General features: G+C 45.9%; 2 protein-coding genes across 4 annotated transcripts; one reads left to right on the top strand and one right to left on the bottom strand.

Annotated features, from left to right (window-relative positions):
- Positions 1–24,598: 24,598 nt before the first annotated feature.
- On the top strand, positions 24,599–67,591 carry LOC140730174 (uncharacterized). 3 transcript variants are annotated; one of them, XM_073050307.1, is made up of 3 exons: positions 24,599–24,679; positions 25,276–25,410; positions 55,334–67,591. In XM_073050307.1, exon 3 carries the CDS (start codon positions 55,345–55,347, stop codon positions 56,806–56,808), a length of 1,464 nt encoding a protein of 487 aa, XP_072906408.1. In that variant the 5' UTR covers positions 24,599–24,679; positions 25,276–25,410; positions 55,334–55,344; the 3' UTR covers positions 56,809–67,591. The 3 variants fall into 3 exon arrangements, with proteins under 3 accessions (XP_072906408.1, XP_072906410.1, XP_072906407.1); XM_073050309.1 differs by having other exon boundaries at positions 24,671–24,741; XM_073050306.1 differs by lacking the exon at positions 24,599–24,679 and adding an exon at positions 24,684–24,745.
- A 24,778-nt stretch (positions 67,592–92,369) lies between these two features.
- On the bottom strand, positions 92,370–137,622 carry LOC140729929 (adenylate cyclase type 8-like). The gene is made up of 4 exons (XM_073050093.1): positions 137,515–137,622; positions 127,448–127,540; positions 111,054–111,168; positions 92,370–93,173 (listed from the first exon to the last, which is right to left on the bottom strand). Exons 1-4 carry the CDS (start codon positions 137,560–137,562, stop codon positions 92,794–92,796), a joined length of 636 nt encoding a protein of 211 aa, XP_072906194.1. The 5' UTR covers positions 137,563–137,622; the 3' UTR covers positions 92,370–92,793.
- Positions 137,623–144,179: the final 6,557 nt, after the last annotated feature.

Genomic DNA, 144,179 nt, shown 5'->3' with positions numbered 1-144,179 from the left:
TTGTACAAGGCATTGGTAAGGCCAAATTTGGAATATTGTGTACAGTTCTGGTCACCGAATTATAGGAAAGATATCAATAAATTAGAGAGAGTGCAGAGACAATTTACTAGGATGTTACCTGGGTTTCAGCACTTAAGTTACAGAGAAAGTTTGAACAAGTTAGGTCTCTATTCATTGGAGCGTAGAAGGTTGAGGGGGGATTTGATCGAGGTATTTAAAATGTTGAGAGGGATAGATAGAGTTGACGTGAATAGGCTGTTTCCATTGAAAGTAGGGGAGATTCAAACGAGAGGACATGATTTGAGAGTTAGGGGGCAAAAGTTTAAGGGAAACACGAGGGGGTATTTCTTTACTCAGAGAGTGATAGCTGTGTGGAATGAGCTTCCTGTAGAAGTAGTAGAGGCCAGTTCAGTTGTTTCATTTAAGGTAAAATTGGATAGGTATATGGACAGGAAAGGAGTGGAGGGTTATGTGCTGAATGCGGGTAGGTGGGACTAGGTGAGATTAAGAGTTCGGCACGGACTAGGAGGGCCGAGACGGCCTGTTTCCGTGCTGTGATTGTTATATGGCTATATGGTTAATAGAAAGAACAGGTAGGAGATGAGACTTACAGAGCAATAAAGGCATGGTACAATTAAAACTGAAAGCAACAAATACTGGACTGAGAGTGTTGTATTTCAATGCACGTAGCATAAGGAATAAAATGGTTGATCTTGAAATTCAACTACAGATTGGTAAATATGACGTTGTGGCCATCTCTAAAATTTGGCAAAAAAATGGCTGGCATTGGGAGCTGAACGTCCAAGGATATACGGTGTATCAGAAAGATAGGCAGAGGGGGTGGTGTGGCTCTGTGTATAAGAAATAATATTAAATCATTGGAAAGGGATAACAAAGGATCGGAAGGTATAGAGTCTCTATGGGTTGAGTTAAGAAATGGCAAGGGTAAAAGGACCCTAATGGCAGTTGTATACAAGCCTCCAAACAGCAGCCAGGATGTGGATTACAAATTACAGCAGGAGATAGAAAAGGTGTGTCAGAGGGCAATGTCATGATAATCGCTGGGGATTTTAACATGAAAGTGGATTGGGAAAACTAGGCCAGTACTGGACCTCGAGAGAGAATTTGCAGAATGTCTAAGGGATGGCTTTTTAGAACAGCTTGTCATTGAGCCCGCCAGGGAATCAGCTGTGCTGGACTGGGTGTTGTGCAATGATCCGGGGGTGATAAGAGCTAAAGGTTAAGGAACCCTTAGGGAACAGTGATCACAATATGACTGAGTTCACATTGACATTTGAGAGGGAAAAAACATAAAATCTAATGTGTCAGTATTTCAGTGGAATAAAGTAAATTACAATGGCATGAGAGGGGAACTGGCCGAAGTTGACTGGAAAGAGATACTAGCAGGAAAGTCAGCAGAGCAGCAATGGCAGCAATGTGAAAAATGAGGGAAGTGCAAGACAGATATATTCCAAATAAGAAGAAATTTTCAAAGGAAAGAAGGACACCACCGTGGCTAACATGTGAAGTCAGAGCCAATGTAAAAGCAAAAGAGAGGGCATACAAGGAAGCCAGAGCTAGTGGGAAGATAGAGGATTGGGGAGCTTTTAAAAACTTGCAGAAGGAAACTAAGAAGGTCATTAGGAAGGAAAAAATGAATTATGAGAGGAAGCTGGTGACAAATATCAAAGAAGATACCAAAGGCTTTTTTAAGTATATAAAGAGTAAAAGAGAGTCGAGGGTAGATATAGGGCCAATACAAAATGACGCTGGAGATATTGTAATGAGAGATGCAGAGATGGCAGAGGAACTGAATGCGTATTTTGCATCGGTCTTCACAGTGGAAGACATCTGTAGTATACTGGACATTCAAGAGTGTCTGGGAAGTGAAGTTTGTGCAGTGAAAATTATGGCTGAGAAGGTGCTCAGGAAGCTTAATGGTCTGAAGGTGGATATATCTCCTGGACGTGATGGAATGCACCCTTGGGCTCTGAAAGAAGTAGCTGGAGAGATTGCGGAGGCAATGATGATGATCTTTCAAGAATCGAAAGATTCTGGCATTGTACCGGATGACTGGAAAATTGCAAATGTTACTCTGTTATTTAAGAAGGGTGGGAGGCAGCAGAAAGGAAACTATAGACCTGTTAGCCTGACATCAGTGGTTGGGTAGTTGTTGGAATTGATTGTTAGGGATGAAATTATGGAATACCTGGAGGCACATGACAAGATAGGCTAAAGCCAGCATGATTTCCTGAAAGGAAAATCCTGCCTGACAAACCTACTGCAATTCTTTGAGGAAATTACAATCAGTGTAGACAAAGGCGATGCAGTAGATGTGGTGCACTTGGATTTTCAGAAGACCTTTGACAAGGTGCCGCACATGGGGCTGCTTATCAAGATAAGAGCCCATGGAATTACAGGGAAGTTACTAGTATGGGTGGAGCATTGGCTGGTTGGCAGAAAACAGAGCGGGAATAACGGGATCCTATTCTGGCTGAATGCCTGTTACCAGTGGAGTTCCACAGGAGTCTGTGATAGGACCACTGCTTTTTACGATGTATTTCAATGATTTGGACCATGGGATTAATGGATTTGTGGCTAAGTTTGCTGATGATACAAAGATAAATGGTGGAGTAGGTAGTGTTGAGGAAACAAAGAGCCTGCAGAGGGACTTAAATAGTTTAGGCAAAAGGGCAAAGATGTGGCAAATGAAATACAATGTTGGAGAGTGTATGGTCATGCACTTTGGTGGAAGAAATAAACAAAACATCCTGTATTGTCCCGGTACCGAAGAAACCACAACCAAAGGAGTTGAATGACTTCAGACCTGTTGCCTTGACGTCGCACGTGATGAAGACCATGGAGCGGCTGATAATACAGAATCTGAGGCCACAAACCAGGCACGCCCGGGATCCTCTTCAGTTTGCGTATAAGGAGAAGGTGGGAGTGGAGGATGCTATCACGTATTTGCTGCACAAATCACTCTCTCACCTAGATGGGGTCAGTTGTGCTGTGAGGATTACATTCCTTGACTTCTCTAGTGCCTTTAACACCATCCAGCCCAAGATCTTAAGGCACAAACTAACGGAGATGGGAGTAGACTCTCACATGGTGGATTGGATAGTGGACTACTTGACAGATAGACCTCAGTATGTGCGGTTGGGAGACTGTAGGTCTGACACGGTGGTCAGCAGCACAGGGGCGCCGCAGGGAACCGTACTCTCTCCGGTCCTGTTCACCCTGTACACATCAGACTTCCAATATAACTCGGAGTCCTGCCATGTGCAGAAGTTCGCTGATGACACGGCCATAGTGGGGTGTGTTAGGAATGGACAGGAGGAGGAGTATAGGAAACTGATACAGGACTTTGTGATATGGTGCAACTCAAACTACCTGCGTCTCAATATCACCAAGACCAAGGAGATGGTGGTGGACTTTAGGAGATCTAGGCCTCATATGGAGCCAGTGATCATTAATGGAGAATGTGTGGAGCAGGTTAAGACCTACAAGTATCTGGGAGTACAGTTAGACGAGAAGCTAGACTGGACTGCCAACACAGATGCCTTGTGCAGGAAGGCACAGAGTCGACTGTACTTCCTTAGAAGGTTGGCGTCATTCAATGTCTGTAGTGAGATGCTGAAGATGTTCTATAGGTCAGTTGTGGAGAGCGCCCTCTTCTTTGTGGTGGCGTGTTGGGGAGGAAGCATTAAGAAGAGGGACGCCTCACGTCTTAATAAGCTGGTAAGGAAGGCGGGCTCTGTCGTGGGCAAAGTACTGGAGAGTTTAACATCGGTAGCTGAGCGAAGGGCGCTGAGTAGGCTACGGTCAATTATGGAAAACTCTGAACATCCTCTACATAGCACCATCCAGAGACAGAGAAGCAGTTTCAGCGACAGGTTACTATCGATGCAATGCTCCTCAGACAGGATGAAGAGGTCAATACTCCCCAATGCCATTAGGCTTTACAATTCTACCGCCAGGACTTAAGAACTTTTTAAAAGCTATTATTAATGCTTATTGAGATAGTGATTTAGATGCATATCATATTTTTTTACTGAGTTAAGTATTGTATGTAATTAGTTTTGCTACAACAAGTGTATGGGACATTGGAAAAAAGTTGAATTTCCCCATGGGGATGAATAAAGTATCTATCTATCTATCTATCTATCTATTTAGATGGGGAGAGAATTCAAAATGCAGAGGTGCAAAGGGACTTGGGAGTCCTTGTGCAGGATACCCTAAAGGTTAACCTCCAGATTGAGTTGGTGGTGAAGAAGGCGAATGCAATGTTGGCATTCATTTCTATGGGTATAGAATACAAGAGTTGGGATGTGATGTTGAGGCTCTATAAGGCACTCATGAGACCACACTTGGAGTACTGTGTGCAGTTTTGGGCTCCTTATTTTAGAAAGGATATACTGACATTGGAGAGGGTTCAGAGAAGATTCACGAGAATGATTCCAGGAACGAAAGGATTACCGTATGAGGAACATCTGGCAGCTCTTGGGCTGTATTCCCTGGAGTTCAGGAGAATAAGAAGGATCTCATAGAAACATTCCGAATGTGAAAAGGCCTGAATGGATTATAAATGGCAAAGTTATTTCCCATGGTAGGGGATACCAGGAGAAGAAGGCACGACTCAGGATTGAAGGACGTACTTTTAGAACTGAGATGCAGAGAAACATAGAAAACCTACAGCACAATACAACCCCTTTGGCCCACAAAGTGGTGCCAAATATGTCCCTACCACAGAAATTACTAGGCTTACCTATAGCCATCTATTTTTCTAAGCTCCACGTACCTATCTAAAAGCCTCTTAAAAGACCCCATTGCATCCACATTCACCACCGTGGCCAGCAGCCCATTCCACGCATTCATCACTCTCTGAGTAAAAAACTTACCCCTGATATCTCCTCTGTACCTTCTCCCCAGCACATTAAACCTGTGTCCTCTTGTGGCAACCATTTCAGCTTGGGGAAAAAGCCTCTGACTATCCACATGATCAATGCCTCTCATTATGTTGTACACCTCTATCAGGTCACCTCTCATCCTCCGTCGCTCCAAGGAGAAAGGGACTAGTTCACTCAACCTATCCTCATAAGACATGCTCCCCAGTCCAGGCAACATCATCGTATATCTCCTCTGCACCCCTTCTATGGCTTCCACATCCTTCCTGTAGTGAGGCAACCAGAACTGAACACAGTACTCCAAATGGGGACTGACCAGGATCCTATATAGCTGCAACATTACCCCTCGTCTCTTAAATTCAATTCCACGATTGATGAAGACCAATACACCGTACGCCTTCTTAACCACAGAGTCAACCTGCGCAACTGCTGTGAGTGTCCTATGGACTCGGACCCCAAGATTCCTCTGATCCTCCACACTGCCAAGAGTCTAACCATTAATACTGTATTCTGCCATCATATTTGACCAACCAAAATGAACCACTTCACACTTATCTGGGTTGAACTCCATCTGCCACTTCTCAGCCCAGTTTTGTATCCTATCAATATCCCGCTGTAATCTCTGACAGCCCTCCACACTATCCACAACACCTCCAACCTTTGTGTCATCAGCAAACTTACTAAACCATCCCTCCACTTCCTCATCCAGGTAATTTATAAAAATCACAAAGAGTAAGGGTCCCAGAACAGATCCCTGAGGCTCACCACTGGTCTCTGACCTCCATACAGAATATGACCCGTTTACAACCACTCTTTGCCTTCTGTGGGCAAGCCAGTTCTTGATCCACAAAGCAATGACCCCTTGGATCCCATGCCTCCTTACGTTCTCAGTAAGCCTTGCATGGGGTACTTTATCAAATGCCTTGCTGAAATCCATATACACTACATCTACAGCTCTACCGTCATCAATGTGTTTAATCACATCCTCAAAAAATTCAATCAGGTTCGTAAGGCACGACCTGCCTTTGAAAAAGCCATGCTGACTATTACTAATCATATTATACCTCTCCAAATGTTTATAAATCCTGCCTCTCAGGATCTTCTCTATCAGCTTACCAACCACTGAAGTAAGACTCACTGGTCTGTAATTTCCTGGGCTATTCCTACTCCCGTTCTTGAACATCCGCAACCCTCCAATCCTTCGGAACCTCTCCCGTTCTCATTGATGATGCAAAGATCTTTGCCAGAGGCTCAGCAATCTCCTCCCTCGCTTCCCACAATAGTCTGGAGTACATCCTGTCCTGTCCTGGTGACTTGTCCAACTTGATGCTTTACAACAGCTCCAACACATCCTCTTTCTTAATGTCTATATGCTCCAGCTTTTCATTCCGCTGTAAGTCATCCCTATAATCACCAAGATCCTTTACTTTAGTGAATACTGAAGCAAAATATTCATTAAGTACCTCTGCTACCTCCTTCGGTTCCATACACACTTTTCCACCGTCACACTTGATTGGTCCTATTCTTTCATGTCTTATCCTCTTGCTCTTCACATACTTGTAGAATGCCTTTGAGTATTCCTTAATCCTGTCCACCAATGCCTTCTCATGGTCCCTTCTGGATCTGCTAATTCCATTCTTAAGCTCCTTCTTGCTAGCCTTATAATCTTCTAGATCTCTATCGTTACCTAGTGTTTTGAAACTTTCGAAAGATCTTTTTTTCTTGACTAGATTTACAACAGACTTTTTACACCAAGGTTCCTGTACCCTACCATCCTTTCCCTGTCTCATTGGAACATACCTATGCAGAACTCCACGCAAATATCCCCTGAACAATTGCCACATTTCTTCCATATGTTTCCCTGAGAACATCTGTTTCCAATTTATGCTTCCAAGTTCCTGACTGATTGCCTCATATTTCCCCTTATTCCAATTGAACATTTCCCTAAATTGTTTGTTCCTATCCCTTTCCAATGCTATGGTATAGGAGATAGAATTGTGATCACTATCTCCAAAATGCTCTCCCACTGAGATCCCAATACCAGATCAAGTACAGCCTCTCCTCTTGTAGGCTTATCTACATAGTCAACAAACTTTCCTGAACACACCTAACAAACTCCACCCCATCTAAACCCCTCGCTCTAGGGAGATGCCAATCAATATTTGTGAAATTAAAATCTCCTATCACAACAACCCTGTTATTATAAAAACACAAAATGCTGGCAGAACTCAGCAGCCCAGACAGCATCTATGGGAGGAGGTAGTGACGACGTTTTGGGCCGAAACCCTTCATCAGGTGTGAAGTAACATGGGATGGTCGAGGGGGGTAAGAAGTGGGGGGAGGGATGAAGTAGAGAGCTGGGAAGTGATAGACTGGAGGGAAATGGGCTGGGGGGGAAGGTGGAGAATTATGGGAAATAAAAGAGAAAGAAAAGTAGGGCTGGGGGGAGATTATAGTGAGGGGGGAAAAAGAGAGAAAGAGAACCAGACTAAAATTATAGATAGAGATGGGGTAAAGGGGGGGCAGGGGTATCAACGGAGGTCAGTGAGTTGGATGTTTATGCCGGCAGGTAGGAGGCTACCTAGGTGGGAGATAAGGTATTGCTCCATCGACCTGCGTGTGGCCTCATCTTGACGGTAGAGGAGGCCATGGACAGACATGTTGGAGTGGGAGTGGTCTGTGGAATTGAAGTGTGTGGCCACAGGGAGATCCCGCCACTGCTGGAGGACCGAGCGCCGGTGTTCGGCGAAACGGTCTCCCAGTCTGCGGCGGGTCTCCCCAATGTATAAATGGCCACATCGGGAGCACCGGATACAGTATATCACCCAGTTGACTCGCAGGTGAAGTGGTGCCTCACCTGAAAGGACTGTCTGGGGCCTGGGATGGTGGTGAGGGAAGAAGTGTGGGGGCAGGTGTAGCACTTCTTCCGTTTGCAGGGATGAGTGCCTGGAGGGAGGTCGGTGGGGAGGGATGGGGGGATGAACGGACAAGGGAGTCGCGTAGGGAGTGATCCCTGCAGAAAGCCGAGAGTGGGGGGGAGGGGAAGATGTGGTTGGTTGTGGGATCACGTAGGAGGTGGCGAAAGTTACGGAGGATTATACGTTGGATCTGTAGGCTTGTAGGGTGATAGGTGAGGACCAGGGGGACTCTATCCCTGGTGGGCTGGCGGGGAGATGGGGTGAGGGGCCATGGACAGATATATCGGAGTGGTCTGTGGAATTGAGTGTGGCCACAGGGAGAGGCCACACGCAGGTTGATGGAGCAATACCTTATCTCCCGCCTAGGTAGCCTCCTACCTGCCGGCATGAACATTCAACTCACAGACCTCCGTTGATATCCCTGCCCCCCACCCTTACCCCATCCCTATCTATAATTTTAGCCTGGTTCTCTTTCTTTTTTCCCCCCCTCACTATAATCTCCCCCCAGCCCTACCTTTCTTTCTCTTTTATTTCCCATAATTCTCCACCTTCCCCCAGCCCATTTCCCTCCAGCCTATCACTTCCCAGCTCTCTACTTCATCCCTCCCCCCACTTCTTATCCCCCCTCGACCATCCCATGTTACTTCACTCCTGATGAAGGGTTTTGGCCCGAAACGTCGTTATTACCTCCTCCCATAGTTGCTGTCTGGCCTGCTGAGTTCCACCAGCATCTTGTGTTTTTATTTATTTCCAGCATCTGCAGATTCACTCGTGTAACCCTGTTATTATTACTCCTTTCCAGAATCTGTCTCCCTATCCGCTCCTCGATGTCCATGTTACTATTGGGTGGTCTATACAAAACACCCAGTAGAGTTATTGACCCTTTCCTGTTCCTAACTTCCACCCACAGATACTCCATAGACAATCCCTCCATGACTTCCTCCTTTTCTGCACCCGTGACACTATCCCTGATTGGCAGTGCCACGCCCCCACTTCTTTTGCCTCCCTCCCTGTTCTTTCTGAAACATCTAAAACCCAACACTTGAAGTGCCATTCCTGCCCCTGCACCACCCAAGTTTCTGTAATGGCCACAAAATCATAGATCCAAGTACTGATCCATACTCTAAGTGTATCTGCTCTATTCATGATACTCCTCACATTAAAATAAACGCACCTCAAACCATTGGTCTGAGCGCATCCCTTTTCTATTACCTGCCTATCCCCTCTCTCGCACTTTCTCCAAGCTTTCTCTATTTGTGAGGCAACCTCTCTTTCCTCTGTCACTTTCCATTCTGTTCCCACCCCCCAGCAATTTTAGTTTAAACTCTCCCCAATAGCCTTAGCAAACCTTCCCACCAGGATACTGGTCCCCCTCGGATTCAAGTGCAACCCGTCCTATTTGTACAGGCCACATCTGCCATGGAAGAGGTCCCAATGACACAGAAATCTGAATCCCTGCCCCCTGCTCCAATTGCTCTCCAATGCATTTATCCTCCACCTCATTCTATTCCTATTCTCACTGCCGCGTGGCACAGGCAGTAACCCCGAGATTATTACCTTTGCGGTCCTGCTTCTCAACTTCCTTCCTAACTCCCTGTAGTCTGCTTTCATGACCTCCTCCCTTTTCCTGCCTATGTCATTGGTACCAATATGTACCACGACCTCTGGCTGTTCACCTTCCCACTTCAACATATCATGGATGTGATCAGAAACATCCCGGACCCTGGCACCTGGGAGGCAAACTACCATCTGAGTTTCTTTCCTGCGTCTGCAAAATCACATGTCTGACCCCCTAACTGTAGAGTCCCCTATCACTGTTGCCATCCTCTTCCCTTCCCTACCCTTCTGAGCCACAGGGCCAGACTCTGTGCCAGAGGGTGGTAAATCTATGGAATTTGTTGCCACGAGCAGCTGTGGAGGCCATGTTATTGGGTGGATTTAAGGCAGGGATAGATAGGTTCTTGATTAGCCAGGGCATCAAGAGATATGGGGTGAAAGCAGGGGAGTGGGGGTGAATGAAAGAATTGGATGAGTCCATGATTGAATGGCAGAGCAGACTCGATGGGCTGAATGGGCTGATCCCACTCCTATATCTTATGGCCTTTGGGCTTATGAATGCTTTTCCATATGAAGAACACGATGGCTCTAGGCCTGTATTGACCAGAATTCAAAAGATGTGGGTGACCTCATTGAAACCTATCATATGGTGAAATGCCTTGATGGAGTGGATGTGGACATGATGTTTCCTATAGTGGGGGTCTCTGAGACCAGAGGACACAACTTCAGAATAGAGGCATGGCCTATTTTGTCACGTACCTCCAAATACCCTGAGACCTAATTCTTAATAATCGACTATAACACATCCCAACCACTGAAGTCAGACTAACTGATCTATAGTTTCCTTTCCTCCACCTTTCTCTGTTCTTGAAGAGTGGAATGGACTCAGGATAGGAAGGTGGAATAAATGCAAAGATAGCGTGCAGTCAGACTGTCGAGTAGGGGAGGCAGGTGATGGGACAAAACCGCAGCCAGCAGGGTGAGTATCGGTGCATTAGGGATGCAGAACCAAAAAGGGTAGCAAATACAGTACACAAAGTGTTGTATCTCAATGCACAGAGTATAAGAAATGAGATGGATGATCTTGTTGCACTATTACAGATTGTCAGGTATGATGTTGTGGCCATCACTGAATCGTGGCTGAAGGATGGTTGTAGTTGGGAGCTGAATGTCCAAGGTTACACATTGTTTTGGAGGGATAGGAAAGTAGGTAGAGGGGGGGTGGGGCTCTACTGGTAAAGAATGGCATCAAACCAGCAGAAAGATGTGACATGGGATCAGAAGATGTTGAATCCTTGTGGGGTGAGTTAAGAAACTGCAAGGGTTAAAGGATGCTGACGGCAGTTATATACGGGCCTCCCAACAGTGGAGCACAGGTTACAATGGGAAATAGAAAAGGCGAGTCAAAAGAGCAATGTAACGAGAATCATGGGTGATCAGCTATACTGGATTAGGTGTTATGTATTGAACAGGAGGCGATGAGGGAGTTTAAGGTAAAAGAACCCTCAGAAGGCAGAGATCACAGTATAATTGAGTTCAACTTGGAATTTGATAAGAAGAGGAGGAGGAGCTCAGGAGGATTAATGGCGCCTAATGGCGACTCCTTTGCTTGCATCTTCAGAAACAGCTCTGTTTCCATCTTTAATATCTCTATTTTTCCCTTTCAGGGTTCTTTTGAAGACCCTGACCTGGAGTTGCACACTGACTATGGTTCTTTGCAGGAATGGGACCCACTCTCGGGGTTTCACGATTGGCCATCATTCAGCACACCAAGGGCACGACCCAAGAGCTCAGTTCATCTTCAGAGGGCAGTTTGGAGAGGGGAAGATCAAAGGTCGGTATCCGGGCAGGAGATTGGTGTGTTATGGGATATGGAAGATCTAAAGCTGTGTGTCCAGGGACTCGAGATCACAGAGCTTGGAAAAAGCGACACAATGGACTTTGAACATTGTAAACCAACAAGTTGTTTGTTACATTTCCCCTCTCGCTGTGAAATGGAGACACCTCTTTCTCTCTTACTAGGGAGAGAGAGAGAGAGAGAGAGCCTATGGTATGTCGAATACCGGGTGAAACACGAAGTCTCTGGGGTAACTGCAAGTCTGTGTCTTTGCTGTTGCTTTGCTCACGCTCGAGTGCTTGGTGATGGTGCCAACGCTTTATTTTGCCGATGGGGGAGGTGTGAGGTATTGCACCTTGGAAGGAAAAACCAAGGTAGACCATGCAAGGTAAATGGTAGGGCACTGAGGAATTCAGTAGAACAGAGGGATCTGGGAGTACAGATACAAAATTCCCTAAAAGTGGCATCACAAGTAGATAGGGTCGTAAAGAGAGCTTTTGGTACATTGGCCTTTATAAATCAAAGTATTGAGTATAAGAGCTGAAATGTTATGTTAAGGTTGTATAAGGTATTGGTGAGGTTGAATTTGGAGTATTGTGTGCAGTTTTGGTCACCAAGTTACAGGAAGGATATCAATAAGTTTGAAAGAGTGCAGAGAAGGTTTACAAGGATGTTGCCAGGACTTGAGAAACTGAGTTACAGAGAAAGGTTGAATAGGTTAGGACTTTATTCCCTGGAGCGTAGAAGAATGAGGGGTGATTTGATAGAGGTATAGAAAATTATGATGGGTATTGATAGAGTGAATGCAAGCAGGCTTTTTCCACTGAGGCGTGGGGAGAAAAAACCCAGAGGTCATGGGTTAAGGGTGAAGGGGGAAAAGTTTAAAGGGAACATTGGGGGGGGGGCTTCTTCACACAGAGAGTGGTGGGAGTGTGGAATGAGCTGCCAGATGAAGCTGTAAATGCAGGCTCACATTTAAGAAAAACTTGGACAGGTACATTGATGACAGGTGTATGGAGGGATATGGGCCAGGTGCAGGTCAGTGGGACTAGGCAGAAAAATGGTTCAGCACAGCCGAGAAGGGCCGAAAGGCCTGTTACTGTGCTGTAATGTTCTATGGTTCTATGGGAGGGGGGATTGTTGCTTGCTGCTGCTTATGCGTGGGACGGAGGGGAGCTGGAGATAACTGGGTTTGGAATGGGCGCTGTCCAATGAGGGGAGTGTTTCTTTTCTTGTTATGTGCCTGAGACCAAGGTGATCTGTGTCTTTTGTTCAGCAGAAGATGGAGAGACAAGATATCAGAAAGGAGAGGTCATCGACTCCAGAAAGGGCTGGGAGTTGACGAAGCCCAGGTAAATCGATGGAGGACCAGCGGAAGGGAAACCGATGGAGGACCAGCGGAAGGGAAACCGATGGAGGACCAGCGGAAGGGAAACCGATGGAGGACCAGCGGAAGGGAAACCGATGGAGGACCAGCGGAAGGGAAACCGATGGAGGACCAGCGGAAGGGAAATCGATGGAGGACCAGCGGAAGGGAAACCGATGGAGGACCAGCGGAAGGGAAACCGATGGAGGACCAGCGGAAGGGAAACCGATGGAGGACCAGCGGAAGGGAAATCGATGGAGGACCAGCGGAAGGGAAACCGATGGAGGACCAGTGGAAGGGAAACCGATGGAGGACCAGCGGAAGGGAAACCGATGGAGGACCAGTGGAAGGGAAACCGATGGAGGACCAGCGGAAGGGAAACCGATGGAGGACCAGCGGAAGGGAAACCGATGGAGGACCAGCGGAAGGGAAATCGATGGAGGATCAGTGGAAGGGAAACCGATGGAGGACCAGCGGAAGGGAAACCGATGGAGGACCAGTGGAAGGGAAATCGATGGAGGACCAGTGGAAGGGAAACCGATGGAGGACCAGCGGAAGGGAAATCGATGGAGGACCAGCGGAAGGGAAATCGATGGAGGACCAGCGGAAGGGAAACCGATGGAGGACCAGCGGAAGGGAAACCGATGGAGGACCAGCGGAAGGGAAACCGATGGAGGACCAGCGGAAGGGAAACCGATGGAGGACCAGTGGAAGGGAAATCGATGGAGGACCAGCGGAAGGGAAACCGATGGAGGACCAGCGGAAGGGAAACCGTGAGCTCCAACTTGTGCAAATCAGACTGTTACATTGAAATGGGCCATTTTCTTTTTGGTTTACTTTACTAACCGTTTAGAAAAATTAAGAATTATAAAGCAGATCATTTAATTGCATATGGTTACTGTCTGTTATTTCGTGGTACTGATTTGTAACAGGGTAACACATCACACGGCATCCACACAAACAGAATCTCACACGTTTGGTGGGGCCAGACTTCCTTAGACTTATGCAGCCAACAGAACCTAAGTTTCACAATTGCATTTCCTCACCACAAACTCAATCCGCAAATTAACCTTTAGGGATGGGGTGGTAAATTGGATTAGTAAGTATGCTGATGATACTAAGGTAGGAGGTGTTGTGGATAATGAGGTGGGTTTTACTCAGAGAGTGATAGCTGTGTGGAATGAGCTTCCTGTAGACCAGTTCAGTTGTGTCATTTAAGGTAAAATTGGATAGGTATATGGACAGGAAAGGAGTGGAGGGTTATGGGCTGAGTGCGGGTAGGTGGGACTAGGTGAGAGTAAGAGTTCAGCACGGACTAGGAGGGCCGGAATGGCCTGTTTCCATGCTGTGATTGTTATATGGTTATATGGTTATAGGGAATCTTGCACAAGGACTCCCAAGTCCCTTTGCACCTCAGTGTTTTGTATTTTCTCTCCATTTAGAAAATAGTCAACCCTTTCATTTCTTTTACCAAAATGCATGACCATTAACTTCTCAACACTACATTCCATCTGTGATTTCTATGCCCGTTGTCCTGTCTACTTCTGTAGCCTCTCTACTTCTCTACTTTTTCAAAACTACCTGCCACTCCAACTATCTTCGTATCGTCTGAAAACCTTGCAATAAAGTCATCAATTCCAGCATCCAAATCATTGCCATATAGCACAAGAAGAATCGATCTCAAATCAAACGCCAGTGGAACACCACTGTTCACCGGCAGCTAGCTTTATTCCCACTCTTTGCCTCCTGCCAACCAGCCTTTGCTTTCTCCATGTCAGAATCTTTACTGTAATACCCTAAGCTCACAGGTTGTTAAGCAGCCTCATGTGTAGCACCTTGTCAAAGGCCTTCTAAAAATCCAGGTACACAACATCAAACAACTCTGCTTTATCTATCCTGCTTGATAATTCGTCAAATTCCAACAGATTTGTCAGGCAAGATTTTCCCTTGAGGAAACTATACTGACTATGGCTTACTTTATTTATCATGTGCCTCCAAAATCCCTATGACCTCATCCTTAATATTGGACTCCAACGTCTTCCCAACCATTGAAGTCAGGCTAACTAGCCTATAGCTTCCTGTCTTCTGCCTCTCTCCCTTCATGAAGAATGAAAAGACATTTGCCATTTCCCAGTCAACCAGAACCATTCCAGAATCTTGTGAAGGGGTTAACATATGAGGAGCGTTTGGCAGTTTTGGAGCTGTACTCACTGGGGGCTCTCATTGAACCCTACTGAATGTTGAAAGGGCTAGATAGGGTGGATGTGGAAAGGATGTTTCCTATGGTGGAGGTATCCAGAACTAGAGGGCACAACCTCAAAAATGAGGGGCTATCCTTTAGAACAGAGGTAAAGAGGAAATTTTGCTAGAGAGTAGTGAATCTGAGCTGCCACAGATTGAGGTGGAGGCCAAGTCTGTGGGTATATGTAAGGCGGAAGTTAATAGTTTCCTGATCAGTCAGGACAGCAAAGGGTACAGTGAGAAGGCAGGCGTGTGGGTTATGTGAGTTCTGGGATCAGCCATAATGGAAAGGTGAGTTGAATAGCCTAATTCTATTCCTATGTCTCATGCTCTTAAGGTTTTCATTAGTTATGTTCACACTTCTGACAATATTCAGGCATACAGCTTACAGCTTTCAAATGAATTAAATGATTAAGGTATCTCCAATCCAGAAGGAAATGGAATTAACATGTCTCATTACTGAGGTTGACACAACACTCTAATTTCCAGATGCGGCATATACCAGCCTGCATGGAGGATTCCTGACTCGCTGAGCTTTCGTAGTGTCATCATTCTTTTATAGCTGATTCTCCGTCACAACCTCATCAAGTTCAGTGTTTTCTCGTGACTTTTCGAGTTTCCTTTGAGATGTCTCATCCTGTCTGTTATTCGTTCCTTCCTGCATCTCAGTTTCCATTTTATTGTGATAAACACAAAACAGATCAGGCACCATGACCCGGAGAATGAACCCAACAAGCCTCACCCCGACGGGGGAGGTGACCATCACACACCCCGGTTACAGTCAGGGTGACCCACAAATAACTGAATAACCCAAGCTCAATTGTAACAGTAAATGAACTGGAACTTCCCACCATAATCCCACAAAGGCATTTTAACACAAGAACAATAAACTGAGCTGGTCTTTAGAAATGCCGGGGCGGGTTGTCGGCCACGCCGCCCCCCCCCCCCCAAAGCGTCACGATACTGTAGAACTTATGACAAACTATGCAGAGAATCTGAACAATTCAGGAGCAGCTTTTCCAGCATGGTTTCCTGAAAGGAAAATCCTGCCTGACTAACCTACTGCAACTCTTTCAGGAAATTACAAGCAGGGTAGAGAAAGGAGACGCAATAGACATGTTGTACTTTGATTTTCAGAAGGCCTTTGACAAGGTGCCACACAGGAGGCTGCTTAGCAAGATAAGAGCCTGTGGAATTACAGGGAAGTTACGAGTGTGGGTGGAGCATTGGCTGGTCGGCAGAAAACAGAGCGGGAATGAAAGGATCCTTTTCTGGCTGAATGCCGGTTACCAGTGGAGTTCCACAGGGGTCAGTGTTGGAACTGCTGTTTTTTACAATGTACTGTATGTCAATGATTTGGACTATGGGATGAATGGATTTGTGGGTAAATTTGCCGATGATACAAAGGTAGGTGGAGGAGCGGGTAGTGTTGAGGAAACAGAAAGTCTGCAGAGAGACTTGGGTAGTTTAGGGGAATGGGCAAAGAAGTAGCAAATGAAATACAATGTTGGAAAGTGTATGGTCATGCACTTTGGTGGAAGAAATAAATGGACAGACTATTATTTAGATGGAGAGAGAATTCAAAATGCAGATATGCAGAGGGACTTGGGAGTAAAGCTTAACCTTCTGGTTGAGTCAGTTGTGAATAAGGTAAATGCAATGTTGGCATTCATCTCTAGAGGTATAGAATATAAGAGCAGGGATGTGATGTTGAGACTCTATAAGGCACTCGTGAGACCACAATTGGAGTATTAGGTGCAGTTTTGGGCTCCTTATTTTAGAAAGGATATACTGACATTGGAGAGGGTTCAGAGAAGATTCAGGAGAATGAATCCAGGAATGAAAGGGTTACCATATGAGGAACGTCTGGCAGCTCCTGGGCTGTACTCCCGAGTTCGGAGAATGAGGGGGGATCTCATAGAAGCATTCTGAATGTTAAAAAGCCTGAACAGATTAGATATGGAAAAATATTTCCCATGGTAGGGGATTCTAGGACAAGAGGGCATGACTTCAGAATTGAAGGACATCCATTTAGAACAGAGATGCAGAGAAATTACTTTAGTCAGAGGGTGGTAAATCTGTGGAATTTGTTGCCACGAGTGGCTGTGGAGGCCAAGTCATTGGGTGCATTTAAGGCAGAGATAGATAGGTTCTTGATTACCCAGGGTATCAAATGGTATGGGGTGATAGCAGGGGAGTGGGGATGACTGGAAGAATTGGATCAGCCTATGATTGAATGGCGCAACAGACTCAATGGGCTGAATGGCCTACATCTCTCCTATATCTTATGGTCTTATGGTCTCTCTTCTCTGGCATCGCTTTCTGAATGGACATTGAACCCTGAACACCACCTCACCACGTTTTATTTTAGTTTTTATACTACCTATTTAACTATTGTGTGTGTGTGTACATATTCAAGTTTTTTTCTATCATATTCTCTGTACTTTTTTTGAATTTTATTTTTGTTTGGATAAGGTATTCACAAGTATTACACAAACTTTTTTACATATAAAGCCTTTTCCATTTTTTATATATGTATAAATCTATATATATTTATACATTCACAAGTACACACTGAGATGATATTAAAAGAAAAATAATTAGGCACTTAAATACAGATATTTATGTGCAATTGTAATTTCACACTATTAAACTAAATAATAATTGTTGATAAAAAATTAGTAATAATAGTGGTTGAATAATAATTTCCACGTATCTCTTCTCGTTCATTTCTTTCTTGTCCAAAAAAATGTGTGTAACCCTATGTAACTTCCATTATAGGTGTTTGTATCTCAACACTTTCGTGTTTACTCCCACCCATAAACATACTTATCCAATTCCTGTCTACTTATTTACTTCAAATTATCTTTTTTTCCCAATCTTTTCCTTTACTTGTCTTAATTCCACATTTTCCAGAAATAAAACAGTGAACATTCAAACGAAGGGAGCTTACGTTAACACTATTACCGTGTTGATGAGAAAAGTGGTATGAACCATTAGGAGAGTCATCTAAAGTCTGCTCACTTTGGGGTTATAAATTCAATCCATTTATTCCAAATTTGATAACATTTTTCCTCTTGAATTCTCAGGGAGTAAGTCAGCTTTTCCATTTTAAATATTTCCTAAACAATTTCATGCCCATCTTCTAAAGTAGGCGATACTGGATTTAGCCACTTTCTGGTGATTGATTTCTTACTTGCCGCTAAAAGGGCCTGCAGCAACTTTATATCTTTCTTCCGTTCGGAAAACAATGCACACCCCAAATAGAGAGTCACAAAGTCCAGAGGTATCCTTATCTTAAATACCTTTACTAATGTTCTGTGAATACCTTTCCAATATAAACTTCATTTAGGGCAATCCCAAAAAATATGGAAGTGATTTGCCTCCTTGAAGCCACATCTTCTCCAACACGCCATGTTTGTATCTTTATATTTTTCCTGGTATGGAGTCTTGAAATATCTTATAATATTTTTTCAGCAATGTTCTCTCCAAACCAAAGAGTTAGTTGAAACCACGGAAACCTGCACATTTCCCCCAAACCTCCTCTGAAAGTACCAAACCCGCTTCCTTCTCCCACTTCTCTTTAATATACAATGTGTTTTCATGAGAGAGGGCATTATATCATCGAGAAACTGATTTTCTTGGTATTGAGCTGTAAGCCGAAATCAGAATCTTGAAAATTTCTAATTCTGCTGTTGATTAGTTTGTACATCTACAATTCTGGTTAAAGTAATTTTTTATTAAACAAAATATACTTTATTCAAAAATAAAATTATATACAATAGCCATTCAAAGACTTTCAATTCTTTACAGTTGGTACCATTACTGTCTTTACATTTTCAAAGTTCAAAAATTTTGCCACCCACGTGGCACTTTGTTCTTTCATATTTACATTCAGGGGGTATACCCCCAACCCCCCACCCCTCAACTCCCGCGGGAGAAGAACCCTAGACTGTGGTCCTTGACTGCACCAAGTTTGAGTGTGTCCCTCAGCACGTACTCCTGCAGCCGAGAATGTGCCAGTCGGCAGTATTCCCCCATGGACATCTCCGTGTGCTTGTAGACCATCAAGTTTCAGGCCAACCAAAGAGCGTCTTTCACCGAGTTGATGATCTGCCAGCAGCAGGGGATGTTGGTCTCCATGTGCGTCCCCGGGAACAGCCCGTAGATCAGAGAGTCCTCTATTACGCAGCTGCTGGGGATGAACCTCGACACTGTCCCTTCCATCCTCCTCCACACCTTCTCCGCGACCCCACAGTGTGCAAAGAGGTGGATCACCGACTCCTCCTCACTGCAGTCCTCCCATGGGCAGAGGGGAGTGGAGACGATGTTCCGGGCGTACAGGAGGGATCGGACTGGGAGGGCCCCTCTCACCGCCAGTCAGGCGAGGTCTTGGTGCCTGTTGGTGAGGTCTGGCGATGAGGCATTTTGCCAGATGAACTGGACTGTCTGCTCAGGGAACCACCCCACTGTGTCCATCACGTCCTTCTCCTGCAGTGCCTGCAGGTAATTACGTGCTGACCACTGCCTGATGGCCCTGTGGTCAAAGGCGTTGACCTGAAAGAACTTCTCTACGAAGGACAGGTATGGCGGCAACAACCAGCTGACAGGGGTGTTGCACAGTAAGGGGGCCAGACCCATCCTTCGTAGCCAGGGCGACAGGCAGAACCTGGGCACATAGTGGTACTTGGTGCCCACGTACCTGGGATCCACACACAACCTGATGCAGCCACACACGAAGCTGGCCATCAGGATGAGGGTGACATTGGGGACGTTTTTGCCCTCGTTGTCCAGGGACTTGTGCATGGTGGTCCGTCTGACCCGCTCCATCTTGGATCCCCAGACGAATCTGAAGACGGCTCGGGTGATTTCTGAGCTGAAGGAGCGGGGGACTGGCCACACCTGCGCCAAGTACAGCAGCCCTGAGAGCACCTCACACCTGATGACCAGGTTCTTGCCCGCTATCGATAGGGAGCGCCCTCCCCACAGTTCCAGTTTCTGTTTGACTTTGGCAGTCTGCTCCCGCCAGTTCTTGTTGCACGCCTCAGCCCCTCCGAACCAGATCCCCAACACCTTCACGTGATCAGCCCTGATGGTGAAGGGGACGCTGGATCGGTCGGTCCAGTTGCCGGAGCATGGCTTCACTCTTCGTGCGGTTGACCCTGGCCCCCGATGCCTGCTCGAACTATTTGCAGATGCTGATCAGTCTGCGAACTGACCTCGGATCAGAGCAGAAGACGGTGACGTTGTCTATGTACAGGGTGGTTTTGACTTGGGTCCCTCCACTGCCTGGCAGTGTCACCCCTCTTATGCCCCCATCCCTCCTGATGGCTTCGACAAAGGGTTCTATGTAGCACACGAACAGGACAGGGGAGAGAGGGCAGCCCTGCCTGACTCCAGACCTGATGGGGAAGCTGTCTGTTTCCCACCCGTTGACCTGGACTGCGCCACAGATGTCCGTGTAGAGCAGTTTGATCCAATTCCGGATTCTCTCCCCAAATCCCATTTTGGAGAGTACATCCGCCATGTACGTGTGCGATATCCTGTCGAAGGCTTTCTCCTGGTCCAAGCTGACCAGGCAGGCGTCCACCCCCCTGTCCTGCACGTAGGCGATGGTGTCCCTCAGCAGCGCGAGGCTGTCTGAGATCTTCCTGCCCGGTACAGCACAGGTTTGGTCCAGGTGGATCACCTGCTCCAGTGCAGACTTGACCCTGTTGGCGATAGCCTTGGACAGGATCTTGTAGTCCACATTCAGGAATGAGATGGGCCTCCAATTTCTAATGTCTTCCCTCTCCCCCTTCTGCTTGTAGATGAGGGTGATGATGCCCTTCCGCATGGATTCTGACATGCTGCCTGCCAGCAGCATAGCGTTGTACACTTCCAGCAGGTCGGGGCCCATCCGGTTCCACAGAGCCGAACACAACTCCACCGGTAAGCCGTCGCTTCCGGGAGTCTTACCCGACTCAAAGGAACGGATGGAGCCGGTCAGCTCGTCCAGGGTCAGTGGCTGCTCCAGACTCTCCCGCTTGCCGTCGTCTAAGACCTGCGTGATAGACGACAGGAAGTTGCGGGAGTCTGTGGCCTTTTACCAGATAACACCTCCCTCCTCGCCCTTTCCTTCCATGGCCTTCTGTCCTCTCCTATTAGACTCCCCCTTCTCCAGCCCTGTATCTCTTTCACCAATCGACTTCCCAGCTCTTTACTTCAGCCCACCCCTTCCCGGTTTAACCCATCACCTTCTTTCCCCCTCCCTTCCCTCACCTTTTAACTCTACACCTCAGCTTTTTTCTCCAGTCCTTCTGAAGGGTCTCATTGACTGGACTCTTTTCCATAGACGCTGCCTGGCCTGCAGAGTCCCTCCAGCATTGTCTCTGTGTGTTCTAGGATTTCCAGCATCTGCAGGTTCTCTCTTGTTTGTGATTCAATGGGTTTGACCGGTTTCTCTTCATGTCTTCGCCAAAACCATACTATTGTCTAACTTACCTTCAGCTTGTTTCTTTTCTTCCTGCTTTGCAGAGTTCTTTTACCTGGTGTGGGTTCTATGGCAGAATCTGGGTCAATATGTACTCCTTGCCCCAGAGGTAAAAGATGGCTCTGATGGAGAATTTTTACAGGACCATTTCCATCTTCTTGTTTCTCTGTCATGAAATTTGTTGTTTTTGTGGCAGCAGAGTAATTAAATACAGAAAGAACATTAGAAAAAGTACCTAGAATCCGATTTAACACCTTACAGTTAGGTAAGGAAGGAGGAGGAATGGCGCTTCCTTGCTTGAGAAATTATTTTTATGCTTCACAGATAATCCCTCTGTTATATCGGTGTAATGGGTTAGATGGAAGGAAATAGAATTTGGATTGATTGACAGTCTTCCTCGACAGGCCTCAATTGCGGACAAAGGATTGATGGCCCAATTGGAAAAGATTAAAAACAGCTGGATAAATCTCACATTAAAAGTATGGCAAAAGGTGACAAATTTATGTGGAATTTACAACATGTTAAAACTTTTTAGATGGTGTGCTTATGATACCAAATTCTTGGCAGCAGAGGAGATAAAAGATTTGAACTATGGATAAAGCAAGGTTTTACAACCTACCCCTCATTCACACATAAGAGTGCATTACAAAGTTTTCAATCCCTGCAGGACAAAAACAGCCTCGAACACAACGACTTTTTTAGGTACCTTCAAGTATGACATTACTTTAACCAGAGCTGTAGATGTACAAACTAATCAACAGCAGAATTAGAAATTTTCAAGATTCTGAATTCGGCTTACAGCTCAATACCAAGAAAATCAGTTTCTCGATTATATAATACCCTCTCTCATGAAAACACATTGTATATTAAAGAGAAGTGGGAGAAGGAAGCGGGTTTGGTACTTTTAGAGGTGGTTTGGGGGGAAATGTGCATCTTTCCGTGGTTTCAACTAACTATGGAGGCAAATCACTTCATATTTTTTGGGATTGCCCTAAATTAAGTTTATATTGGAAAGGTATTCACAGAACATTAGTAAAGGTATTTAAGATAAGGATACCTCTGGACTTTGTGACTCTCTATTTGGGGTGTGCATTGTTTTCCGAACGGAAGAAAGATATAAAGTTGCTGCAGGCCCTTTTAGCGGCAAGTAAGAAATCAATCACCAGAAAGTGGCTAAATCCAGTATCGCCTACTTTAGAAGATGGGCATGAAATTGTTTAGGAAATATTTAAAATGGAAAAGCTGACTTACTCCCTGAGAATTCAAGAGGAAAAATGTTATCAAATTTGGAATAAATGGATTGAATTTATAACCCCAAAGTGAGCAGACTTTAGATCACTCTCCTAATGGTTCATACCACTTTTCTCATCAACACGGTAATAGTGTTAACGTAAGCTCCCTTCGTTTGAATGTTCACTGTTTTATTTCTGGAAAATGTGGAATTAAGACAAGTAAAGGAAAAGATTGGGAAAAAAAGATAATTTGAAGTAAATAAGTAGACAGGAATTGGATAAGTATGTTTATGGGTGGGAGTAAACACGAAAGTGTTGAGATACAAACACCTATAATGGAAGTTACATAGGGTTACACACATTTTTTTGGACAAGAAAGAAATGGACGAGAAGAGATACGTGGAAATTATTATTCAACCACTATTATTACTAACTTTTTATCAACAATTATTATTTAGTTTAATAGTGTGAAATTACAATTGCACATAAATATCTGTATTTAAGTGCCTAATTATTTTTCTTTTAATATCATCTCAGTGTGTACTTGTGAATGTATAAATATATATAGATTTATACATATATAAAAATGGAAAAGGCTTTATATGTAAAAAAGTTTGTGTAATACTTGTGAATACCTTATCCAAATAAAAATGAAATTCAAAAAAAGTACAGAGAATATGATAGAAAAAAACTTGAATATGTACACACACACACAATAGTTAAATAGGTAGTATAAAAACTAAAATAAAACATGGTGAGGTGGTGTTCAGGGTTCAATGTCCATTCAGAAAGCGATGCCAGAGAAGAGAGACCATAAGACCATAAGATATAGGAGAGATGTAGGCCATTCAGCCCATTGAGTCTGTTGTGCCATTCAATCATAGGCTGATCCAATTCTTCCAGTCATCCCCACTCCCCTGCTATCACCCCATACCATTTGATACCCTGGGTAATCAAGAACCTATCTATCTCTGCCTTAAATGCACCCAATGACTTGGCTTCCACAGCCACTCGTGGCAACAAATTCCACAGATTTACCACCATCTGACTAAAGTAATTTTTCTGCATCTCTGTTCTAAATGGCTGTCCTTCAATTCTGAAGTCATGCCCTCTTGTCCTAGAATCCCCTACCATGGGAAATATTTTTCCATATCTAATCTGTTCAGGCTTTTTAACATTCAGAATGCTTCTATGAGATCCCCCCTCATTCTCCAAACTCGGGAGTACAGCCCAGGAGCTGCCAGACGTTCCTCATATGGTAACCCTTTCATTCCTGGATTCATTCTCCTGAATCTTCTCTGAACTCTCTCCAATGTCAGTATATCCTTTCTAAAATAAGGAGCCCAAAACTGCACCTAATACTCCAATTGTGGTCTCACGAGTGCCTTATAGAGTCTCAACATCACATCCCTGCTCTTATATTCTATACCTCTAGAGATGAATGCCAACATTGCATTTACCTTATTCACAACCGACTCAACCTGAAGGTTAACCTTTACTCCCAAGTCCCTCTGCATATCTTCATTTTGAATTCTCTCTCCATCTAAATAATAGTCTGTCCATTTATTTCTTCCACCAAAGTGCATGACCATACAATTTCCAACATTGTATTTCATTTGCCACATTTGGATCAAACTGCTCTACACGGACATCTGCAGCGCAGTCCAGGTCAACGGGTGGGAAACAGACAGCTTCCCCATCAGGTCTGGAGTCAGGCAGGGCTGCCCTCTCTCCCCTGACTTGTTCGTGTGCTGCATAAAACCCTTTGCCACTTTTTCATTTGCTACTTCTTTGCCCATTCCCCTAAACTATCTAAGTCTCTCTGCAGACTCTCTGTTTCCTCAACACTACCCGCTCCTCCACCTACCTTTGTATCATCGGCAAATTTACCCACAAATCCATTCATCCCATAGTCCAAATCATTGACATACAGTACATTGTAAAAAACAGCAGTTCCAACACTGACCCCTGTGGAACTCCACTGGTAACCGGCAGCCAGCCAGAAAAGGATCCTTTCATTCCCGCTCTGTTTTCTGCCGACCAGCCAATGCTCCACCCACACTCGTAACTTCCCTGTAATTCCACGGGCTCTTATCTTGCTAAGCAGCCTCCTGTGTGGCACCTTGTCAAAGGCCTTCTGAAAATCAAAGTACAACATGTCTATTGCGTCTCCTTTCTCTACCCTGCTTGTAATTTCCTGAAAGAGTTGCAGTAGGTTTGTCAGGCAGGATTTTCCTTTCAGGAAACCACGCTGGAAAAGCTGCTCCTGAATTGTTCACATTCTGCTTAGTTTATCATAAGTTCTACAGTATCGTGACGCTTTGGGGGGGGGGGGTGTGGTCGACAACCCGCCCCGGCATCTCTAAAGACCAGCTCAGTTTATTGTTCTTGTGTTAAAATGCCTTTGTGGGATTATGGTGGGAAGTTCCAGTTCATTTACTGTTACAATTGAGCTTGGGTTATTCAGTTATTTGTGGGTTACCCTGACTGTAACCGGGGTGTGTGATGGTCACCTCCCCCGTCGGGGTGAGGCTGGTTGGGTTCACTCTCCGGGTCATGGTGCCTGATCTGTTTTGTGTTTATCCCAATAAAAAGGTTGTTGAGTTAACGAGCTTCCTCGTCTGTCATTATGGACCAAATGCCCGCACAGTATTTAATTATTTTCTGTAAATGCCTGTAAGCTACTATGCGGTGGCATATGCGTCCTTGGATAATAAATTTACTTGGAACTGTTTTCGCTCCCAGTCCAGCGGCTCCAGGCCGGGATGTGGCACCGCCCCTTCCATTGGGAATGCCGCGGCTGTTGACGTCGCTTCCTCCGGATACGGGCCGGCCAGGTCGGAGAGAACTTGCGGACACACGGATCGCAGGACACGGGAGGTGAGTGAGTGTCGACCCGCAGCTCGGTTCTGGGGTCTGGGTTACGGTTTGTGGGTCGTTTGGTGCGAGAGTTATAAGGGCGCGAGGATGGGTGTTACTTTACAAGTGTGCGTTGTGTTATTGTGTGTGCGTGTGAACGGTGTGTTATTGTACAGTACGTGCGTGTAACAGGTGTGTTCTTGTGGCCACTCGTGGACATCAGTCTCGTGATTAATGGGGCTATATTATAGACCGAGGGATTTAAGAAGCAAATTCGTAGAGAGAGAGCAGATTGTTGCAAGGTAATTTAAACTTACTGACTGGGACTCCCAGACTGTAAAAGTACTAGATTTTGCCAAATTTGTTCAGGAAGGTTTCCACTGAAGTCCCAACGAGAGAGTGTGTGATACTGGGACGGCTTTTAAAGAAGGAAACCGGGCAGGTGACAGAAGTTTGTGTGGGCGAACACTTTGAATCTAGTGACCAAAGGGCACATTCAGTTCTGGTCTGCAGGTTGGGAATCAAAACTGGAGATCGGCCAATTTTGATAGTAGCTGAAAAGATCTGCAAGTGTGAATTGCGACAGGCTGTTTACCGACAAAGGTGTACAGGTACTTGGTAAATAGGAGGCCTTCGTAAGTGAAATTTTGAGAGTACAAAACTTGTATGTGCCTATCAGAATAAAAGGTGAATAAAAGATAACAGGCGAAGGGAACCTTTTTAAGAGATATTGAGGGCCTGGTTAAGACAAAGTATGCCTGAGGTAAGTGGTCTTTGTTTTGATGAATAGAGAGCATGTCCGCAGGGTTAGCACTATGCTCTGGGTGTCAGTTGTAGGAATCTCCCAGATGGCCACATCTGTGCCAGGTGCACCAAGATGCACCTTCTGAGAGACCGTGTTAGGGATCTGGAACTGCGGCTCGATGACCTGCAGCCTATTAGGGAGAGTGAATAGGAGAAAGATAGGAGCTACAGGGAGTTAGAACAAAAGAATGTAAGAAATAGGAGCAGTAGTGGCCATCTGGCCCATCGAGCCCGCCCCGCCATTCAATAAGATCATGGCCGATCTGTCCATAAGCTCAGCTCCATCTACCTGCCTTTTCCCCATAACCCTTAATTCCCTTACTATGTAAAAACCTATCTAACTGCTTCTTAAATACATTTAGTGAAGAAGCCTCAACTGCTTCCCTGGGCAGAGAATTCCAGATTCACCATAAAAGTCACCCTGAGATTGCAGGAGTTAGACAAGTAGATGACTGTCAGGGAAGGGAGGGAAGAGCTCAGATGGTAGAGAGCACCCCTGTGGCCATCCCCCTCAGTAATCGTTATCTCGTAAAAGGCCACAGACTCCACAGCCTCCCGCAACTTCCTGTCGTCTATCACGCAGGTCTTAGACGACGGCAAGCGGGAGAGTCTGGAGCAGCCACTGACCATGGACTATCTCCCGGCTCCGTCCGTTCCTTTGAGTCGGGTAAGACTCCCGGAACGACGGCTTACCGGTGGAGTTGTATTCGGCTCTGTGGAACCGGATGGGCCCCGACCTGCTGGAAGTGTACAACGCTACCCTCCTGGCAGGCAGCGTGTCAGAATCCATGCGGAAGGGCATCATCACCCTCATCATGGGGGCATAGGAGGGGTGACGCTGCCGGGCAGCGGAGGGACCCAAGTCAAAACCACCCTGTACATAGACAACGTCACCGTCTTCTGCTCTGATCCGAGGTCAGTTTGCAGATTGATCAGCATCTGCGAACAGTTCGAGCAGGCGTCGGGGGCCAGGGTCAACCGCAAGAAGGGCGAAGCCATGCTGTTCGGCAACTGGCCCGACCGATCCAGCGCCCCCTTCAGCATCAGGGCTGTTCACCTGAGGGTGTCGGGGATCTGGTTCGGAGGGGCTGAGGCGTGCAACAAGAACTGGCGGGAGCAGACTGCCAAGGTCAAACAGAAACTGGAACTGTGGGGAGGGCGCTCCCTATCGATAGCGGGCAAGAACCTGGTCATCAGGTGTGAGGTGCTCTCAGGGCTGCTGTACTTGGCGCAGGTGTGGCCAGTCCCCCGCTCCTTCAGCTCGGAAATCACCCGAGCCGTCTTCAGATTCGTCTGGGGATCCAAGATGGAGCGGGTCAGATGGACCACCATGCACAAGTCCCTGGACAATGGGGGCAAAAACGTTCCCAATGTCGCCCTCATCCTGATGGCCAGCTTCGTGTGTGGCTGCATCAGGTTGTGTGTGGATCCCAGGTACGTGGGCACCAAGTACCACTATGTGCCCAGGTTCTACCTGTCGCCCTGGCTACGAAGGATGGGTCTGGCCCCTTTCCCGCGCAACACCCCTGTCAGCTGGTCGTTGCCGCCATACCTGTCCTTCGTAGAGAAGTTCTTTCAGGTCAACGCCTTTGACCACAGAGCCATCAGGCAGTGGTCAGCACGTAAGGTCCTGCTGGCACTGCAGGAGAAGGACGAGATGGACACAGTGGGGTGGTTACCTGAGCAGACTGTCCAGTTCATCTGGCAAAATGCCTCATCGCCAGACCTCACCAACAGGCACCAAGATCTCGCCTGGCTGGCGGTGAGAGGGGTCCTCCCAGTCCGATCCCTCCTGTACGCCCGGAACGTCGTCTCCACACCCCTCTGTCCACGGGAGGACTGCAGTGAGAAGGAGTCGGTGATCCACCTCTTTGCACACTGTGGGGTCGCGGAGAAGGTGTGGAGGAGGATGGAAGGGACAGTGTCGAGGTTCATCCCCAGCAGCTGCGTAACAGAGGACTCTCTGATCTACGGGCTGTTCCCAGGGACGCACACCGAGACCAACATCCGGTGCTGCTGGCAGATCATCAACTCGGTGAAAGACGCTCTTTGGTCGGCCTGAATCTTGATGGTCTACAAGCACACGGAGATGTCCATGGGGGAATACTGCCGACTGGCACATTCTCGGCTGCAGGAGTACGTGCTGAGGGACGCACTCAAACTCGGTCCAGCCACTGCAAGGGCCCGGAGGGGAAGGACTACAGTCTAGGGTTCTTCTCCTGTGGGAGTTGAGGTGTGAGGGGTTGGGGGTATACCCCCTGAATGTAAATATGAAAGAATAAAGTGCCACGTGGTGGCAAAACATTAGAACTTTGAAAATGTAAAGACAGTATTGGTACCAACTGTAAAGAATTGAAAGTCTTTGAATGGTTATTGTATATAATTTTATTTTGGAATAAAGTATATTTTGTAGAGAGCACCCCTGTGGTCATCCCCCTCAGTAATCGTTATCTCGTTTTGGATGCTGTTGAGGGGGATGACCTGACAGAGGACAACCACGACGATCGGGTCTCTGACACTGAGCTTGTTTCCGTGGTGCAGAAGGGAAAGAGGAGGATGAGGAATGCGATAGTCATAGGGGATTCCATAGTGAGGGGAATAGACAGGAGGTTCTGTCAGCCTGATAGAGATACCCGCATGGAGTGTTGCCTCCCAGGTACCAGGGTACGGGATGTCTCGGATCGGGTGCAGAGTATTCTGAAGGGAGAGGGTGAGCAGCCAGAAGTCTTGGTACATGTTGGTACCAATGACAAAAGTAGAAAAAAGGAGGAGATCCTGAAGACAGAATTCAGGGAGTTGGGTAGGAAACTGAAAAGCAGGACCTCCAGGGTAGTAATCTCAGGATTGCTGCCTGTGCCACGTACTAACGAGTACAAGAATAGCATGATCAGGCGTATTAATGCGTGGCTGAGAGACTGGTGTAGGGGACAGGGCTTCAGATTCCTGGATCATTGGGGCTCTTCTGGGGAGATACGATCTGTACAAAAAGGACAGGTTACACCTGAACCCAAAGGGGTCCAATATCCTAGCTGGCAGGTTTAATAGAGCTGTTAGGGAGTGTTTAAACTAATTTGTCAGGGGGATGAGAACTGGAGTGGTAGGGCTGAGGAAGGGGAAAACAAATAAATCATAGATAGCGTGTAACAGAGATGATAGCAAGGACAGGCAGGAGATGAGGCTTCATCACAACCAGTGGCATAGTTACAGGACATTGATGAATTGGCCGAGCAGACTCAATAGGCTGAAAGACCTAATTTATTCCTATGTCTTATGGATCAGCCAGGATAGGCAAGGACTAGGTGGGCTCTACTTTTCTATGACTATGACTCTACTCATCAAGGCCTTCTCATGCTCCTAGATCTCCTAAGTTCATTCCTCAGTTCCTTCCTTGGCTGGTACGGCTTGTACAGGAAAGTGAGGAGATAATTGATGAGAATTACAGGGAAATGGTCACCCTGAAGTTGCAGGAGGTGAGGATCTGGGTGACTGTCAGGAGAAATGGAATAGGAAGCGAGTGCAGAGCACCCCGTGGCCGTTCCCCTCAATAATAAGTATACGGTTTTGCATACCTTTGTGGGCGTTGACCTACCAGGGGAATGCCACAGAGACAGAGACCAGCTTACTGGTACCGAGCATGTGTGCAGGAAGTAAAGAGGAAGAAAAAGAGAGCGGTAGTGAAAAAGAGGAGATTCTGTGGGTGTGATAGAGACACACCTATGTTGCCTCCCAGGTGCCAGGGTCAGCGATGTCTCGGATTGCGTCCAAGGCATTTCAGAGGGGGAGGGAGTGCAGCCAGGTGTCTCGGTACATGGTGGTACCAATGACATAGGACGGAAAAGCAAAGAGATCCTGAAGAGAGAATTTAGCGAGGTAATCAGGACGTTGGGAAGGAGGATCTCCCGGGTCGTAATTTCTGGATTGCTTCCTGGGCTACCTGCCAGCGAGATTAGAAGTGGGATGATTTAGCAGATAAATAATCTGCGTGGCTGAGAAGCTGGTGCAGGGGCCAGGGCTTCAGACTCTTGGATCATTGGGATCTCTTCTGGGGGGAGGTCTGACCTGTTCAAAAGTGACGGGTTGCACCTGAACCCGAGAGGAACTAATATTCTCACGGGCAGGTTTGTTAGAGCTATTAGGGGTGGTTTAAACTAATTTGGCAGGAGGGTGGGAACCTGGATGAAGGGACTCAGGATAGGATGAATGGTAACAAAGCAAAGATAGCCGGCAGTCAGACTGTCAGGAAGGGCAGGCAGGTGATGGGACTTAGTTGCAGTCAACAGACTGAGTATCAAATCACTAGGGATGCAGAGTCAGAAAGGATAGCAAATACAGTACTCAAAGTGTTGTATCTCAATGCACGAAGTATAAGAAATAAGGTGGATGATCTTGTTGCACTATTACTGATTGCCAGGTATGATGTTGTGGCCATCACTGAATCTTGACTGAAGGATGGTTGTAGTTGGGAGCTGAATGTCCAGATTAGGTGTTGTATCGGAGGGATAGGAAGGTAGGCAGAGGGGGTGGTGGGGCTCTGCTGGTAAAGAATGGCATAAAATCAGTAGAAAGATGTGACATAGGATTGGAAGATGTTGAATCCTTGTGGGGTGAGTTAAGAAACTGCAAGGGTAAAAGGACCCTGATGGGAGTTATATACAGGCCTCCCAACAGTAGCTGGGACATGGAACAAAGATTACAATGGGAAATAGAAAAGGCATGTCAAAAGGGAATGTTATGATAGTCATGGGTGATTTCAACATGCAGGTAGATTGGGAAAATCAGATGGTAATGAATCTCAAGAGAGTGAATTTGTAAAATATCCACGAGATGGATTTTTAAAGCGCTTTGTCATTGACCCTATTTAGGATCAGCTATACTGGATTGGGTGTTATGTACTGAACCATGGGTGATTTGGGAGCTTAAGGGAAAGGAACTCGTAGGAGACAGTGATCATAATTTGACTGACTTCAACTTTAAATTATGATAACGGGGGACAAGGAGATGGCTGATGAACTAAATGAGTATTTTGCATCAGTCTTCACTGTGGAAGACATGAGCAGTATGCCTGATATTGTGTGTGAAGGAAGAGAAATGGGTGCAGTTATTGTTACAAGGGAGAAGGTGCTCAAAAAGCTGAAAGACTTAAAGGTACACAAGTCACCCGGACCAGATGAACTGCACCCTAGGGTTCTGAAAGAGGTAGGGGTAGAGATTGTGGAGGCATTAGAAATGATCTTTCAAAAATCATTGGTGCCAGAGGACTGGAAAATTGCAAATGTCACTTCACTCTTTAGGAAAGAAAGGAGGCAGCAGAAAGGAAATTATAGACCAGTTAACCTGATCTCAGTGGTTGGGAAGATGTTGGAGTCAATTGTTAAGGATGAGGTGATGGAGTACTTGGTGACACAGGACAAGATAGTACAAAGTCAGCATGGTTTCCTTCAGGGAAAACCCTGCTTGACGAACCTGTTGGAATTCTTTGAGGAGATTACAAGTTGGATAGATAAAGGGGATGCAGTGGGTGTTGTAATTTGGACTTTTGGAAGGCCTCTGACAAGGTGCCACACAAGAGGCTGCTTACCAAGTTGAGAGCCCATGGTATTACTGGAAACTTACTGGCATGGTTGATTGGTAGGAGGCAGCAGGTGGGAGTAAAAGGATCCTTTTCTGGTTGGCTGCCAGTGACTAGTGGTGTTCCGCAGGGGTTGGTGTTGGGACCACTTTTTATGCTGTTTATCAATGATTTAGATGATGGAATAGATGACTTTGTTGGCAAGTTTGCAGATGATACAAAGATTGGTGGAGGGGCAGGTAGTGTTGAGGAAACAGGTAGGATGCAGAAGGACTTAGACAGATTAGGAGAATGGACAAGAAAGTGTCAAATGAAATACAGTCTTGGAAAATGTATGGTGATGCACTTTGGTAGTAGAGATAAATGTGCAGTCTGTTTTCTAAATGGAGAGAAAATCCAAAAATCTGAGATTAAAAGGACTTTGGAGTCCTTGTGCAGAACACCCTGAAGGTTAACTTGCAGGTTGAGTTGGTGGTGAGGAAGGCAAATGCAATGTTAGCATTCATTTCAAGAGATCTAGAATACAAGAGCAGGGATGTGATGCTGAGGCTTTATAAGGCACTGGTGAGGCCTCACCTTGAGTACTGTGAACAGTTTTGGGTTCATCATCTTAGAAAAGATGTGCTGGCATTAGAGAGTATCCAGAGGAGGTTCACAAGGATGATTCCAGGAAAGAAAGGAAGGCGGGCTCTGTCGTGGGCAAAGTGCTGGAGAGTTTAACATCGGTAGCTGAGCGAAGGGCGCTGAGTAGGCTACGATCAATTATGGAAAACTCTGAACATCCTCTACATAGCACCATCCAGAGACAGAGAAGCAGTTTCAGCGACAGGTTACTATCGATGCAATGCTCCTCAGACAGGATGAAGAGGTCAATACTCCCCAATGCCATTAGGCTTTACAATTCAACCGCCAGGGCTTAAGAACTTTTTAAAAGCTATTATTAATGCTTTTTGAGATAGTGATTTAGATGCATATCATATTTTTTACTGAGTTAAGTATTGTATGTAATTAGTTTTGCTACAACAAGTGTATGGGACATTGGAAAAAAAAAAGGTTGAATTTCCCCATGGGGATGAATAAAGTATCTATCTATCTATCTATCTATCTTATACGAGAAACGTTTGATGGCTCTGGGTCTGTACTCGCTGGAATTCAGAAAGGTGAGGGGGACCAATAATCTTGCGAGCCTGTTTACTAGAGCTGTTAGGAGTGGTTTAAGCAAATATGGCAGGGGGATGGAAACAAGTCTGATCGAGCTGTGGAAGAGCCAGCAGGTTTACACATAGATGATGGATGTAATGTAACTGTAAGGAAGAACAAGCTAATGACTGGGTAGAAATGCAGGCAGAGCAAAGTGTTAAATTGTACCTCAGGCAAAATTCAAAAGGGTGAAAAATGCAGGACTGAACGTGATGTATTTAAATGCACAAAGCCATCAGAAAAAGGTGGACGAATGATATTGAGGGCATCACTGAGTTGTGGCTGAAAGAAGGTCATAGTTGGGAGCTTAACAGCAAAGGATATTTGCATGGCATTCTGCACAGGTTCCACTGAGACAGGGAAAGGATGGTAGGGTACGGGAACCATGGTGCACAAAGGCTGTTGAAATTCTAGTCAAGAGAAAAGAAGAGCTTACTACAAAAGGTTCAAAAAAACTAGGTAATGATAGAGATCCAGAAAATTATAAGGCTAACAAGAAAGAGCTTAAGAATAAAATTAGGAGAGCTAGAAGAGGCCATGAGAAGGCCTTGGCAAGCAGGATTAAAGAAAACCCCAAGGCATTCTGCAAGTATGTGAAGAGGAAGAAGATAAGACATGAGAGAATAGCACCAATGAAATATGACAGTGGAAAAGTGTGTATGGAACTGGAGGAGATAGCAGAGGAACTTAATGAATAGTTTGCTTCAGTATTCACTATGGAAAAGGACCTTGCTGAATGTAGGGATGACTTAAAGCAAACGGAAAAGCTTGAGCATATAGACATTAAGAAAGAGGATGTGCTGGACCCTTTGGAAAGCATCAAGTTGGATAAGTCACCAGGACTGGACAAGGTCCAGGCTACTGTGGGAGGTGAGGGAGGAGATTGCTGAGACTATGGCAATGATCTTTGCATCATCATCAATGGGAATGGGAGAGGGTCCGGAGAATTGGAGGGTTGCCAATGTTGTTTCATTATTCAAGAAAGGGAGTAGAGATAGCCCAGGAAATTATAGACCAGTGAGTCTTACCTCAGTGGTTGGTAAGTTGATGGAGAAAATCCTGAGAGGTTCAAAGGTCCAATTTAATGTCAGAGAAATGTATACAATATACATCATAAAATGCTTTTCCCTTGCAAACATCCATGAAAACAGAGAAGTGCCCCAGAGGATGAATGACAGTTGAACGTAAGAACTCCAAAGTACCCCCCAGCTCCCCTTCGTCCCAAGCGTAAGTGGCAGCAAGCAACAAATCCCCCTCCCCCTCCGGCAAAAAAAAGCAACAGCACCTGTCACCGAGCACTCAAGCGTGAGCAAAGCAACAGCAAAGACACAGACTTGCAGTTACCCCAGAGACTTCGTGTTTCACCCGGTATTCGACATACCACAGGCTCTCTCTCTCCCTAATAAGGAAGAAAGAGATGTCTGCATTTTCCCAGCGTGCGGGGAGACATAACAAACAACTGGCTGGTTTACGGTGTTAAAAGGTCCATTATGTCCATTTTTGAGCTCCGCATCTGAAGATCGCAAAGATCCCGGGTCTTTGGGCCCGCAGCAGTAGATTTTCAGGCTCCCCCCACAACACACGGGTCTCCTGCCTTGACACCGACCCTGGATCCACCTGTCTCCAGAGCCCCGAGATCCTAGGCTTCCAAATACGAGCTGGACTCTCAGGCCGAACACTTAGCGTGACGAACAACGGCCAGTCCTGAAACCCCGAGAGTGGGTCCCATCCCCACAAAGAACCGTAGTCAGTGTGTAATTCCAGGTCAGGGTCTTCAAATGAACCTTGAAAGGGAAAAATAGAGATATTAAAGATGGAAATAGAGCTGTTTCCGAAGATGCGAGCAAAGGAGTCGCTGTTTAGCGCCATCTTGACTTCGCTCCGCATCCAGATCCTGAGAGGCAGGATTTATGAACATTTGGAGAGGCATAATATGATTAGGAATAGTCAGCATGGCTTTGTCAAAGAGATTGTGCCTTACAAGCCTGATTGAATTTTTTGGAGGATGTGACTAAACGCATTGATGAAGGTAGAGCAGTAGATGTAGTGTATATGGATTTCAGCAAGGCATTTGATAAGGTACCCTGTGCAAGGCTTATTGAGAAAGTAAGGAGGCATGGGATCCAAGGGGACCTTGCTTAATGGATCCAAAACTGGCTTGGTCACAGAATGCAAAGAGTGTTTGTAGATGGGTCATATTCTGCATGGAGGTCGGTGACCAGTAGTGAGCCTCAGGATCTGCTCTGGGATCCCTACTCTTCGTGATTTTTATAAATGACCTGGATGAAGAAGTGGAGGGATGGGTTAGTAAATTTGCTGATGACACAAAATTTCCGGGTGTTATGGATAGTGTTGAGGGCTGTCAGAGGTTATAGCAGGACATCGATAGGATACAAAATTGGGCTGAGAAGTGGCAGATGGAGTTCAACCCAGATAAGTGTGAAGTGGTTCATTTTGGTAGGTCAAATATGATGGCAGAATTTAGTATTAATGGTAAGCCTCTTGGTAGTGCGGAGGATCAGAGGGATCTCGGGGTCTGAGTCCATAGGACACTCAAAGCTACTGCGCAGGTTGATAGTGTGGTTAAGAATTCATACAGTGTATGGGCCTTCATCAACTGTGGGATTGAATTCAAGAGCCAAGAGATAATGTTACAGCTATATAGGACCCTGGTCAGACCCCACTTGGAGTACTGTGCTCAGTTCTGGTCGCCTCACTACAGGAAGGATGTGGAAACCATAGAAAGGGTGCAGAGGAGATTTACAAGGATGTTGCCTGGATTGGGGAGCATGCCTTATGAGAATAGGTTGAGTGAACTCGGCCTTTTTTCCTTGGAGCAACGGAGGATGAGAGGTGACCTGATAGAGGTGTATAAGACAATGAGAGGCATTGATTGTGTGGATATTCAGAGGCTTTTTCCCCATGACTAAAATGGCTAAAATGAGAAAGTATAGTTTTAAGGTGCCTGGAAGTAGGTACAGTCAGGGGTAAGTTTTTTTACTCAGAGAGTGGTGAGTGCATGGAATGGGCTGCCGGCAACAGTGGTGGAGGCGGATACGATAGGGTATTTTAAGAGACTTTTGGATAGGTACATGGAGCTTAGAAAACTAAAGGGCTATGGGTAACCCTGGGTAAAGGACATGTTTGGCACAGCTTTGTGGGTGTTGTGCTGTCGGCTCTCTACGTTTCTATGTTTCTGTGTTCTCGAATGGCATGACTAGGCAGCTGTGGCTCTGAAAGGGAGCTGAGGACTACAGAAAAGCATTTCATGTAGCAAAAGTGAGTGGGAAGTTGGATGATTGGAAACCTTTTAAAATCTATCAAGAGGCAACTAAAGAAGCTATAGGAAGGGAAAAGATGAAATATGTGGATCGAATAGCCAATAATATGAAGCAAGATACTGATAGTAGTTTTTCAATTATATAACGAGTTAAAGGGAGGTGAGAGTTGATATTGAACCACTGAAAAATGAGGGAAAAAGAAATGGCAGATGAACATAATGGATACTTTGCATCTCAATTCACTGTGGTAGACACTAGCAGTGTGCTAAAGGTCCATGATTGTTAGAGAGGAGTGAGTGCCATTGCTATTACAAAGGAAAAGTGCTAGGCAAACTCAAAGGTCTTAATGTGGACAAGTCACCTGGACCAGTTGGACCAGAGTCCTGAGAGAGGTTGCTGAAGAGATAACGGATGCATTGGTCATGATCTTTCAAGAATCCCAGAGGACTAGAAGATTGCAAATGTTTCCCCACTCTTTAAGAAGGCAAAAGAAAGGAAATTATCAGCCAGTTAGCCTCACCACAGTGGTTGGGAAAGTGTTGGAGTCTATTATTAAGGATGAGGTTTCAAGGTAATTGGAGACTAATGATAAAATAAGTCAAAGTCAGCATGGATTCTGTGAAGGAAACCCTTGCCTGACAAATCTGTTAGAGTTCTTCAAGGAAGTAACAAGCAGGGTGGACAAAGGAGAGGCAATGGACGTCATTTATTTGGATTTTCAGAAGACGTTTGATAAGGTGCCACACCTGAGGTTGCTTAACAAGATAAAATCCTATGGCATTGCAGGAATGAGACTGGCATGGAGAGAGCAATGGCTGACAGGCAGGAAACAGCGATGGGAATAAACCATATAACCATATAACAATCACAGCACGGAAACAGGCCATTCTGGCCCTCCTAGTCCGTGCCGAACTCTTAATCTCACCTAGTCCCACCTACCCGCACTCAGCCCATAACCCTCCACTCCTTTCCTGTCCATATACCTATCCAATTTTACCTTAAATGACACAACTGAACTGGCCTCTACTACTTCTACAGGAAGCTCATTCCACACAGCTATCACTCTCTGAGTAAAGAAATACCCCCTCGTGTTTCCCTTAAACTTTTGCCCCCTAACTCTCAAATCATGTCCTCTCGTTTGAATCTCCCCTACTCTCAATGGAAACAGCCTACTCACGTCAACTCTATCTATCCCTCTCAACATTTTAAATACCTCGATCAAATCCCCCCTCAACCTTCTACGCTCCAATGAATAGAGACCTAACTTGTTCAACCTTTCTCTGTAACTTAAGTGCTGAAACCCAGGTAACATCCTAGTAAATCGTCTCTGCACTCTCTCTAATTTATTGATATCTTTCCTATAAATCGGTGACCAGAACTGTACACAATATTCCAAATTTGGCCTTACCAATGCCTTGTACAATTTTAACATTACATCCCAACTTCTGTACTCAATGCTCTGATTTATAAAGGCCAGTGTTCCAAAAGCCTTCTTCACCACCCTATCTACATGAGACTCCACCTTCAGGGAACTATGCACTGTTATTCCTAGATCTCTCTGTTCCACTGCATTCCTCAATGCCCTACCATTTACCCTGTATGTTCTATTTGGATTATTCCTGCCAAAATGTAGAACCTCACACTTCTCAGCATTAAACTCCATCTGCCAACGTTCAGCCCATTCTTCTAACCGGCATAAATCTCCCTGCAAGCTTTGAAAACCCACCTCATTATCCACAACACCTCCTACCTTAGTATCATCAGCATACTTACTAATCCAATTTACCACCCCATCATCCAGATCAGTTATGTATATTACAAACAACATTGGGCCCAAAACAGATCCCTGATGCACCCCGCTAGTCACCGGCCTCCATCCCGATAAACAATTATCCACCACTACTCTCTGGCATCTCCCATCTAGCCACTGTTGAATCCATTTTATTACTCCAGCATTAATACCTAACGACTGAACCTTCTTAACTAACCTTCCATGTGGAACTTTGTCAAAGGCCTTGCTGAAGTCCATATAGACTACATCCACTGCCTTACCCTCGTCAACATTCCTCGTAACTACTTCAAAAAATTCAATAAGGTTTGTCAAACATGACCTTCCACGCACAAATCCATGCTGGCTACTCCTAATCAGATCCTGTCTATCCAGATAATTATAAATACTATCTCTAAGAATACTTTCCATTAATTTACCCACCACTGATGTCAAACTGACAGGTCTATAATTGCCAGGCTTACTTCTAGAACCCTTTTTAAATAAAAAGGGCCCCAATAAAAGGGGCCTTTTCTGGTTGGCTGTTGTAACTAGTGGTGTTCCTCAGGGTTCAGTATTGGAACGGCTACTTTCCACATTGTTTGTCAGTGATTTACATAATGGATTTGATGGCTTTGTGGCAAAGTTTGCGGGTGATACAAAGATAGGTGGAGGGGTGGGTAGTGCTGAGGAAACAATGTGATTGCAGCAGGACTTAGACAAATTGGAAGAATGGGCAAAAAATGGCAGATAGAACGCAGTATTGGAAATGTATGATAATGTATTTTGGTAAAAGGAATATCTATATCTAAAAGTAATTATCTATATGGGGAGAAGGTTCAAACATCGGAGGTGCAGAGAGACTTAGAAGTCCTTGTGCAAGACTCCCAGAAGATTAATGTCTAGGTTGAATCTGTGGTAAATAAGGGAAATGCAGTGCTGGCATTTATGAATCTTAGAACATAAAAATCTACAGTACATTACATTACAGGCCCTTTGGCCCACAACATTGTGTTGACCAGGTAACCTCTAGAAACAGCTTAGAATTTCCCTATGACATTGCCCTGTTTTTCTAAGCTCAATGTACCTATTTAAGAGTCTTTTAGAAGTCCCTATTGTATCCTCTACCACAGTTACTGGCAGTGCATTCCACGCACCCACCAGCTCTATTTGAAAACTTACCTCTGACATCCTCCTTATACCTACCTCCAAGCACTTTAAAGCTATACCCCTTCGTGTTAGCCATTTTAGCCCTTGGAAGAAAGTCTCTGGCTCTCCACACGATCAGTTCCTCTCACCATCTTATACACCTCTGTCAGGTCACGGCTCTTGAACTCAATCTCACAGTTGATGAAGGCCAACACACCATATGTCTTCTTAACAACACTGTCAATCTATACAGCAGCTTTGAGTGTCTTATGGACACGGACCCCAAGGTCTTGCTGATCCTTCACACTGCCAAGACTCTTACCATAGAACCATAGAACACTACAGCACAGTACAGGCCCTTCAGCCCTCCATGTTGTGCCGACCCATATAATCCTTAAAAAAAAGTACTAAACCCACACTACCCCATAACCCTCCATTTTTCTTTCATCCATGTGCCTGTCCAAGAGGCTCTTCAATACCCCTAATGTTTTAGCCTCCACCACCATCCCTGGCAAGTCATTCCAGGCACTCACAACCCTCTGTGTAAAAAAACTTACCCCTGATGTCTCCCCTAAACTCCCCTCCCTTAATTTTGTACATATGCCCTCTGGTGTTTGCTATTGGTGCCCTGGAAACAGGTACTGACTATCCACCCTATCTATGCCTCTCATAATCGTGTGGACCTCTGTCAAGTCCCCTCTCATTCTTCTACGCTCCAAAGAGAAAAGTCCCAGCTCTGCTAACCTTGCTTCATATGACTTGTTCTCCAATCCAGGCAACATCCTGGTAAATCTCCTCTGCACCCTCTCCATAGCTTCCACATTCTTCCTATAATACGCCCAGGATCCTCTTCAGTTTGCGTATAAGGAGAAGGTGGGAGTGGAGGATGCTATCACGTATTTGCTGCACAAATCACTCTCTCACCTAGAGGGGGTCAGTTGTGCTGTGAGGATTACATTCCTTGACTTCTCTAGTGCCTTTAACACCATCCAGCCCAAGATCTTAAGGCACAAACTAACGGAGATGGGAGTAGACTCTCACATGGTGGATTGGATAGTGGACTACTTGACAGATAGACCTCAGTATGTGCGGTTGGGAGACTGTAGGTCTGACACGGTGGTCAGCAGCACAGGGGCGCCGCAGGGAACCGTACTCTCTCCGGTCCTGTTCACCCTGTACACATCAGACTTCCAATATAACTCGGAGTCCTGCCATGTGCAGAAGTTCGCTGATGACACGGCCATAGTGGGGTGTGTCAGGAATGGACAGGAGGAGGAGTATAGGAAACTGATACAGGACTTTGTGATATGGTGCAACTCAAACTACCTGCGTCTCAATATCACCAAGACCAAGGAGATAGTGGTGGACTTTAGGAGATCTAGGCCTCATATGGAGCCAGTGATCATTAATGGAGAATGTGTGGAGCAGGTTAAGACCTACAAGTATCTGGGAGTACAGTTAGACGAGAAGCTAGACTGGACTGCCAACACAGATGCCTTGTGCAGGAAGGCACAGAGGCGACTGTACTTCCTAAGAAGGTTGGCGTCATTCAATGTCTGTGGTGAGATGCTGAAGATGTTCTATAGGTCAGTTGTGGAGAGCGCCCTCTTCTTTGTGGTGGCGTGTTGGGGAGGAAGCATTAAGAAGAGGGACGCCTCACGTCTTAATAAGCTGGTAAGGAAGGCGGGCTCTGTCATGGGCAAAGTACTGGAGAGTTTAACATCGGTAGCTGAGCGAAGGGCGCTGAGTAGGCTACGGTCAATTATGGATAACTCTGAACATCCTCTACATAGCACCATCCAGAGACAGAGAAGCAGTTTCAGCGACAGGTTACTATCGATGCAATGCTCCTCAGACAGGATGAAGAGGTCAATACTCCCCAATGCCATTAGGCTTTACAATTCTACCGCCAGGACTTAAGAACTTTTTAAAAGCTATTATTAATGCTTTTTGAGATAGTGATTTAGATGCATATCATATTCTTTACTGAGTTAAGTATTGTATGTAATTAGTTTTGCTACAACAAGTGTATGGGACATTGGAAAAAAGTTGAATTTCCCCATGGGGATGAATAAAGTATCTATCTATCTATCTATCTATCTATCTATCTATCTAATGAGGTGACCAGAATTGAACACAGTACTCTAAGTGCGGTCTCACCAGAGATTTGTAGAGTTGCAACATGACCTCTCTACTCTTGACCTCAATCCCCCTGTTAATGATGCCCAGCATCCCACAGACCTTCTTAACTACCCTATCAACGTTAGTAGCGTTACGACCTTGCAGCGACCTTGAGGGAAGTATGGATTTGAACCCCAAGGTCCCTTTGTTCATCCACACTCTTAAGTAACTGACCATTAATCCTGTACTCAGTCTTCTGGTTTGTCCTTCCAAAATGCATCAGCTCACACTTGTCTGGATTGAACTCCATCTGCCATTTTTCTGCCCAACTCTGCAGCCTGTCTATATTCTCTAGTAACCTTCGACCACCTACAGCTCCATCCACAACTCCTCCAATCTTCGTGTCATCCGCAAACTTACTCACCCATCCTTCCGCCTCTACATCCAGGTCATTTATAAAAATCACAAATAGCAGAGGTCCCAGGACAGATCCCTGCGGCACTCCACTAGTCACTGACCTCCAGGCAGAATACTTTCCTTCCACAACTACCCTCTGCTTTCTTTCTTTAAGCCAATTTTTTATCCAAACAGCCAAGGTTCCACTTATCCCATGCCTCATGACTTTCTGGATGAGTCTCTCATGAGGGACCTTGTCAAATGCTTTGCTGAAGTCCATGTAGACCATATCCACTGACCTACCCTCATCAATTTCTTTTATTACCTCTTCAAAAAACTCAATCAGGCTCGTGAGGCACGATCTTCCCTTCACAAAGCCATGTTGACTATCCGTGAGTAGACTGTACTTCTCCAAATGCTCGTAGATCCTATTCTTAAGAATCCTTTCCAGTAGTTTACATACCACTGACATAAGACTCACTGGTCTATAGTTCCCAGGTTTCTCCCTATTACCTTTTTTATATCATTAATATATTTTAAGACCTTAAGATATAGGAGCAGAAATGGACCACTCTGTCTTCAAATATGACCTACCAAAACAACCACTTCACACTTATCTGGGTTGAAGTTCATCTGCCACTTCTCAGCCCAGTTCTGCATCCTGTCGATGTCCCGCTGTAACCTCTGACCCCTGCAGAGTATCCACAACACCCCCAACTTTTGCGTTACTAACTTACGAACCCACCCTTCTACTTGTTCATCCTGTCATTTATAAAAATCACAAAGAGGAGGGGTCCCAGAACAGATCCCTGCGGAACACCACTGGTCACTGACCTCCATGCAGAATACAAACCATCTACAACCACCCTTTGCCTTCTGTGGACAAGCCAATTCTGGATCTACAAAGCAAGGTCTCCTTGGATACCATGCCTCATTACTTTCTGAATGAACCTTGCGTGGGGAATGTTATCAAATCCATATACACTACGTCCCCTGCTCTACCTTCATCAATGCGTTGTGTTACATCCTCAAAGAATTCCGTCAAGCTTGTAAGGTACGGCCTGCCTTGACAAAGCCATGCTGACTGTCCCTAATCAGATTATGTCTCTCCAAATGCTCATAAATCCTGTCTCTCAGAATCTTCTCCAACAACTTGCCCAGCACTGAAGTAAGACTCACTGGTCTATAATTTCTTGGGTTATCTCTACTCCCTTTCTTGAACAAGGGAACAACATTTTCAACCTTCTCCCGCCCCTACAGATGACGCAAAGATTATCGTCATGGGCCCAGCAATGACCTCCCTCGCTTCCAACAGTAGCTTGGGGTATATCTTGTGCAGTCACGGTGACTTATCTAACTTAATACCTTTCAACAGCTCCAGCACATCCTATTTCTTAACGTTTATATGCTCAAGCTTTTCAGTCTGCTGTAAGTCATCCCCACAATGCCAAGGTCCTGTTCACTGGTATTCATTAAGTACCTCTGCTCTCTCCTCCGACTCCGTGCACACATTTCCACTATTGCTCCTGATTTGTTCTATTCTCACACAGCTCATTCTCTTGCTCTTCACAGACTTGTAGAATGCCTTGGGGTTTTCCTTAATCCTGCTCGCCAAGGCCTTCTCATGGCCCCTTCTGGCTCTTGAGCTCCTTCCTGGCACCCTTGTAATTTTCTAGAGTTAGTTTCTTGAATCTTTGTAAGCTTTTCTTTACTTAACTAGATTTTCTACTTACTTTGTACACTGTTGTTCTTATACCTACCATCCTTTCCCTGCCTCAATAGAATATACCTGTGCAGAACTCCATGCAAATGTTCCCTGAACATTTGCCACATTTCTGCTGTGCATTTCAATAGACAATAGGTGCAGAAGTAGACCATTCGGCCCTTCGAGCCTGCACCGCCATTTTGAGATCATGGCTGATCATCTACTATCAATACCCGGTTCCTGCCTTGTCCCCATATCCCTTGATTCCCCTATCCATAAGATACCTATCTAGCTCCTTCTTGAAAGCATCCAGAGAATTGGCCTCCACTACCTTCCGAGGCAGTGCATTCCAGACCCCCACAACTCTCTGGGAGAAGAAGTTTTTCCTTAACTCTGTCCTAAATGACCTACCCCTTATTCTTAAACCATGCCCTCTGGTACTGGACTCTCCCAGCATCTGGAACATATTTCCTGCCTCTATCTTGTCCAATCCCTTAATAATCTTATATGTTGCAATCAGATCCCCTCTCAATCTCCTTAATTCCAGCGTGTACAAGCCCAGTCTCTCTAACCTCTCTGTGTAAAACAGTCCTGACATCCCAGGAATTAACCTCGTGAATCTACGCTGCACTTCCTCTACAGCCAGGATGTCCTTCCTTAACCCTGGAGACCAAAACTGTACACAATACTCCAGGTGTGGTCTCACCAGGGCCCTGTACAAATGCAAAAGGATTTCCTTGCTCTGGTACTCAATTCCCTTTGTAATAAAGGCCAACATTCCATTAGCCTTCTTCACTGCCTGCTGCACTTGCTCATTCACCTTCAGTGACTGATGAACAAGGACTCCTAGATCTCTTTGTATTTCTCCCTTACCTAACTCTACACCGTTCAGATAATAATCTGCCTTCCTGTTCTTACTCCCAAAGTGGATAACCTCACACTTATTCACATTAAACGTCATCTGCCAAGTATCTGCCCACTCACCCAGCCTATCCAAGTCACCCTGAATTCTCCTAACATCCTCATCACATGTCACACTGCCACCCAGCTTAGTATCATCAGCAAACTTGCTGATGTTATTCTCAATGCCTTCATCTAAATCGTTGATGTAAATCATAAACAGCTGTGGTCCCAATACCAAGCCCTGTGGCACCCCACTAGTCACCACCTGCCATTCCAAGAAACACCCATTCACCACTACCCTTTGCTTTCTATCTGCCAACCAGTTTTCTATCCATGTCAATGTCTTCCCCCCAATGCCATGAGCTTTGATTTTACCCACCAATCTCCTATGTGGGACCTTATCAAATGCCTCCTGAAAATCGAGGTACACTACATCCACTGGATCTCCCTTGTCTAACTTCCTGGTTACATCCTCGAAAAACTCCAATAGATTAGTCAAGCATGATTTGCCCTTGGTAAATCCATGCTGGCTCGGCCCAATCCTATCACTGCTATCTAGATATGCCACTATTTCATCTTTAATAATGGACTCTAGCATCTTCCCCACTACTGATGTTAGGCTGACAGGACGATAGTTCTCTGTTTTCTCCCTTCCTCCTTTCTTAAAAAGTGGGATAACATTAGCCATTCTCCAATCCTCAGGAACTCATCCTGAATCTAAGGAACATTGGAAAATGATTAGCAATGCATCTGCAATTTCCAGGGCCACCTCCTTTAGTACCCTAGGGTGCAGACCATCTGGACCTGGGGATTTATCAGCCTTCAGTCCCATCAGTCTACTCATCACCATTTCCTTCCTAATGTCAATCCGAATGTTTCCTTCCTAATTTCCCTGAGAACATCTGCTCACAAGTTCCTCCCCAATAGCAACATATTTCTCCCTACCCCAACTAAATGTTTCCCCAGATTGTTGGCTCGTGCGCTGTGGTGAAGAAGCAAGAGTTGTGATCACTATCTCCAAAATGCTCTCTTACCAGACCAGGTTCATTTCCCAAAACCAGATCAAGTACAGCCTCTCCTCTTGTTAGCTTATCTACATATTGCATCAGGAAACCTTCCTGAACACATCTAGCAAACTCCACCCCATCTAAACCCCTTGCTCTAAGGAAATGCCAGACAATAATTAGAAAAGTTAAAATCACTCATCACAACAACCCTATTTTTATTGCACCATTCCAGAATCTGCCTCCCTATCTGCTCCTTGATATTCCTGTTTCTATGGGGGAGGGTCTATAAAATCACCCTGTAGAGTTATTTCCCCCTTCCTGATTCTTACTTAAGACCATAAGATACAGGAGCACAAGTAGGCCATTCAGTCCATCGAGTCTGCTCTGCCATTCAATCGTGGCAGATCCAATTCTTCCAGTCATCCCCACTCCCCTGCCTTCTCCCCATACCCTTTGAGGCCCTGGCTAATTAAGAACCTATTTATCTCTGCCTTAATTGCACCCAAAGTCTTGCCCTCCACAGCCGCTTGTGATAACAAATTCCATAGATTTACTACCCTCTGACTAAAGTAATTTCTCCGCATCTCTGTTCTAAATGGACGTCCTTCAATCCTGAAGTTGTGACCTCATGTCCTGGACTCCCCTACCATGGGAAATAATTTTGCCATATCTAATCTGTTCAGGCCTTTTAACATTCGGAATGTTTCTGTGAGATCCCCCCTCATTCTCCTGAACTCCAGGGAATACAGCCCAAGAGCTGCCAGATGTTCCTCATACGGTAACCCTTTCATTCCTGGAATCATTCTCCTGAATCTTCTCTGAACCCTCTCCAATGTCAGTATATCCTTTCTAAAATAAGGAGCCCAAAACTGCACACAATACTCCAAGTGTGGTCTCACGAGTGCCTTATAGAGCCTCAACATCACATCCCTGCTCTTATATTCTATACCTCTAGAAATGAATGCCAACATTGCATTTGCCTTCATCACCACTGACTCAACCTGGAGGTTAACCTTTAGGGTATCTTGCACAAGGATTCCAAAGTCTGAATCCTAATTGATTCACTTATTTTTAATATTATTTTTTTTTGTTTTATTTAATTTATTTTTTTCCTCTCTGCTAGATTATGTATTACATTGAACTGCTGCTGCTAAGTTAACAAATTTCATGTCACATGCCAGTGATAATAAATCTGATTCTGAATTCTCTCCCCATCTAAATAATAGTCTGTCCATTTATTTCTTCCACCGAAATGCATGACCATACACTTTCGAACAATGTACATCATTTGCCACTTCTTTGCCCATTCCCCTAAACTATCTAAGTCTCTCTGCAGGCTCTCTGTTTCCTCAAAGCTACCCATTCCTCTCCCTATCTTTGTATCATTGGCAAGTTTAGCCACAAATCCATTAATATCGTACATCGTAAAAAGAAGCGGTCCCAACACCGACCCCTGTGGAACTCCACTGGTAACAGGCTGCCAGCCAGAATAGGATCCCTTTATTCCCACTCTCTTCCTTCTGCCAACCAGCCAATGCTAGAAACTTCCCTGTAATTCCATGGGCTCTTATCTTGCTAAGCAGCCTCATGTGCGGCACCTTGTCAAAGACCTTCTGAAAATCCAAGTACACCACATCTACTGCATCTCCTTTGTCTACCCTGCACATAATTTCCTCAAAAAATTGCAGTAGGTTTGTCAGGCAGGATTTTCCTTTCAGGAAACTACTCTGGCTTTGGCCTATCTTATCATGTGTCTCCAGGTATTCCGTAATCTCATCTCTAATAATCAATCCCAACAACTTCCCAACCACTGAACAGGTCTATAGTTTCCTTTCTGCTGCCTCCCGCTTTTCTTAAATAGCGAAGTAACATTTGCAATTTTCCAGTCATCCAGCACAATGCCAGAATCTATCGATTCTTGGATGATCATTAATGCCTCTGCAATCTCTCCAGCTACTTCCTTCAGAACTTGAGGGTGCATTCCATCAGGCCCAGGAGATTTATCCACTCTCAGACCATTAAGCTTCCTAAGCACCTTCTCAGTTGTAATTTTCACTGCACATACTTCACTTCCCTGACATTCTTGAATGTCTGGTATACTGCAAACGTCTTCCACTGTGAAGATTGATGCAAAATAAGTATTTAGTTCCTCTGCCATCTCATTGCAACCTCTCTAGCGTCATTTTCTATTGGTCCGATATCTACCCTCGACTCTATTTTACCCTTTAGATACTTAAGCTTTTAGTGTCTTCTTTGATATTAGTCACCAGCTTCCTTTCATAATTCATCTTTTACTTCCTAATGACCTTAGTTTCCTTCTGCAAGTTTTTAAAAGCTTCCCAATCCTCTATCTTCCCACTACCTTTGGCTTCCTTGTATGCCCTCTCTTTTGCTTTTACTTTGGCTCTGACTTCACACGTCAGCCACGGTAGTGTCCTTCTTTCTTTTGAAAATTTCTTATTTGGAACATATCTGTCTCGTACTTCCCTCATTTTCCCCTCTCCTGCCACACTTTCCGCAATGGCGATAGGCCTTCAAGGCGCCGCGCTTGACTGGTCCACCTTCTTTAGGTAATCATGAAATCGGAAGATCATTGATGTGATTAGAAATCCGTTGTTAAGAGGAAATTTACATACCACAGATTGCAGCAAAAGTAATTCAAAGTAAGTGTACTAAAGAGGAGATCTTGAATAATTTTCTGCAGCCCACAGAAAGTTGACGATGGTCGCCAGCGCCATCTTGAGGCTGATCGAAGCATGCCTCTAGTTTTAGACATTTCCACCCCGTGAAAAAGATACACCGTCTACACTAAGCCTCTCATAATCTCTAGGACCATAAATACAGGAGCAGAATTAGGCCATTTGGCCCATTTAGTCTGATCCAATTTTACTATCAGCCTTCTTCCCGTATCCCTTCATGCCTTGAATCTATCAACCTCTGCCTTAAACAAACATAAATACCTGGCCTCCAGCTGCCCGTGGCAGAGAATTCCACAGAGTCACTACTCTCTGACTGAAGGAATTCCCCTTCATCGCTGTTCTAAAAGGACACCCCTCTATTCTGCAGCTTTCTATTAGCCCTCCTGATTTCCTTCCTAAGCGTTCAGCACCGTGGTAGCTTTTTGCCAATAAGCAACTGTATGGACGTTTTCCAGTCTGGATTTCGACAGCACCAGAACACTGAGACTGTTCTGGTCAAGGTTTTTAATGAGATCCGCGTAAACCGTGATGGTAAAATTTCATCTTTGGTTTTACTGGATCATGGTGCTGCTTTTGACACGGTTGACCACGGCTTACTACTGGACAGACTGGAAAACTGGGCGGGACTTTCCGGTACAGTCCTAAAGGGGTTTAAGTCGTATTTACAGGACAAGGACTACTTTGTTTCAATTGGTAGCTGCATATCTGAGTCCTTACTAGAGCCTCTTCTGTTTAACATGCTCCCTCTCATTCAGATCATGGGAAGCAACAAAATATCTTACCTTAAGATATTTTCCATACGGTAGGCTTATTCAGAAATTCAGAAGGCATGGGATCCAGGGAAGTTTGGCCAGGTGGATTCAGAATTGGCTTGCCTGCAGAAGGCAGAGGGTTGTGGTGGAGGGAGTACATTCAGATTGGAGGGTTGTGACTAGTGGTGTCCCACAAGGATCTGTTCTGGGACCTCTACTTTTTGTGATTTTTATTAACGACCTGGATGTTGGGGTAGAAGGGTGGGTTAGCAAGTTTGCAGATGACATGAAGGTTGGTGGTGTTGTAGATAGTGTAGAGGATTGTCAAAGATTGCAGAGAGACATTGATAGGATGCAGAAGTGAGCTGAGAAGTGGCAGATGGAGTTCAACCCAGAGAAGTGTGAGGTGGTACACTTTGGAAGGACAAACTCCAAGGCAGAGTACAAGGTAAATGGCAGGATACCTGGTAGTGTGGAGGAGCAGAGGGATCTGGGGGTACATGTCCACAGATCCCTGAAAGTTGTCTCACAGGTAGATAGGGTAGTTAAGATAGCTTGTGGGGTGTTAGCTTTCATAAGTCAAGGGATAGAGTTTAAGAGTTGCAAGGTAATGATGCAGCTGTATAAAACTCTGGTTAGGCCACACTTGAAGTACTGTCTCCAGTTCTGGTCGCCTCACTACAGGAAGGATGCGGAAGCATTGAAAGGGTACAGAGGAGATTTACCAGGATGCTGCCTGGTTTAGAGAGTATGGATTATGATCAGAGATTAAGGGAGCTAGGGCTTTACTCTCTGGAGAGAAGGAGGATGAGAGGAGACATTATAGAGGTGTACAAGATATTAAGAGGAATAGACAGAGTGGACAACCAGTGCCTCTTCCCCAGGGCACCACTGCTCAGTACAAGAGGACATGGCTTTAAGTTAAGGGGAGGGAAGTTCAGGGGGGATATTAGAGGAAGGTTTTTCACTCAGACAGTGGTTGGTGTGTGGAATGCACTGCCTGAGTCAGTGGTGGAGGCAGATACACTAGTGAAGTTTAAGAGACTACTAGACAGGTATATAGAGGGGGGATATATGGGAGGCAGGGTTTAAGGGTCAGCACAACATTGTGGGCCGAATGGCCTGTACTATTCTATGTTCTAAGTTAATTATGTGAATGACACTCAGATTCATACAACAATGTCATCAAGTGACTGTGGTCCCATACAATCATTAAAAAATTGTATTGAACAATTCACCAATTGGATGAGCCAAAATTTCCTCCAGTTAAAGAGTAAACTGAAATGATTGTTTTTGGTGCCAAAAAGTAACAATTAAAAGTTGGAGCTTACTTAGAATCCCTGTCATCACAGACCGGAAACCTTTGTGTTGTGATGGACTCTGACTTAACTTTTAACTGCCACATTAAGACAATTACAAAGTCAGCCTACTATCATCTTAAAAATAGTGTGAGAGTTAAAGGGCTTATGTGTCAGGATGATCCAGAAAAAATAGTCAATGCATTTATTTTTAGTAGGGTTGACCCTGGTAATGGTGTTTTCACAGGTCTCTGTAAAAGGTCCCTCTGACAGCCTTTTCTCATTCAGAGCACTGCTGCTAGAGTCCTCACTGAGACCAAGAAAGTAGAACTCATCACTATACGGGCTTCCTGTCCATCAGAGAACTGACTTTATACTACTGTTTATAAAGCATTGGGCAAGGAGTTGGAGCTGGCGTTGGATGTGCTCAGATCATTATAGTTGAGACTTCTGAAGAGGTGGTCACACTCAGAGTACAGTAGACGAGGACGAGTACGCACCAGAAGTCTGGGGTGTTAGCATCACTGCAGGTTCCCTGTGACCTTTCCCCTCTATGGAAACTGCCGGGGGTGGGGGGTTGACCTATCAGGGTACAGTGGCAGCAGACAGTCCAGTGGCTCTGAGACTCAGCAGGAAAGGGTAAAGTCAGGCAGTACGCGAGTGATAGGGGACTCAATAGTTAGGGGGACAGAAAGGAGATCTCTGGCCACAAAAGTGACAGCGGGATGGTGTGCTGCTTCCCAGTGCTAGGGTCCATGATGTATCATAGCAGCTTCAGGATATTCTCATGGGGGAGGGGGGGAAACAGCCAGAGGTCACGGAGCATATTGGTACTAGTAACAAAGGCAGAAAATGGGAAGAGGCCCTGTGCAGTGAGTATATAGAGTTAGGAAGGAGGCTGAGGAGAAGGACCTGTAAGGTAGTAGTGTCCAGATTCCTCCCTGAGCCACGGGTAGGAACGACGTGATAGCACAAATGAATGAGTGATTGAGGAGATAGTGCAGAGGCAGAGTTTCAAGTTCTTGGATCATTGGAACATTTTCTGGGGAAAGGGGTGACCTGTACAAGAGGGATGGGTTTCATCTCTCACTGGAGGAGAACTAATTTCTTGGCTGGGAGGTTTGCTAATGTTAGTGTTAGGTACAGAGGAGATGTTGAGGTAAGTTTTTTTTAACGCAGAGAGTGGTGAGTGCGTGGAATGGGCCGCCAGTGGTGGAGGCAGATATGATAGGGTCTTTTAAGAGACTCCTGGTTGGATACATGGAGCTTCGAAAAATAGAGGGTTGTAGGTAACCCTAGGTAGTTCTAAGGTAAGGACATGTTCAGCACAGCTTTGTGGGCCAAAAGGTCTGTATTGTGCTGTAGGTTTTCTGTGTTTCTAATGATACTTGAGAGAATTTCAGCTAATTTTGCAGGGGTCTGGGAACTGGAGCCCCACAGTATGGGAAGGATTGGATAAGAAGGTAGATGTCAGATGAAAGGCAAAACTGAAATAACAGATATGATGGGTGGGATAGTTTGAAGTGTGTGTATTTTAATGTTAGGAGCAGGATAATGACTAGAAAAGGGACTGACTCGTGGCAATTTTTTAAGCAGCTGAAATTCAACGTTTGGGATTGATTAGCAAGAACAAATTAAAGTAAGGCAGAGGGAAGCAAAGTGGCCATCGATGGAGTAGACAGAGTTGGAGATTTTGAGGGTTTAGCTCTTCGAGGCATCATTCCGAGAAGGCAAAATAAAGCTGTAGGCAGAGTTTCTTCTCCTCATTCGTCACGTTTGCTCTGCTGGGACAGTGGAGATGGCAGACAGGATAGTGGGATCTCTTGCTGATGTGGGAAGGCAGGGAGACCTCCAGTGTCCTGATGGCTACAACTGGGAGAAGTGCGTCCAGCTGCAGCTTCTAACAACCCACATTAAGGAGTTGGAGCTGGAACTGGATCAACTTAAAGTCATTTGAGAGGCTGAGGGGGTGATAGAGGACCCAGGTGCAGGACACAGGAAACTGTCAGGAAGGGGAAAGGGGTTAAGGAGCCAGTTTAGAGTATCCCTGTGGCCATAGCCCTCAACAACAGGTATATTACTTTGGATACGGCTGGCGGATGATCTAACAGAGGAAAGACACAGTGATTAGGTCTCTGCCACTGTCTGGCTCTGACTCAGAAGGGCAGGAGGGAGGAAAGGCACACTGTGCTGATAGGGGATTTGTTAGTTAGGGAAACAGAACGAGATTCCTGGATGGTATGTTGCCTTCTGAGTGTCAGTGTGCAGAGTATCTCGAATCAAGTCCTCAGCATTCTTAAGTGGGAGGGTGAACAGCCAGAACTCATGGTCCATGTAGGTACCAATGACATGGGTAGGGTGAGTGATGAGGTTCTGCAAAGGGAGTTCAGGGAGTTAGGTGCTAAGTTAAAGGGCAGGACATCCAGGGTTGGGATCTCAGGATTGCTACCTGTGCCGTGTGTTAGTGAGGCCAGAACTAGGAAAATTATACAGTTTAATATGTGGTGAAGGAGTTGGTGTAGGAGGGAGGACATAAGATTTTTAGATCATTGGGCTCTCTTCCAGGGAAGGTGGGACCTGTACAGAGGGATGGTTTGCACCTGAATTGGAAGGGGACTAATATCCTAGCATGAAGGTTTGTTAATCCTACATGGTGGGGTTTAAACTGGAATTATAGGGGGACATTCTGTATGTTTATTTCAGATTTCCAGCATCCAACGTGTTGGTCCGTGGCCAGGGTAATGGGGCCCTCAGCTGGAGTAGTTTAGATAGATAGATAGATACTTTATTCATCCCCATGGGGAAATTCAACTTTTTTCCAATGTCCCATACACTTGTTGTAGCAAAACTAATTACATACAATGCTTAACTCAGTAAAGAATATGATATGCATCTAAATCACTATCTCAAAAAGCATTAATAATAGCTTTTAAAAAGTTCTTAAGTCCTGGTGGTAGAATTGTAAAGCCTAATGGCATTGGGGAGTATTGACCTCTTCATCCTGTCTGAGGAGCATTGCATCGATAGTAACCTGTCGCTGAAACTGCTTCTCTGTCTCTGGATGGTGCTAGTGCAGTGCAGTGGACAGCACTGCAGACTGAATGGCCTGCTTCTGATTTGATTGCCTGACTGTAGAAGATGGTAATAAGCTACTGTACTCAGAGATGAAGATCTACCCCAAGACCATCTGCTCACTGGGCCACCTCAGAAAGTGAGAATTACCACACTGGGATAGGACTGTTATTTGACCCTGCACTGCCCCAGATAAGGATAGTATGTTCTTCCCTAATATTTCCTTAGCTTCATTAGATTGATGGTGCCTTCAGAAACATTGCAGATTCTCCAACAATTAACAAATCATTTCCTCCACATCTCTGTTCCAAATAGACATCCCTCAATTCTGAGGCTGTGCCCTCTGGTACTAGACTCACCCACTACAGGAAACATCCTCTCCACATGCACTCTACCCAGGCCTTTCAATATCTAGTAGGTTCCAATGAGATTCCCACTTATTCTTTGAAATTCCAGAAAGTATAGGCCGAGAAGAATCAAATACTCCTCATACATTAATCCTTTGATTCCCTGGATTATTCGTGTGAACCTCCTCTGGACTCTCTCCAGCACCAGCACATCTTTTCTCAGATAAAAGATCCAAAACTGCTCACAATAATCCAGTTGAATTCATATTGCAATTTGAGAGAAGCATAACTCATATGTATCAGTATTGCAATGGAATAAAGTGAATTACAGAGGCAAGAGAGAGGAGCTTGTCCAGCTGGATTGGAGGAGGATACTGGCAGGGATGATAGCAGAGATGGTTGAAGTTTCTGGGAATAGTTCACAAGGTGCAGGATGGATATGTCCCACAGAAATAGTTCTCAAATGGCAAAGGTAGGCAATGTGGCTGATAAGGGACGTTAAGGACAGCATAAAACCCAAAGAGAGGGCATATAACAGAGCAAAAAATAGTGGGAAGTTAGAGGGTTGGGAAGCTTTTAAACCCAATAGAGGGTTGGGAAGCTTTTAAACATCAACAGAAGGCAACTAAAAAAGTCATAAAGGAGGAAAAGATGGAATAAGAAGATAAGCTAGCCAACAATATTAAAGAGGATACCAAGAGCTTCTGTAGATGCATAAAGTGCAGAAGAGGGGCAAGAGTAGATATCAGACCACTGGAAAATTATGCTGAAGAAGTAGTCACGGGGGACAAGGAAATGGTGGACGAACTGGATAGGTACTTGCGTCAGTGTTCACTGTGGAAGACACTATCCTCATTCAGAGCCCTAGTTGGTAGTTCATCTGGTCCACATAACTTATTTACCTTCAGACCTTCCAGCTTCCCAAGTCCTTTTTCCTTGGTAATACCAGCTGTACTCACTCCTGTCCCCTGACACACACTAATTTCTGGCATATTACTATTGTCTTCCACAGTGAGGACTGACACAAAATACACAAAGTTCATCTGCCATTTCTTTGTTCCCATTACTACATTTCCAGCAGACAGATATCTACTTTCATTCTCTCTTTTACTCGTTATATATCTGGAAAAACTTTTGGTATTTTCTTTGATATTATTGGCTAGATTACCTTCTCAAACTGCAGGATGAACTCTATCATATAATGATCACTGCCTCCTAAGGATTCCTTTACGTTAAGCTCCCTAATCAAATCTGGTTCATTACACAACACCCAACCCAGAATTATCTTTCGCCTAGTGGGCACAATCTCAAGCTTCTCTAAAAATCTGCAGTTGAAGTGTTATGAGCTGCCAACACAAGTTTTGAATGCAATTTTAATTTCAATGTTTCAGAGGAGTTTGGATAGCTACATGGATGGTAGGGCTATGATCCACTCCAGGTCGATGGGAGGAAGCAGTTTAAAATGGTCTGGCATGGGCAATATCAGCCAAAGGACGTTTTTTGTATTGCTATTTTCTGTGACTCTCAGGATAGATGTGGTGCTCGGGTTGAGATTCTAAATTGGAGTAAGGCCAATTTTGATGCTATCAGCAAGGATATCTCAAGTGTGCATTGGGACAGGTCATTTTCTAGTGATGGTGTGTTTGGTAAGTGGGAGAACTTGGGGATCCATGGTTTTTGAGAGATTGAGGAAACGACTAAGAAAGAGAAAGTGGTATGCATGATAAACTAGATGGGCTGAATTGTTTGTCTCTGTGCTGTAGTGCTGTAAGACTCTGTATGTCTGCTTTCCTGTGCTGACCTGTCCATACTCTGTACTGAAGCTGAATTACTGTTCACGTGTGACACTTTGCAATGACTGATTTGGTTACAGGAGGTGCCAAAATGTCGGGGGTGCAGGAGCTGGTGTCTGAGAGCTTCCGTCTGACAGTTCAGACCCAGATCAACTGGGAGATGGTTTTGACACCAATGTCCACCTCTGTCGCCATTCTCGCTGACCTGGTGCTTCAGGCGAAGAGCGGGAAGGACTTTCCTTTTCTTCAGGACCCTCAGAGTTCAGAGAACCCCAAGACCTTCCAAGGAAACCTCCTGGACATTTGTCTAAAAGCTCCAAACTCCTTCCAATCAATCCATAACAACATGCGCAAAATCCACAGCAATTGTAAGGACATGCGACACCTCTTAAAGATGGTGAGGGAGGAGCCCGGTGAGGGCGCGAACCTCCCCCGGAATGTGGCGAGGATGGAGAAAAGCATTAAAAAGTTCGGGGACGCTGCACGAGATGTGGAGGTGGAGCTCTCCTCCCTCAACCAGCAGCTGGCTGAGATACTGGAGAGGTGCTCAAAGACCCAGAGCTGCACTCAGGTTCAGCTCCAGGACGTACAGAGAGCCCTGGACCAAACACGGCAGAGCATCGAGACTGTCACTGCAGAGAAAGAAACACTAGAGGAGGAGTGGAGCCGAGTTTCCCTGGAGCGGGAGAGGATCATGGAAGAACTGAATGAGGTCAGGTCTCGGGCTTTTACTGATGCTCTGATTGAGGAGGGGGTGACAAAATTTACTCAGAATTTACCTCAGTTGCTGGACCTCCTGGGCACAGTGGTCAACCCTATCATTCTAGTGTCGGAGGTCGGGAAAGTGGCCAAGTTCATCCTAAACGAGATCTCTGCCCTGAAGAACAAAGATTCCAGTTCTGCTCTGAGAGCCTTACTGGATGAGGTAGAAAAGAAGGCGGCAGAGAAGATCAAGTCAATCCAAGTCCAGCTGGACGAAGCTGGGGAAAAGTATGAGCAACATCGCCTCAAAGTGGAAAATCTGAGCAAACAGAGTGCAAAGCTGTCTGGGGATCTCACCACCCAACAGGCAGAGGAGCTGGATCTCAGCTCGACCCTACTGCTGATGTCTAAAGAGATGGAGCTGCTGGAAGGGATCAGATCCAATTGGTCACAGGCTATCGGCTTCATCCAGCTCATCCCCAAATTGGTGGGAGATTGTCAGAAGATATTGGAGAAGGCGGGCGGGGGGGGGTATGGAGCCAGTCCACAGGCAATGGTGTTCCAGGATCAGATGTCCCAGGCAGACACCATCGTAGCCCTCCTGTGCACAATGGCAGAAACATTTAACATGATTTATGATAACTACCTGAAGGTCCCATTGAAAGACCTGCTCGATGTCCTGGCCCAGGAGGGAATGGACTACAAGCTCAAGAGCATCAAGGGGAAATGTCAGAGTGCGGAGGAGGAAATCCATCGACGGGCAAAAGATGCTCAAGAGGAGTTTCAGAAGAAACTTCAGCAGGGGAGCCTCGCTCTCAGGAACCTGGCTGCACAGCTCGGCCCCAGGGGCTGAGGGAGGGGAGTGGGGTATGTGGAGGCAGGCTCTGTTTGGAGACACTCTGCCCCACATAGCTGAGGAAGTGCTTACCCCACCCCAAGCTCACTGCCTTCTTCCCAACCCTGTGGCCATAACACCTTTGGAGAACAGGAGCAGAATCAGGCTATTTGGTTCATTGAGTCTGCTCCTCCATTCCATCATGGCTGATTTATTATCCCTCTCAACCCCGTTCTCCCATCTTCTCCCTGAAGCCTTTGATGCCCTGACTAATCAAGAGCCAATCAATTTCCATTTTAAATGAATGCCTTGGCCTCCACAGCCATCTGTGGCAGTGAATTCCACAGATTCACCACCCTCTGGCTAAAGAAATTTCTCCTCATCTCTCTGCTGAGTGGGCATCTCTGTGGGATACAACTGTTTATTTGTTATTTGAAGTTTAACAATTTATTATCTGCTTGAACTGTAAGTCATTCTGGCATAGTTAGTGGTTGGTAGACTACTAACCAACTGAAGAAACTGGACTGGAGCTCACTGTACACGTCACGGCCGTCTCCGTCTGGGTCCCATTGGCCAGAGCCACAGTGTCACTTCTGTGGTCAGAGTGGGCATTGGCCTTCAAGACAACAGGAACCAGCTCATCAGCAAGCTGAATCCTCTGCCTCACAAAATTCAGAAAATTCAAAGTTGTTGAGATGGTTTCAACAATGGTCACATGGTCACAGACAAAACAAAGTGACTCGGTCTTTCCCAATAGCCCTTGCTTGCCTAGATCGAGCCAAAGCCAGTCAGCTAGCTAATATGTTGACCTATTAATTGGAAATGAGTGTGTTGAATTTGTATTGGATACAGGAGCTGAGCTAACATCTATAAACAAATCTGTTGCCCAAAGGAACAAAGTACTACTGGCTGATATCAGTAAGTGTGCACATGGTGTAGGAGGACAGAATTACACCGATCAGAAGTGTATCGGTTAAAGTACATATCGATCCTCACCTACAAGAAATACAGTTCTGGGTGGGGGATGTCTCACAGCCTCTTCTTGGGATGAGTATCTTGTTAACTTTAGAATCCTTGAGTAAAAGCTGTTTCGAATGGCCCAATCTGAATTAACCAATCATGCCATATGTTTGAGAGATAAAAACAACTGTGGTGTGCTGGAAATAAATCCGGTTGCGTTTACTGGGAAGACGCCACTTTGTACGAAGCAGTATCCTCTGAGTAGCGCATCTATAGGAGGCATTTTCCCTGTTGCCAACAGGCTGGAGGAGTGAGGGATTCATACTGAGACTCACAACAGGCCCAACAGGCCAGTCTATGTGTCAGGAAAATGAATGGTACTCGGAGACTGACAGTGGATTACCGAGTTTCTAATCAATATACTGACAAGATAACATTGTTTCAACAACTACTTTCAATACTCGGAAGCAATCACACAAGTTACTGATTTGACCAATGGTTTCTGGTCCGTGCTACAGGTGCCTGAATGTCAACTATGGTTGGCTTTTACAGTTGATGGTCAACATTCAATATCAGTGAATGAGGCCGCCAGACTGGGACTGTTGTGCAGCTTTGAGACAACGTCTGAGGGACTTACCAACCAGGGGTTTGTGGGTGAAGCCCTGATTGCATCCAAGGATGCAGACCAGCATGAACAAGGTGTGCTTTATTTGCTCAGCTTCCTATCCTCTAAAGAGCACAAAGTGAGTCTAGACAAGGCACAATTACATGAAGTAATTTGCTTGGAACAGAAAATTTCCCAAGATAAACAGGAAATCACAGGATCAGGCATCAGCAGCTCTGGTCTTCTCTGGGTTTATGCAACTACAAAAAAAGCATGGGCCGATTCATATGCTGAAATTGCTCAGCCACTCAACAATCTACTGAAAGACAGTAAGCACTCGATGGGCCAGATGACCCAATTCTGCTCCTATGTCTTATGGTCTTAATGAAGAACAACTGGAAATTTTTCCAACTTTAATTTGGCATTGTGTACTGCACATGTATTAGGAATCCCGGATATGGGTAAACCATTTACCCTGTATGTAAATGAAAAACATGGTATATGATGGTAGTTTTAACTCAAGAACATGTGGAGCGACAGTGTCTTATTGGTTATTACTATCCCGAAATGGATAACATCGCATTATGATGGGGTCTGTGTTCATGAGCAGTCATGGGAGTTTCCAGAATGGTGCTTCATCAAATTTTAAATGTTTGGTTTCCACATTCAGTACATACTTCACCAACTATGAATAGGGCCTCCCAAGTAACAACTTCTCAATGGTCCAAGTGCTTTACTGTTCTTAAGGCATCTAATGTCATCATTGAATGAGCGACTGCGAATCCAGCTGCACTGTTACCATCAGGCATGGAGGACCATGATGATCGTGACTGTGCGAGCACAGTAACCTGCCAAGAAGATACAAATTATTACAAAGAAATGCCTTAATCAAACCCAGATCTGACTCTGTACCCTGATAGCCCCTCAGTGATTGAGAGAGGAATTCGAATGGCTGGATGGGCTGTTGTTTCTGAATCTGAAGTGGTGCCATCAGGAAGTGTGGCTCCAGGTACTGTACCTCAGTGCAATAGGCAGAACTGAAAACTTTAATTGAAGTCCGTGAGTTGGCCGAGAGAAGATCAGCTAATATCAACACTGATTCTCAATATGTTATCAGTGTCGTTCATGACTTTGGAAATTTATGGAGACAACAAGGATTTCTTTCAGTCCAGTCAAGAATGGCCAATGAGTACGAGAACTCATGGATGTGGTACAACTGCTGTCAGAAGTTGCTGAGTTAAAATGTAAAGGTTACCCCAAAGTGACTGCAATGGAAAGCCATTGAAATGCTTTCACGGCTGAAATTGCCAGAAAGGGCATCACAAGAAAGCTCACAACTGCTCTTTTGGAAGAGGACAGCGAGGCTTTGAGAGGAAGTGTGGCGGCGGCCATTTTCAAATTGCTTCTCAGATCGGAGTTCTGAGAGGCGGGACTGCGCAGGCGCATGAAGGAGGCCTGGGAAGGAGGGAAGATATAAAAAGAACGCAGCCTTAAGCAGCGGGCAGCTTCGTTTGCAGGCAGCGGAGTGAGCCAGGAGCAGAGTGTAGGGCTTGGGCTCAGAGGGCACAGTAGGCTTATCTTTTAAGTAGTTCTCCTTGTTATTTTCAGTTATTCGGGAAGTATGAGTGTGAGGGCAGCTTGTTGTTCTCAATGTCAGATGGGAGATCCTGGAGTCTCCGAGCCTCCCGGACGTCCACATCTGCGCTAGGTGAGCCAAACTGCAGCTCCTGAGGGACCGAGTTAGGGAACTGGAGCTGCAGCTCGATGACCTTCGCCTGGTCAGGGAGAGTGAGGAGGTGATAGAGAGGAGTTACAGGCAGGTGGTCACTCCGGGGCCACGGGAGGCAGATAGGTGGGTCACGGTCAGGAAGGGGAAGGGGCAGGTACTAGAGAGTACCCCAGTGGCTGTACCCCTTGACAATAAGTACTCATGTTTGAGTACTGTTGGGGGGGACAGCCTACCTGGAGGAAGTGACAGTGGCCGGGCCTCCGGCACAGAGGACGGCCTGTAGCTCAGAAGGGTAGGGATAGAAGAAAGAGGACTATAGTAATAGGGGACTCGATAGTCAGGGGTTCAGACAGGCGGTTCTGTGGAGGTGATCGGGAGTCCCGGATGGTAGTTTGCCTCCCTGGTGCCAGGGTCCGGGACGTTTCTGATCGTGTCCAAGATATCCTGAAGTGGGAGGGTGAGGAGCCAGAGGTCCTGGTACATGTAGGTACCAATGACATAGGTAGGAAAGGGGAAGAGGTCCTGAAACGAGAGTATAGCGAGTTAGGAAGGCAGTTAAGAAGAAGGACCGCAAAGGTAGTAATCTCGGGATTACTGCCTGTGCCACGCGACAGTGAGAGTAGGAATGGAATTAGGTGGAGGATGAATGCGTGGTTGAGGGATTGGAGCAGGGGGCAGGGTTTAAAGTTTCTGGATCATTGGGACCTCTTCTGAGGCAGTCGTGACCTGTTCAAGAAGGACAGGTTACACTTGAATCCTGGGGGGACCAATATCCTAGCGGGGAGGTTTGCTAGGGCTACAGGGCAGACTTTAAACTAGTAAGATGGGGGGGGGGCGGAAATCAATTTGAGGAAACTATGGGAGAGGAGGTTAGTTCACCAGTAGAGCAAGTAAGTAGACAATGTGTGAGGGAGGAAAGGCAGGTGATGGAGAAGGGATGCGCTCAGCCCAAAGATGTAGGGGAGAAGAAAGAAAAGGATAATAAATTTGAATGCATTGTTAGGGATGAAAAGAGAGGAGGAGGTGGAGAGTATCTTAAATGTATCTATTTTAATGCTAGGAGCATTGTAAGAAAGGTGGATGAGCTTAAAGCGTGGATTGATACCTGGAATTATGATGTTGTAGCTATTAGTGAAACATGGTTGCAGGAAGGGTGTGATTGGCAACTAAATATTCCTAGATTTAGTTGCTTCAGGTGTGATAGAGTAGGAGGGGCCAGAGGAGGAGGTGTTGCATTGCTTGTCCGAGAAAATCTTATGGCGGTGCTTTGGAAGGATAGATTAGAGAGCTTCTCTAGGGAGACTATTTGGGTGGAATTGAGGAATGGGAAAGGTGTAGTAACACTGATAGGAGTGTATCATAGGCCACCTAATGGGGAGCGTGAGTTGGAAGAGCAAATGTGTAAGGAGATAGCAGATATTTGTAGTAAACACAAGGTGGTGATTGTGGGAGATTTTAATTTTCCACACATAGACTGGGAAGCCCATACTGTAAAAGGGCTGGATGATTTAGAGTTTGTGAAATGTGTGCAGGATAGTTTTTTGCAACAATACATAGAAGTACCGACTAGAGATGGGGCAGTGTTGGATCTCCTGTTAGGGAATGCGATAGGTCAGTTGACAGATGTATGTGTTGGGGAGCACTTCGGGTCCAGTGATCACAATAGCATTAGCTTCAATATAATTATGGAGAAGGACAGGACTGGACCTAGAGTTGAGATTTTTGATTGGAGAAAGGCTAACTTTGAGGAGATGTGAAGGGATTTAGAGAGAGTGGATTGGGTCAAGTTGTTTTATGGGAAGGATGTAATAGAGAAATGGAGGTCATTTAAGGGTGAAATTATGAGGGTACAGAATCTTTATGTTCCTGTTAGGTTGAAAGGAAAGGTTAAAGGTTTGAAAGCGCCATGGTTTTCAAGGGATATTAGAAACTTGGTTCAGAAAAAGAGGGTTGTCTACAATAGATATAGGCAGCATGGAGTAAAGGAATTGCTCGAGGAATATAAAGAATGTAAAAGGAATCTTAAGAAAGAGATTAGAAAAGCTAAAAGAAGATACGAGTTTGGTTTGGCAAATAAGGTGGAAGTAAATCCGAAAGGTTTCTACAATTATATAAAAAGCAAGAGGATAGTGGGGGATAAAATTGGTCCCTTAGAGAATCAGGGTGGTCAGCTATGTGTGGAGCCGAGGGAGATGGGAGAGATTTTGAACGATCTCTTCGGTATTCACTAAGGAGAGGATATTGAATTGTGTAAGGTGTGGGAAACAAGTAAGGAAGTTATGGAACCTATGACAATTAAAGAGGTGGAAGTTCTGGCGCTTTTAAGAAATTTAAAAGTGGATAAATCTCCGGGTCCTGACCGGATATTCCCCAGGACCTTGAGGGAAGTTTGTGTAGAGATAGCAGGAGCTCTGACGGAGATCTTTCAGATGTCATTAGAAACGGGGATTGTGCCGGAGGATTGGCGTATTGCTCATGTGGTTCCATAGTTTAAAAAGGGTTCTAGAAGTAAGCCTGGCAATTATAGACCTGTCAGTTTGACATCAGTGGTGGGTAAATTAATGGAAAGTATTCTTAGAGATAGTATTTATAATTATCTGGATAGACAGGATCTGATTAGGAGTAGCCAGCATGGATTTGTGCGTGGAAGGTCATGTTTGACAAACCTTATTGAATTTTTTGAAGAAGTTACGAGGAATGTTGACGAGGGTAAGGCAGTGGATGTAGTCTATATGGACTTCAGCAAGGCCTTTGACAAAGTTCCACATGGAAGGTTAGTTAAGAAGGTTCAGTCGTTAGGTATTAATGCTGGAGTAATAAAATGGATTCAACAGTGGCTAGATGGGAGATGCCAGAGAGTAGTGGTGGATAATTGTTTATCGGGATGGAGGCCGGTGGACTAGCGGGGTGCCTCAGGGATCTGTTTTGGGCCCAATGTTGTTTGTAATATACATAAATGATCTGGATGATGGGGTGGTAAATTGGATTAGTAAGTATGCCGATGATACTAAGGTAGGAGGTGTTGTGGATAATGAGGTGGGTTTTCAAAGCTTGCAGGGAGATTTATGCCGGTTAGAAGAATGGGCTGAATGTTGGCAGATGGAGTTTAATGCTGAGAAGTGTGAGGTTCTACATTTTGGCAGGAATAATCCAAATAGAACATACAGGGTAAATGGTAGGGCATTGAGGAATGCAGTGGAACAGAGAGATCTAGGAATAACAGTGCATAGTTCCCTGAAGGTGGAGTCTCATGTAGATAGGGTGGTGAAGAAGGCTTTTGGAACGCTGGCCTTTATAAATCAGAGCATTGAGTACAGAAGTTGGGATGTAATGTTAAAATTGTACAAGGCATTGGTAAGGCCAAATTTGGAATATTGTGTACAGTTCTGGTCACCGAATTATAGGAAAGATATCAATAAATTAGAGAGAGTGCAGAGACGATTTACTAGGATGTTACCTGGGTTTCAGCACTTAAGTTACAGAGAAAGGTTGAACAAGTTAGGTCTCTATTCATTGGAGCTTAGAAGGTTGAGGGGGGATTTGATCGAGGTATTTAAAATTTTGAGAGGGATAGATAGAGTTGACGTGAATAGGCTGTTTCCATTGAGAGTAGAGGAGATTCAAACAAGAGGACATGATTTGAGAGTTAGGGGGCAAAAATTTAAGGAAAACACGAGGGGTATTTCTTTACTCAGAGAGTGATAGCTGTGTGGAATGAGCTTCCTGTAGAAGTAGTAGAGGCCAGTTCAGTTGTGTCATTTAAGGTAAAATTGGATAGGTATATGGACAGGAAAGGAGTGGAGGGTTATGGGCTGAGTGCGGGTAGGTGGGACTAGGTGAGATTAATGAGTTCGGCACGGACTAGGAGGGCCGGAATGGCCTGTTTCCGTGCTGTGATTGTTATATGGTTAAAGGAAATAAATTCAGTACCAGGAACATATTCAGTGAACCAGAGAACTCGAATTATAGAAAAAAGTTGAACTCTGTATCATAGACGAACATACAACCATAAGACATAGGAGCAGAATTAGGCCATGTGGCCCATCGAGTCTGCTCCACCATTTCATCATGCCTGACCCTTTTTCTACCTCCTCCTCAACCCTAATTCCCGGCCTTCTCCCTATAACCTTTGATGTCATGTCCAATCAAGAACCTATCAATCTCTGCCTTAAATACACCCAACAACCTGGCCTCCACAGCTGCATGTGGCAACAAATTCCACAAATTCACTATCCTTTGGCAAAAGGAATTTCTCCGCATCTCTGTTTTGAAAGGGCGTTCTTCTATCCTGAGACCGTGCCCTCTTGTCCTAGACTCTCCCACCATGGGAAACATCCTTTCCACATCTACTGTCTAGGCCTTTCAACATTTGAAAGGTTTCAACAAGACCCTGCCCTCATCCTTCTGAATTCCAGCGAGTGCAGACCCAGAGTCATCAAACATTCCTCATATGATAACCCTTTCATTCCCGGAATCATCCTTGTGATCCTCCTCTGGACCCTCTCCAATGCCAGCACATCTTTTCTAAGATGAAAGGCCCAAAACTGTTTACAATACTCAAGGTGAGGCCTCACCAGTGCATTTTAAAGCCTCAGCATCACATCCCTGCTCTTGTATTCTAGACCTCTTGAAATGAATGCTAACATGGCATTTGCCTACCTCACCACCAACTCAACCTGCAAGTTAACCTTCAGGGTGTTCTGCACAAGGACTCCCCAGTCCCTCTGCATCTCAGATTCCTGGATTTTCTCCCTGTTTAGAAAATATTCCACACATTTATTTCAACTACCAAAGTGCATGACCATGCATTTTCCAACATTGTATTTCATTTGCCACTTTCTTGCCCATTCTCCTAATCTGTCCAGGCCCTTCTGCATCCTACCTGTTTCCTCAACATTACCTGCCCCCCCCCCCCACCAATCTTTGTATCATCTGCAAACTTGGCAACAAAGCCATCTATTCCATCATCTAAGTCATTCATAAACAGAAGTGGTCCCAACACTGACCCCACAGAACACCACTAGTCACTGGCAGCCAACCAGAAAAGGATCCTTTTATTCCCACTCACTGCCTCCTACCAATCAGCTAATGTTCTAACCATGTTAATAACTTTCCTGTAATACCATGGGATCTTAACTTAGTAAATAGCCTCATGTGTGGCACCTTGTCAAAGCCCATTTGGAAGTCCAAATATACACATCCACTGCGTCCCCTTTATCTATCCCATTTGTAATCTCCTCAAAGAATTCCAACAGGTTCATTAGGCAGGATTTTCCCTGAAGGAAACCATGCTGACTTTGTACTATCTTGTCCTGTGTCACCAAGTACTCCATCACCTCATCCTTAACAATTGACTCCAACATCTTCCCAACCACTGAGGTCAGACTAACTGATCTATAATTTCCTTTCTGCTGCCTTCCTCCTTTCTTAAAGAGTGGAGTGACATTTGCAATTTTCCAGTCCTCTGGCACCATGCCAGAGTCCAGTGATTTCTGAAACATACAAGGTAACAGAGTAATGCAAATCCAGTGCTCCATACAGGAAAAGCGGTTCTGGATGGAGAATGGTCACAATTTAAACCGTGATGGAATATGTCATAGACTAGCAGGCTCAACTAAGTTGTAAACTTATCTGGCACAGCAGGTACATTCCCTGGAACACACTGGGGAGGAAAAGGTGATCGACAGGTTCTCCCAGTGGTGGTGTAATCCATCGTTCAGGGCACAAGCTTGACAAATAATGTATGACATGCCCGAAAATGAACCCCAGAGCAGAGGAAAAGACTCCACAGTTGAGTGCTTCTGCCGCACTCGGTCCATGTTTGCATTCACAGGTGACGGACATTTCTTTATCCAAGTGTCCTGGACCAGGATACTCAGATGTACTAGTAATAGCAGACAAGTTTTCAAGATGGGTAGAAGCTATTGCAACAAGGAAAGTCACTATTACTCACACAGCAAAAACTCTGATCAAGGACGATATTCTCAGAATCAGAATCAGGTTTATTATCACCAGCATGTGATGTGAAATTTGTTAACTTAGCAACAGCAGTTCAATGCCATACATAATCTAGCAGAGAGAGAAAAAAAAATAATAAATAAAATAAAACATTCTCTATAAACAAGTAAATCAATTACATATATTGAAGAGATTATTAAAAAATGTGCAAAAACAGAAATACCGTATATTGAAAAAAGTGAGGTCATGGCCATTTAGAAATCAGACAGCAGAGGGAACTGAGATGGGGATTGCCATGTCACATTGATGCTGACCAGAGAAGACATTTCACTGGGAGTGTTGGTCAGGAATTATGTTGACTGATGGTCTTTCCCTTGTCCACATCACCCAGAGTCATCAGGACAAGCCAAGCGAATTTGGAGCCATCAAACACTCTGACTGAGGAAGGCACACCATGGCCTACAGCTCTTCCTATGATCTTGTGTAGCTTCAGAGCAACCCTGAACAAGAAAACTAAACTAAGCCTGTTTCAGGTGTAACAGGACATCCTTTGTCACTGCTGGGAGTCCTCGATCTCAGGGAAGCTGATATACACATTATGTCAGAGAGTTTAGTTAACTCTTGTGTGACACTAACTCGAGCTGTCCAGTCTGCTTCTCAACAGGTTTCTGTCAACTGAGTAGAGGAGGACACACCCTGTTTCCTGTTGAGTGGGTCCTGATTAAAAACCAGTATAAGAATCCACCAGGAGTTTGATGGGAAGGCCCTTATCAAGTGTCATTAATTCCAACAGCGGTGAAAGTAGATCTAATTAAGTGGATATATGCCAATCACTGCAATGGGGCTAAGTGTTACCCAAGGAAGACAACAAGTGCTGTGGTTAATGTGGTACTAACCTCATGCTCACAGTGCCTACACTGCTGGGCTACAGTGAGAAAAACACTAACCAGCCAGACGACTCCAAGCAACTCAACAACTACTGATCACGGTGGAGGATAGTCTCATATTAGTAGTTATATTTTTGCTCATTTTACTTACAATGACTACCAATATTCATACTAATGCATCTCATCATAGTTTACATCTTTTTACTGTTTTAAAGGTGATCATCAACAGAATAATTCAAACCCATAAGTGTACTTACTAATCTACCTAACCATGACATAATCTTATGAATATTGAAGAATATATGACATTTGATTTTATACCTTAAGTTTTTTCTACCTTTGAATTTTCAGATGTATTGATTCTAAACATATGATTTTAAGTCAAAGAGCTTGTCAGATCTGACTGTTTAATTCATAGATTAAACTGTTCAATCGTTATTTTCTTTGCAGTTTAACAATTAACAGCTGGAACAGTAAGTAGCTCATGCTTCTAATAGTTGAATATTCTCCTCTAGAGGCTGTACACATAGTTTAATTATGGAAAATTCTAGAAGATTTTGTTCTACTTTAAGTGATTAAGTGCTTTTCTCATTGGTTAACCCTTATCTACAAATTTGAATGGAATTTTACTTATCTCTGTGGAATAAAATAGCTAAACACAAAGCTTCATTTTCTTAGCATTTTAGTTTTGTCTTTAATCTTTCTACTCCCATTTCCTTTGCTCTATTAGCGTTTAATAAAATGATCATGAAGCAGCAGGTTTTGTGGCTGACAAAGGGTCTCGGCCCGAAACGTCGACAGTGCTTCTCCCTATAGATGCTGCTTGGCCTGCTGTGTTCCACCAGCATTTTGTGTGTGTTGTTTGTGACTCTTTCCTGACTTTGGAAAGAACCTTGGATCAAAAACATCAGAATCTACATCACTCTATTCTGAGGCTGTGCTCTCTGCTCCAAGATGAAGGAAACACTCTGTGCCCATTCTTAACAATAAGCCATTCAGTGTGTCCATTTCTTCCTGCGGTCCTGTAATGTTTATGACTTCCCAGAAATCTATTGACTCTGGGAAATCCCTGAGCTGCTCTCTTGGTCCTTCATTCCCCATTGACATTTCTCTCCTGAGCAGACCTGGATGGACCCCAGGGGTCAGCAGAAGTAAGGTGTTGCAGTGGGGTTGGAGGGGGTGATGGGGTAGGGGGGCACCCATCTCAGACATGAGTGTGATGCCAGGTTCTGGCTGGGGCTGGGTTGCTGAGGAGCAGGGTCATTGAGAGGAGAGTTCACCGAGGGGCAGGGTCATTGAGGGGAGAGTTCACTGAGGGGCAGGGTCATTGAGGGGAGAGTTCACCGAGGAGCAGGGTCATGGAGGGGAGAGTTCACCGAGGAGCAGGGTCATTGAGGGGAGAGTTCACCGAGGAGCAGGGTCATGGAGGGGAGAGTTCACCGAGGGGCAGGGTCATTGAGGGGAGAGTTCACCGAGGGGCAGGGTCATGGAGGGGAGAGTTCACCGAGGGGCAGGGTCATTGAGGGGAGAGTTCACCGAGGGGCAGGGTCATTGAGGGGAGAGTTCACCGAGGGGCAGGGTCATTGAGGGGAGAGTTCACCGAGGGGCAGGGTCATGGAGGGGAGAGTTCACCGAGGGGCAGGGTCATTGAGGGGAGAGTTCACCGAGGGGCAGGGTCATTGAGGTGAGAGTTCACCGAGGGGCAGGGTCATTGAGGGGAGAGTTCATTGAGGGGAGAGTTCACTGAGGGGCAGGGTCATGGAGGGGAGAGTTCACCGAGGGGCAGGGTCATGGAGGGGAGAGTTCACCGAGGGGCAGGGTCATTGAGGTGAGAGTTCACCGAGGGGCAGGGTCATTGAGGGGAGAGTTCATTGAGGGGAGAGTTCACTGAGGGGCAGGGTCATTGAGGGGAGAGTTCACTGAGGGGCAGGGTCATTGAGGGGAGAGTTCACCGAGGGGCAGGGTCATTGAGGGGAGAGTTCACCAAGGGGCAGGGTCATTGAGGGGAGAGTTCACCGAGGGGCAGGGTCATTGAGGGGAGAGTTCACCGAGGAGCAGGGTCATTGAGGGGAGAGTTCACCGAGGGGCAGGGTCATGGAGGGGAGAGTTCACCGAGGGGCAGGGTCATGGAAGGGAGAGTTCACCGAGGGGCAGGGTCATGGAGGGGAGAGTTCACCGAGGGGCAGGGTCATGGAGGGGAGAGTTCACCGAGGGGCAGGGTCATTGAATGGAGAGTTCACCGAGGAGCAGGGTCATGGAGGGGAGAGTTCACCGAGGAGCAGGGTCATGGAGGGGAGAGTTCACCGAGGGGCAGGGTCATGGAGGGGAGAGTTCACCGAGGGGCAGGGTCATTGAGGGGAGAGTTCACCGAGGAGCAGGGTCATGGAGGGGAGAGTTCACCGAGGGGCAGGGTCATTGAGGGGAGAGTTCACCGAGGGGCAGGGTCATTGAGGGGAGAGTTCACCGAGGAGCAGGGTCATGGAGGGGAGAGTTCACCGAGGAGCAGGGTCATGGAGGGGAGAGTTCACCGAGGGGCAGGGTCATTGAGGGGAGAGTTCACCGAGGAGCAGGGTCATGGAGAAGAAAGGTTGCTGAGGGGGAGGGTCTCCATGGGAGAGTTGAGGATGCAGAAAGAGGAGATGTGGGATTAAGGGGAAAGCGGTGAGAGGAGGAGTGGAGAAGGAGGAATGAGGGAGGAGTTATGGAGGAGGAGGTGAGGTGCAAAGGGTTGAGGGAAGGGGGTGAGTGTGCTGTGGATGGGGTGGTGTGAGGTCGTGAGGGAGGGCTGGGGCAGCCATGGGCCAACTTTGGCTGAACTGATGAATGGGACGGGCACTGGATGAGATCAGGACCTCACCTGATGTGACTGGGCAGTGACTCCCATCCCAGTCTAGCAACTGCCCCCTGAACTGGTGAACCTAATGGGCAGCTGACTCAGATCGACCTTTTGCGTGGACTTTTACAGGTGAACCTTCCACAGACGGACCTTTTAGAATTGAACCTCTTACACGTGGACCTTTCAGAATTGGGCCTTTTACAAGTCAATCTTTCAGAATTGGGCCTTTTACAAATGAATCTTTCAGAATTGGGCCTTATACAGGTGAATCTTTCAGAATTGGGCCTTATACTGGTGAATCTTTCAGAATTGGGCCTTTTACAAGTCAATCTTTCAGAATTGGGCCTTTTACAGGTGGACCTCTCAGGACTGGGGTTTCGTAGGGTTGACCTTTCAGGATTGGGCCTTTCATTGGGTGGACCTTCTGGGTGCCTTTATGGACTTTTTACACAACTTCTCTCCATAACAATTCTGATGTACCACGCCTGACCAGCTGAGTATTGCTAACTATTTCTGTAGTTTTGTAGTGTCCATCTTAGTGAGCAAACACTTAACAAAGCCGTGGGACTGAATTTCCTGGACAGAGTGAAACAGCTGACGTATGTCTGACTAGTGAGTTGAATTGGAGATTGGGACAGAACAGAAACAGGCCCTTCGGCCCATGGTCTGTGTCAATCATCTGCATCAGTCCCATTTGCCCCAGCATATGAGAGAGAGAGAGATGGAAAACGAGACTGCAGCAGACTCAGCTCATAACTGCCATAATGAAGAGAGCACAACACTTTCCAGTCCTCTCCCTCCGTAGAAGTTTGTGAAAATTCTGCATTACATCTAAAAGCTTGACAAACGTCTATAGATGTGTGGTGGAGAGTATATTGACTGGTTGCTTCACAGCCTGGTATGGATACACCAATGCCCTTAATTAGTAAGTCCCACAAAAGGAAGAGGATAGCCCAGTCCATTATGAACAAAATCCTCCCCACCACCGAACACATCTATATGGAGGACTGCCACAGAAAAGTAGCATCCGTCATCAAGGACCCCATAACCACATTCTTAATCATTGACTCTAGCATCTTCCCAACCACTGAGGTCAGGCTAACAGGTCTATAATTTCCTTTCTGCTGCCTTCCTCCATTCTTAAAGAGTGGAGTGACATTTGCAATTTTCCAATCCTCTGGCACCATGCCAGAGATCAAATATTTTTGAAAGATCATTACTGATACCTCCACAATCTCTACCCCTACCTCTTTCAGAACCCTGGGGTGCAGTTCCTCTGGTCCAGGTGACTTATGTACCTTCAGGTCTTTCAGCTTTATGAGCACCTTCTCACTTGTAACAGTAACTGCACCCACTTCTCTTCCTTCACACACTTCAACATCAGGCATATTGCTAGTGTCTTCCACAGTGAAGACTTGTACAAAATACTAATTTAGTTCATCTGCCATCCCTTGTCCTCCGTTATTATTTCTCCAGCCTCATTTTTAGCAATCTAATATCCACTTTCATCTCTCTTTTATTTTTACATATTTTAAAAAGCTTTTACCATCCACTTCGGTATTGTTTGCCAGTTTGCTTTAATATTTCATATTTTCCTTATGTTTCTTTTGGTTGCTCTGTCAGTTTTTAAAAGGTTCCCAAACCTCTATTTTCCCACTAATTTTTGTTTTGTTGTTTGCCCGCTTGTTTTTACGTTAGCTTTGATTTCCCTTGTCAGCCACACTTGTATTATTTTACCATTTGAGTATTTCTTCATTTTTGGAATACACATGTCCTGTACCTTCCTCATTTTCCCCAGAAACGCATTCCATCGCTGCTCTGCTGACATCCCTGCCAGCAGCTCCTTCCAATTTACTTTGGCCAACTCCTCTCTCATACCACTGTAATTTCCCTTACTCCACTGAAATACTGCTATGTTAGTCTTTACGTTCTTCCTATCAAATTTCAAGTTGAACTCAATCATATTGTGATCACTGTCTTCTAAGGGTTCTTTTACCTTAAGTTCCCTAATTGCCTTTGATTCATTACATAACATCCAGTCCAGTGTAGATGATCCCTTCATAGGCTCAAAACAAACTGCTTTAAAAAGCCATCTCTTAGACAGTCAATAAACTCACTCTCGAGATTTGTTATCAACTTGATTTTCCAAATTGACCTGAATGTTAAAATCTCCCACAACTATCATAACATTGCCCTTTTGACTTGCCTTTTTTTATCTCCTGATGTAATCTGAGGTCCACATCCCAGCTACTGTTGGGAAAAAGTGCCGGGGTTAGGACTGAGCTTAAGTTACCATTCAATGTATTTTAGTAAACTATTTAAGAACTTTTTAAAAGCTATTTATTAATGCTTTTTTTGAGAGGGTGATTTTAGATGCATATCATATTTATACTGAGTTAAGTATTGTATGTAATTGTTTTTTGATACAATAAGTGTATGGGACATTGGAAAAATGTTGAATTTCCCCATGGGGATGAATAAAGTATCTATCTATCTATCTATCTACCTATCTATCTATCTATCTATCTATCTATCTATCTGTTGGGAGGCCTGTATATAACTGCTATCAGGGTCCTTTTACCCTTACAGTTACTTAACTCAGCCAACAAGGATTAAACATTTTCCGATCCTATGTCACATCTTTCTACTGATTGGATTCCATTCTTTATCAGTAGAGCCCCACCAGCCTCTCTGCCGACCTTCCTATCCCTCCGATATAACTTGTAACCTTGGACATTCAGCTCCCAACTACAACCATCCTTCAGCCACGATTCAGTGATGGCCACAACATCATACCTGACAATCTGTAATAGTGCAATAAGATCATCCACCTTATTTCCTATACTCCGTGCATTGAGATATAACACTTTGTGTACTGTATTTGCTACCCTTTTTGATTCTGCATCCCTAATGCAGTGATACTCACCCTGCTGGCTGTAATTTTGTCCTATCATATGCCTACCCTTCCTGACAGTCCGACTGCCAGCTATCTTTGCTTTTTTACCATCCGTCGTATCCTGAGTCCCTTCACTCCGGTTCCCACCCCCCTTCCAGATTAGTTTAAACCCTCCCAAAAGCTCTAACAAACCTGCCCGTGAAAACATCGGTCCCCCTCGAGTTCAGGTGCAACCCGTCACTTTTGAACAGGTCAGACCTCCCCCCAGAAGAGATCCCAATGATCCAAGAACCTGAAACCCTGGCCCCTGCACCAGCTTCTCAGCCACTCATTTATCTGCCAAATCACCCTGTTTCTACCCTGACTGGCGTGTGGCACAGGTAGCAATCCAGAAATTATTACCCTAGAGGTCCTGCTTCTCAGCTTTCAATCTAGCTCTCTAAATTCTCTTTGTTTTTCCTTCCTAAGTTATAGGTACCAATATGTAGAGTAACATCTGGGTGTGTTCCCTTACCCTCCAGAATGCTGTGGACACGATCTGAGATGTCTCTGACCCTGGCACCTGGGAGGCAACATACCATCTGGCTGTGTTCCCTTACCCTCCAGAATGCTGTGGACACGATCTGAGATGTCTCTGACCCTGGCACCTGGGAGGCAACATACCATCTGGCTGTGTTCCCTTACCCTCCAGAATGCTGTGGACACAATCTGAGATGTCTCTGACCCTGGCACCTGGGAGGCAACATACCATCTGGCTGTGTTCCCTTGCCCTCCAGAATGCTGTGGACACAATCTGAGATGTCTCTGACCCTGGCACCTGGGAGGCAACATACCATCTGGCTGTGTTCCCTTGCCCTCCAGAATGCTGTGGACACAATCTGAGATGTCTCTGACCCTGGCACCTGGGAGGCAACATACCATCTGGCTGTGTTCCCTTGCCCTCCAGAATGCTGTGGACACAATCTGAGATGTCTCTGACCCTGGCACCTGGGAGGCAACATACCATCTGGCTGTGTTCCCTTGCCCTCCAGAATGCTGTGGACACGATCTGAGATGTCTCTGACCCTGGCACCTGGGAGGCGACATACCATCTGGCTGTGTTCCCTTACCCTCCAGAATGCTGTGGACACAATCTGAGATGTCTCTGACCCTGGCACCTGGGAGGCAACATACCATCTGGCTGTGTTCCCTTGCCCTCCAGAATGCTGTGGACACAATCTGAGATGTCTCTGACCCTGGCACCTGGGAGGCAACATACCATCTGGCTGTGTTCCCTTGCCCTCCAGAATGCTGTGGACACAATCTGAGATGTCTCTGACCCTGGCACCTGGGAGGCAACATACCATCTGGCTGTGTTCCCTTACCCTCCAGAATGCTGTGGACACAATCTGAGATGTCTCTGACCCTGGCACCTGGGAGGCAACATACCATCCGGGTGTCCCATTCACATCCACAGAACCTTCTGCCCATTCCTCTGACTATTGAGTCCCCGATCACTACCGATCCCCTCTTCTCCCTCTTTCCCTTCTGCACCATGGACTCATGCTCAGTGCCAGTAAACTGGTCTCCCCTGGAGGAGATCATCCCCCACAACAGTGTCCAAAACAGTATTATTATTGAGGGGAATGGCCTCAGGGGTGCTCTGCACTCACTTCCTATTCACATTTTCATTTCTCCTGACAGTCACCCAGCCACTTACCTCCTGCAACTTCAGGGTGACTACTTCCCCGTAACTCTGATCGATTATCTCCTCACTCTCCCGTACAACTTCATCGAGATGCTGCTCCAGATCCCTAACACAGTCTTCCAGGAACTGCAGCCAGATGCACTACACTCCCTGTCATGTAGAATTTCTTGGGGATTTCATTAATTCTACTCACCAAGGCCTTCTCATGCCCCCCTTCTAGCTCTCCTTGGTCCATTCTTAAGCTCCTTATGGGCTACCTCGAAACTCTCTGAACCTTGCTTCCTAAGCCTTAAGTAAGCTTCCATTTTTCTCTTGACTGGACATCCCATATCTCCTGTCAACCATGGTTCCTTCACCCTACATCCTTTCCCTGCCTCAGTGGAACAAACCTATCCCAAACCCATGCAAGTGCTCCCTAAACAAATCCCACATTCCATTGCACTTTTCCCTGGGGATACTTGTTTCAATTTATGCTCCCAACTTCCTGCATAATGGCATCATAATTCCCTCTGCCTCTGGGAATGAAATACTTCCCCACACCGTCTGTTCTTGTCCCTCTCTGAGGCCATGGTAAAGGTCAGGGAGTTGTGGTCACTGTCTGTGAAATGCTCTCCCACTGAGGGATCTGACACCTGACCAGGTTCATTACCTAGTACCAGATTCACTCAAGCCTCTTCTCCACTCAGCCTGTCTATAAATTGTGTCAGGAATCCTTCCTGGCCACACCAAACAAACTCCTCCTCCATCTAAACATTGCCCATCCATTAAGAGTTCGGCACGGACTAGGAGGGTCGAGATGGCCTGTATCCGTGCTGTGATTGTTATATGGTTATAAACTGTTTCCACTAAGGAGGTGAACATCACTATGAGGGAAGTTCCAGTTCTCCATGACGACAACCCTGTTATTTTTGCACCTCTCAATCTGTTTGTTGGGTGATCTATAGAATACTCCCAATAAACTGATTGCTCCCTTCCTGCCTCTAACTTCCACTCACACTGACTCAGTGGACGACCTCCTCCCTTTTTCCAGCTGTGATACTGTTCCGATTAGCAATGCATACTAATCACCCATCTCTTTTACCTCTTCCCCACCCCCATGCCTTTTGAAACATCTAATCCCCAGAAATTCTGGGAACTAAAGTGTTAACAGATGAGGAGTGTTTGATGGCTCCGGCCGGGCCATCCCTCCCCAACAGAATCGCGAGTGATGTACCTGTTGTTGAGGTAGATGGCCACAGGAGGGCTCTGCACTGGTTGTTTAACCGCTTTCACACTCCTGATGTTACCCAATTTCCTCTGTCCTGCAACTTGGGTGCAACTACTTCTCCATCTGTCCTATCGACCGTATGGTCAAAATAACTGTGGCAATTGGTAGATTTATTGTATGGCCTCCTCTACTGTCAAGATGAAGCCACACTCAGATTGGAGGAACAACACCTTATATACTGGCTGGGTAGCCTCCAACCTGATGGCATGAACATTGACTTCTCTAACTTCCATTAATGCCCCTCCTCCCCTTCTTACCCCATCCCTGACATATTTAGTTGTTTGTTTTTTTTTCTCTCTCTCTGCCCATCACTCTGCCTGTTCTCCATCTCCCTCTGGTGCTCCCCTCCCCCTTTCTTTCTCCCGAGGCCTCCCATCCCATGATCCTTTCCCTTCTCCAGCTCTGTATCCCTTTTGGCAATCACCTTTCCAGCTCTCAGCTTCATCCCACCCCCTTCGGTCTTCTCCTATCATTTTGCATTTCCCCCTCCCCCCACTACTTTCAAATCTCTTAGTATCTTTCCTTTCGGTTAGTCCTGACGAAGGGTCTTGGCCCGAAATGTCAACAGCGCTTCTCCTTATAGATGCTGCCTGGCCTGCTGTGTTCCACCAGCATTTTGTGTGTGTTCTTAGAGTATTGTGTTCAATTCTAGTCACCTCATCACAGGAAGGATGTGGAAGCTACAGAGAGGGTGCAGAGGAGATTTACCAGGATGTTGCCTGGATTGGAGAACAAGTCATATGAAGCAAGGTTAGCAGAGCTGGGACTTTTCTCTTTGGAGTGTAGAAGAATGAGAGGGGACTTGATAGAGGTCAACAAGATTATGAGAGGCATAGATAGGGTGGATAGTCAGTACCTGTTTCCCAGGGCACCAGTAGCAAACACCAGAGGGCATAGGTACAAAACTAAGGGAGGGAAGTTTAGGGGAGACATCAGGGGTAAGTTTTTTACACAGAGGGTTGTGAGTGCCTGGAATGACTTGCCAGGGATGGTGGTGGAGGCTAAAACATTAGGGGTATTGAAGAGCCTCTTGGACAGGCACATGGATGAAAGAAAAATGGAGGGTTATGGGGTAGTGTGGGTTTAGTACTTTTGTTTAAGGATTATATGGATCGGCACAACATGGAGGGCTGAAGGGCCTGTACTGTGCTGTAGTGTTCTATGGTTCTATGGTATCCTCTTTGGTATTATTTGCTAGCTTATTTGCTAGTCCTGCCCCTCCTGCAACCAAGTATCACTAATGGATCATAATCACAGGTGTTAATCCATGTCCTGGACTCATTTCCTTTCCCTGCGATACTTCTTACTTTGAAATATATGCAGCTCAGGACACTGGTCACACCATGCTGAAACTTTTGAATCCTGACTTTGTCTGAGGTCTTACCAACATCCATCTCCACAACCTCTCCACTAACTGTTCTGGCACTCTGGTTCCCATCACCTGTAATTCTAGTTTAAGCTCATCGTGTAGCACGAGGATATCCCACTAGATCCCCTTCCAGTTCAGGTACAAACCATTCCTGAAGACTAAATGGCAATGAGATTTAGGAGCAGAGGAAGGCACGTGGCCCTTCATGTCTGCTCTGACATTTCATCATGCCTGACCCAATTTTCCTCTCAGCCCCGATCTCCTGCCTTCTCCCCGTATCCCTTCACACCCTGCCCAATCAAGAATCTATCAGCCTCTGCCTTAAATGTACATAAAGAATTGGCCTCCACAGCTGCCTATGGCAAAGAATTCCACAGATTCACCACTCTCTGGCTAAAGAAATTCCTCCTCATCTCCATTCTAATAGGATGCCCCTCTACTCTGAGGCTGTGCCCTCTGATCTTAGAGTCCCCCACCATAGAAAACATCTGCTCCACATCCACTTTATCAAGACCTTGCACCATTCAATAGGTTTCAACAAGGTCACCCTCATTCTTCTGAATTCTAGTGAGTACAGGCCCCGAGTCATCAGGCGCTGACAGGGTCTGATTAGGAATAGGCAAAATGGATTTGTGTGTGGAAGGTCATGTTTGACGAACCTTATTGAATATTTTGAAGAGGTTACTAGGAAAGTTGACGAGGGTAAAGCAGTGGATGTTGTCTATATGGACTTCAGTAAGGCCTTTGACAAGGTTCCACTCGGAAAGTTAGTAAGGAAGGTTCAGTCGTTAGGTATTAATTTAAAGTAGTAAAATGGATTCAACAGTGGCTGGATGGGAGATGCCAGAGAGTAGTGGTGGATAACTGTTTGTCAGGTTGGGGGCCGATGACTAGTGGTGTGCCTCAGGGATCTGAACTGGGTCCAGTGTTGTTTGTCGTATACAGTAATGATCTGGATGATGGGGCGGTAAATTGGATTAGTAAGTATGCAGATGATACCAAGGTAGGTGGCGTTGTGGATAATGAAGTAGGTTTTCAAAGCTTGCAGAGAGATTTAGGCCAGTTAGAAGAGTGGGCTGAAAGATGGCAGATGGAGTTTAATGCTGATAAGTGTGAGGTGCTACATTTTGGTAGGAATAATCCAAATAGGACATACATGGTAAATGGTAGGGCATTGAGGAATGCAGTAGAACAGAGTGATCTAGGAATAATGGTGCATAGTTCCCCGAAGGTGGAATCTCATGTGGATAGAGTGGTGAAGAAAGCTTTTGGTATGCTGGCCTTTATAAATCAGAGCATTGAGTATAGGAGTTGGGATGTAATGTTAAAATTGTACAAGGCATTGGTGAGGAGTATTGTGTACAGTTCTGGTGTCCAAATTATAGGAAAGATGTCAACAAAATAGAGTACAGAGGAGATATACTAGAATGTTACCTGGGTTTCATCACCTAAGTTACAGAGAAAGGATGAACAAGTTAGGTATTTATTCTTTGTAGCATAGAAGGTTGAGGGGGGACTTGATAGAGGTATTTAAAGTTATGAGGGGGATAGATAGAATTGACATGGATAGGCTTTTTCCATTGAGAGTAGGGGAGTTTCAAACAAGAGGACATGAGTTGAGAGTTAGGGGGCAAAAGTTTAGAGGTAACACGAGGGGGAACTTCTTTACTCAGAGTGGTAGCTGTGTGGAATGAGCTTCCAGTAGAAGTGGTAGAGGCAGGTTCGGTATTGTCATTTAAAAAAAAATTGGATATGTATATGGACAGGAAAGGAATGGAGGGTTATGGACTGAGTGCGGGCCAGTGGGATTAGGTGAGAGTAAGTGTTCGGCACGGACTAGAAGGGCCAAGATGGCCTGTTTCTGTGCTGTAATTGTTATATATGGTTTATATATATATATATATATATATGTAAAAACAAGCCATTCAATCCTGGAATCATTTTTCTGAACCTTCTTTGAACCCTCTTCAGTCTCAGCTCATCCTTTCTAAGGGGCCTAAAACTGCTCACAATACTCCAAGTGAATCCTCACCAGTGCTTTATAAAGTCTCAACATTACATCCTTGCTTTAATATTCTAGTTCTGATGAAATTATTAAGATTATTAAGGGAAAGGACATGCTAGAGGCAGGAAACATGTTCCCGATGTTGGGGAGTTCAGAACCAGAGGCCACAGTTTAAGAATAAGTGGTAGGCCATTTAGAACAGAGTTGAGGAAAAACTTTTTCACCCAGAGAGTTGTGGATCTATGGAATGATCTGCCTCAGAAGGCAGTGGAGGCCAATTCCCTGGAGGCTTTCAAGAAAGTGTTAGATAGAGCTCTTGAAGATAGTGGAGTCAAGGGATATGGGGAGAAGGCAGAAACGGTGTTCTGATTGTGGATGATCAGCCATAATCACACTGAATGGCGGTGCTGGCACGAAGGGCTGAATGGCCTACTCCTGTACCTATTGTCTATTATCTATTGTCTATAAATGAATGCTAACATTGTATTTGCCTTCCTCACCATAGACTCAACCTGTAAATTAACCTTTAGGGAACTTCCAAGCCCCTTTGCACCTTCTACCAAAGCAGTGGCTGATTGGTGGGGCAAAGAGTTTAGAATAAATGGAGCCTTTTCAGGTTGGCTGCCAGTGGTAGAAGAAAGTGGTCCCCCAATCTGCGTCGGGTCTCGCGGATGTAGAGGAGGCCACACCAGGAGCACCGGATGCAATAGACGACTCCAGCAGACTCATAAGTGAAGTGTTGTGAGTCTGTTGGGGTCATCTATTGCATCCGGTGTGGCCTCCTCTACATCGGCGAGACCCAACGCAGATTGGGGGACCACTTCGTCAAGCACCTACGCTCCGTCCACCACAACAGACAGGATCTCCCAGTTGCCACACGCTTCAACTCTGCTTCACATTCCCATTCAGACATGTCCATACATGGCCTCCTCTACTGCCATGATGAGGCCAAACTCCCGTTGGAGGAGCAACACCTCATACACTGTCTGGGTAGTCTCCAGCCCGTTGGTATGAAAATTGAATTCTCCAACTTCCGGTAATTCCCTCCCTCTCCCTTCCCCATCCCACTTTCACTCTGCCTCCTCTTCCAGCTGCCTATCACCTCTCTCATGATTCTGCCTTCTTCTACTACCCATAGTGCTTTCCCCTTACATTCCTACTTCACCTTTCCAGCCTATCCCCTCCCTGCTTCCCCTCCCCACCCCTTGATCTTTCCTCTGATTGGTTTTCACCTGGCACCTTCTTTATAGGGCCGCTGCCCCCTCCTTCTTCAGTCCTGATGAAGGGTCTCAGCCCAAAATGTTGACTGCTCGTTTCCACGGATGCTGCCCGACCTGCTAAGTTCCTCCAGCTTGTTTGTACGTGTTGATTTGACCACAGCATCTGCAGTGTACTTTGTGTTAACCTGCAATGCATGTCCTCTGGTATTAGACATTTCAACCTTGGGAAACAGACACTCTCTCATAATCTTATAAATCTCTATCAGGTTATCAGGTTTTCTCTCAGCCTCTGATGGTCCACAGCAAACAATCCAAGTGTATCCAGGCTGTTGTGATGGAACATTCCCTCTAAACCAGGCAGCATCCCGCTGAACCTCTTCTGCACCCTCTTCCAAACCTCAACATCCTTCCTGTAATAGGGCGACCAGAACTGTATGCAATACACCAGATGTGACTTCACCAGAGTTTTATAATTTTGCTACACTTTTAAACTCAGTGCCTCAACAAATAAAAGCAAGTATTCCACCAGCCTTCTTAACCACCTTATCGACCTGTGTAGCCACTTTCAAGGAGCTATGAACTTGGATCCCAAGATCTCCCTTCTCAATGTAGTCTCCGTGCGCCCAGTTGACCCCCGTTTGCCTAGGGTAAACAGCCGTCGCCCCGCCAGTAGTGCAATACTTCTGTGCAAATACGGTTTAATGCCCACCCCAGTACACGCTCACAAGACAAATACCAGACAATACCCAAAAGCCAGTAAATAATTGCAACTTTATAGTGATTTTTTAGTGATGGGTTAGTAGAAACAGATAACCTAAAGGCGCCAAAGTAATAATCAGTTTGTCAGTTTGTGCACATATTTTAATATGTTGGCGCTCTCCGATTTTCTTCCACAACGACCTTCCGAGCCTTCGGCCACCGTCCGAACTGCCGACGTCCAGTATCTGTCGCTCTGGAACCGCTGCCCGCTTCACACACGTCCGTCCTCCTCACGCTCCTCCCGAAAAAGACCACGAACTCCCGCTCAGCTTACACAGACAAGAGAGCATAACAGTTCTCCATTGGTTAGTTTTCCCCTTATCAATACCCATAACCCAAACATATGAGACACAGGATCCCATTACAGAGAAACCATTTCATTATAAAATACAGAGAAGCCATTTTGTTAGCCTGAACAGTTAACACCACTGTTACTGGTACTGAGAACCCTATATCAGCAACACTGTTAATGATCTTGCCCTTAACTGTGTACTGTCTCCTTGCATTTGCCCTACCAAGGTGCAACACCTCACATTTATATGGGTTAAACTCCATCTGCCATTTCTCTGCCCATATCTACAATTAATCTAACCGCACTACACACTTTGCCAGTCTTCTACACTACCCACAACTCCACAAATTTTGCTATTATCTGCAAACCTACTAACCCAGCCATCTAAATCTTCATCCAGGTTATTTATATACATCACAAATTACAGAGGTCCCAGCACAAATCCCTGTGGAACTCCACTAATTACAGACCTCCAACTCAAAAAGGTTGTTTCAACCACCACCCTCTGTCTTCTACGCACAAGCCAGTTCTGAATCCAAACAGACAAATCACTGTGGAAACAAAGATACTGATCAAGGGCTCAGTAATCTTGACCAATAATGGGGCATAGCCACTGGGGACTTATCCACCTTAACACTTATTAGGAGGCACAATGCTTCCTCCTTCTTGAGCTCTAAATGTCCTAACATATTTCACACACCTCACTGACCTCCTGGTGCTCCATATCCTTTTCCTTGGTAAATATTGAAGTAAGATACTCATTAAGTACCCACTCACATTCTCCACATCCAAGCAAATGTTCCCCCCCCCCCCTTTGTCCTTGAGTGGTCCCACCCTCTCCCTAGTTAGTCTTGATGTATGTACAGAATGTCCTGGAATTCTACTTGCCAAGGACTTCTAACAGCCCCTCCTGGCTTTCCTAATTCCCTTCTTTTCTGGCTTCTTTCTACTCCTCGTGTGCTTCATTTTTCCCTAACTTTCAAATGTTTACGTTCTTTTCCTTTTCCTTCTTGACTAAATTCATCACCTCTCTGGACATCCAAGGTTCTCGTATCTTTCCATCCCTGTCCTTCCTTCCAATCTTTCCTGCACTCTGTGCAATTGATCTTCAAACACCCTCCACGTGACTGCTGTGGACTAGCCAGAGAAAAGGTGATCACAGCAAACTCTTAGTTCCTGCCTAATGGCCTCACAATTTGTCCTACTCAAAATTAAAACTCTCCCACAAGGACCATACTTATCCTTATCTATGGCTATCCTGAAAGTTAAGGAGTTGAGGTTACAGTTCTTAACTGTTATCCAGTGATAAGTCACTCACCTGGCCAGGCTCATTACCCAACACCAGGTCAATACGGCCTCTCCTCTTGTTGAACGATCCAGATTTTGATTTATGAAACCTTTCTTTGTGGATACACTTAACAAATTCAGTCCCGTCTAAAACCTTACACCAAGATGGCCCAGTTTATATTTGGGAAGTTGAGATCCCCCATGACAGCAACCCTATTTTTTTTACACATTTATTTAACCTGATTATATATCTGTTTTTCAATGTCCTGGTGACCCTTGGGGGTCTATAGTACAATCCCATCAGTGTGATTGCAATCTTCCTAATCCTGAGTTACAGCCAAATTTTTATAGGTGCACTGTAGAAAGCATTCTTCTAGGGTGCATCACAACCTGGTATGGTAGTTGTCCCGTCTAAGACCGGAAGAAGCTGCAGAAGATCGTGAAACAAGCCCAGCACATCACACAAACCAATCTTCCATCCTTGGACTCACTTTACACCGCACGCTGTCGGAGCAGTGCTGCCAGGATAACCAAGGACACGACCCAGCCAGCCAACACACTTTTTGTCCCTCTTCCCTCTGGGAGAAGGTTCAGGAGCTTGAAGATTTGTACAGCCAGATTTGGGAACAGCTTCTTTCCAACTGTGATAAGACTGCTGAACAGATCCTGATCCAGATCTGGGCCTGACTTGCACTACCTTACTTTCCCTTTTCTATTTTTTATTTACGATTTATAATTTAAATTTTTATTATATTTACTATTGATTTGTCCTCCAGGGAGCGAGAAGCACAGAATCAAATATCGCTGTGATGATTGTATGCTCTAGTATCAATTGTTTAGTGACAATAAAGTAATAGACTCAGCCACTGACACCCCCCCCCCCCACTATGTGCAGTTGTGATATTGACCCCAGTGCAACTCCTGCACCGTCTTTACCTCCTCCTCTATCCTTCATAACGTATCGGAAACCTTGAACGTTAATCACCCAGATGAACACGAGTGAATCTGTAGATGCTGGAAATAAATAAAAAACACAAAATGCTGGCAGAATTCAGCAGGCCAGACAGCATCCATGGGAGGAGGTAATAACGACGTTTCGGGCCGAAACCCTTCATCAGGAGTGAAGTAACATGGGATGGTCGAGGGGGGATAAGAAGTGGGGGGAGGGATAAAGTAGAGAGCTGGGAAGTGATAGGCTGGAGGGAAATGGGCTGGGGGAAGGTGGAGAATTATGGGAAATAAAAGAGAAAGAAAGGTAGGGCTGGGGGAGATTATAGTGAGGGGGGGAAAGAGAAAGAGAACCAGACTAAAATAATAGGGATGGGGTAAGGGGGGGGGCAGGGGTATCAACGGAGGTCTGTGAGTTGGATGTTCATGCCGGCAGGTAGGAGGCTACCTAGGCGGGAGATCAAGATGAGGCCACACGCAGGTCGATGGAGCAGTACCTTATCTCCCGCCTAGGCAGCCTCCTTCCTGTTCACACCATGTTGAACTGTTGAACTCTGTACAATCCGGTACAGAGTGAACTGACCAGTCCTACAATGTGAACTGACTACTGTCTAGTACGGTGTGAACTGACCACAATCCGGTACAGAGTGAACTGACCAGTCCTACAATGTGAACTGACTACTGTCTAGTACGGTGTGAACTGGCCACAGTCCCATACAGTGTGTACTGACCACAGTTCAACATGGTGTGAACAGACAACAGTCCAGGCAGTGTGAACTAACCACAGTCCGATACAGTGTGAACAGACCACAATCCAGTACAGAGTGAACTGACCAGTCCTACAATGTGAACTGACTACTGTCTAGTACGGTGTGAACTGACCACAGTCCGGTACAGAGTGAACTGACCACAGTCCTACAATGTGAACTGACTGCTGTCTAGTACGGTGTGAACTGACCACAGTCTGGTACAGTGTGAACTGACCACAGTCCTACAATGTGAACTGACCACAGTCTGGTACAGTGTGAATTGACTACTGTCTAGTACAGTGTGAACTGACTACTGTCTGGTACAGTGTGAACTGACCACAATCTGGTACAGTGTGAACTGACCACAGTCTGGTACAGTGTGAACTGACTACTGTCTAGTACAGTGTGAACTGACCACAGTCCGGTACAGAGTGAACTGACCACAGTTCTACAATGTGAACTGACCACAGTCTGGTACAGTGTGAACTGACCACAGTCCGGTACAGTGTGAACTGACCACAGTCTGGTACAGAGTGAACTGACTAGAGTCTGTTACAGAGTGAACTGACCACAGTCTGGTACAATGTGAACTGACCACAGTCCTACAATGTGAACTGACCACAGTCTGGTACAGTGTGAACTGACTACTGTCGAGTACAGTGTGAACTGACCACAGTCCGGTACAGAGTGAACTGACCACAGTCCTACAATGTGAACTGACCACAGTCTGGTACAGTGTGAACTGACCACAGTCCGGTACAGAGTGAACTGACCACAGTCCTACAATGTGAACTGACCACAGTCCGGTACAGAGTGAACTGACCACAGTCCTACAATGTGAACTGACTACTGTCTAGTACGGTGTGAACTGACCACAGTCTGGTACAGTGTGAACTGACCACAGTCCGGTACAGAGTGAACTGACCACAGTCCTACAATGTGAACTGACCACAGTCCGGTACAGAGTGAACTGACCACAGTCCTACAATGTGAACTGACTACTGTCTAGTACGGTGTGAACTGACCACAGTCCGGTACAGTGTGAACTGACCACAGTCCTACAATGTGAACTGACCACAGTCTGGTACAGTGTGAACTGACCACAGTCCGGTACAGAGTGAACTGACCACAGTCCTACAATGTGAACTGACTACTGTCTAGTACGGTGTGAACTGACCACAGTCTGGTACAGTGTGAACTGACCACAGTCCTACAATGTGAACTGACCACAGTCTGGTACAGTGTGAACTGACCACAGTCCGGTACAGAGTGAACTGACCACAGTCCTACAATGTGAACTGACTACTGTCTAGTACGGTGTGAACTGACCACAGTCTGGTACAGTGTGAACTGACCACAGTCCTACAATGTGAACTGACCACAGTCTGGTACAGTGTGAATTGACTACTGTCTAGTACAGTGTGAACTGACCACAATCCGATACAGAGTGAACTGATCACAGTCCTACAATGTGAACTGACCACAGTCTGGTACAGTGTGAACTGACCACAGTCTGGTACAGAGTGAACTGACCACAGTCTGGTACAGAGTGAACTGACCACAGTCCGGTACAGAGTGAACTGACCACAGTCCTACAATGTGAACTGACTACTGTCTGGTACAGAGTGAACTGACCACAGTCCGGTACAGAGTGAACTGACCACAGTCCTACAATGTGAACTGACCACAGTCTGGTACAGTGTGAACTGACCACAGTCCGGTACAGAGTGAACTGACCACAGTCTGGTACAGAGTGAACTGACCACAGTCCGGTACAGAGTGAACTGACCACAGTCCTACAATGTGAACTGACTACTGTCTGGTACAGAGTGAACTGACCACTGTCTGGTACAGAGTGAACTGACCACAGTCCGGTACAGAGTGAACTGACCACAGTCCTACAATGTGAACTGACCACAGTCTGGTACAGTGTGAACTGACCACAGTCCGGTACAGAGTGAACTGACCACAGTCCGGTACAGAGTGAACTGACCACAGTCTGGTACAGGGTGAACTGACCACAGTCTGGTACAGAGTGAACTGACCACAGTCTGGTACAGGGTGAACTGACCACAGTCTGGTACAGGGTGAACTGACCACAGTCTGGTACAGAGTGAACTGACCACAGTCCGGTACAGAGTGAACTGACTAGAGTCTGTTACAGAGTGAACTGACCACAGTCCGGTACAGAGTGAACTGACCGCAGTCCGGTACAGTGTGAACTGACCACAATCCGGTACAGAGTGAACTGACCACAGTCCTACAATGTGAACTGACTACTGTCTGGTACAGTGTGAACTGACCACAGTCCGGTACAATCTGAACTGACCACAGTCCGGTACAATCTGAACTGACCACAGTCCTACAATGTGAACTGACCACAGTCTGGTACAGTGTGAACTGACCACAGTCCGGTACAGAGTGAACTGACCACAGTCCTACAATGTGAACTGACTACTGTCTAGTACGGTGTGAACTGACCACAGTCTGGTACAGTGTGAACTGACCACAGTCCTACAATGTGAACTGACCACAGTCTGGTACAGTGTGAACTGACCACAGTCCGGTACAGTGTGAACTGACCACAGTCCTACAATGTGAACTGACCACAGTCTGGTACAGTGTGAACTGACCACAGTCCGGTACAGTGTGAACTGACCACAGTCCTACAATGTGAACTGACTACAGTCTGGTACAGTGTGAACTGACCACAGTCCGGTACAGTGTGAACTGACCACAGTCCTACAATGTGAACTGACCACAGTCTGGTACAGTGTGAACTGACCACAGTCCGGTACAGAGTGAACTGACCACAGTCCGGTACAGAGTGAACTGACCACAGTCTGGTACAGGGTGAACTGACCACAGTCTGGTACAGAGTGAACTGACCACAGTCTGGTACAGGGTGAACTGACCACAGTCTGGTACAGAGTGAACTGACCACAGTCTGGTACAGTGTGAACTGACCACAGTCTGGTACAGTGTGAACTGACCACAGTCTGGTACAGGGTGAACTGACCACAGTCCGGTACAGTGTGAACTGACCACAGTCCGGTACAGAGTGAACTGACCACAGTCCGGTACAGAGTGAACTGACTAGAGTCTGTTACAGAGTGAACTGACCACAGTCCGGTACAGAGTGAACTGACCGCAGTCCGGTACAGTGTGAACTGACCACAATCCGGTACAGAGTGAACTGACCACAGTCCTACAATGTGAACTGACTACTGTCTGGTACAGTGTGAACTGACCACAGTCCGGTACAATCTGAACTGACCACAGTCCGGTACAATCTGAACTGACCACAGTCCTACAATGTGAACTGACCACAGTCTGGTACAGTGTGAACTGACCACAGTCCGGTACAGAGTGAACTGACCACAGTCCTACAATGTGAACTGACTACTGTCTAGTACGGTGTGAACTGACCACAGTCTGGTACAGTGTGAACTGACCACAGTCCTACAATGTGAACTGACCACAGTCTGGTACAGTGTGAACTGACCACAGTCCGGTACAGTGTGAACTGACCACAGTCCTACAATGTGAACTGACCACAGTCTGGTACAGTGTGAACTGACCACAGTCCGGTACAGTGTGAACTGACCACAGTCCTACAATGTGAACTGACTACAGTCTGGTACAGTGTGAATTGACTACTGTCTAGTACGGTGTGAACTGACCACAGTCTGGTACAGTGTGAACTGACCACAGTCCTACAATGTGAACTGACCAGAGTCTGGTACAGTGTGAACTGACCACAGTCCGGTACAGTGTGAACTGACCACAGTCCTACAATGTGAACTGACCACAGTCTGGTACAGTGTGAACTGACCACAGTCCGGTACAGAGTGAACTGACCACAATCCGATACAGAGTGAACTGACCACAGTCCTACAATGTGAACTGACTACAGTCTGGTACAGTGTGAATTGACTACTGTCTAGTACGGTGTGAACTGACCACAGTCTGGTACAGTGTGAACTGATCACAGTCCTACAATGTGAACTGACTACTGTCTGGTACAGTGTGAACTGACCACAGTCTGGTACAGAGTGAACTGACCACAGTCCGGTACAGAGTGAACTGACCACAGTCCGGTACAGAGTGAACTGACCACAGTCCTACAATGTGAACTGACCACAGTCTGGTACAGTGTGAACTGACCACAGTCTGGTACAGGGTGAACTGACCACAGTCCGGTACAGAGTGAACTGACTAGAGTCTGTTACAGAGTGAACTGACCACAGTCTGGTACAGAGTGAACTGACCACAGTCTGGTACAGGGTGAACTGACCACAGTCTGGTACAGAGTGAACTGACCACAGTCCGGTACAGAGTGAACTGACCAGAGTCTGTTACAGAGTGAACTGACCACAGTCTGGTACAGGGTGAAGTGACCGCAGTCCGGTACAGTGTGAACTGACCACAGTCCTACAATGTGAACTGACCACAGTCTGGTACAGTGTGAACTGACCACAGTCCGGTACAGTGTGAACTGACCACAGTCCTACAATGTGAACTGACTACAGTCTGGTACAGTGTGAATTGACTACTGTCTAGTACGGTGTGAACTGACCACAGTCTGGTACAGTGTGAACTGACCACAGTCCTACAATGTGAACTGACCAGAGTCTGGTACAGTGTGAACTGACCACAGTCCGGTACAGTGTGAACTGACCACAGTCCTACAATGTGAACTGACCACAGTCTGGTACAGAGTGAACTGACCACAGTCCGGTACAGAGTGAACTGACCACAGTCTGGTACAGTGTGAACTGACCACAGTCCGGTACAGAGTGAACTGACCACAGTCCGGTACAGTGTGAACTGACCACAATCCGATACAGAGTGAACTGACCACAGTCCTACAATGTGAACTGACTACAGTCTGGTACAGTGTGAATTGACTACTGTCTAGTACGGTGTGAACTGACCACAGTCTGGTACAGTGTGAACTGATCACAGTCCTACAATGTGAACTGACTACTGTCTGGTACAGTGTGAACTGACCACAGTCTGGTACAGAGTGAACTGACCACAGTCCGGTACAGAGTGAACTGACCACAGTCCGGTACAGAGTGAACTGACCACAGTCCTACAATGTGAACTGACCACAGTCTGGTACAGAGTGAACTGACCACAGTCCGGTACAGAGTGAACTGACCACAGTCCTACAATGTGAACTGACCACAGTCTGGTACAGTGTGAACTGACCACAGTCTGGTACAGGGTGAACTGACCACAGTCCGGTACAGAGTGAACTGACTAGAGTCTGTTACAGAGTGAACTGACCACAGTCTGGTACAGGGTGAACTGACCACAGTCCGGTACAGAGTGAACTGACCACAGTCCTACAATGTGAACTGACCACAGTCTGGTACAGAGTGAACTGACCACAGTCCGGTACAGAGTGAACTGACCACAGTCCTACAATGTGAACTGACCACAGTCTGGTACAGTGTGAACTGACCACAGTCTGGTACAGGGTGAACTGACCACAGTCCGGTACAGAGTGAACTGACTAGAGTCTGTTACAGAGTGAACTGACCACAGTCTGGTACAGAGTGAACTGACCACAGTCTGGTACAGGGTGAACTGACCACAGTCTGGTACAGAGTGAACTGACCACAGTCCGGTACAGAGTGAACTGACCAGAGTCTGTTACAGAGTGAACTGACCACAGTCTGGTACAGGGTGAACTGACCACAGTCTGGTACAGGGTGAACTGACCACAGTCCGGTACAGAGTGAACTGACTAGAGTCTGTTACAGAGTGAACTGACCACAGTCTGGTACAGGGTGAACTGACCGCCGTCCGGTACAGAGTGAACTGACCACAGTCCGGTACAGAGTGAACTGACCACAGTCTGGTACAGAGTGAACTGACCACAGTCTGGTACAGGGTGAACTGACCACAGTCTGGTACAGAGTGAACTGACCACAGTCTGGTACAGAGTGAACTGACCACAGTCTGGTACAGGGTGAACTGACCACAGTCTGGTACAGAGTGAACTGACCACAGTCCGGTACAGGGTGAACTGACCACAGTCTGGTACAGAGTGAACTGACCACAGTCCGGTACAGGGTGAACTGACCACAGTCCGGTACAGAGTGAACTGACTAGAGTCTGTTACAGAGTGAACTGACCACAGTCTGGTACAGAGTGAACTGACCGCAGTCCGGTACAGAGTGAACTGACCACAGTCTGGTACAGAGTGAACTGACCGCAGTCCGGTACAGAGTGAACTGACCACAGTCCTACAATGTGAACTGACTACTGTCTAGTACAGTGTGAACTGACCACAGTCCGGTACAGAGTGAACTGACCACAGTCCGGTACAGTGTGAACTGACTACTGTCTAGTACAGTGTGAACTGACCACAGTCCGGTACAGAGTGAACTGACCACAGTCCGGTACAGAGTGAACTGACCACAGTCTGGTGCAGTGTGAACTGACCGCAGTCCGGTACAGAGTGAACTGACCTCAGGTCAGTATGTTGTTAATTGATCATGGTTTGGTGCAGTGTGAACCTTTTTTTTTACAAAACCGTAAGTTTATTTGTATCACATATAACCAAAGTACAGACATTCAATATTTACAAGACAGTAAGCATACTCAAATTAAAATATAGTTAATATCATCTTTAAAACAGTCTATACCGCTGGGAGACCACCGCTTATGGAAATCCCCTACTGTACCCATTGCGACCACTGCTCTCTCTCCCAGGACAGCCGGGCATGGACGAATCCTCGGAAAAGGGGCAGACAGTTGGCCCGGACAGCACCCACTATCTTCCGCCGCCTCGACCCATGCATAGCCAACTTAGCCAGTCCCAGGACCTGGAGATCCAGACCCTCCTCTCACCCCACCCCCTTCCGAACTGGGTGCCCGTAGACGAGGAACGCGGGACTAAAGTTCAGCCAGAACCTCTCAAAGAGTGGCTGAAACCTCTCCTAGCGTGGTACGCCGACTCCTCCCGCCCACAGAACGGACAGCAGGACGGGGTGTTGGTGAACCTGCTCAGGGCTCTGCTGCATCTCCGTGTACAGGAGAAGCACCCCTGTGTACAGAGACTGGGGATGTCCTCCACTACCAGATGGTAGACAGACCGCCAAGGTGAGTCCGGTCAGCAGACGAAGGCCACGAAGTGGGAGGTGCGCAGGGGCAGCCCGTGTGAGGAGTGGTTCGGATCGACACAGAATAGCACGGTGGGAAACCCCGGAAGGCAGCTCACATTGTGCAGGACTCTCTCCCGTGTTGTCTCCTCACCATAACAGGATCAGCAGCCAGAGCACCGTTCCCCAATGGCCCTGGAGCAGCCTGCCCTGATGAGGGCAGGCCTCATACCCTCCACAGTTCCTGGTAGAAATGGGGTAGTTCCCTCAGACAGAGAAAGTGTGTGGTCAACGCGTGCCATCTCGGAGGATGGGCGCTGGACAGGTATCTCTGCAGGGTCGAAGAGTCAGCGGCTGGGTGTGCAGGCACACCAAGGACTGACCACCCTCGGTGACCAGAGACCTAATGGTTCCTATTGCCTCGGAAGAAGTCCACTAGCCTTTTCTGGGTCCTGGACACAAACACCGTGGGTGGGGACCAATGCAGACAGCTGGTGCCATACCATGGAGGCGACCAGCTGTGATCAATAAAGCCCCCCCCCCCCCCCAGTATGAGATCGCACAAAGGAGGCCTGACCAGCGCCCCAGCCAGGCAGAAATCTTTATCTCCAACTCCCACCAGTTCACTGATCAGGCCTCCTCTGTCAAACTCAGGTAGACCCCCCAAGGAGAGGAGCTGCATGGTGCTTACAGCAGTGTGGCACAACGTGAACTGACCACGGTCCCATACAGTTCGAACTGACCAGTCTGGTACAGTATGAACTGACCATGGTCCAGTACAACGTGAGATGACTGAAGTCCAGCACAGTGGGAATTGACAGTAGTCCAGTACAGTGGGAAGTGAAGCTGTCTGTACAGTGTGAACTGAACACTGTAATCTGTATCTAAGGTTAGATTTTGAGATAAAGCATGGTAACGGGCCTTTCTGACCCAATGAGCCTGTGTCACCCCTTCACACCCACTGTGCAGAGTGCAATGCTGGATGGAATAAATGACTTCCACACAAAGTTGCCCAATTCATCCGAGGTTGTTTAATGTACGTGAGTCTTTTGTCATTCTCTGTGGTGTAACAAGTTCCCTCTGCCCCAGTCCCAGCCAGGTTTTGTGTGATGTTTCACAGCTACACCAGCTTACAATGAGGAGTGGCTGTTTGAGTACAGGCCTCATGTTTCCCACAGCATGAAGGTCTTGCAGAGAGTCTGGGGCCACTGCTGGTCACCTGGGAGCCAGCCCCATTGATTCTGACAAGTGATTAGGGTGGTGGTGAGACTCTGGGGAGCCTGGCCATCTCTGTGACTACTGACCTCAGTCTCTCCGCACACACCATCTCATCTCAGCATTTATAAATCCGCAACGTGCAGTGGAATTCGACGGCCACTTCCTGTCTGACTGGACCATGGCCTGGGCTTTTGCTGGAGGCAGGGGTCCCGGGTCAGTGGTCCTGCTCCCCGATGGAGGACACTTCCAGGTTCTTCTTCTGCACCAGCCCAGAGGCGAAAGCCGACAGGGTCCGCTGTGCACTTTGCTTCCTCATCCACTTGTGCTTCACCACCTCTTCCACTCTGCCGGTCAGGAAGTAGGTCTCCACCTTTCCCTGTGTCTCCGACACACCCTTCACGTAGATGGGCCCCCGGTACTGCAGGGTGAATCCGTGAAGGTGGAGGATCTGCTGGGTCTGGGCAGGCACCTGGATCCTGCCACTGACCCCTGTGCTGTCCATACGGCTGGCCAAGTTCACCGTGGTGCCCCAGATGTCAAACTGGGGCTTCTTTGCGCCGATCACCCCGGAGATTGCCGGCCCATGGCTGAACCCTGCGACAGGAGCGAGAGGTGTCAGCTCACAGTACTCTGAGGGCCTGGGACAGGATACAGGGGAGACAGCAAGGGAGGAAAGTGACTGTAGAGAGGAGAGGCAGAGGTGTACAGTCAGGGGCAAACCGAGGGTGGGGCTGACAAGGCCATACAGAAGGGGCAGGATTAGGCCATACAACCTATCCAATCTGCTCTGCCTTTGAATCATGGCTGTCTTATCCCTCTCTTCTCCCTTCCCCCTATAACCTTTGATGCCCTGGTTAATCAAGAACCAATCAACCGTCACTTTTAATATAACCAATGACTTGGGCTCCACAGTCGTCTGTGGCAACAAAATCTGCAAATTCACCACCCTCCAGTTCAAGAAATTCCTTCTCATCTCTGTTGTAAATGTCCCTCTATTGTGAGGCCATGCCTGTTGGCTCTAGACTTCCCCACTATAGGAAACATGCCCTCCACATCCAGTTTGCTCAGGCTTTTCAACACTCGAAAGGTTTCAATGAGATACCCCCCCATTCATCAATGTTCGATAGGTTTCAATGAGATACCCCCCCATTCATTAACACTCGAAAGGTTTCAATGAGATACCCCCCATTCATCAATGTTCGATAGGTTTCAATGAGACCCCCCATTCATCAATGTTCGATAGGTTTCAATGAGATACCCCCCCATTCATCAATGTTTGATAGGTTTCAATGAGACCCCCCCATTCATCAATATTCAATAGGTTTCAATGAGACCCCCCCACTCATCAACACTCGATAGATTTCAATGAGATACCCCCCATTCATCAATACTTGATAGGTTTCAATGAGATACCCCCCCATTCATCAACACTCGATAGATTTCAATGAGATACCCCCCTTTCATCAATACTTGATAGGTTTCAATGAGATACCCGCCCCATTCATCAATACTCGATAGGTTTCAATGAGATACCCCCCCATTCATCAACACTCGATAGGCTTCAATGAGATACCCCCCATTAATCAACACTCGATAGGTTTCAATGAGATACCCCCCCCCCCATTCATCAACACTCGATAGGCTTCAATGAGATACCCCCCATTAATCAACACTCGATAGGCTTCAATGAGATACCCCCCCATTGATCAACACTCGATAGGTTTCAATGAGATACCCCCCCCCCCCCCCCATTCATCTAAACTCCGGTGAGTACAGGCTGAGAGCCATCAAACACTCCTCATACATTAACCCTTTCATTCCCAGGAACATTCTTTTAGATAACGGTCCCAAAACTGCTCACAATTCTTCCGGTGCGGTCTGACCAATGCTTTATACACGCTCAGCATTCCATCCTCGCTGGTATTTCTGGCATACATCACTGGGTAAAGGAGCAAAACAAGTGGCAATGGCTCTGTGTTGCTGTGTTCCACATCAGCGTGTCATGTTGAAGAAAGGCAAGCCCGAACCACCAAACAAAACCAGTTAATTACGCCAAGCAGTATTGCTGATCAATACTTCCACACACTGATCAACACTTCCACACACTGATCAACAATTCCACACACTGATCAACAATTCCACACACTGATCAACAATTCCACACGCTGATCAACACTTCCACACACTGATCAACACGTCCACACACTGATCAACAATTCCACACACTGATCAACAATTCCACACACTGATCAACACTTCCACACACTGATCAACAATTCCACACACTGATCAACACGTCCACACACTGATCAACAATTCCACACACTGATCAACACGTCCACACACTGATCAACAATTCCACACGCTGATCAACAATTCCACACACTGATCAACACGTCCACACACTGATCAACACGTCCACACACTGATCAACAATTCCACACACTGATCAACACGTCCACACACTGATCAACAATTCCACACGCTGATCAACAATTCCACACACTGATCAACACTTCCACACACTGATCAACAATTCCACACACTGATCAACAATTCCACACACTGATCAACACGTCCACACACTGATCAACACGTCCACACGCTGATCAACACGTCCACACACTGATCAACAATTCCACACGCTGATCAACACTTCCACACACTGATCAACAATTCCACACGCTGATCAACACTTCCACACACTGATCAACAATTCCACACACTGATCAACACGTCCACACACTGATCAACAATTCCACACGCTGATCAACACGTCCACACACTGATCAACAATTCCACACACTGATCAACACGTCCACACACTGATCAACAATTCCACACACTGATCAACAATTCCACACACTGATCAACAATTCCACACACTGATCAACAATTCCACACACTGATCAACACGTCCACACACTGATCAACAATTCCACACACTGATCAACAATTCCACACACTGATCAACAATTCCACACACTGATCAACAATTCCACACACTGATCAACACGTCCACACACTGATCAACAATTCCACACGCTGATCAACAATTCCACACACTGATCAACAATTCCACACACTGATCAACAATTCCACACACTGATCAACACGTCCACACACTGATCAACACGTCCACACACTGATCAACAATTCCACACGCTGATCAACACGTCCACACACTGATCAACAATTCCACACACTGATCAACAATTCCACACGCTGATCAACACTTCCACACACTGATCAACAATTCCACACACTGATCAACAATTCCACACACTGATCAACAATTCCACACACTGATCAACACGTCCACACACTGATCAACAATTCCACACACTGATCAACAATTCCACACACTGATCAACAATTCCACACACTGATCAACACTTCCACACACTGATCAACAATTCCACACGCTGATCAACAATTCCACACACTGATCAACAATTCCACACACTGATCAACAATTCCACACACTGATCAACAATTCCACACACTGATCAACACGTCCACACACTGATCAACAATTCCACACACTGATCAACAATTCCACACGCTGATCAACACATCCACACACTGATCAACAATTCCACACACTGATCAACACGTCCACACACTGATCAACACGTCCACACACTGATCAACACTTCCACACACTGATCAACAATTCCACACGCTGATCAACAATTCCACACACTGATCAACAATTCCACACACTGATCAACACGTCCACACACTGATCAACAATTCCACACACTGATCAACAATTCCACACGCTGATCAACACGTCCACACACTGATCAACAATTCCACACACTGATCAACAATTCCACACGCTGATCAACACTTCCACACACTGATCAACAATTCCACACACTGATCAACAATTCCACACACTGATCAACAATTCCACACACTGATCAACACGTCCACACACTGATCAACAATTCCACACACTGATCAACAATTCCACACACTGATCAACACGTCCACACACTGATCAACAATTCCACACACTGATCAACAATTCCACACACTGATCAACACGTCCACACGCTGATCAACAATTCCACACACTGATCAACACGTCCACACACTGATCAACACGTCCACACACTGATCAACAATTCCACACGCTGATCAACAATTCCACACACTGATCAACAATTCCACACACTGATCAACACGTCCACACACTGATCAACACGTCCACATGCTGATCAACACGTCCACACACTGATCAACAATTCCACACGCTGATCAACACTTCCACACACTGATCAACAATTCCACACGCTGATCAACACTTCCACACACTGATCAACAATTCCACACACTGATCAACAATTCCACACGCTGATCAACACGTCCACACACTGATCAACAATTCCACACACTGATCAACAATTCCACACGCTGATCAACACTTCCACACACTGATCAACACGTCCACACACTGATCAACACGTCCACACACTGATCAACAATTCCACACACTGATCAACAATTCCACACACTGATCAACAATTCCACACACTGATCAACAATTCCACACACTGATCAACACGTCCACACACTGATCAACAATTCCACACACTGATCAACAATTCCACACACTGATCAACACATCCACACACTGATCAACACGTCCACACACTGATCAACAATTCCACACACTGATCAACAATTCCACACACTGATCAACACGTCCACACACTGATCAACACGTCCACACACTGATCAACAATTCCACACACTGATCAACAATTCCACACACTGATCAACAATTCCACACACTGATCAACACGTCCACACACTGATCAACAATTCCACACGCTGATCAACACGTCCACACACTGATCAACAATTCCACACGCTGATCAACACGTCCACACACTGATCAACAATTCCACACGCTGATCAACACTTCCACACACTGATCAACAATTCCACACACTGATCAACAATTCCACACACTGATCAACAACTCCACACACTGATCAACACGTCCACACACTGATCAACAATTCCACACACTGATCAACAATTCCACACACTGATCAACAATTCCACACACTGATCAACACGTCCACACACTGATCAACACGTCCACACACTGATCAACAATTCCACACGCTGATCAACACGTCCACACACTGATCAACAATTCCACACGCTGATCAACACGTCCACACACTGATCAACAATTCCACACGCTGATCAACACTTCCACACACTGATCAACAATTCCACACACTGATCAACAATTCCACACACTGATCAACAACTCCACACACTGATCAACACGTCCACACACTGATCAACAATTCCACACACTGATCAACAATTCCACACACTGATCAACAACTCCACACACTGATCAACACGTCCACACACTGATCAACAATTCCACACACTGATCAACAACTCCACACACTGATCAACACGTCCACACACTGATCAACAATTCCACACACTGATCAACAATTCCACACACTGATCAACACGTCCACACACTGATCAACAATTCCACACACTGATCAACAATTCCACACACTGATCAACAATTCCACACACTGATCAACACGTCCACACACTGATCAACAATTCCACACACTGATCAACAATTCCACACACTGATCAACAATTCCACACACTGATCAACACGTCCACACACTGATCAACACGTCCACACACTGATCAACAATTCCACACACTGATCAACAATTCCACACACTGATCAACACTTCCACACACTGATCAACAATTCCACACACTGATCAACAATTCCACACACTGATCAACATGTCCACACACTGATCAACAATTCCACACACTGATCAACACGTCCACACACTGATCAACAATTCCACACACTGATCAACAATTCCACACACTGATCAACACGTCCACACACTGATCAACAATTCCACACACTGATCAACAATTCCACACACTGATCAACACGTCCACACACTGATCAACAATTCCACACACTGATCAACAATTCCACACACTGATCAACACGTCCACACACTGATCAACAATTCCACACACTGATCAACAATTCCACACACTGATCAACAATTCCACACACTGATCAACACGTCCGCACACTGATCAACAATTCCACACACTGATCAACAATTCCACACACTGATCAACAATTCCACACACTGATCAACACGTCCACACACTGATCAACAATTCCACACACTGATCAACACGTCCACACACTGATCAACAATTCCACACACTGATCAACACGTCCACGCTGATCAACACTTCCACACGCTGATCAACAATTCCACACACTGATCAACAATTCCACACACTGATCAACACTTCCACACACTGATCAACAATTCCACACACTGATCAACAATTCCACACACTGATCAACAATTCCACACACTGATCAACACGTCCACACACTGATCAACACGTCCACACACTGATCAACACTTCCACACACTGATCAACAATTCCACACGCTGATCAACAATTCCACACACTGATCAACACGTCCACACGCTGATCAACAATTCCACACGCTGATCAACAATTCCACACGCTGATCAACAATTCCACACACTGATCAACACTTCCACACGCTGATCAACAATTCCACACGCTGATCAACAATTCCACACACTGATCAACACTTCCACACGCTGATCAACAATTCCACACACTGATCAACAATTCCACACACTGATCAACACGTCCACACACTGATCAACACGTCCACACACTGATCAACAATTCCACACGCTGATCAACACGTCCACACACTGATCAACAATTCCACACACTGATCAACACTTCCACACACTGATCAACAATTCCACACACTGATCAACACGTCCACACACTGATCAACAATTCCACACACTGATCAACAATTCCACACACTGATCAACACGTCCACACACTGATCAACACGTCCACACACTGATCAACAATTCCACACACTGATCAACAATTCCACACACTGATCAACAATTCCACACACTGATCAACAATTCCACACGCTGATCAACACGTCCACACACTGATCAACAATTCCACACACTGATCAACACTTCCACACACTGATCAACAATTCCACACACTGATCAACACGTCCACACGCTGATCAACACGTCCACACACTGATCAACACTTCCACACACTGATCAACAATTCCACACACTGATCAACACGTCCACACACTGATCAACAATTCCACACACTGATCAACAATTCCACACACTGATCAACACGTCCACACACTGATCAACACGTCCACACACTGATCAACAATTCCACACGCTGATCAACACGTCCACACACTGATCAACAATTCCACACACTGATCAACACTTCCACACACTGATCAACACGTCCACACGCTGATCAACAATTCCACACACTGATCAACAATTCCACACACTGATCAACACTTCCACACGCTGATCAACAATTCCACACACTGATCAACAATTCCACACACTGATCAACACGTCCACACACTGATCAACACTTCCACACGCTGATCAACAATTCCACACGCTGATCAACACTTCCACACGCTGATCAACACGTCCACGCTGATCAACACGTCCACACGCTGATCAACAATTCCACACACTGATCAACAATTCCACACACTGATCAACAATTCCACACACTGATCAACAATTCCACACACTGATCAACAATTCCACACACTGATCAACAATTCCACACACTGATCAACAATTCCACACGCTGATCAACACTTCCACACACTGATCAACACGTCCACACACTGATCAACACTTCCACACGCTGATCAACAATTCCACACACTGATCAACACTTCCACACGCTGATCAACAATTCCACACACAGATCAATACTTCCACACACTGATCAACACGTCCACACGCTGATCAACACTTCCACACGCTGATCAACACTTCCACACACTGATCAACAATTCCACACACTGATCAACAATTCCACACACTGATCAACACGTCCACACACTGATCAACAATTCCACACACTGATCAACAATTCCACACACTGATCAACAATTCCACACACTGATCAACACTTCCACACGCTGATCAACAATTCCACACGCTGATCAACACTTCCACACGCTGATCAACACGTCCACGCTGATCAACACGTCCACACGCTGATCAACACTTCCACACGCTGATCAACAATTCCACACACAGATCAATACTTCCACACACTGATCAACACGTCCACACGCTGATCAACACTTCCACACGCTGATCAACAATTCCACACACAGATCAATACTTCCACACACTGATCAACACGTTCACACACTGGCAACCACCACAACATTAGCATTTCCTGTCAGAGTCAGACACTGCTGTTTCTAGCATCACTTCATGACATACAATCAATCTATATCTATCTATCTATCTATCTTCCTACATATATATCAAAATTTCTGTTACTATGAATAGTTGAGTGAGTCGAAGATGAACTGATCTCCAGAAATCATAAAGTCAAGTCACTTTTATTGTCATTTCGACCATAACTGCTGGTACAGTACACAGTAAAAATGAGACAACGTTTTTCAGGACCATGGGGTTACATGACACAGTACAAAAACTAGACTGAACTACTTAAGAAAGAGAACACAGAAAAAAACATATAACAACTACACGATACTACAGACCTACTCAGGACTGCATAAAGTACACAAAGGATTGCAGTCATTACAATAAATAATAAACAGGACAATAGGGCAGTAAGGTGTCAGTCCAGGCTTCGGGTATTGAGGAGTCTGATAGCTTGGGGGAAGAAACTGTTTCATGGTCTGGTTGTGAGAGCCTGAATGCTTTGGTGCCTTTTCCCAGACGGCAGGAGGGAGAAGAGATTGAATGAGGGGTACATGGGGTCCTTCATAATGTTGTTTGCTTTGCAGATGCAGCATGTATTGTAAATGTCTGTAATGGCAGGAAGAGAGACCCCGATGATCTTCTCAGCTGACCTCACTATCCGCTGCAGGGTCTTGCGATCCGAGATGGTGCAGTTTCCGAACCAGGCAGTGATGCAGCTGTTCAGGATGCTCTCAATACAACCTCTGTAGAATGTGATGAGGATGGGGGGTGGGAGATGGACTTTCCTCAGCCTTCGCAGAAAGTAGAGACGCTGATGGGCTTTCTTTGCTATGGAGCTGGTGTTGAGGGACCAGGTGAGATTCTCCATCAGGTGAACACCAAGAAATTTGGTGCTCTTAACGATCTCTACCGAGGAGCCGTCGATGTTCAGCGGGGAGTGGTCGCTCCATGCCCTCCTGACGTCAACAACCATTTGATGTTGGAGAGAGTTCAGAGAAGACTCACTAGGATGATTCCTGGACTGCAGGTACTAACATATGAGGAGCGTTTGTCGGCTCTTGGACTGTATTCATTAGCGTATAGAAGAATGAGAGGGGATCGCATACAAACATTTCGAATGTTGAAAGGGTTGGACAGAGTAGATGTGAAAAAGCTGTTTCCCTTGGTGGGTGAGTCCAGGACAAGAGGTCACAGTCATAGAATTATAGAGGGTACCCATTTAAAACAGAGATGAGGAGAAATTTTTTTTAGCCAGAGGGTCGTGGATTTATGGAATTCGTTGCCACATACAGCTGTGGAGGCCCAATCATTGAGGGTGTTTAAGGAGGAGATTGATAGGTATCTAATTAGTCAGGGTATCAAGGGATATGGGGAAAAAGCTAGAAATTGGAACTAGATGGGAGAATAGTTTAGCTCATGGTGGAGTGGCGGAGCAGACTCGATGGGCCGAAAGGTCTACTTCTGCTCCTTTATCTTGTGAATCTTGTGATCTCTTTTGTTTTGTTCACATTCAGAGACAGGTTGTTGGCTCTGCACCAGTCCGTTAGCCGCTGCACCTCCTCTCTGTAAGCTGACTTGTCGTTCTTGCTGATGAGACCCACCACGGTCGTGTCATCGGCGAACTTGATGATGTGGCTCGAGCTGTGTGTTGCAGCACAGTCATGGGTCAGCAGAGTGAACAGCAGTGGACTGAGCACACAGACATGGGGGGGCCCCTGTGCTCAGTATGATGGTGTTGGAGATACTGTCTCCGATCCGGACTGACTGAGGTCTCCCAGTCAGGAAGTCTAGGATCCAGTTGCAGAGGGAGGTGTTCAGGCCCAGTAGGCTCAGATTTCCAATCAGTTTCTGAGGGATGATTGTGTTGAATGCTGAACTGAAGTCTATGAACAGCATCCGAACATGTGTCTTTTTTGTCCAGGTGGGTTAGGGCCAGGTGGAGGGTGGTGGCAATGGCGTCATCTGTTGAGCGGTTGGGACGGTACGCAAACTGCAGGGGATCCAGTGAGGGGGCAGCAGGGTCTTGATAGGCCTCCTGACGAGCCTCTCGAAACACTTCATGATGATGGATGTGAGTGCAACAGGTCAGTAGTCACTGAGGCAGGACACTGAAGACTTCTTCGGCACGGGGACGATGGTGGCGGCCTTGAAGCATGTTGGAATGGTGGCGTTGCTCAGGGAGATGTTGAAGATGTCAGTAAGAACAGATGAAACATTCTTTTCATTATTTTAAGCAAGATTAGTGTATTATTTTTGTTTTGTATAATTTTTGAGTGAAAAAAAGGAAAGGAGCACCATGCAAAAGTTTGGGCACCCCAATAGACTTGAGCTCTCAGATAACTTTTACCAAGGTCTCAGACCTTAATTAGCTTGTTAGGGCTATGGCTTGTTCAGTCATTAGGAAAGGCCAGGTGATGTAAATTTCAAAGCTTTATAAATACCCTGACTCCTCAAACCTTGTCCCAACAATCAGCAGCTGCCTAGCACTCTGAAAATGAAAATAAAGGATGCCCACAAAGCAGGAGAAGGCTATAAGAAGATAGCAAAGCGTTTTCAGGTAGCCGTTTCCCCAGTTCATAATGTAATTAAGAAGTGGCAGTTAACAGGAATGGTGGAGGTCAAGTTGGGGTCTGGAAGACCAAGAAAGTGTTCTGAGAGAACTGTTCGTAGGATTGCTAGAAAGGCAAATCAAAACCCCTGTATGACTGCAAAAGACCTTCAGGAAGATTTAGCAGACTCTGGAGTGGTGGTGCACTGTTCTACTGTGCAGCGACACCTGCACAAATATGACCTTCATGGAAGAGTCATCAGAAGAAAACCTTTCCTGCATCCTCATCACAAAATTCAGCATCAAGAGTTTGCAAAGGAACATCTAAACAAGCCTGATGCATTTTGCAAACAAGTCCTGTGGACTGATAAAGTTAAAATAGGACTTTTTGGCCGTAATGAGCAAAGGTATGTTTGGAGAAAAAAAGGTGTAGAATTTCATGAAAAGAACACCTCTCCAACTGTTAAGCACGGGGGTGGATTATCATGCTTTGGGCTTGTGTTGCAGCCAGTGGCATGGGGAACATTTCACTGGTAGAGGGAAGAATGAATTCAATTAGATACCAGCAAATTCTGGGAGCAAACCTCACACCGTCTGTGAAAAAAAAAAGCTGAAGATGAAAAGAAGATGGCTTCTACAACAGGATAATGATCCTAAACACACCTCAAATTCCATCATGGACTACCTCAAGAGGTGCAAGCTGAAGGTTTTCCCATGGCCCTCACAGTCCCTGACCTAAACATCATCGAAAATCTGTGGATAGACCTCAAAAGAGCAGTGCATGCAAGACGGCCCAAGAATCTCACAGAACTAGAAGCCTTTTGCAAGGAAGAATGGGCGAAAATCCCCCAAAAAAGAATTGAAAGACTCTTAGCTGGCTACAGAAAGCATTCACAAGCTGTGATGCTTCCCAAAGGGGGTGTTACTAAGTACTGACCTTGCAGGATGCCCAAACTTTTGCTTCGGGCCATTTTTCTTTATTGTTATTTTGAAACTGTTAAAGATGGAAATTAAAAAGTAGTCTTGCTTAAAATATTAAAGAAATGTGTCATCTTTAACTTTATGTTTTTTGAAAATCAGGTAATCTTTTACTTGCTTAGCTATTCACAGTAACAGAAATTTTGACCAGGGGTACCCAAACTTTTACATGCCATGGTATATATCTATACAGCTTGGCCAACTCTCCCTATAACTCTAGTCCCGCCAACACCCTCAGAAATCTTTTCTGCATCATGTTCCTTCAACAGGGTGACCAGACCTGACATAATACTCCATGTGACTTCACCAACAACTGCAACACAATGTCCCAATTCTGATGGTCAATACCTTCCTCAGCCCAATTCCCCAAATTATGAAGATCCCCCTGAAATCTACAATAACCTTCGTCACTGTGAACAACAGCTCCTGCTTTTGTTTCATAGAACATTACATCACAGTACAGGACATTTCCCCTGTGATTACAGCACAGTACAGGAATTTTCCCCAATGATTACAGCACAGTACAGGACATTTGACCTACTATGTTGTGCCAACAAATTTTCCCATGAAACACACACAAAATACAGGAAGAATTTAGGCAGCATCTATGCAAATGAAGAAACAGTCAACGTTTCCGCCAAGACTGTTCATCAAGAGTGGAAAGTTGAGGGGGAAGATGCTCCTTGGCATTCATTCCATTGTCATATCTTTTCCCTTTCTTTCCAGTGCTGATGAAGGGTTTTGGCCTGAAATGCTAACTGTTTATTCCTTTCTACAGATACTGCCTAAGCTGCTGAGTTCCTCCAGCTTTTTCTGTGTGTTGCTTCGGATTTCCCCCATTAAGAACATATCTATTTATATACAGAAAGGTGGTCTCTAGGTACTTGGAGGTACATGATAAATTAGACTAAAGTTCACCTCGTTTCCTTAAAATAAAATCTCCCTGGAAAATCTGTTGGAATTACTTATAGAAACAGCAAGCAAAGGAAAATTGGTGGACGTTGTGTATTTAGATTTTCAGATGGCCTTTCAGAAGGTGCCGCACATGAGGCTGCTTAACAAGGTAAGAACCCGTGGCACTATAGGAAAGATACTAGCATGGATAGAGCATTGGTTGATTGGCAGAAGGCAAAGAGGGGCAATTAAGAACACAAAACCATAAGCAGAATTCGGTGATTCAGCCCATCGAGTCTGCTCTACCATTCCATCATGGCTGACCCCAGATCCCACTCAACCCCATACATCTGCCTTCTCACAATATCCTTTGATGCCCTGACGGATCAGGAAATAATCAACTTTCGCTTTAAATATACCCACAGACTTGGCCCCCACCACAGTCTGCGGCAGAGCATTCCACAGATTTACTGCTCTCTGGCTAAAAAGATCCTCCCTACCCCTGTTCTAAAGGGTCATCCCTCAAGTTTGAGGCTGTGCCCTCCAGTTCTGCATAGCCCCACCATAGGAAACATCCTCTCCACATCCACTCTATCTGTGTCCTCTGGTCCTAGACTCCCCCACTATAGGAAACATCCTCTCCACATCCACTCTATCTGTGTCCTTTCAACATTCGGTAGGTTCCAATGAGAATCCCCTGCATTCTTCTAAATTCCAGTGAGTACAGGACCGAAGCTGTCAAATGCTCCTCATTTGTTAACCCCTTAATTCCCAGAATCATCCTCGTGAACTTCCTCAGGACACTCTCCAATGTCAGCATATCCTTTCCGAGATATCGGGTCCAAAACTGTTGATCATACTTCAAGTATGGCCTGACTAGTATTTTATAAAGACTCAGCATTATCTCCTTGTTTTTATACTCTATTCCCCTTGAAATGAATGCCAACATTGCATCTGCCTTCTTTATCACAGCTAACCTGTAAATTAACCTTCTGGGAATCTTGCACAAGGACTCCTAAGTCCCTCTGCACCTCTGATGTTCGAAACTTCTCCCCACTTAGATAACAGTCCCACAGTATTGTTCCTTTTACCAAAATGTATCATCATACATTTCCCAACACTATTCCAGCTGCCACTTTTTTGCCCATTCTTACAATTTGTCTAAGTCTTGTTGCAATCACATTGCTTCCTCAGCACTACCCACCCCTCCACCTATCTTTGTATCATCTGCAAACTTTGCCACAAAGCCATCAATTCCATTATCCAAATCACTGACAAACAATGAAAGAAGAAGTGGTACCAATACCAGTCCCTGTGGAACACCACAGGAAGGATGTGGAAACCATAGAAAGGGTGCAGAGGAGATTTACAAGGATTTTGCCTGGACTGGGGAGCTTGCCTATGAGAACAGGTTGAGTGAACTCGGCCTTTTCTCCTTGGAGTGACGGAGGATGCGAGGTGACCTGATAGAGGTGTATAAGATGATGAGAGGTAATGAACATGTGGATAGTCAGAGGCTTTTTCCCAGGGCTGAAATGGTTGTCACAAGAGGACACAGGTTTAAGGTGCTGAGGAGTAGGTACAGAGGAGATGTCAGGGGTAATTTTTTACTCAGAGAGTGGTGAGTGAGTGGAATGGGCTGCCGGCACCATTGGTGGAGGCGGATACACTAGGGTCTTTTAAGAGACTTTTGGGTAGGTGCATGGAGCTTAGAGAAATAAAGGGCTATAGGTAAACCTAGTAATTTCTCAGGTAGGGACATGTTCGGCACAAGCTTGTGGGCCAAAGGGCCTGTATTGTGCTGTAGGTTTTCTATGTTTCTATACACTGCATCTACTGCTCTACCCTCATCAATGTGTTTAGTCGCATCTTCAAAAAATTCATTCAGGCTCGTAAGGGACAACCTGCCTTTGATAAAGCCATGTTGAATATTCCTAATCATATTATGCCTCTCCAAATGTTCATAAATCCTGCCTCTCAGGATCTTTTCCATCAACTTACCAACCACTGAAGTAAGACTCACTGGTTTATAATTTCCTGGGCTATCTCTACTCCTTTTCTTGAATAAGGGGACAACATCTGCAACCCTCCAATCCTCCAGAACCTCTCTCGTCCCCATTGATGATGCAAAGATCATCACCAGAGGCTCAGCAATCTCCTCCCTTGCCTCCCAGAGTAGCCTGGGGTACATCTCGTCTGGTCCCAGTGATTTATCCAACTTGATGCTTTCCAAAATCTCCAGCACGTCATCTTTCTTAATATCTATATGTTCAAGCTTTTCAGTCCACTGTAAGTCATCCCTAAAATCGCCAAGATCCTTTTCTGTAGTGAATACTGAAGCAAAGTATTCATTAAGTACCTCCACTATCTCCTCCGGTTCCATACACACTTTTCGACTGTCACACTTGATTGGTCCTATTCTCTTGTGTCTTATCCTCTTGCTCTTCACATACTTGTAGAATGTCTTGGGGTTTTCCTGAATCCTGTCTGCCAAGGCCTTCTCATGGCTCCTTCTGGCTCTCCTAATTTCATTCTTAAACTGCTTCCTGCTAGTCTTATAATCCTTTAGATCTGTATCATTAAGTAGTATTTTGAATCTTTTGTAAGCTTTTCTTTTCTTCTTGACTAGATTTACAATAGCCTTTGTATACCATGTTTCCTGTACCCTACCGTCCTTTCCCTGTCTCATTGGAATGTACTTATGCAGAACGCCACACAAATATCCCCTGAACATTTGCCACATCTCTGTTGTACATTTCCTTGAGAATATCCGTTCCCAGTTTATGCTTCCAAGTTCCTGCCCGATCACCTCATATTTCCCCTTCCTCCAATTAAACGTTTCCGTAACTTGTCTGTCCCTATCCCTCTCCAATACTATGGTAAAGGAGATAGAATTGTGATCACTGTCTCCAAATGTTTACTCCACTGAGAGATTTGACACCTGACAAGGTTCATTTCCCAATACCAGATCAAGTACAGCCTCTCCTCTTGTAGGCGTATCTACACATTGTGTCAGGAAGCTTTCCTGAACACACCTAACAAACTCCACTCCATCTAAACCCCTAGTTCTAGAGAGATGCCGATCAATGTTTGGGAGATTAAAATCTCTCACCACAGCAACCCTGTTATTATTACACCTTTCCAGAATCAGTTTCCCTACCTGCTCCTTGATCTCACTGTTACCATTGGGTGGTCTATAAAAAACACCCAGTATGGTTATTGACCCCTTCCTGCTCCTAACTTCCACCCACAGAGACTCCGTAGACAATCCCTCCCTGACCTCCACCTTTTCTGCAGCCGTAACACTATCTCTGATCAACAATGCCACGCCCCCACCTCTTTTGCCTCCCTCACAGACCTTTCTGAAACACCTATAGCCTCACACTCTAAGTAACCATTCCTGGGGCCCTCTGACATCCAAGTCTCTGTAATGGCCACAACATTGTAGCTCCAGGTACTGATCCACACTCTAATCTCATCCTCTTTATTCATAATACTCCTTGCTTTAAAGTAGACACATTTCAAACTATTGGTCAGAGCACGACTTTTCTCTATTAACTGCCTATCCTCCCTCTCGCACTGTCTCCAAGTTTTCTCTATCTGTGAGCCAACTGCCTCTTCCTTCATCTCTTCAGTTCAATTTGCACCCAGCAATTCTAGTTTAAACTCTCCCCAATAGCTGTAGCAAGCGTCCCTGCCAGGATATTGGTCCCTTGGGATTCAAGTGCAACCCGTCCTTTTTGTACAAGTCCCACCTACCCAAAAAGAGGTCCCAATGATCCAGAAATCTGAATCCCTGCCCCCTGCTCCAATCCCTCAGCCACGCATTTATCCTCCACCTCACTCTGTTCTTATACTCACTGTCACTTGGCACTGGCAATAATCCGGAGATTACTACCTTTGAGGTCCTGCTTTTCATCTTCCTTCCTAACTCCCTGTAGTCTATTTTCAGGACCTACTCCCTTTTCTTACCCATGTCATTGGTACCAATATGTACCACGACCTCTGGCTGCTCTCCCTCCCACCGCAGGATATCATGAACGTGATCAGAAACATCCCGGACCCTGGCACCCGGGAGACCAAATACCATCCGAGTTTCTTTCCTGTGACCACAGGATCGTCTGTCTGACTCCCTAACTATAGACTCCCCTATCACTGCTGCCACCCTCTTCCTTTCCCTACCCTTCTGAGCTGCAGGGCCAGACTCTGTGTCAGAGGCACGACCACTGTTGCTTCCCCCAGGTAGGCCGTACCCCGCAGCAGTACTCAAACAGGAGTACTTATTGTCAAGTGATACTGCCACAGGGGTGCTCTCTAGCCTCTGACTCCTGCCCTTCTCTCTCCTGACTGTTACCCACTTATCTGTCTCCCCAGGCCCCAGAGTGACTACCTGCCTATAGTTCCTCTCTATCACTTCTTCACTCTCCCTGACCAGACAAAGGTCATCGAGCTACATCTCCAGTTCCCTAATCTGGTCCCTAAGGAACTGCAGCTCAACGCACCTGGCTCAGATGTGGCTGTCCAGGAGGCTGGAAGTCTCCAGGATTTCCCACATCTGACACCGAGTTCGGAACACCAGCCTCACACACATATTTCCTGTCTGTATTCTACCTCATCTCTGCCTGTTATCACCTAACCCCATTGAACCAAAGCCTTCCTACTCAGACACCCTCTCTATAAAGCTGTCTCCTTTAAACTTTTCTCACTGTTCTAACTGGCTGGTGTCCACACGCTTGTGCAGTTGTGTCTCGATTTAGTAATGCCTTACTAAAATCTATGTAGACAACATTCACTGCTCTACCCTGTCAAAAAAGCTGAATCATGACCTTTCCCACACAAAGCCATAATGGCGCTCCCTAAATAGGGTGTGGGTTTCCAAATGCTGATATATCCCATCCCCAAGGGTCTTCTTCAGCAAGAAGCCAGAATAAAAAAATGGAGAGCGAAGGAGAACAAATTGGCAGGTGACGGATGAGAGCAGGTGAGGGGGAAGGTGGGTGGGTGGAAGAGAAGGAATAAAGTGAAAACTGGGAGGATATAAGTGGAAGGTAAAGAGCTGTATCTGAAAGAAGAAGAGATGACCGTGAGAGCAAGAGAACCAGAGATGATATCCAGCTGAGGAGAAGAGAAGGGATAAGAGGAGAGCCAGAATGGGGAATGAAAAAGAAAAGGGAGGGAGGGGAGAGATTACTGGAGCTTAGCGAAATCGATATTCATGCTGTCAGGTTGGAGGCTGCCCAGACAGAATATGAGGTATTGCTTCTCCTACTTGACAGTGGCCTCAGCATGGCAGTAGAGAAGGTCATGGACTGACATGTCAAATGGGAGTGGAGAGTAGAATTAAACTGGGTGGCCACTGGGATAACCTGTGGTGGACAGAGCAAAGGTGCTTAACAAAGCAGTTCCCCAATCTATATTGGGTCTCACCAATGAAGAGGAGGCCATATTGACCCTAACAGATTCACAATGAAGTGTTGCCTCGGCTGGGGATCTGAAAGGAGGTGAAGGGACAGAGGGAGCCATGTATCACTTGCAAAGTTAACTGCCAGGATGGAGATCAGTGGAGAAGGATGGGCAGATAAGGTTGCCACCTACAGCGAGCCCAGCGGAAAGCTGGGAAAGTGTGTTCCAGTGTTGCTGCATGTGCAGTCCACATTCCCTGTTGCTGTGAAACTGCACGCAGAGACTCACCAACACGGAGCGTGAAGTTGATGGAAGAATGCTTATGAATCTCAAGCATGATGTTATCAAGAGCCAGAGAGAAGTCCGCCAGGGTGCAGAGGTGGTGCCAGGCATCAGGATTCTCCTGAAACAGAGAGCCGTCTCGGTCACTGGGTTCATTACTGTCACTGTCTCCCCAGAACAGAGAGTGGTCTCTTAGCCCCTGACCTCTAGTTGTAGTCCCAACCAGTTACAATGGGAAAAGCCTACTTGCATATACCCTATCTATACTCTTCATAATTCTGTACACCTCGATCAAATATCCACTCAATCTTCTGCATTCCAAGTAATCAAGTCCTAACCTATTCAGTCATTTCCTTATCATTCAAGTCCTCCAATTCCAACAACATCTTTGTAAGTTTTCTCTGTAGATAGGTGATCAAAACTCCACACAATACCTCAAATTAGGCCTCATCAATGCTTATACAACTTCAACATAGCGTCCTGCCTCACGGACTCAATACTTTGGCTTATGGCCAATATGCAAAAGAGTTTTTTAATGAGCTTATCTACCTGTGACACCAGTTTCACTTAAGTATGGACCTGTATTCCCAGATCTCATTGTTGTACAGCACTCGTCAGTGCCCTACTGTTCACTGTGTAAGACTGACCCTGGTTGGTTCTACCAAAGTGGAACTTGTCTGCATTAAATTCCATCTGCTATTTTTTAGCCCATTTCTCCAGTTGGTCTAAATCCCACTGCAAACTCTGATAGTCTTTGCTGTCCATTATACCTCAACTTGGTGTCATCTGCAAATTTGGTCATCCAGTTATCATCCAGATCATTGATATAGATGACAAACAACCAAACACTGATCCCGGCAGCACACCACTAGTCACAGGCCTCCAGTCAGACAGACAACCCTCTACTACCACTCTCTGGCTTCTCCCACAAAGCCAATGTCTAATCCAATTTGCTACCTTACCTTGAATGCTGAGTGACCAGCCTCCTGTGCGAGACCTTGTCAAATGTCTTGCTAAAGTTCATGTAGAAAACAACTACTGCCTTGTCTTCATCAACTTTCCTGGTAACTTCCCGGTAACATGACCTACAATGCTCAAAGCCATGCTGACTGTCCCTAAACAATCAATGTATATTCAAATACTCATATACAGCTCATTGGAATACCTTCCAATAACTTTCCCACTACTGATGCCACACTCATCTGTCCATGCTTTCCTGGTTTATTTTTACAGCCTTTTGTAAACAGCAGAATAACATTAGCAACCTCCAATCTACCTACCTCAATTGTCACTAAGGATGACTTAAATACTGTATCTCTGACATAAGATATAAGAGCAGAATTAGGCCATTTGGCCCATTGATTCTACTCTGATATTTCATCGTGACTGATCCAATTTTCGTCTCAGCCCCAAACTCCTGCCTTCTCCGCATATCCCTTCATGCCCTGAACAATCATGAAACTAGCAACCTCTGCCTTAAATATACAATAAACTTGGCCTCTAAAACTGCCTATGGCAAAGAATTCCACAGATTCAGTACTCTCTGGATAAATAAATTTCTCCTCATCTCCACTCTAAAAGATTACCCCTCTATTCTAAGACAGTGTCCTCTGGTCTCATAAAACCCCCATCAAAGGAAACATCCTCTCCACATCCACTCTAACAAGGCCTTGAACCATTCAATAGGTTTCAATTCTTCTGAATTCTAGTGAACACGGGGTCAGAGCCATCAAACACTCTTCATGTGACAAGCCATTCAATCCTGGAATCATTTTCGTGAAGCTCCTTTAAAGCTTCTCCAGTTTCAGCATTCCTTTCTAAGAAAAGGGGCCTGAACCTGCTCACAATACTCCAAGTGAGAGCTTCATAAAGTCTCAACATTACATCCTTGCTTTTATATTCCATTCCTCTTGAAATGAATGCTAACATTGCATTTGCTTTCCTCACCACTGACTCAACCTGCAAATTAACCTTAGGGAATCCTGCACAAGGACTCCCCAGGTCCCTTTGTGCCTCAGGTTTTTTTTAATTTTCTCTCCATTGAGAAAATAGTCAACTCTCTCATTTCTTCTACCAAAGTGCATGACCATACACTTTGAAACACTATATTCCATCTGCCATTTCTTTGATCATTTTCTGAATCTGCCTAAATCTTTCTGTAGCCTCTCTACTTCCTCAAAATTACCTCCCCCTCCACCTATCTTCATATTGTCTGCAAACTTTGCAACAAAGCTGTCAATTCCATCATCCAAATCGTTGACAATTAACATGAAAAGAATGGGTTCCAATTCAGACCCCTGTGGAGCATCACTAGTCACTGATAGCCAACGAGGAAAGTCTCCCTTTATTCTCACTCTTTGCTTCCTGCCAGTCAGCCACTGCTTTATCCATGCTAAACTCTTTCCTGTAACACTGTGGACGTGTTGCCTGCTAAGCAGCCTCATGTGTGGCACCTTGCCAAAGACCTTCTGAATATCCAAGTACACAATGTCAACTGTTTCTCCACTGTCTATCCTGCTTGCTATTTCTTCAAAGAATCCCAACAGATTTGTCAGGTATTTTCCCTTGATGAAACCATGCTGACTACAGCCTATTTTACCAAGTCTACTGAGACCACATCCTTAATAATTGACTCCAACCACTGACATCAGACTAACTGGCCAATAGTTCTCTTTCTTCCGCCTCTCTCCCTTCTTGAAGAGTGGAGTGACATTTGCAGTTTTTCAGTCTTCCAGAACCATTCCAGAATCTAATAATTCTTGAAAGATAATGCCTTCACAATCTCTTGAGCCTCTTTCAGAACCTTTGGGTATACACAATCTTATCCAAGTGACTTATCTACCTTCAGACCTTTCATTTTTTCAAGAACTTTCTCTAGTTATGGTAATGTCACACACTTCATGAGCTCTGACACGTGAAACTTCCACTTTACTACTGGTGTCTTCCACAGTGAAGACTGATGCAAAGTACTTCTTCAGTTCATCCGCCATTTCCTTAGTCTCTATTACTATCTCTCTAGTATAGTTTTCCAGTTGTCTGATATCCATTCTCATGTCTCTTTACACTTCATGTATCTGAAGAAACTTTTGGTATCCTCTTTAATATTATTGGGCAGTTTACCTTTTGCATTCCATCTTTAACTTCTTAATGGCCTTTTAGTTGCCTTCTGGTGGTTTTTTAAAGCTTCCCAACCCTCTAACCACACACCAATTTTTGCTATATTATATGCCGTCTCCTAGGCTTTTATGTTGGCTTTGACTTCTCTTGTTAGCCATGGTTGTGTCAGCTTGTCTTCTTTTTCTTTGGGATGTACAGTAAATATCCTGAGCCTTCCTGCTTGGTCACCACTGCTGGCATATGAACTAGAGGGTGTAGTGGTTAAGCGTTGGGCACTACCTGACAACGTCTGCTCCTGGCCAAAGACTACGGTTACCTCATCAGGTAACTAGAGAGAGAACCCTGGTGCATGATGCAGCAGCATATGGTTTGCCAGTGACTTTCAGGAAAGACTGGATGGCAATCGAGAGGTCAGTGATGCTGGAAAGACAGCTGACCTCCAGGAAAGGTCTCGGCCCGAAACATTGACTGCTCATTTCCACGGATGCTGAGTTCCTCCAGCTTGTTGTATGTGTTGCTTTGACCTCCAGGAAAGATCTCAGCCCAAAACATTGACTGCTCATTTCCACGGATGCTGAGTTCCTCCAGCTTGTTGTATGTGTTGCTTTGACCTCCAGGAAAGATAGGCACAGACACACAAGGCTAACACTCGCAAGAGGGCACCATACAAGCTACAGATGAACTAAATACGCAATACTCCCAGAGTCTCCGGATTTCGGGAGGGGAGGATGAGAGATTCGATAGGACGGACATAACAGCAATGGCCAGTACTGGAAATATAATAATGACAAGGCTCAAGAAAACAACACTGTCCAGGGAGGCACTCATTGCACGAGGCCATTGCGACAAAATCTGCAAAAACATCAAAGGCCTGAAGATACATCAAGGTACAACTGTGGAATGAAGACAAATCAAGTGCAATGCACCACTCAGCATCCGGTGAGACGGTGGAGAAGTCACGAAGCACCCCACAGAGCTGAAGACCTTTCCTCAGCTGCCTACCAAACAAGAGACCCCTCTGACAGCCTAATCCATTCATCAAGGAAAGAGGATCAGATGACCTAGATCATCAGACAATGCATCTTGGAAGCAGTTTGATGACAACCTGGTTGCAACTTGGAAGCTACATTGGCAGGAACTGTCTACAGGAAACTCAACTCCCTCACAGACATTGTGTTCAACTTTACTAAAGAGCGATTTAGCCCAGTGGAGTGGAAAGGAGATCTTAAACCATCTCAGCAACTAAACAGGAGGGAAACAGAGATCTGCCACCTGAGATGTGAGATAAGGACCCTGAGCAAACAATTCAAAAACAGTTCACCTGATGGAAATGAAGTGATAAAGATCGAACCAGCAAACTGCAAGAACTGTGCAAGCTCAGGAGGGTGGAGCAGCTGTAGAAGTGAAGAAGGGAGAAAGGGAGAAGGAGAGCACAGATTGTTAAAAACCCATTCGGGTTTACCAGGGCTCTTCTCAACCAGCAAAAATCTGGCACCCTAACCAGCTCAAAGCAGGAGGTGGAAGAATTTCTCTGGAGTCACAGAGCGATCCCTGCAGGAGTCAGGGTCACGAATTCAGTCCAAAAGTCCTCCAACCAAGAATGGCAGCAATGGAGCTGAACGTGGCAGAGCCCACATGGCAGGAGGTCCAGGATATCATCAAGAGAGCAAAGTCATCTGCTGCCCCAGGACCAAGGGGTATATCCAAAACACCTCCGGAGGTTGTGGAAGATAATGAGGAAGACTTGAACCAAAGGCTCTATCCCACCAAGCTGGAAAATACTGAAGGATGCTTTGTTTCCAAGGAAGAAGATTCCTCCACAATCACCCAGTTTCGGACAATCTCCCCCTTAGTCTAGAGTGCAGGATATTCTTCTTGGTGCTTGCAAGAAGGCTGACCACTTACTTAATGAAGAAACACTATATCAACACATATATCCAGAAAGGTGGCATCCAGGTTGGGTGAGGATCTTGCCAATAACATGAGACATGATCACCAGCTACTGAGGAGGTTTCAAGCTACACTTCACTTCAGCCCACTTTACAACCGGGTGGCAAGACCTCCAAAAAGTGATTCTAACCAGTCGTCCCATTTTCCCCATCTTGGTTGGCATGGGTACAAAGCTCCTCATATCAGCAACAGCAGATGTAACCTGAGGCCCAGTGTTGGAACCTGGAATCCAACAATCTGCAATATGGGGATTCATGGAAGACATCACAGTAACCATGGTAACCCATGTCCAAGCAAGGTAGATATTGGAAACCCTGGACAACATAGCTACCTGGGCTAGGATGATCTACAAGGCCAAGAAGTCCAGATGCATGGTGATCAAAAAGGGCAAGATTACTAGCAAGTTCAGACTTCAAGTACAGGGACAACCCAGTAAAATGTCTTGGAAAGTGGTTTAATGCAGCAATAACAGACAGTGACAACATCACTGACACTGTAAAGCAGACTGAACAGTGGCTGAAGAAGATCAACAAAACTGGACTCCGTGGTAAATTTAAGACATGGCTGAACCAACATAGGCCAGCTATTTTGGGCCGAAAGTGGGGCACCAACTCGGCCATAGTCCAGACAGCGAGCTCCCTGCTGTTGAGGGATACCATTGGCAAGCTATGCCTGTGATGGCTAGGTCTCGGCTCAGCACACTTCCAATGATGGGGGAGTGCAAGGGGAAAGCAGAACGCAGGCAGAGGTACAGAACCGTGAGGATGAAAGGCAGTGAGCCACAGGGCGCCAGGATGGAATAGGATCTTCCCAAGTTCAAGACCACATGGGCAGAGCTTTAGAGACTGGAGCCCTTCCGCAATGCTTTCCTTCTGTGGTCCGTGGATGATACTCTCCCTTACTGTCAGGATGCAAAACAGCTTTAACACAAGGACAGTATAGGTGGTGCCTCGACAAGGTCCTGCTGTCCCTCGTCGACACACTGGAGCAGGGCAGGTGAAAAGAGACCGGCTGGCAGAGAAACAAACAGGGCAGTCATTTTCATCAAGGAGAGGGCCACACCAGTCATATCAAAGAGGCCTAAATCCAATCTGCTGCAAACTTCCAAATCATGGGAGATGAGGGTCGATGTGGAGAGGAAGCTGCATTACAGCTGCAAAATCCCTGTGGATTCTCCTTCACCTTATGCAACCTCATGCTTTCTCACCCTTCTGGTTTCATTCTTCAGAGCTCACTTGCATTTCTTATATTCCATAAGTACCTCATTTATCCTGCCCATATCTGCTAGGTGCCTCCTTTATTTTTCTTAACAAGGGCTTCAATATCTCTTCATCTTTTGAATGGATCTATCCTGCACCTTTCTAATTACCCACAGAAAATCCTGCCATTAGTGTTCTGCTAGAATCCCCTTCCAAACAACCTTTGCCAGCTCCTCTCTCAAGCCTCTGTAATTCCTGTTACTCCACTGTAATGCTGATACATCTGACTTTATCTTCTTCCTCTCAAATTGCAGGGTGAATTCTATCATAATATAATCACTGGTCCATCGGGGTATTTTTACCTTAAGTTCCTGAATCAAATCGGGTTCATTAGACAACACTCAATCCAGAACTGGCTTTGCCCTAGTGGGCTCAACTGAAAGCTGCTCTAAAAAATCATCCTGTGTGCATTCTTCAATTTCCCCCTCCTGGGATCCAGCACCGACCTGATTTCCCCAATCTACAGAAATTCCCACAACTATTATAAAGACTTTACATTAATTACATCCTTCAAATACCTGAGAAGTAAAAATCTTTATGTTATGTCTCTGTTCAAATGTGCAATGTGCAATTATAGTAATTTATAATAAATATTATGTACAATAGTAGAGTCAATATAACATAGAAATACAGTTGCATCAGCATAAATTCATCAGTCTGATGGCCCAGTGGAAGAAGCTGTCCCGGAGCCTGGTTGATCCTGGCTTTTATGCTGCAGTACCATTTCCACTTTTGACATGCCTTTTCCATCTCCTGCTGTAACTTGTAGCCCACATTCTAGCTACTGTTTGGGGGTCTGTATATAGCTCCCATCATAATGCAAGGTCCTTTTACCCTTGCAGTTTCTTAACTCAACCCACAGGGTACTACATCTTCCAATCCTATGTCACATCTTTCCAAGAATCTCATTTCAGTTTTTAACCAATGGAACCACACTGCCCCCTTCTCCTACTTACCTCTCCTTTCAATACAAGGTGTATCCTTCGATGTTCAGCTCCCAACTATGATCTTCTTTCAGCCATGATTCAGCAATGTCCACATCAGACCTGCCAATTTCTAACTATACAAGATCACCTACCTTATTCCCTATATTGCATGCTTTCAAATATAACACCTTCAGTCCTGTATTCGTCACCCTTTTCAATTGTGCCCCATGTTACACCAACTCATTCACTGACAGTAATTCTGCCGTATCATCTGTCCTTTCTGACAGTCTCACTACACACTGCTTCTGCTTGTAACCCAACAGCCCTATCACTCCAGATCCCAAGATCCCAACTCCTGCCAAATTAGTTTAAATCATCCTGAAGAGCACTTGCAAACCTTCCCTCAAGGACATTGGTCACCGTCAGGTTTTTACAGGTTGTACCTTCCCCAGAAGAAATCCCAATGATCCAGAAATCTGAAGTCCTGTCCCTACACCACTTGTGATTGCAGTCATCGATTATGACACTCTACAATATTGAGTGATAAATATAAAAGACTGTAGCCCTAAACAGAATGTTCTACATTTAGACTGTCATTTATTAATGTCAAGATACCATAATACATAGGAGCAGATATAGGCCATTTGGCCCATCGAGTCTGCTCCCCCCATTCAATCATGGCTGATCCCTTTTCCCCCTCCTCGACCCCACTTCCCGGCCTTCTCCCTATAACCTTTGATGACATGTCCAAACAAGAACCTGTCAATCTCTGCCTTAAATACACCCAACGACCTGGCCTCCAAAGCTGCCTGTGGTAAGAAATTCCACCAATTTACTACCCTCTGGCTAAAGAAATTTCTCCCCGTCACTGTTTTAAATGGATATCCCTCGATTCTGAGGCTGTGCCCTCTTGTCCTAGACTCCCTCACCATGGGAAACATCCTTTCCACATCTACTCTGTCTAGGCCTTTCAACATTTGAAAGGCTTCAATGAGATATCCCTCAACCTACTAAATTCCATGAGTACAGACCAGAGCCATCAAACATCCCGCATATGATAACCCTTTCATTCCCAGAATCATCCTTGTGAACTACCACTGAAACCAGCACATCTTTGCTTAGATGAGGAGCCCAAAACTGTTCACAATAATCAAGGTTAGGCCTCACCAGCGCCTTATAAAGCCTCAGCATTACATCACTGTTCTAAACCTCTTGAAATGAATACTGACATTGCATTTGTCTCCCTCACCACTGACTCTACCCACAAATTAACCTTCTCCCTTGTAACTTTTCCCTTGCACCCTTCAACATCTGGCACACTGCCAGTGTCTTCCACAGTGAAGACTGATGCAAAATACTTACTTAGCTCATCTGCCATCTCCTTGGCCCCCGTTATTATTTCTCCGGCCTCATTTTCTAGCAGTCCTATATACACACTCATCTCTATTTTACTTTTTACATACTAGTAAAAATTTCTACTATTCACTTTGATATTGTTTGCTAGCTTGCTTTCATATTTCATCTTTTCCTTCCTAATGATCCTTTTAGTTGATTCCTGTAGAATTTTTAAAAGCTTCCCAACCCTCTAACTTTCCACAAAGTTTTGCTTTGTTGTCTGCCATCTCTTTTGCTTTTACATTAACTTTGACTTCCCTTGTCAGCCACGGTTGTACTACTTTGCCATTTGAGTATTTCTTTGTTTTGGAATACACCTAAACTGCACCTTCCTTATTTTTCCCAAAAAGTCATGCCATTATTACTCTGCTGCCATCCCTACCAGCATCTCCTTCCAATTAACTTTCACCAACTCCCCTCTCATACTACTGTAATTTCCTTTACTCCACTGAAATACTGCTATGTCACATTTTACTTTCTCCCCATCAAGTTTCAAGTTGAACTCAATCATATTGTGATCACTGCCGCCTAAGGGTTCCTTTACCTTAAGCTCCCTAATCAGCTCTGGTTCATTACAGTTTTGGGCTCCTTATTTTAGAAGGGATATACTGACATTGGAGAGGGTTCAGAGACAATTCACGAGAATGGTTCCAGGAATGAAAGGGGTTACCATATGAGGAATGTCTGGCAGCTCTTGGGCTGTATTCCCTGGAGTTCAGGAGATTGAGAGGGTTCTCATAGAAACATTCCAAATGTTAAAAGGCCTGAACAGATTAGACTTGGCAAAATTATTTCCCATGATAGGGGAGTCTAGGACACGAGGGCACGAATTCAGGATTGAAGGACATCCATTTAGAACAGAGATGTGGAGAAATTACTTTAGTCAGAGGGTGATAAATCTGTGGAATTTGTTGCCAGAGTGGCTGTGGAGGCCAAGTCATTGGGTGTATTTAAGGCAGAGATAGATAGGTTCCTGATTAGACAGGGCATCAATAGACAGTAGGTGCAGGAGTAGGCCATTTGGCTCTTCGAGCCTGCACCACCATTCAATGTGATCATGGCTGATCATCCACAATCAGTATCCCTTTCCCGCCTTCTCCCCGCAACCCTTGACTCCGCTATCTTTAAGAACTCTATCTAACTCTTGAAAGCATCCAGAGAATTGGCCTCCACTGCCTTCTGGTGCAGAGCATTCCATAGATCCACAACTCTCTGGGTGAAAAAGTTTTTCCTCAACTCTGTTCTAAATGGCCTACCCCTTATTCTTAAACTGTGGCCTCTGGTTTTGGACTCCTCCAACATCGGGTACATGTTTCCTGCCTCTAGTGTGTCCAATCCCTTAATAATCTTATATGTTCAAGATATATGATCCCCTCTCATCCTTCTAAATTCCAGTGTATACAAGCCCAGTCGCTCCAATCTTTCAACATATGACAGTCCCGCCATCCCGGGAATCAACCTCGTGAACCTACGCTGCACTCCCTCAATAGCAAGAATGTCCTTCCTCAAATTTGGAGACCAAAACTGAACACAATACTCCAGGTGTGGTCTCACCAGGGCCCTGTACAGCTGCAGAAGGACCTCTTTGCTCCTATACTCAACTCCCCTTCTTATGAAGGCCAACATGTCATTAGCTTTCTTCACTGCCTTCTGTACCTACATGCTTACTTTCAGTGACTGATGAACAGGGTCACCTAGATCTCGTTGTACTTCCCCTTTTCCTAACTTGACACCATTCAGATAGTAATCTGCCTTCCTGTTCTTGCCACCAAAGTGGATAACCTCACATTTAACCACATTAAACTGCATCTGCCCACTCACCCAACCTGTCCCAAGTCACCCTGCATTCTCCTAACATCCTCCTCATGTTTCACACTACCACCCAGCTTTGTGTCATCTGTAAATTTGCTAATGTTACTTTTAATCCCTTCATCTGAATCATTAATGTATATTGTAAATTGCTGCGGTCCCAGCGCTGAGCCTTGCGGTACCCCACTAGTCACTGCCTGCCATTCTGAAAAGGACCCGTTAATCCCTACTCTTTGTTTCCTATCTTCCAACCAATTTTCTATCCATGTCAGTACCCTACCCCCAATACCATGTGCTCTAATTTTGCCCACTAATCTCCTATGTGGGACCTTATCAAAGGCTTTCTGAAAGTCCAGGTACACTACATCCACTGGTTCTCCCTTGTCCATTTTCATAGTTACATACTCAAAAATTCCAGAAGATCAGTTAAGCGTGATTTCCCTTCATAAATCCATGCTGACTCGGATCAATCCTGTTACTGCTATCCAAATGTGCCACTATTTCATCTTTTATAATTGACTCCAGCATCTTCACCACCACTGATGTCAGGCTAACTGGTCTATAATTCCCTGTTTTCTCTCTCCCTCCTTTCTTAAAAAGTGGGATAACATTAGCTATCTTCCAATCCTCAGGAACTGATCCTGAATCTATAGAACATTGGAAAATGATTACCAATGCATCCACTGTTTCTAGAGCCACCTCCTTAAGTAACCCTGGGATGCAGACCATCAGGCCCTGGGGATTTATCAGCCATCAGTCCCATCAGTCTACCCAACACCATCTTCTGCCTAATGTGAATTTCCTTCAGTTTCTCTGTTACCCTAGGTCCTCTGGCCACTATTACATCTGGGAGATTGTCTGTGTCCTCCCTAGTGAAGACAGATCCAAAGTACCTGTTCAACTCGTCTGCCATTTCCTTGTTCCCCATAATAAATTCACCCGTTTCTGCCTTCAAGGGCCCAACTTTGGTCTTAAATTTTTTTTCCTCTTCACATACCAAAGAAGCTTTTACTATCCTCCTTTATATTCTTGGCTAGCTTGCCTTCGTAACTCATCTTTTCTCCCTGTATTGCCTTTTTAGTCATCTTCTGTTGCTTTTTAAAAGTTTCCCAATCCTCTGGCTTCCCGCTCATCTTTGCGGCGTTATACTTTTTCTCTTTAATTTTTATACTGTCCATGACTTCCCTTGTCAGCCACGGTTGCCCCCTACTGCCCTCAGAATCTTTCTTCCTCTTTGGAATGAACTGATCCTGCACCTTCTGAATTATTCCCAGAAATACCTGCCATTGTTGTTCCACTGTCATCCCTGTGAGGGTATCCTTCCAGTCAACATTGGCCAGCTCCTCCCTCGTGGCTCCATAGTCCCCTTTGTTCAACTGTAATACTGACACTTCTGATTTTCCTTTCTCCCTCTCAAATTGTAGATTAAAACTTATCAAAGGGTATGGGGAGAAGGCAGGGGAGTGGGGACCACTGGAAAAATTGGATCAGCCCATGATTGAATGACAGACCAGACTCCATGGGCTGAATGGCCTACTTCTGCTCATATATATTATGGTCTTATTACAGAACACCCAATCCAGTATAGCTGATCCCCTAGTAAGCACAACGACAAACTGCTCTAAAACCCATCTCATAGGCATTCAACAAACACACTCTTTTGAGATCCATTGAGATCCAACACCTTTTCTATTCCCCATTGTAATCTGTGGTCCACACCCCAGCCACTGCTGGGAGGCCTGTATATAACTGCTATCACGGTCCTTTTACCCTGGCAGCTTCTAAGCTCAACCAACAAGGATTCAATATATTCCAGTCCTACATCACATCTTTCTACAGATCTGATGCCATTCTCTACCAGCAGAGCCCCACCACCCCCTCTGCCTACCTTCCTATCCCTCCGATACAACGTGTAACCCTGGACATTCAGCTCCCAACTGCAACCATCCTTCAGCCCCGATTCAGTGATGGCCACAACATCATACCTGACAATCTGTAATATTGCAACAAGATCATCCACCTTATTTCTCATACTCCATGCATTGAGATATAGCACTTTGAGTACTGTATTTGCTACCCTTTTTGATCCCTAACGCACTGATACTCACGCTGCTGGCTGGTATTTTGTTCTATCATCTGTCAGCCTTCCTGACAGTCTGACTGCATGCTATCTTTGCTTTTTTATCATCCATCCTATCCTGAATTCCTTCACTCTTCTTCTCAGCCCCCTGCCAAATTAGTTTAAACCCTCCCCAACAGCTCTGACAAACCTGCTTGGGTGAATATTGGTCCCACTTGGATTCAGGTACAACCTGTTCCTTTTGTACAGGTCATACCTCTCCCCAGAAGAGATCTCAATGGTCGAAGAACCTGAAGCCCTGCCCCTTGTACCAGCTTCTCAGCCACACATTTATCTGCTAAGTCATCCTGTTTCTACTCTCGCCGCCATGTGGCACAGGTAGCAATCCAGAAATTTCTATCCAGGAGGTCCTGCTTCTCAGCTTTCTGCCTAGCTCTCTAAATTCTGTCTTTAGGATCTCTTTGCTTTTCCTTCCTATGTCATTGGTACCAATATAGAACATTACAGGCCCTTCGGCCCACAATTCTGTGCCGACCCTCAAACCCTGCCACCCATATAACCCCCCCCCCCCACCTTAAATTCCTCCATATACCTGTCTAGTGGTCTCTTAAACTTCACTAATGTATCTGCCTCCACCACTGACTCAGGCAGTGCATTCCACGCACCAACCACTCTCTGAGTGAGAAACCTTCCTCTAATATCCCCCTTGAACTTCCCTCCCCTTACCTTAAAGCCATGTCCTCTTGTATTGAGCAGTGGTGCCCTGGGGAAGAGGCGCTGGCTGTCCACTCTGTCTATTTCTCTTAATATCTTGTACACTTCTATCATATCTCCTCTCATCCTCCTTCTCTCCAAAGAGCAAAGCCCTAGCTCCCTTAATCTCTGATCATAATCCATACTCTCTAAACCAGGCAGCATCCAGGTAAATCTCCTCTGTACCCTTTCCAATGCTTCCACATCCTTCCTATAGTGAGGTGACCAGAACTGGATACAATACTCCAAGTGTGGCCTAACTAGAGTTTTATAGAGCTGCATCATTACATTGCGTTTCTTAAACTCTATCCCTTGACTTATGAAAGCCAACACCCCATAAGCTTTCTTAACTACCCTATCTACCTGTGAGGCAACATCTGTGGACATGTACTCCCAGATCCCTCTGCTCCTCCACACTACCAAGTATCCTGCCATTTACCTTGGAGTTTGTCCTTCCAAAGTGTACCACCTCATATTTCTCCGGGTTGAACTCCATCTGCCACTTCTCAGCCCACTTCTGCATCCTATCAATGTCTCTCTGTAATCTTCGACAATCCTCTACACTATCTACAACACCACTAACCTTTGTGTCATCTGCAAACTTGCCAATCCACCCTTCTACCCCCACATCCAGGTCGTTAATAAAAATCACAAAAAGTAGAGGTCCCAGAACAGATCCTTGTGGGACACCACTAGTCACAACCCTCCAATCTGAATGTACTTCCTCCACCACGGCCCTCTGCCTTCTGCAGGCAAGCCAATTCTGAATCCACCTGGCCAAACTTCCTTGTATCCCATGCCTTCTGACTTTCTGAATAACCCTACCATGTGGAACCTTGTCAAACGTCTTACTAAAATCCATGTAGATCACATCCACTGCACTACCCTCATCTATATGCCTGGTCACCTCCTCAAAGAACTCTATCAGGCTTGTTAGACACAATCTGCTCTTCACAAAGCCATGCTGACTGTCCCTGATCAGACCATGATTCTCTAAATGCCCACAGATCCTATCTCTAAAAATCTTTTCCAACAGCTTTCCCACCACAGATGTAAGGCTCACTGGTCTATAATTACCCGGACTATCCCTACTACCTTTTTTGAAAAAGGGAACAACATTCGCCTCCCTCCAATCCACCGGTACCATTCCCATAGACAACAAGGACATAAAGATCCTAGCCAGAGGTTCAGCAATCTCTTCCCTTGCCTCGTGGAGCAGCCTGGGGAATATTCCATCAGGCCCTGGGGACTTATCCGTCCTAATGTATTTTAACAACTCCAACACCTCCTCTACCTTAATATCAACATGCTCCAGAACATCAACCTCACTCATATTGTCCTCACAGTCATCAAGTTCCCTCTCAGTGGTGAATACCGAAGAGAAGTATTCATTGAGGACCTCGCTCACTTCCAGTCTCCAGACATATCTTCCCATCTTTATCTCTAATTCACTCCTGTCATCCTTTTGTTCTTCACATAATTGAAGAATGCCTTGGGGTTTTCCTTTACCCTACTCACCAAGGCCTTATCATGCCCCCTTCTTAATCTTCTCAGCCCCTTCTTAAGCTCCTTTCTTGCTACCCTATATTCCTCAATAGACCCATCTGATCCTTGCTTCCTAAACCTCATGTATGCTGCCTTCTCCCACCTGACTAGATTTTCCACTTCACTTGTCACCCATGGTTCCTTCACCCTACCATTCTTTATCTTCCTCACCGGGACAAATTTATCCCTAACATCCTGCAAGATATCACTAAATATCGACCACATGTCCATAGTACATTTCCCTGCAAAAACATCATCCCAATTCACACCCGCAAGTTCTAGCCTTATAGCCTCATAATTTGCCCTTCCCCAATTAAAAATTTTCCTGTCCTCTCTGATTCTATCCTTTTCCATGATAATGCTAAAGGTCAGGGAGCGGTGATCACTGTCCCCCAGATGCTCACCCACTGACAGATCTGTGACCTGACCCGATTCGTTACCTAATACTAGATCTAGTATGGCATTCCCCCTAGTCGGCCTGTCAACATACTGTGACAGGAATCCATCCTGGACACACTTAACAAACTCTGTCCCATCTAAACCCTTGGAACTAATCAAGTGCCAATCAATATTAGGGAACTTAAAGTCACCCATGATAACAACCCTGTTATTTTTGCACCTTTCCAAAATCTGCCTCCCAATCTGCTCCTCGGTATCTCTGCTGCTTCTAGGGGGCCTATAGAATACCCCCAGTAGAGTAACTGCTCCCTTCCTGTTCCTGACTTCCACCCATACTGACTCAAAAGAGGATCCTGCTACATTACCCACCCTTTCTGCAGCTGTAATAGTATCCCTGACCAGTAATGCCACCCCTCCTCCCCTCCCCCCCATCCCTTTTAAAGCACTGAAATCCAGGAATATTGAGAATCCATTCCTGCCCTAGTGCCAGCCAAGTCTCCGTAATGACCACTACATCATAATTCCATGTATGTATCGAAGCTCTCAGTTCATCTCTCGCAATATGTACCAAGACATCTGGCTACTCTCCAGATGAATGCTTTGGGTGCAATCATTCATGTCCAGAGAATGTTCTGTCTGTTCTGTCCCCATCACTACTGTTCCACTCTTCTCCACCAGGGACCCATGCTCAGTCCAAGCAACCCAGTCTCCATGGCATTCCTCTGAGGTTATCCCCATAACTGTATCTAAAGCTGTATACTTATTATCAAGGGGAATGGCCACGGGGTGCTCTGCATTAAATGCCTCTTCACATTTCCATTTCTCCCGACAGTCACCCATCTCCTTCCAGCTCAACAAACAAATTACATCCCTATAACCAATTAATCTACTAACTCGTGCATCTTTGGAATGTGGGAGGAAATCAGGCTCCCTGGAGGAAACCTGTGTGGCCACGGGGAGAACGTACAGACTCCTAACAGAGAGCAAGGGGAATTGAACCTGATGCAAGCTGTTACACTGACTGTTACTCTACCGGGCCGTCATGTATCTATACATAAATATTCAAAATTAGAGATGGTCAGTGGATATTTCAAAGTAAGACACAGCATTGGTCACAAAGTTTCTGCTGGGTGCGGTACAGTAAACAAGCTGTAGGAGTGCAGGTACCTCCATTGGTAAAGTCAGCCCTGACACTGCCATGTACGTGCTTCCAATGGTTTTGATCTTTTCAATTTTCTCATAGCGTTCTTCACTTAGGAGCTACAGCGGGGAAACACAGGTAACAGAATGAGATCACATCAGCTCTGTCATCTGAAAACCACAAACAAAATGCATCCCACAAGACCATAAGGGGCGAGGAGAATTTGGCCACTCGGTCTATTCACTCTGCTTTGTCATTCCATCACAGCTGATTTATTATCCCTCTAAGCCTACAAGAGGAGAGGCTGTACCTGATCTGATATTGGGAAATAAACCTGGTCAGGTGTCAGGTCTCTCAGTGGGACAGCAATTTGGAGATAGTGATCACAACTCTATCTTCTTTACCATAGCATTGGAGAGGGATAGGAACAGACAAGTTAGGAAAGTGTTTAATTGGAGTAAGGGGAAATATGAGGCTATCAGGCAGGAATTTGGAAGCATAAATTGGAAACGGATGTTCTCAGGGGAGTGTATGGAAGAAATATGGCAAATGTTCAGAGGGTATTTGTGTGGCATTCTGCATAGGGGCATTTGAACAAGACAGGGTAAGGATGGTAGGGTACATGAACAGTGGCATACAAAGTCTGTTGGAAATCTAGTCAAGAAGAAAAAAAATAGTTTACGAAAGGTTCATAAAGCTAGGTAATGATAGAGATCTAGAAGATTATAAGGCTAGCAGGAAGGAGCTCAAGAAAGAAATTAGGAGAGCCAGGAGGGGCCATGAGAAGGCCGTGGCGGACAGGATTAAGGAAAACCTCAAGGCTTTCTACAAGTATGTTAAGAGGAAGAGGATAAGAAATGAGAGAATGGGACCAATCAAGTGTGACAGTGGAAAAGTATGTATGGAACCGGAGGAGACAGCACAGGTACTTCATGAGTACTTTTCTTCAGCATTCACAACCGAAAAGAACCTTGGTGATTGTAGGGATGACTTACAGCGGATTGAAAAGCTTGAACATATAGACATAAGAAAGAGGATGTGCAGGAGCTTTTGGAAAGCATCAAGTTGGATAAGTAACTGGGACCGGACGAGATGTACCCCAGCCTACCGTTGGAGGTGAGGGAGGAGATTTCTGAGCCTCTGGCGATGATGTTTGCATCATCAATGGGGACGGGAGAGATTCCAGAGGATTGGAGGGTTGCGGATGTTATTCCATTGTTCAAGAAAAAGGGTAGAGATAGCCCAGGAAATTACAGACCAGTGAGTCTTACCTCAGTGGTTGGTAAGTTGATGGAGAAGATCCTGAGAGGCAGGATTTATGAACATTTGGAGAGACAAGATATGATTAGGAATTGTCAGCATGGCTTTGTGAAAGGCAGGTTGTGCCTTATGAGTCTGATTGAATTTTTTGAGGATGTGACTAAACACATTGATGAAGGTAGAGCAGTAGCTGTAGTGTATATGGATTTCAGCAAGGCATTTGACAAAGTACCATATGCAAGGATTATTGAGAAAGTAAGGAAGCATGGGATCCAAGGGGACATTGCTTTTTGGATCCAGAACTGGGTTGCCCACAGAAGGCAAAGAGTGGTTGTATACAGATCATATCCTGCATGGACGTTGGTCACCAGCGGAGTGCCTCAGGGATCTGTTCTGGGACCCCTACTCTTCCTGACTTTTATAAATGACTTGGATGAAGAAGTGGAGGATGGGTTAGTAAATTTGCTGATGACACAAAGGTTGGAAGTGTTGTGGATAGTGTGGAGGGCTGTCAGAGGTTACGGCTGGACATTTGATAGGATGCAAAACTGGGCTGAGAAGTGGCAGATGGAGTTCAACCAAGATAAATGTGAGGTGGTTCATTTTGGTAGGTCAAATATGATGACAGAATATAGTACTAATGGTAAGGCTCTTGGCAGTGTGGAGGATCAGAGGGATCTTGGGGTCCGAGTCAATAGGACACTCAAGGCTGTTGCACAGGTTGACTCTGTGGTTAAGAAAGCATATGGTGCATTGGCCTTCATCAATTGTGGAATTGAATTTAGGAGCCAAGAGGTAATGTTGCAGCTATATAGGATCCTGGTCAGACCCCACTTGGAGTACTGTGCTCAGATCTGGTCGCCTCACTACAGGAAGGATGTGGAAACCATAGAAAGGGTGCAGAGGAGATTTACAAGGATGTTGCCTGGACTGGGGAGCATGCCATATGTGAATATGTTGAGCGAACTCAGCTTTTTCTCTTTGGAGCAGCGTAGGATGAGAGGTGACCTGATAGAGGTGTATAAGATGATGAGAGGCATTGATCGTGTGGATATTCAGAGGCTTTTTCCCAAGGCTGAAATGGCTAACATGAGATGGCACGGTTTTAAAGTGTTTGGAAGTAGGTGCAGAGGAGATATTAGGGGTAAATTTCTTATGCAGAGAGTGGTGAGTGTGTGGAATGGGCTGCCGGGGACGGTGGTGGAGGTGGATACGATAGGGTCTTTTAAGAGACTCATGGACAGGTATATGGAGCTCAGAAAAATGGAGGGCTATGGGTAACTCTAGGTAATTTATCAGGTAAGGACTTGTTTGGCACAGCTTTGTGGGCTGAAGTGCCTGCATTGTGCTGTAGGTTTTCTATGTTTCTAAATGTTTTGGAGTTCTTTGAGGAAGAAGCAAGCAGGGTGGACAAAAGGCGAGGCAGTGGATGCCAGTAAGGGATTTGTTAAGGTGCCACAAGATGAGGCTGGTTAACAAGATAAAATCCTATGGCATTACAGGAATGATACTGGCATGGATAGAGGAATGGCTGACAGGCAGGAGGCAGTAAGTGGGAATAAAGGGGGCCTTTCCTGGTTGGCTGCCGGTGATGAGTGGTGATCAGGGGTCAGTATTGGGACTGCTACTTTTCACATTGTTTGTCAGTGATTTGGATAATGGAACTGATGGCTTTGCGGAGAAATTAGTGGATGATACAAAGATAGGTGGAGGGTGAGGTTGTGCTGAGTGACTGCAGCAGGGCAAATTGGAAGAATGGGCAAAAAACTGCCAGATGGAATATAATGTTAGGAAATGTATGATAATGCATTTTGCTAAAAGAAACAATAGTGCAGACTGTTCTCTAAATGGGGAGAGGGTTCAAACATCAGAGATGCAGAGGGACTTAGGAGTCCTCACACAAGACTCCCAGAAGGTTAATTTATAGGTTGAGTCAGTGGTAAAGAAGGCCAATGCAATGTTAGCACCTGTTTCAAGGGGAATAGAATATAAAAGCAAGGAGATAATGCTGAGCCTTTAGAAGACACTAGTCAGGCTGCACTTTGAGTATTGACAACAGTTTTGGGCCCCATATCTCGGAAATGATGTGCTGTCATTGGAGCGAGTCCAGAGGAGGTTCACAAGGATGATTCTGGGAATGAAGGAGTTAATATATGAGGAGCTTTTGGCAGCTTTGGGACTGTACTCACTGGATTTTAGAAGAATGCGGGGGTATCTCATTGAAACCTACCAGATATTGAAAGGACTAGATAAGATGGATGTGGAGAGGATGTTTCCTATGGTGGAGGTATCCAGAACTGGAGGGCACAGCCTCAGAATTGAGGGGCAACCTTTTAGAAGAGAGGTAAGGAAGAATTTTTTTAGTCAGAAAGTAGGGAATCTGTGGAATGCTCTGCCACAGACTGCAGTGGAGGCCAAGTCCATGAGTATATTTAAGTGGAAGCTGATTGTTTCCTGATTGGTCAGGGCAGCACAGGATATGGCAAGAAGGCGGGTGTATAGGGTTGAGTGAATCTGGAATCAGCCATGATGGAATGGTGGAGCAGGCTCAATGGGCTGAATGGTCTAATTCTGCTCCTATGTCTTGTGGTCTTCTGGAAATCAATAGTCCGAGGAGCAGGCAGGAAATTCTGTGGCTGTGAATGGGACACCCAAATTGCATGTTGCCTGTGAAGAGCCAGCGTCTGGGACATCTTGGATCACGTCCACTACAACAGGGTAGTAATTTCTGGATTGCTACCTGTGCCACATGCCAGTGAGGGTAGAAACAGGATGATCTGGCAGATAAATGCATGGGAGTAGCTCATTCTGAGGTAGGTATGACCTGTACAAAAGGGATGGGTTGCACCTGAACCCGAGGGGGAGCAATATTCTCATGGGCAGGTTTGTTGGAGGTGTTGAGGGAAAGTTTAAACTAATTTTGTAGAGGGATGGGAACTGGAGTGAAGGGACTCTGGTTAGGATGGACGATAAAAAAATCAAAGGTTGTGTGCAGTCAGACTGTCATGTAGAACAGGCAGACGACAGAACAAAATTGTAACCAGCAGGGTGAGTATCAGTGCATTAGGGATGCAGAATCAAAAAGGGTAGCAAATATAGTACACAAAGTGTTGTATCTCAATGCACGGAGTATAGGAGATAAGGTGGATGATCTTATTGCAATATTACAGGTTGTCGGGTGTGATGTTGTGGCCATCACTGAATCGTGGCTGAAGGATGGTTGTAGTTGGGAGCTGAATGTCCAAGGTTACACGTTGTATCGGAGGGATAGGAAGGTCGGCAGAGGGGGTGGCATGGCTCTGCTTGTAGAGAATGACATCAAATCATTAGGGAGATGTGACACAGCATTTGAAGATGTTGAATCCTTATGGGTTAAGAAACTGCAAGTGTAAAAGGACCCTGATGGCAGTTATATACAGGCCTCTAAACAGCAGCTGGGATGTGGACCACAGATTACCACAGGAAATAGAAAAAGTGTCTCAAAAAGGCAATGTTATGATAGTCATGAGCGATTTCATCATTAAGGGTGATTGGGAAAATGATGTTGGTAATAGATCTCATTGATGTTGGTCGTGTATTTGTTGAATACCTTTGAGAAAGTTTTTTTAGAGCAGCTTGACGTTGAGCCTAAAGAAGATCAACTAGACTGAATTGGGCATTCGGTAATGAACCAGAGGTGATTAGGGAGCTTACGGTAAAGGAGCCCTTAGGAGGCACTGATCACAATATGATTGAGTTCAACTTGAAATATGATAGGGTTGTACAGCACTTTGGTCAACATGGGTTGTTTTTAAATGTGCTTTATAAATAAATTTGACGACTTGATGCAGCAGTATTTCAGTGGAGTAAGGGAAATTACAGTGGTATGAGAGAGGAGCTGACCAAAGTAAGTTGGAAGGAGATGATTGCAGGGATGACAGCAGAGCAGCAATGGTTTAAGTTTTGGGAAAAATGAGCAAGTTGCAGAATAGATGTGTTCCAAAAACAAAGAAATGCTCAAATGGTAAAATAGTACAACTGTGGCTGACGGGGGAAGTTAAAGCTAATGTAAAAGCAATAGAGAAGGCATACAGCAAAGCAAAATTTAGTGGGAAGATTGATTAGAAAGCTTTAAAAACCTACAGAAAGCAACTAATTTGGAGGGAAAAGATGAATTTTGAAAACAAGCTAGCAAACAATATCAAGGTCAATGGAAAAAGCTTTTTTTCGAGTATATAAAAAATAAAAGAGAGGTGAGAATGGATATTGGACCACTAGAAAATGAGGCCGGAGAAATAATAAAGGGGAACAAGGAGACGGCAGATGAACTAAATGAGTATTTTCCATCAGTCTTTACTGCAGAAGACACTAGCAGTGTGGCAGGTGTTGTAGTGTGTGAAGGAAGAGAATAGTACAGCTACTATTACAAGGGAGGAGGCGCTCAAAGTTCAAAAGCTAAATGCACGTTAGTCACCCAGACTAGATGAACTGCACCCTAGGGTTCTGAAAGAGGTAGTGGTAGAGTTTGTGCAGGCATTAGTAATGATCTTTCAAAAATCATTGGACTGTGGCATAATGCCAGAGGACTGGAAGATTGCAGATGTCTCAAGAAGGCAGCAGACACCGTTAACCTGATCTCAGTGGTTGGGAGGATGTTGGAGTCCATTATTAAGGATGAGGTTATGGAGTAACTTGGTGATGTAGAACAAGATAGGACAAAGTCAGAATTGTTTTCTTAAGGAAAATTTTGCCTGATAAACCTGTTAGAATTATTTGAACTTTCTCCATGTTTAGAAAATAAGTCTCCACCTTTATTCCTTCTCCCAAAGTGCATGACAATAACTTCCCAACACTGTATTTCATTTCACTCGAGCAACAGCACAGAATCTCTGTAGGGCAGTGGCAGGAGAAAGACTTGTTTAAGGAGGTGACAGAGGTTCAGGGGTAATTCAGGATGGAGCAACAGAATGTGAATGTAGTAGAGGACAGTCCTGCTGTGATAGGGAAATGGGCAGAGGGAGAGGGAGAGAGGGCAACTGAAACACCGTGTACAGTTTAAATCTCCATCTTCGGGAATATATCTCCAAGAATGTGGTTTCATTGCACATCTGTAGTTTGCACTATAATGCACATTTTGTGGGGGGTTTTTGTACTTCAATGCTTAAATTTTGTATCTTAAAGTATACATTTCTGACTGAGCAACCTTGCAAGAATAATTTTCTTCAGGATAAATAAAGTTGTATCTTATCTTCCGGGAAGGAGGTACTTATATTAAAGGTGGAGAAGATTCACTGGGAAGAACATAGAACCATACAGCACAGGAAGTTAATTGTTTCCTGATGGGTCAGGGCAGCAAAGGATATGGCAAGAAGACAGCTGTATGGGTTGAGTGGATCTGGGATCAGCCATGATGGAATGGCAGAGCAGACTCAATGGGTTAAATGGCCTAATTCTGCTCTTATGTCTTATGGTCTTCAGGAAATCAACAGTTAGAGGAACAAGCAGGAAATTCTGTGGCTGTGAATGGGGCACCTAAATCAGCTCTTCAGCCCACAATGTTGTGCTGAAACAATTCAATTAGTAATCAAATGGCCAACTAAACTAATCCCTTCTGCCACACAATGTCCATATCCTTCCAGTTTCCTCACATTCCTGTGCCTATTTAAACACCTCTTAAAAGTCCCTGATGTATCTGCCTCTACCACCACATCAAGCAGCACATTCCAGGCACCCACCACTATCTGTGTAAAAAAAAAACACTCTCACAGCTCCTTTGAAAATACCTCCTCTCACCTTAAATCCATGACCTCTGGTATTAGACATTTCAAACCTAGGAAAAAGATATTGTCTGCCTCTCATAACCTTATAAACCTCTATCAGATCTCCCCTCAGCCTCTGCCGTTCCAGAGAAAATTCAGATTCAGATTCAGATTCAGTTTATTGTCATTTAGAAACCACAAATGCAATGAAGTTAAAAAATGAGACAATGTTCCTCCAGAATGATATCACAAAAGCATATGACAAAACAGACTACACCAGAAAATCCACATAACGTTTTGCAATCCCCAATCCAGAGTCCAGAGAGGCTGCTGCGTATTAATATCGCGCTACCGTCTTAGCGCGTTCCCCGGAAAGGAGCTCCAATCTCACCAGACAAAACAAGACCAAAAACTAAAGCTACAAGAGCTGCTCAAAACCACATAGTTACAACAGTGCAAACAATAGCATAATTGATAAAAAAAAACAGACCATGGGCACAGTAAACATAGTCCAAAGCTATTAAAAGACTATAAGTTCAAAAGAAACCACCACACAGTTTCCACGAGTCCTCAGGATCCCGATAGACTCGTCATCCCACGCCAGCGGCAGAAGGGAATACCCCAGCTATGGACTCCCACGGCGCCGCCCGACTCAGCCTTGCAGACGCAGCGCACAATGAAAGCTCCATGGAACCCAGCCTCGCAGACACTGCACACAGTGAAAGCGCTCCGACCGCAGCGGACTCCATCGAACCTCTGAGCCTCCGACCATCCCCTCCGGCACAGCTTCTCCAAGCACCATCCTCTGCCAAGCGTATTAAGACGCCCCCGCCAACAGCCATCGGCAAAATAACCGAAGTTTGTCTAACCTTTCATTAAAGCACATGCCCTCAAATCCAGGCAACATCCTGGTAAGAGCAGACACAAAATGCTGGTGGAATTCAGCAAGTCATGCTGCACCCATGGAGAAGAGCCAACAGATGACGTTTTGGGCTGAGACCCTTCTTCGGGACTCATCGTGGTAAACCACTTTTGCACCCTCTCCAAAGCCTCGACACCCTTCCTTTAATGGGTAACCGGAACTGTCCAGATGTGGGAAGAGGACCTTGGGTACTGTCAGTGTGGAATTTGCTCGTTATTCCTGTGACAGGGTGATCTTAATTGAATGTCTGGTTTTTCGGAGACATAAGGTAGTTGGTTACTGTAAATTATCCCTAGTGTGTAGATATGTGCAAGAGGTGAAGACTATGGGCTGAAAAATGGCAGATGGAATTTAATGCAGGCAAGTGTGAGGTGTTGTACATTGGGGGAACAAGCTAGGGAGGACTTACACAGTGAATGGTAGGGCACTGAGGTGTACGGTAGCATAGAGAGATCTGGGAATACAGGTCCATAACTTATTGAAAGTGGTGTCTCAGGCAGATCGGCTGGTAAAGTAGGCTTTTGTCACACTGGCCTTCATAAATCAAATTACAGGAGTTGGGATGTTGTGTTGAATTTGTGTAAGACATTGGTGAGAATTAATTTAGGTTATTGGAGAATTAATTAGGTGATTAATTTAGGAAATGTTGACTTTTTTCCATAGATGCTGCCTGGCTGGCTCAGTTCCTCCAGCGTTTTGTGTGTGTTGCTTAGGTTATTGTGTGCAGTTTTGGGCACCTATCTACAGGAAAGATATCGATAAGATTGAAAAGAGTACAGAAAGAAATTTACAAGGATGTTGTTGGGACTTGACCTGAGTTATAGGGAAAGATTAAATAGGCTGGAACTTTATTCCGTGTTGCAAAGGGAATGAGGGGGAAGGAAGAGGAAGAATTAAATGCTGCGTCTTGGGTTGGGGGAGCGAGGGACATCACTCTGTTCTGCATGGCCCTCTAACTCAGGATGTCAAGGAATACCTTGCAGAACTCTGATAAACGTTTATGGTTCTGAGTGGGAAATAGTGTGTGCTGGGGGGGGGGGGTGGCATTGAAGATTAGGGCCCTCCCATGTCGCAGACAGCTGAAGGACTCCTTCCCTATGATCTGGTGAGTGTGTGAATTGTCTGCCCCAAACAGCTATGGAGACAGTATCACTGGAGATATGGAAAGTGGGGGGAAACAGGTGAGAGAGTGGGGCCAAGCCCATGACCAGATCTACTGTGACCTAGATCAATGATGGACTGGCTGAGGCATTTAATGATGGTGAAACAACACTTTAGTAACAGCTTTTTGCTCTCCGCCATCAGATTTCTAAATAATCAATGAACCAATGAACACTGCCTCTTGCTAATTTTTAATTATATTTTCTTATTGCAATGTATACACTGAGTGACCATTTCCCGAGGCACCTCCTGTTCCTGAACGTAAATGGCCACAGAATGTAAGTTTGTGGTCTTCTGTTGCTGTAGCCCAGCCACTACAAGGTGCAACATGCTGAGTGTTCAGAGATGCTCTTCTCTACACCACTGTTGTAATGTGGGGTTATTTGAGTTACTTTCGCCTTCCTATCAGCTTGACCATTCTCCTCATACCTGTTCTCACCCACAGGGCCGCCCCTCACATTTTTTTTTGTTCTTTTGCACTATTCTCTGTAAACTCTCTGGATTGTTTGCTGTGCAAATCTCAGAAGATCAGCAGTTTCTCAGATACTCAAACCACCCTGTCTGGCACCAACAATCACAGCCAAAGTTACTTAGATCACACTGCTTCCCCATTCTGGTGTTTGGGAAAAGAACAACTGAACTTCTTAACCATATCCACATGCATTTACGCATTGAGTTGCTGCAACGTGACCGGCCGATTAATGAGCAGGTGTACAGCCACCTAATAAGGTGGCCACTGAATGTATAGTATTTTGTTAATGTACGCACTGTTGCCACAAAACAACGAATTTCACAACGTATGCCACTGAAAATAAACCTGATTCTGATTCCAAGTCCCCAACACCCAGAATTTTCAGAGGAAACCGGAGTATGTGCTGTGTGGGACAGAGTTCTCCAAGTCACTATGTAGAGGACAGAGGGAGTTCTAATCAGGCAGTCTGCACAGAAAGGACCTTGTCCATTCAACAGCAGTACCACCACCACCAGTCAACATTCAGCACACAGCAGGCACCTCATCAAAGTCAGCAATGATCTCATTCAGCAGCTGTAAGCACTCCATTCCCTGCTGGTTGCTCTCTGCCTGTGAGTAAAAGGCATTAAATTCTGGGATAGATGCAAACAGAACCCCCACATCATCGTGTGATTCAAAATAAAGATCCTGGGGACAAAGAGGAAACAAACAGATGTTAGAATTTAAATCAAATATAAGATTAAATTAACTATCATGACTATAACTATGATATAACTATCATATACCCAGTCCCATCCCCCAACCCATCCCCTGACACATCCCCCATCCCATTCCCTCTCCCATCCCCCATCCCATCCCCCATCCCATTCCTGCTCCCACCCCCCGTCCCATCCCCATCCCATCCCCATCCCATCCCCCGTCCCATCCCCCATCCCATCCCCTGACCCATCCCCCGTCCCATTCCCCGTCCCATTCCCTCTCCCACCCCCGTCCCATCCCCTGTCCCATTCCCTCTCCCACCCCCGTCCCATCCCTTGACCCATCCCCCGTCCCATCCCCATCCCATTCCCCATCCCATTCCCTGTCCCATTCCCTCTCCCATCCCCATCCCATCCCCCGTCCCATTCCCACTCCCATCCCCCGTCCCATCCCCTGACCCATCCCCCATCCCATCCCCTGACCCATCCCCTGTCCCATTCCCTCTCCCATCCCCATCCACCGTCCCATTCCCTCTCCCATCCCCGACTTCCATCCCCCGTCCCATCCCCGTCCCATTCCCTGTCCCATCCCCCATCCCACCATCTCCACCCCGTCCCTCCGTCCCAGTGTCTCTGTCCCATCACCTCCCCTCCATAGTCTCCATCCCATCGTCTCAGCGCTGCTGTCCATCCCGCTGTCTACGTCCCACCTCCACGAAGACTCACTGTCTCCATCCTGTCCGTCTCATTGTCTTCGTTCCGTCGCCTCCATCCCACCGTCTCTGTCCCATCCACTCCAGCCCAATGCCTCGTTCCCATCGTCACTGCCATCTCTGTCCCATCCCCTGCATCCCATCCCCTCCCTCCAATCCCCTCCATCCCATCCCCACCCTCCAATCCCCTCCGTCCCATCACCTCCCTCCAATCCCCTCCATCCCATCCCCTCCATCCAATCCCCTCCACCCCATCACCTCCCTCTGATCCCCTCCGTCCCATCACCTCCCTCCAATCCCCTCCATCCCATCACCTCCCTCTGATCCCCTCCGTCCCATCACCTCCCTCCAATCCCCTCCATCCCATCCCCTCCCTACAATCCCCTCCACCCCATCACCTCCCTCTGATCCCCTCCATCCCATCCCCTCCCTCCAATCCCCTCCATCCCACCTCCCTCCAATCCCCTCCATCCCATCACCACCCTCCAATCCCCTCCATCCCATCACCTCCCTCCAATCCCCTCCATCTCATCACCTCCAATCCCCTTCATCCCATCATCTCCCTCCAATCCCCTCCATCCCATCACCTCCCTCTGATCCCCTCCACCCCATCACCTCCCTCCAATCACCTCCATCCCATCACCTCCCTCCAATCCCCTCTGTCCCATCACCTCCCTCCAATCCCTTCCATCCCATCACCTCCAATCCCCTCCGTCCTATCACCTCCCTCCAATCCCCTCTGTCCCATCACCTCCCTCCAATCCCCTCCACCCCATCCCCTCCCTCCAATCCCCTCCATCCCATCACCTTCCTCCAATCCCCTCCACCCCATCACCTCCCTCCAATCCCCTCCATCCCATCACCTCCCTCCAATCCCCTCCGTCCCATCTCCACCAATCCCCTCCATCCCATCACCACCCTCCAATCCCCTATCCCATCATCTCCCTCCAATTCCCTCCATCCTATCATCTCCCTCCAATCCCCTCTGTCCCATTACCTCCCTCTGATCCCCTCCACTCCATCACCTCCGTCCCATCACCTCCCTCCAATCCCCTCCATCCCATCACCACCCTCCAATCCCCTCCATCCCACCTCCCTCCAATCCCCTCCATCTCATCACCTCCAATCCCCTCCATCCCATCACCTCCCTCCAATCCCCTCCATCCCATCACCTCCCTCTGATCCCCTCTACCCCATCACCTCCCTCCAATCCCCTCCATCCCATCACCTCCCTCCAATCCCCTCCGTCCCATCACCTCCAATCCCCTGCGTCCTATCACCTCCCTCCAATCCCCTCTGTCCCATCACCTCCCTCCAATCCCCTCCACCCCATCCCCTCCCTCCAATCCCCTCCGTCCCAACACCTTCCTCCAATCCCCTCCACCCCATCACCTCCCTCCGATCCCCTCCATCCCATCACCTCCCTCCAATCCCCTCCGTCCCATCTCCTCCCTCCAATCCCCTTCCCATCACCACCCTCCAATCCCCTCCATCCCATCATCTCCCTCCAATTCCCTCCATCCTATCATCTCCCTCCAATCCCCTCCGTCCCATTACCTCCCTCTGATCCCCTCCACTCCATCACCTCCGTCCCATCACCTCCCTCCAATCCCCTCCATCCCATCACCTCCCTCCAATCCCCTCCATCCCATCACCACCCTCCAATCCCCTCCATCCCATCACCTCCCTCTAATCCCCTCCATCCCATCACCACCCTCCAATCCCCTCCATCCCATCACCTCCCTCCAATCCCCTCCGTCCCATCACCTCCCTCTGATCCCCTCCACTCCATCACCTCCCTCCAATCCCCTCCGTCCCATCACCTCCCTCTGATCCCCTCCATCCCATCACCTCCCTCTGATCCCCTCCACCCCATCACCTCCCTCCAATCCCCTCTGTCCTATCATCTCCATCCAGTTCCCTTCGTCTCAGCCCTTCTGTCCCATTGTTCCACCTCAATGTCTCCATACCACCATCTCCGTCCCAGCCCATCTATCCCATCTTCTCCACCCCATCCACTCTGTCCCACCGACTCTGCCCCAGCCTCTCTGTCCCACCATCACCATCCCGTCCTCTCTGTCCCATCCCATCCTTTCCATCCCACCCCTCCTGTCCCACCATCTCCATCCCATCAATTACATCCCACTCTCTCAGACTCACTGCCTCCTTCCCATCGCTACTGAACCATCCACTGTCCCATCATCTCTCTCCCATCACCTCTGTCCCATCGCTACCGAACCATCCACTGTCCCATCATCTCTCTCCCATCACCTCTGTCCCATCACTACCGAACCATCCACTGTCCCATCATCTCTCCCATCACCTCTGTCCCATCGCTACCGAACCATCCACTGTCCCATCATCTCTCTCCCATCACCTCTGTCCCATCGCTACCGAACCATCCACTGTCCCATCATCTCTCTCCCATCACCTCTGTCCCATCGCTACCGAACCATCCACTGTCCCATCATCTCTCTCCCATCACCTCTGTCCCATCGCTACCGAACCATCCACTGTCCCATCATCTCTCTCCCATCACCTCTGTCCCATCGCTACTGAACCATCCATTGTCCCATCATCTCTCTCCCATCACCTCTGTCCCATCGCTACCATCCTACTGGATCTGTCACATAACTACGTCTCATAAACTCCTTCCCACCGTCTCCATCCCACCAGCAGCCTCCCACACCTCCAACTTACTGCATCCATCCCATCATTCCAAACCATTCACTCTGTCTCATCATCCCTCTGCCATCCACTTTCTCCCATCATCTCCATCCCATCCCCTTCTGTACAACCATTTCCATTCTGTCCCTGTCCCATCCCCTCCACCCCATCTTTTCTATCACATCATCTCTCTGCCATCCCCTCCATTCCATCGTGTCCGCCCACCACCTCCATCCCTCCCATCCCCTCCACCCCATCTTTTCTATCACATCATCTCTCTGCCATCCCCTCCATTCCATCGTGTCCGCCCATCACCTCCATCCCTCCCATCCCCTCCACCCCATCTTTTCTATCACATCATCTCTCTGCCATCCCCTCCATTCCATCGTGTCCGCCCACCACCTCCATCCCTCCCATCCCCTCCACCCCATCTTTTCTATCACATCATCTCTCTGCCATCCCCTCCATTCCATCGTGTCCGCCCACCACCTCCATCCCTTCCCTCCCCTCCATCGCATCATCAGCACATCAGTGCCTTCTTAGGGTAGGCATCGCTCTTGGGCCACAGGTGGTGTGGGGATCAGTACCTCGTTGTCTGGTTCCCGGTTGAGGAAGTGGTGTGCCACGGGGCTTGGCAGGATGTTGTTGAGCAGGTTCTCATTGTGTTGCCGTAACTCCGCCATCTCCTCCATCTCACTTTTGGCCAGCAGCCTCCATAGGATGTCCAGTCGTGCTGTTGACTCGACCTGCCAAGCACGTGGGGGAGAGGCAGCTGGTCAGGGGTGCTGAAAGGTCTCTCCAGTCCAACCTCCCAGGATGCCACGGCATCGTACCACTTTGTGCAACTGCAGTGGGATTTGCGGTTCAAATCAGGTGTCACCTGTATTGAGTTTGTATGTCCACCTGGGTTTCCTTCAGATGCTTCAATTTCCTCCCACAGTCCAAAGACGTACCGGTTAATAGGTTAATTGGTAAGTCTAAAGACCTACTTCACAGTCCAACAACATACCGGTTAGTAAGTTAAGTAGGTTAGTTAGGTTCATTGTAAATTGTCCTGTGATTAGGCTGCTGAGCAATGCCATTCAATGAAGAGCTTGTTCCATGTTATTTATCTCTAAATAAATACAAGCTTCTCGGCAGGACTGGAGAAAAAGTTGAGGAGTAGATTTGAAAGTGGGGAGAGGGGAGAGAGAAATGCCAGGCGATAAGTGACGCACATGGTATCACAGCAAGGGAGCAGTGAAAGAGAAGGGAATCTTGAAGGAAAGATTTAAACTTCTTCAGAGTAGGCATCCCTGGAAGAGACTTTGATGGGAGTTCAGTGAAACTCTCTCACTGTTCCCCCGCTGTGATACCATGTACTTCCCCTATTGCCTGGTGTTTCTCGCTCCCCTCCATCCACCTTTCAAATCTACTCCTCAACTTCTTTCCTCCAGTCCTGCCAAAGGGTTTCAGCCCAAAACATTGACTGGACTCTTTTTCACAGATGCTGCCTGGCCAACATTTTGTGTGTGTTGCTTGGATTTCCAACACTTGCAGATTTTCTCTTGTTTGTGTACTCAAGACTCTAGGATAGGCCAAGTCTAGCCAAGGCCTACATGTGTACCCAAAGGCCTCGGGATAGGACTGTGACCAGGCCAAGCCCCAGGTTGTATACCCCAAATCCCTGGGATGAGACTGTGACCAGGCCAAGGCCCAGGCTATATACCCCAAATCCCTGGGATGGGACTGTGACCAGGCCAAGGCCCAGGCTGTATACCCCAAATCCCTGGGATGGGACTGTGACCAGGCCAAGGCCCAGGCTGTATACCCCAAATCCCTGGGATGGGACTGTGACCAGGCCAAGGCCCAGGCTGTATACCCCAAATCCCTGGGATGGGACTGTGACCAGGCCAAAGCCCAGGTTGTATACCCCAAATCCCTGGGATGGGCCTATGACCAGCTTGTGTACTTTGAGGCACAGGTCCTCATTCAGTGGAATTCCAGACACAACATGGTTGCTTCACATGTAATGAACACTGCAAGGAGCTGGATGTTCAGCATAGAATGGTCCCTTCAGCCCACCATGCCTGTGGTGACCACAATGCCAAATGAAGCAGTCACTGCTGTATGTACACGATCCCTATCCTCCCATTCTCGTCTGTGGCTCTCAAAATAAATAATTGTGACCCAGCCTCCCATATCCCTCAACCTTCCCTCTCTCAGCTAAATGCATGTGATGATCTACTACCTGACACTTGTATTATGGTGAAAAGATACTGACATCCCAAGTTTGCCCAAACTCTCCTTCAAATCAGGCAGCATCCAGTTAAGCGTCTTCTGTACCCTCTCTACAGCTTCCTCATCCTTCCTGTAGTGGGGTAACAAGAACTCTAAGTGTGGCCTGATCAAAATCTTATAGAACTGACTAACAAGTTTCCAACTTTAATGCTCAGTGCCCAGATGAATGAACAAATGCCAAAGACCACCCTTGTGTTGTGGTACTTCTGTCGTCAAGATCCATCTGTACATTAACCCTGCTCAGTCCTGCCAGCTTCAGGGTGCATCACCTAACACTGGCTAGCATCTGGCTCCATCTGACATCTCTCAGTGCAGAGCAGGCTCATGAGATTAATGTCAGGAACGAATGGGTTAATATACGAGGAGCGTTTAATGATTCTGGACCTGAACTCGCTGGAGTTTAGAATTCTGGGGGTGGATGTGGAAATCTCATTTAAATCCACTAAAACAAAAACAAATTTCAAATCTTTAAAAAAGAACCTTCACCAAAAAAGTCAATGCCAATTGCAGTGAAGACAAGCGCATCAGAACAGTAAATTTCTTGAAGGATTAATGGCATGACTTTCAGTTAACTTCTGCACAAATGGTACAAATGGTCATTAGTTTCAACTTGATCATGGATAAAGATAGATCTGGTCCTCAGGTTGAAGTTCTAAACTGGAAAAAGGCCAAATTTGAAGAAATGAGAAAGGATCTAAAAAGTGTGGATTGGGACAGGTTGTTCTCTGGCAAGGATGTGATTGGTAAGTGGGAGGCCTTCAAAGGAGAAATTTTGAGAGTGCAAAGTTTGTATGTTCCTGTCAGGGTTAAAGGCAAAATGAACAAGAATAAGGAACCTTGGTTCTCG

This window comes from Hemitrygon akajei, chromosome 7, assembly GCF_048418815.1.
Source record: "Hemitrygon akajei chromosome 7, sHemAka1.3, whole genome shotgun sequence".
NCBI classification, from domain to species: domain Eukaryota; kingdom Metazoa; phylum Chordata; class Chondrichthyes; order Myliobatiformes; family Dasyatidae; genus Hemitrygon; species Hemitrygon akajei.
Note: the sequence above shows the minus strand (reverse complement) of the source record. Positions and strands in the feature narration are given on the sequence as shown.

Excerpts from the sequence above, each read along its gene's own strand:
- LOC140730174 (XM_073050307.1), top strand. The coding sequence starts at position 55,345 with ATGTCGGGGGTGCAGGAGCTGGTGTCTGAGAGCTTCCGTCTGACAGTT.
- LOC140729929 (XM_073050093.1), bottom strand. The coding sequence starts at position 137,562 with ATGGAGTGCTTACAGCTGCTGAATGAGATCATTGCTGACTTTGATGAG. Across the intron at positions 111,169-127,447 it reads GGCTGACTTTACCAATGGAG|GAGAATCCTGATGCCTGGCA; the intron begins GTACCTGCACTC and ends TCTCTGTTTCAG. Across the intron at positions 93,174-111,053 it reads CAACTTCACGCTCCGTGTTG|GGTTCAGCCATGGGCCGGCA; the intron begins GTGAGTCTCTGC and ends CTCCTGTCGCAG.